The 144,179-nt window shown below is 32.4% G+C and overlaps 4 protein-coding genes and 1 long non-coding RNA gene across 5 annotated transcripts; 3 read left to right on the top strand and 2 right to left on the bottom strand.

Annotated features, from left to right (window-relative positions):
* The first annotated feature begins 3,241 nt into the window (after window positions 1-3,241).
* LOC139524802 (cell adhesion molecule CEACAM5-like) lies at window positions 3,242-48,023 on the top strand. Its single transcript, XM_071319886.1, has 15 exons — window positions 3,242-3,374; window positions 6,311-6,646; window positions 24,988-25,275; window positions 26,929-27,219; window positions 29,597-29,917; window positions 31,036-31,299; window positions 32,025-32,309; window positions 35,952-36,257; window positions 37,255-37,548; window positions 39,370-39,495; window positions 39,949-39,988; window positions 41,728-41,786; window positions 44,450-44,480; window positions 44,994-45,067; window positions 46,997-48,023. The coding sequence occupies exons 1-15, from the start codon at window positions 3,326-3,328 to the stop codon at window positions 47,047-47,049; spliced, it is 2,817 nt and encodes a 938-aa protein (XP_071175987.1). The 5' UTR covers window positions 3,242-3,325; the 3' UTR covers window positions 47,050-48,023.
* Window positions 48,024-59,265: 11,242 nt separating this feature from the next.
* Window positions 59,266-61,196, bottom strand: LOC139524801 (toll-like receptor 2). The gene has a single exon (XM_071319885.1). The coding sequence runs from the start codon at window positions 61,066-61,068 to the stop codon at window positions 60,115-60,117; it is 954 nt and encodes a 317-aa protein (XP_071175986.1). The 5' UTR covers window positions 61,069-61,196; the 3' UTR covers window positions 59,266-60,114.
* Window positions 61,197-76,093: 14,897 nt separating this feature from the next.
* LOC139524800 (uncharacterized) lies at window positions 76,094-88,534 on the top strand. Its single transcript, XR_011664861.1, has 4 exons — window positions 76,094-76,180; window positions 80,455-80,516; window positions 86,397-86,579; window positions 88,405-88,534. It is a non-coding gene; the product is annotated as an uncharacterized lncRNA (long non-coding RNA).
* A 2,932-nt stretch (window positions 88,535-91,466) lies between these two features.
* LOC139524799 (folylpolyglutamate synthase, mitochondrial-like) lies at window positions 91,467-119,501 on the top strand. The gene is made up of 13 exons (XM_071319884.1): window positions 91,467-91,667; window positions 99,987-100,118; window positions 101,293-101,411; window positions 102,062-102,176; window positions 103,193-103,435; window positions 104,099-104,176; window positions 105,121-105,379; window positions 109,632-109,727; window positions 110,498-110,595; window positions 111,209-111,261; window positions 117,175-117,250; window positions 117,535-117,598; window positions 118,974-119,501. The coding sequence occupies exons 1-13, from the start codon at window positions 91,599-91,601 to the stop codon at window positions 119,480-119,482; spliced, it is 1,911 nt and encodes a 636-aa protein (XP_071175985.1). The 5' UTR covers window positions 91,467-91,598; the 3' UTR covers window positions 119,483-119,501.
* Window positions 119,502-122,782: 3,281 nt separating this feature from the next.
* LOC139522559 (lactose-binding lectin l-2-like) lies at window positions 122,783-135,056 on the bottom strand. Its single transcript, XM_071316027.1, has 6 exons — window positions 134,935-135,056; window positions 130,315-130,403; window positions 127,920-128,010; window positions 125,779-125,976; window positions 123,839-123,914; window positions 122,783-122,906 (listed from the first exon to the last, which is right to left on the bottom strand). The coding sequence occupies exons 1-6, from the start codon at window positions 134,978-134,980 to the stop codon at window positions 122,879-122,881; spliced, it is 528 nt and encodes a 175-aa protein (XP_071172128.1). The 5' UTR covers window positions 134,981-135,056; the 3' UTR covers window positions 122,783-122,878.
* Between the last annotated feature and the right edge of the window lie 9,123 nt (window positions 135,057-144,179).

The raw sequence follows: 144,179 nt of genomic DNA, 5'->3' as shown, positions 1-144,179 counted from the left end.
TGAATTTAGCTCTATCATCTCTTTAACTATACAGAAAATTTTAAGGGGATCTTAATCAACACATCATGGGCTTCAAAAGGGTGTCTCAGATTGTCCCTATTGTATTCCATTCTCTCATAAATCTCTAATTACTGTAAACATCCTAACCAAATAAAAGAAGATAATGTTTAATTAGGTGTAAAATTTGTTCTATACATTCTATCTGAAATCTGAGACACCCTTTTGTAGATATTTACCATAGGAACAACATATAATAAAATCAACCCTCTAGGGATGCCTATGCAGAAGCTAATTTCATTTGAAAGTGGAAATTTGGTGAAAAATATTTTAGAAACAGTTAACATTATAATTGGTTACATAATTGTTGCATAATACTAACATTGCATTTGTTTGAAAGAGTAATCTGTTAGCTATCCAAAACTACCACTTTTATAAATTTTCAAGCATTATTAAGAAAGTTACAGCATTTTAAAACTTTGGAGTTGGAGTTATAAAATCTTTGTATTGTGCTACCTTAAAACTCTTGTTTTTTTTCTAGATTTTGACATCTATATATTTAACGAGAAGCTTAATGCCAAAACTTATGATGTGTCAGATATTGAATCATATCAAAATTCAGAGCTGTATCAAACTTGAAAGATGAGCTTTCATGGAAGCATATTCGCCTTGAGTGCGGAAGGTCATGAGTTCGAACCTAGTCCGGTTCAAAACCAAAAAACTAAAAATTGTTATTTGCTGCTTCCCTGCTAAGCACGCAAAATTTATGAGTAGAAGCAAAGACCGGTCGGCTAGGAATCAAAATAATGTGTCCGGGTAAGTTAACATATTTGCCTGTGAAATAGCATGTACAATATCCGGCTAAATGTGTCGGTCTAGATGAAGCAGGGTTCATATTCATATCACGTTAACATGTTCTCGTACGAATATGCATATATGTAGCCGACTTGTGCAAGAAGTCGAACTACTGTATCACTAGCCTATCAAAACTCAACTTATGTTGTGAGTACAAACCCTACACTGTGAAAGTAAGCTCGACGGCAATACTAATTGAATAGAATTATCAGTTTTCCTACCAAGAGTCGGTGGTTCTCTCTAGGCACTTTGACTTCCTCAACCGATATAAAGAGCCAGCTCATGGACGCCTCCGGGTGCGGGAATTTCTCGCTACATTGAAGACCTGTTGGTGACCTTCTTCTGTTGTTTTTTTGTTTTGTTTTGTTTTTTTCTATGGTCGGGTTGTTTCTTTTTGGCACATTCCCCATTTCCATTCTCAATTTTATTATGAGAAAAGAAATGACTCTTCATTTACTAATAATTTATTTTGGATGTAACGCGTCTTCTCATTGGCTTATAGTGTTTTGTCCATTAGCTCCTAGACACATTTTTTCATGTGACCGTGACGTCATCAACGTTTTTTCGTGATTTACTCCAGCTTAAAAACAACACGTTAAATAATGTAATGCGTCTGAAGCGCTTTTCTGGATTTTCCTTCATCAGGAACGCTCAAAGCAAAACATATGAAATCCGAGGATGTATAAGTACCGAAATCGTTGAAGAGCTATGTGACAAAAATACCTAAATGAAATTTAGAATTGAATTATAAGGAATGACTGTAATATTTTTTCTGTCTATTCGAAATAACATTAAAAAAAATGTGGTGCACACTTAAAATAACCCACTACGCAGATGTTATTTCTTCATATAGATAGAACAAATATTACAGTTAGTTCTTCAATTATGTATTCTCAATTTAAGATTGTTACATTCCCCTGTCACTTTCTTATGGTGTTTAAATATCTCAGCTTGTGTACATTGTATGTTACAAAGAAACCTCTGTATAACTGAATATTTATTTTACCAAGGTTTTCGATATCACAATCTGTGCATAACTTGTACTAACTTTTTTCATCAGTACAAGCACATTATCGTAAATATAAATCAATATGCAGACATATCAATTACCTGTGTATAATATGACGTAACTGTTTTTCATAATTTATGTTTCTTTTAAATTGTTTAACATTTCACAACAGGTTTATACTTTTTCAATGTTTTATTAACTATGTATTTACATTGTATCACTGATCAAATTTATTCGTTCATTGTGTGTCAATTGTTTGCACTTGTCCTAAGTCAGGTATTTGATTTATAGTGGTTGTCGTATGTGTATACGGTTGATAAGTGGTTCTTGCTTTTCGTTTTTATATAGTTATCAAAAGTACCAGGATTATAATTTAGTACTCCAGACGCGCGTTTCGTCTACATAAGACTCATCAGTGACGCTCATATCAAAATAGTTATTAAGCCAAACAAGTACACAGTTGAAGAACATTGAGGACCGAAAATTCCAAAAAGTTGTGCCAAATACGGCTTAGGTAATCTAGATTAGACCGTTGGTTTCCCCGTTTGAATGGTTTTTCTCGTTGTCTTGAAGACCAGTTGGTGCCCTTCGACTTTTCTGCCCTTTGGTCGGGTTGTTTCTTTTACACATTCCCTACTTCCATTCTCAATTTTACATACTAATTGTCACATGTGGTAATACTGTAGTGATATACATTTTATGTTAAATTTGTCAGTGTGATATAATATTATATGTGTCAGTTTATCCTTAATTTCAAATAAGGATGTTTATGTCATTCGATAGTAAAATATGTTGTATCAAGAATGCCGGAAAAAATCTTAATTTGTAGGAAACGTACTATGGTGACCTATAGTTGTTAATTTCTGTGTCATTTTTGTCTCTTGTGGAGAGAACTTTCATATTCTGTAAAAGCAAACCATTATAAGTCAAAATACTGTCTTCAACAAGGATTATTTGCTCACACCGAACAGCAAGCTATTAAGGACCCCAAATATGACTAGTATTAAACCATTCAAAATGGGAAAACCAACGGTCTAATCTATATATAAAACAAGAAGCGAGAAACTTACATAATATAATAAAAAAAGAAGATGTGGAATGATTGCCAATGGGACACCTCTCCACAAAAGACCAAATGCCACAGAAGTTAATAAGCACATTTTGACCTTTATAGGTAATGAGAAACACCCATATCGTATAGTTGGCAATATAAGGTCTCAATTGTAAGTAAAAGGATGTAATGGTTCTCTTTATTCCGATAGATTATGTATTATGCTTTTGTATAAAACATATAAAGGGTTATTAAATCGTACCTAATAAAGTCTCGTAACATAAATTTAGTATGATCGCATAAACAACAACTTTACTCTATCAATAACCAATCAATAAATCTTTTGAAGGAATTAAATACACATACATTTATGTACCCTAATAAATGTACCCGGAAGATGTTATATAGCAAACATGTCATCAGAAATACTGAGGCTATTTGTTTTCATTTCTTGTTTCACAGGTGAGTAATACATAATAATACAAATAATAATACAAATAATACATTACACCATTGATTGTCAATAATATAACATTGAAATATTCGGGACTAAAGTGTAACGCTATTCAATATTTGATTGGAGAATAAATGTATTGTCTTCTTGTATTGAATATCTCATACTTTTAAAATTGCATAAAGGTTTCTATGATGAGTTTACATAAATACTTATATCACGAACATTTTCATAACCTTATATACTACAAATGTATTTTAAAATATAAAGAAAAAAAGAAAAAAAGAAAAAATACTGCACGGGTACAACAGCCTACACAAATACCACCCTTTGCATCCTCTAAAACTGAAAACAAACAAAGGCAAGAAACTACGAACAAGACAGAGCTCTGGGACTTGGTACAGCACAAACAGGGTGGTAAACGCACGTTTGACGTGTAGCAATTAAAAAAACCCAGAAAGTTTAATCCTTATTTGTACTATAACATTGTTTATAAAACACACAATTTTGATACGCTTCATCTTTACGTATCAGCAATTGCTCCTGTACAACTTGACAGAATTTTGTAAAATTTCTACAGAATCTTTCTATCATAATGTACCTTTTTTACTTTTCAATTCGTCTTAAGAAAAAATTGTATAAATTAACCAAACACACAGATAAAACAACAACACAGCATAAACCTTTTTAAGGAGAAAGACTTAAAGGACAATTTATAAAGTAAAAAATAAAACTAAACAAAATTGGATGCAAAATCTTTTTGAATTACCTTTAAATTAAATTGTTTTAATCATTTGTATTATGTCTCAAAATTGTGTAAAACGTAATTTGCCCTCGACAGAATTATTCATACAATTTCAGAATTTTAATGCAGATTAGTGATGTATAAATATAACGAAACAAATATTATTAACATTTGTTTACATCTGGTATTGTAACTGATCAAGAATCCCACCCTTTCAAATGAACAATAATTCATCAAAAACATATCATTGTAAATTTAGTCATATTGAAAATAAGAGAATCATTAGACTCTAGAAGTCGACATATTTAAAACAACATGTTTTTTTTCAGCAAGTATTTGAGGGATCTGACGTAAAAAAAATCTACTATTCATTAGCAGTCATTTCCCTTTTTTGTCAGAAAGTCTAATTTAAAAAAGGAAGACTCGTTTCCGAATGCCTTTGTATTTATGTATTACTGCATTCATATGTAATAATAGAAAAACGAAGGATATGGGATATTTGTTCATGACACAAAATTAGTACATGCACAAATGAAACACACAAAAAGCAAAGATACAGTGATTGTATTGCTGTTATTCACTTCAAAGTTACAGTGAGGTATTCGACACGGAGCAAACAAACTCTCACCTTTTTCATGTTTCATGTTCCTTAGCACCGGCTAGAGCGGATTATTTTGCAAAAATAATTGTGTTGGCCTTTTTTTAGATGTAACAGAATCTGTCACATTTGTGGTAGTAAGGAAATGTATATACCTCTAATCATTTGACAAGTTGACAGATATTCTTCATCGGATTATGGTTGTATAAGGCAATCAGGTTTTTTGTTGTGTTTATTTATATGTCTGTTTAAAACAAACCTAACTGTTTCGAAGGCTTAAAAATTTACCTTGAATTTACAGAATATTACAGAGAAATGTGTTTTAATAAACATATTCTTTATTCTGTTATTAAATAATGTCAAATTGATAGTGTTCAATATCGAAATTTTGGAAAATCGCGTCAGACGGACGAATCATCCCTTATCAGGTTAAATTAATATAAGGCACACAACCGTTTAATTTAGTTATATCGTTAAATTATTTCACGAACCTACGATATGCAATGACTAGACACAACTAAAATGGAGAATTGTCTACTTCGTCTGCAGATAGATCAAAACTGATTGAAGTCGTTACACTTCATGTTTATTGTTTATCGAATTATATTTGTTTTACCCCAACAACAGTACCATAAATACGGGTCAACGTATTGGCGTCCGATGATCACATTGACGATGTGTAACATCACGATTGCTACATCTGGAAAATTTACCGATGAAAGCTGATCCAGACATAGTTTCGAATGTCCCGGGCGTCCAAAAAATCCGATACAGATAATCGGAAACCTTTCCATGAAATCGACTCCTCCATTTCACACGGTACTGTGATGCTGGCAATCTAATAAGATACATTGTACCTACAATACTGAAGATGAATTGATCGACAATCAAGATTCATGTTATAGATTAAGATGATAGTGCATGTGTATTACGACTCCGGAATGAATGGTTTGCAAGGAAAAATAAAAATAACAAAAATCCTGAACTGCAATGGAAACTCAAAACGGAAAGCTCTTTTTAAAATGGTAGAATCAAAAGCTCAAACACATCTATCACATGGAAAACAACTGTAATATTCTTGACTTCGTACAGACATTATATTATGTAGGGAAAAGTGTATTAAACCAGCCTTTATAACAACTAAACCTTTTACTTGTTTGACAGTCGCATTGAATTCAATTTTATATTTATTTTTAAGACAATAATGTGTGAGCAAAACAGACAACCTGCGTTTTGGTGTAGGAAATGTGATAATGTGGGTTGATATACCATACCCCCATAAATACACATCCCCGACAAAATTAACGTCATGAGATAAAGAAATGAGGTTTTGTCACATTTACACTATGTGTAATTTGGAATACGTCCTAATATTTCCTCACAAAGCTTTATCTAACGACTCAGTATTTTTACTAAAAGTGTAAACAATTTAAGGCAATTACTAACCCGGATGTCCGAATGTTCAATGTCTAACTAGATAACGTACAATAAAACAATAAATTTCATGAATTTATTTAACCTTATCGAAAATAAGAAATACTAATTCATAATTAAAGATCAAAGCTGTTTCCTAACATAATGTATTTTATTAAATTTTACAGGAGTTTTCTGTATAACATTAGAACCCAGTCCAATAGCAAACAGTCAGAGATACAGCTCACTGGTCTTTAAGTGTTCTTTAATCAAAAGCTGGACATCTGCGGTATTTACCTTCGAAAACATAAATATTGCTTTTCTCATCAATTTGAACAACGAATCATGCAGAAATTTTGCAGATCCTAATCCGGGATTATATCAGACGAGTTGTGACATCAACTCCAGTACAATTAATTTGACCATAAACAATGTAACTGATGATGATGATAGAAAGTATATTGAATGCAGAAGTAATTTTGGAAACGTAGAAGAAACGGTTTCGACGACAATAAATGTTCAATGTAAGTTGAATGTTTATTAAGTATATAAAGTAGTTGTTAGTCATTCAGGTTTTGTAATGTAAGGTTATATCAATGCTCTAACTTGCTCTTTTAAAACAACTATTTTTACTAATTATTATTTGGATGGAGAGTTGTCTCATTAGCACTCATACCACATCTTCTTGTATGTATATCAAATAGAAAACTTAAGCATATGAACGTTAAAGATCCCGGAAAATATTTAACGAATGATTTGACTTGAATGCACTTATATAAGTATCGCTCAACGTTCATATGTTCTGCTTTTAAGTGCCTGATCATGTCATGTGGTAATGACATGAATAAATATGCAAGATGTAATATGAACTTGCTTCGGACGCAAGAAATTATCAAACGTGTTGTTTTTAATTTTTTACATCACTGGGTCGATACTTCTGCTGGTGGACTATCAGTCCCCGAGGGTATCATCAGCTCAGTAGTCAGTATTTCGGTACTGACATGATTTAACAAACTACTAAAATTGCCCGTTTATGAATTTAGAAATTATTAAAAAAAAAACTAAGGTTTCAACTTCCTCAGGCAAAGTTGGCTTTATATGAATTTGGCTATTTATTTTAGGTATTTCTAACATATAGCTCTTTAACGGTTTCGGTACTACTACATCTTCGGATTCCAAATTGTTTGTCTTTGAGCGTTCCAGATGAAGGTAAATCCAGAAAAGCGCTTCGGACACAAGAAATTATTAAACGTCCTTCAACTGGCCCTAAACAAATATATACTAGTTCAGTGATAACGAACGCCATACTAATTTCCAAATTGTACACAAGACACTAAAATTAAAATAAGACATGACTAACAAAGGCCAGAGGCTCCTGACTTGGGACAGGCGCAAAAATGCGGCGGGGTTAAACATGTTTGTGAGATCTCAACCCTCCCCCTATACCTCTAGCCAATGTAGAAAAGTAAATGCATAACAATACGCACATTAAAATTCAGTTCAAGAGAAGTCCGAGTCTGATGTCAGAAGATGTAACCAAAGAAAATAAACAAAATGACAATAATACATAAATAACAACAGACTACTAGCAGTTAACTGACATGCCAGCTCCAGACTTCAATTAAACTGACTGAAAGATTATGATTTCATCATATGAACATCAGGCAAAATCCTTCCCGTTAGAGGTTTAGTATCATACCATATCACATGTTTATTTGAGAATGTGCAGACATGTGAGAGTTGCTGATCTGTCAATTATAATAACTGTAACAGATGATACGATAATAAAGCGAGGTGAACTTTATAACACTATGCATCATATAGATACATATATTTTGGTGTTGTAGAAGGTTATGTCGTTATCGGACTGTTTGTGATGTCTTTACACTCTTAAACTAATTGAATGTGTACTGATTTATATTTTAGTCTTAGAATTATCTTTTGGTAGCCGCTATAGGTTGCATTTTGAAAATACAGCTGTACATTTTACCCATTGAAAAGAAATTAGTGAATTTGATGCTTTTCATTCTGCGATATTATTTTTTTCGAATTTATTAGTAAAAGTGGAGCAGTTTTAGCCGTTAATGGAGTTCCTACGGGAAATTGCATTGTTTATATTAACAGAATTGCAACTCATATTGGATGGAAAAAACAGAACATCGTTCACTTGTATGTTTGTCCATCTGATGAGTTAAGCCAATTTCAACTGATTTTTATAGTTCGTTCTTATGTTGTACTGTTATACCACTGTCCCAGGTTAGAGGAGTATTAGGATCCCGCTAACATGTTTAACCCCGCAACATTATGTATGTTTGTGCCTGTCCCAACTCAGGAGCCTGTAATTCAGTGTTTGTCGGTTGTTTATGTGTTACCTTTTTGTTTTTCGTTCCTTTTTTGTACGTTAAAAATAAGGCCGTTAGTTTTCTCGTTTGAAATGTTTTACATTGTCCTTGCGGGGCCTTTTATAGCTGACTATGCGGTTTGGACTTTGCTCATTGTTGAAGGCCGTACGGTGACCTATAGCTGTTAATTTGTGTGTCATTTTAGTCTCTTGTGGAGAGTTGTCTCATTTGAAATCATACCACATCTTCTTCCTTATTATGACAAGTTTAATCAAGTCTTACTTATCGTCGTAATGCAATTACCTAAAATATGAAGTTTTAAAAATATTTTATGAAGATTGAAAACGCATGAGCGTTTACTACTCACCATATTTGTAGGGGTATTTTTTGTGCTTCAAATTCAAAATTCAAAACTTAGCCGTAACACATAAAAGTGTTTTTTGTGACAACGACTTAAAATACAAACTAGAGATAGAAAATTACATCAACAAATTTTACAATAGTGTTCTATCCTCAAAATTGTACTTTAATATACCATGTTCATTAAACAGCAGAATTATTTTGCACAGTTGAGGCACCTAGTGCAACACAAAAACGTTATTAAACAAATAATTCATCCTGTTAAGGCTTTGATTCAATTATCATAAAATTATTTTGCATAGAAAACAATAACTGACTTAGAGATGATAATTTAGTCAAAAAAAAGATTCCCTCACTTATATCTGGAACACACAGCTCTTTTTAGACGATGTTTGGTTGAAATATAATATCAAAGTAAGATTGTGTGATCAATTTAAACAATAATGGAACGAGACTATTCAAAACTGTTCCAAAGCCTTGAGTTATCGTATTTATTAAGAATTTTTTGTGTTTTGAAGAATATTTTAATATTTTAGACGAAAAAGATTTTTTGACATAATGTAAATTTTAAAATATGTAACCATAAACTTCCAGTCGAACTTGGAAGATGGTATTACCAATGTCATTTCAACTGATCGGGCGGAGCTTACGTTTTAATTTGCATAAGGACAGTCTATTTGAAGATGTGTGTGATAAGGATGATAGCCGTTATAATTATTACTGATTTCTAATCACCTATCAGTGTCATCAAAGGAATTTAAAAAACAATGACTGGACACTTCATTGATGAGTTTATCCTAAAACACCTATCTATAGATGGACTGGTTTATTGTGAGCGAATCGGTTAAACTCCGCCCAGTCAAGTGAAATAAATTGAGTAATACAATATAGAAAGGGAAAAAAGAAAGTGTAATTTATGTAACCTAGATATCGGAGATGAATTCCATTACATTATTAATTGTTCACGTTTTAAAGACGAGAGAAATAAATTCATAAATCGACATTTTAGTATAAGGCCAAATATTATAGTATTTACTGAAATTATGTCGTCTACAAATAGGCCAGGTCTCATAAATGTATGTAAGTTTATACGAATTATAAACAAGCAAGTGTGTCCTCCTGAATCAGTCCTTTTTGTATTTGATGTTGTTGTATATATTGTATATTTATGTTTATGTAGTTAATATATTGTATTATACATGCATGTCTTCTCTGTACCTATGTATTTGGTGAAGAGAATAAAGATATTTAGTAATACAAAAACAATTTGTGAATGCATATGGAAGTTTTTCATTAAAAGTGTAAATTTCAGATAAAATAAATTGAAAATCAACAAATAAAAAGTGGAATCTTAAATACTCTTCAAAATGATTTTTTTCTCATTATTTATGTACTGTTTCGTAGGGGACATTTGTCTATTACAAAAATGTTTCTCAACTCACATCTTATGCCATTTCCATGTCTTCTATTGACATTCCAGTTAGTGTTACTTTATATACTAGAAAGATCTCCTTTACTGAATTGCAGAACCATTTTTTTTTTATCGATATAGAGTAGTCAGTACTTCATATATAAAGGTACAACTCATGTAACGTAGTGCACATTTTGATAAGTTTCGTAGTCGACAAAACATTTCGTACTTGACATCAACCCTATTTTATGTTGATAAAAACATACTAGAAATTACCTGAAACTAACCCTTGTTATTGTTTTGCACGAATATAAAATTGAAAACAAAAACGTTTTTCACCCATACTTGTTTCGTAGTTGACCGTTACGTAGTGGACATATTCACATGTTTTAATTTGTCCCCACAATGCCTATATTGCAATAGTAGCAAAAATGATTAAATTCATCAAAACACATACTAAGCTGTACACTGAATTTTTTTTCATAACTTTAAAACCAGATACTGAAGGAGATTTGACCCGTTTCGTAGTGGACATTAAAAAAAATACGGTATCACTCTGGTCCATTTGATGTGCTCAATTTTGTTTGCCAACAATTCAATGCAACTGCCGTTATAAAAGCATCACTTCTATTGTAAGACCCTAATGTTTATATCTCTTACAAACATTGATTTTATAAAATTGTTTATTAGCAAAATTTAATGACTTCGTTTCGTAGTGGATATTTTGTCGAAATGTCAAGGACACACCTCCTAAAATTAAAAACCCTTGGTCAAAAGCTGTTTATTAAAATATGTTGACTTTAAACATACTTTTAAATAATAATACAACTTATATTAAGTCAAAACAACATTTATTTCTACCTTTGTTTACAATATTTTAGAGTATGAATGTTGAGTTGGAGGTCTAGGGACATGCCATTTTGGTTATTTTGAACCATTCTAGAATCAATATCTTATTAATTCCCTCTAAAAGTAGAATGTTTCTTTGCTAAAAAATGTTAAACCTAATTCCATGTACTGACTGCGCAAATAAATTACGTATAAAGATCAAACACATTTTTTTTAAATAGGCTGGGACAAGAAATCACGTTTTTTATTGAAAAACTCCCATATATCATCACATACTTTTTTTTCTCGAAAATTGTTCATTGTACGGAAATACGCGAAAACGATAAAATTAATAGAAAACAAAAAAATAACGGATTTGTTAAAAAAAAGCGGAGTGTTAAAAAAAACTGTCCTGTCCCTAATTACCTATGACTTTTTTTTATATATTTGATAATATTCTCCAGTCATAAAATCTTTTATAGAAATTCAACCTACAACAGTTTTCATATAGTCCAGTCGATTTGTGCAGATTTTTGGCAAAATTGGTCAGATTGTGGTAAAATCATGAAATTTAATAGAGTACTAGTATATGTCATGGACATAATTTTCAGCTATGGATTTACTCCGCAAGTCGAAATTGGTAGAAAATGCGGCCATTTTAAAAATGGCGGACGTTTGATTTTTATAAATACATAACAAAATTCATGAACATTATATAAGGGAAGATATTGACATGATACCTGATAAATAGAATGACAGTGCTTATACCAAAAGAGGGACGAAAGATACCAAAGGGACAGTCAAACTTATAAATCTAAAACAAACTTTCAACGCCATGGCTAAAAATGAAAAAGACAAACAGAAAAACAATAGTACACATGACACAACATAGAAAACTAAAGAATAAACAACACGAACCCAATTGTCTTGTTGAACATTTCTTTTTAAATGTTACCCATATTGAATGGCGGCCATCTTAAAAAATCTTAATTTTTTTAAACCAAAATAGGTAGAGCTCTCAAATCATAATTCGATAAAAATAAATATAAAATAAAAATGTCTTTGTATGTGCTTAAGAAACACGACGAAAAGCGAGGCCCGCCGAGTTTTTCTCCTGTTTCGTAGCGAGTACAAATGAAATTATATTTTCCGTCCATATACATATTATTTTTATCCTGAAATTTACACCCAACAGTCTTAGTTATTAAAATCTGAATCAGTTTCTGTTATGTTAAAAAGTAATCGACATAGTTTTAACGCAAACTGCGAAAAGGACCCTGTTACGCAAAAAACAATATCCACACTACCGTTTGCTCAACATAAAATAACAGAGATTTTTATTTTACAAGTACAAATAAAGCAAACAAACTATTTGTATACCTGTCATTTACCATAGACTTTTACATGATAAATCATTTTGTTGATATTCTTTATTTGAAGCAACTTTCAAAAACTTTGATTTCAGACATAATGAGTATCATATCACACAAGTAATGTCATTAGGAAATAATCTGTTCTAAAGTAAAAACACAAAAATCCTGAACTCCGAGGAAAATTCAAAAAGGAAAATCAAATATCAAAAGGCAAAATCAAAAGTCCAAACACATCAAACGAATGGATAACAACTGTCATATTCCTGACTTGGTACAGGCATTCTCTAATGTAGAAAATGGTGGATTGTACCTGGTTTTATAGCTAGCTAAACCTCTCACTTGTATGACAGTCGTATCAAATTTCATTACATTGTCAACGATGCATGAACAACTGTTCAACTGTTCTCAATTGACGTTAATGATATCTCACAATAAATGAGGTTTTTTACTGTCTTTACGCTTACGTCTGGTGTTCAATTTGACATTCACATTCTATTAGTTAAAAGCGCTTGCTGCAGAAGGGTTTCTATATAGTCACATGATATATTCTTCACAAACGACAAGGACTGTCATCTGAGGACTTATAGTGGCCATTTTGAATGATGTCCATTTTGAAAACATGAATTATTTCCAATATATCATTATTCACTATGTTAATTAATTCACTGTTTGCATTTATACTTTTTTTCTAATTTATATTGAATATAAATCGAGTGGTCAGATGCAACATACACATTGTTACAATATAAAGGTATCTGTATCAAAATTTCCTTTACTTTCTCGTTTGCCTAAGTAACTTTTTAAACAGAAATTACGTGTAGGTGATATCACTTATGTCCGAACTTTGTTGGAAAAGATCAAAACTGTAGACTTAAAAACATAAAATGGAGCTAGATATCGAAAACACTTGAGCTGAATAACCTAATGAACAAATAGACTGGAAGGAATTGTGTAAAGAAGACATGTGAGGGCTTGCAATGCCAAGCAGATACACAAAGAGCAGACATAGACAGTTGAGCTGGTAATCAGTCCTTTGATGCAAGCCTACAAAGATGTTGCGCCTTGAATTGGTTCTCCCATCGCTCAATATGAAACAGTTGAATGAAGACTATGCTATGGAACTGCAGAAGCACTCCAGAACCACAAGGCAAAATGGGACAAGTTTTGTCGAGACAAATTTTCAGATCACAAAATGTTTTATTTGTAAAAGTGAAAACATCCTTTTGAATTAACAGTAAGCAACCAAACACTGTAAAGTGGTACTTTTACGGGATCAACAAGAACAATCAGTGCAGTGGTTTTTTTCTGTGGTGATGTACTTTGGGATCTCCAGATGCAATGTCATGTAAATCTACACAAATAGTGCATGACTGTGCACCTGTACTACAAGACTATGTTCTCTTAGCCAAAATAAGCACTGGAGATGTAATATCACAAGTATCATGCTTAATGATTGATAAAACTTGACAACATAGCAAATAGTCCTTAGAAGAAGAAAAAACAGAAAGAAAGCTAGGAATCTTTTGTCCTTGTATTTGTGTATTCCTAAGTAAAAATACATCGACAGAACACGGCCTGGAACTGATATTGGGCTTGAAGATCACGTTAATTTGTACAGTAAACGCCTTGAACCACCTGGAGTTGTCATGAAAGGAAGACCTGATCCAACACTTAAAGAAATGGAATGTAGCTGCCATTTCAGATCTGCAAGAATACAAGCAATGAAGATTAGTTCGCTTGATTTTCAACGAAGGTGATCGTTAAGGTCTGAAACAGACCACATCTTGAAAGGATGAAGGTATCATCTAGCCATACCAGGCAAAATAGTTTAAATAGATATGCTTGATACTAATAATAGCTTTACAGGGGCATTCAATAACAGCTGTCAACACGAACCAGTTAAATAGACATTAGTTTCCATAATAAGAATGATACTGGTCACACAATTAAACAACATCCAGTAATATCGTTGAGTTGTAGACAGCATTTACCATTTCGCAACTATAAGAGTTTAATTGCGCAACTCCACTTTGAAAGGATAAAACTGCAACTTATCAGTCATCAGATAGAGAGTAATATTTCTCAATAATTGTGAAAGTGATTTATTTTGAAAGACTACATAAATTATCCCTGTAAAGCTTTTGATAGTAGCAAGCCTATCTTTTCAAACTATTCTAGTTATATTCGTTAAAAATCAGGAGAACGACGCTACCTTTCTCGTGTGCTTGCATATCTTCTATGGTAGTTAGTATCAAATTTTTCAGAAGGGTAGATTAGTCATTCTTTCCATGACAACTCCGATTTGCTCGAGGCGTTTACTGTACAATTTACCTATATCAGCAAGCTGAAATATTGAAACAATATCTGTTCAATTTGGCAAGCCCCATTCCATGGATAACAGATACCTGACTTTCTTTCGGTATCTTTGAATTCTGTTTTATTGCCTTGATGTGCAGTTTTAACAAACATTTAGCGTGTTATTTGCTCCTGTGATAATTAAAAATCGTCAGCACTGAGTCTGGTTAAGAGAACAATGGTTAGTAGTTCAAGTGCACAGTCATGTACTCTACTGTAGATGCTTCAGGATGATAGTCAGATGCCTCATCCCTAAAAACAAAACAAAAAGATCCCTGCAGTCATTTTTCTTGTTGATTCAACATAACTGTGTCTGGTTATTTTACTAGTATTTTAAAACAAACTTTGACAGGATTAGTTCGTTTTGCCTTGATTCTGGAATGTGTCTCCCATTCCATGGCCGTCATCAAGAACAGTTGAACATTGTGAGAAACTAATTCCATGTGCAACATCTTTATATGCTTACAACAAAGGACTCACATGTCTATGTCTGCTCTTTTTGTATCTGCTTGGCATTGTAAATCCTTACGTTTCCTCTCTTGGCGTTCGAAATATTCCTTCCAGTCTATATTGTGCATTCGGTTTTAGAGCTCCATTGATTTCAATACCTACAATAATTTCCGTTTCGACATAGAGTGGTCATAAATTTTATGGTAAAAAGTAACATAGGCTAACCTGCAAGTAAACGACATTGTGAATTTCTTAAAATACATTTATTCATGCATGCTTTTTATGACCACACTTGGTAAATAACTGATATAGTAAGAAACACTCATTAATAACTGATTGACAAAACTAGTTGTAATACATAAAAACATAAGCATAAATAAAAATAACAATTTATTAAAACGAATAATGATATACTGGAAATTTGTGTTTTCAAAATGACCACCATTCAAGATGGCCACCAGAACTTTAATCTACCAGTCCTAAGATGATAGTCTTTGTCATTAGTGATGAATATACGAAAGGTTATCAAAATTGGACAAGTCATTTATTTTTAATATTATTTTTAATAATTAATAAAAAAAAAAAAATTAAAGCAATTTCAAAATGGCCGCCATTTTGATTTTCTGAATTGGGTCCATAGCTATAAATGTTACTTATGACCTCAAATAAAACTCTGCAAAATTTGATGCTTTTACCACAATCTGAACAATTGTTTCACAAATCGACTGGACTAATACTTTAAACCACACTCTAAACGGCCGCGATTTCGCGGGGGTGTTCTAGTGTGAACAATGCAAAGCGTCTACAGCTGTCAGAATTGCATCCGATTATTTGGAATGTTATCATATTTAATTAATGGAGATAGATCGAACTGTACTTTATCATGAACTGATTTCATGACGAAGTTTCTTCCTCTTTTCCCGAAAGTAGCTAATCTGCCAATGCATGTTAGAAGAGTGTAGTTTTTCGTTTATCTCGTACGCAAAATAGATTGAGGAATTCAGGCGAGGCAAGAGATCGATGATAGCGTATATACGGGTCGCTTTGTCCACTGTTGATCCTGTGATAGACATTCAAAGGTGATATCTTGGCACCAGATTTCTCACTAGTAAAATCCTTGTAGATCTTTGCAGGTCGAACTCTCAGAGGTTAAAGTTGTCTCAGCTGACTCTGTCGGCTCCCCATTTCCATACTGGTAACAATTGATGTTAGTGAAGCAATCCCAACTTCTGAGTGTGGTGGACTCATATCATTTGTAGCAAACGTTGTTTTGTCTAGACAGTTATTTGCGTTCCTCGATTGATTTGGCTAGAACGCTCTGCATCTCTCAAGGGATGCTTTGTTTTGTGTAGGATTTATAGATCTTGTTGCTGATTCAATTTTAAAGTAAGGTATAAACCTTACCAGTACCTGTTGAAACAAACCAGTAAGATTGAGACTCAAAACCAGGATTGTTCTTTGTTTTGCTGATTTCGGATGTATGAAGAGAATTCTGTTAAAGGCGGAAAATCAACTTCGTACTTGAACTTGTATCTTGAAGCCCGTGTTATCCAATTTTCCTGGATGCCATATAGCTAATACTAGTATACAACAATTTTGGGAAGTTCAAACATTTCTGGCATAACGTATGATAATCGTCATATTTTTGGATAAGTGCATCAGCTTTTGCGGTGGCAGCTTCTTTTGTGAGGCTAGAATTTCATAGCGGCCTTAAGCTCTATTTTTTCTCGCACAGCACTTGCAGCCTCCTGTGTCATTTTGGGTTCACCTGCGTATGGCCTCATGTTTCTTTTGAGCTTTCAATTGGGCAGCTTCCGTGTCTGTTTGTGGGGTTTCTATTGTTTTAATATTGCCGCCTGCTTAAGCACGTCTTGTTTACAGCAAAGGCTACTAGTTTAGATGTAGCAGCCTCGGCTTAACCATTAACGTACTCCCACAGTGCAAAGATAGACATATCAGACACACTGGGTCGTCCGCTGTAGTTAACTTACCCTTTGATGTCTTCGATTTAGTTGATCCAGCCATTTTCAAGGAAAAGCCATGCCATGTTTGGTTTTCATAACCAACTCATCTTTATACAATCTAATATCAGTCAAAAGTTTACATGCGTTTGTGTCCTTAAAGTTCATATTCTCATGTGTGAACTTGCGATAATTAGAACAGGTTTGTACATTTTTACCCTGTGCTGTTAGCAGTTGCTGGAGCTGGTTCGGAGTCGTGGTCATTTTCAATACTTGTAATTGGAGTTCCAGTAACGTCATAGTCCTTAATGAAGCAAGGCAATGCTTCTATACGGCGCATATACCTAATATTAAAAATTGATTTACTTTAAATAAAACACAGGTAGTTTCTAGGCATTGTAATCATGTTATTTCAAATATTACTCACGCGGTGGTTGGCCTCAAATTGCGATCCAGAAATTATCCTGCAACGGTCCTTTTTTCAGAGATGTGACGTGCCAAGTTGATTTGAAAAACGGATGCGAGGATACGGTAACAATTAAATGTTGTACGGTGATGTCCAAATTTAACTCCAGAACTTGTAAATTTATCGTGTATAAATTAAACAAATATCATTAACGTATCCAAGTCAACAAACAGCGTTATGATTTATACAATCGCATCAACAAACAACAGTAAATCGTTGGTTTTATTAGGTTTGATTTTATATAAAAAAAAATAATAAAAGTTTATGAAGCGGTATAAGGTTGTCTCCTTCTTCAATCGAATTGTATAAATTATTTATCAATGCTTTTTTTTCTAAATACATTACAACAGCTCGTGATTTTGTTATTGTGCACAATCACGAAACGTCAATATATTTAAATGATAGCTTATTTTGTTTTAGATCCACCAACATCTTCTCCGTCAATCACACAGATTCCTAATGGACCTGTTAAAGAAGGCAACAAGATAACTCTGATATGTAACATTACCGGAGGAAATCCTCTTGCTTCCATTGTCTGGCAGTGTATAGGATTTACAAATGTCAGTCAAATTGGTAACATCAATACAGCAGTGTCGGTAATAGAACGAGTCGTAACAAAAGACGATGATGGTAAAAGATGCACATGTGTTATAAGTCATCCCCTCTTGGATGCCGATAGGGCGGTTACATCTACACTGAATGTTTACTGTAAGTCATCAATAGGATACAAATTTTAATCTTTTAATCTTTATATAAAACAATTAAATTGATTAAATTTTATTGTCTGTATGCTTTATAATTTAATTGATACCTATACATTGGTGTTGTAGAAGTTGATATCTTGTTATTATAGGCGTTGAACTAGCTTTCTGTAAAAGAGGGACGAAAGATACCAAAGGGACAGTCAAACTCAGAAATCTAAAACAAACTGACAACGCCATGGCTAAAAATGAAAAAGACAAACAGACAAACAATAGTACACATGACACAACATAGAAAACTAAAGAATAAACAACACGAACCCCACCAAAAACTAGGGGTGATCTCAGGTGCTCCGGAAGGGTAAGCAGATCCTGCTCCACATGTGGCACCCGTCGTGTTGCTTATGTGATTACAAATCCGGTAAATAGTCTAATTTAAATTTAAATTTAACTGTGACTACTTGAAGACTTAAATCTGTTGTCTTATGTCTTTTGCTAGCTATTGTTATATGTTTTGTGTCGAACTGATGAGTTAAGCAAATGATTTCCTATCTTCCGCTCCTTTGTACACTATTATGTCAGTACAGGGTAGAGTTGGGTGTAATGCGCAAACATATTCTACCCTGCAGATTCTACTAGAGTCTGCCCAAAACCAGGAGCCTGTAATTCAGTCGTTTTCGTTTGTGGCTGTATTTCATATTTCTTATTCGTTTTTAGCACGAACCAAGCCTGTATTTTCTCGTTTACTATTTTTATATTTGCATTACGTCATATTTTCATGTATCAAAATGTGTGTGGTTAAACGACTGTGACTGATTAAGGATTACTAGTAGGTTATTAAGAGTTAATAATGGACGTTATAATGATTTTGAGTAAGAGTTTTTTTTTAAATGTAAATCTGAAAGTTTATGCATGTGGTTGTATAATTCGAATGTCTCTTATTTTATTCGAATTATATGAAGTAATAGACAATACTTTTTTTTTATATATATTTCGATCTATGCTCAGCTACAATTATATCAATTTGACAATTAAATATGAATCACATTCTTTTGCAAATTTTGTGTAACAATTTTTCTTCCATTGGATTTAAGTAACTGTCAAATCCACAGTTGATATGTCGTTAATAAGGAGGGACCCGCCATCTTTTTTTTTTTTTATTAATAAATATTCGATTATTACAATATGATCGACAATAAAACATAACACCACCGTTTTAACGTGATTTTATTCAAATTTAAAACGAAGAAGTAACATAATAAGCTTCAGTTTGTAAGTTTTCATCTGTATGACGTCGCTTTTAGCCATGAAGTCTTCGCGCCAAAAGTATTCATGCAGTTTCGCGGAATTTTAATTTATTTCAAAGGAGTACATGTAGGTTCGATAAGACCCTAAAATGGCTCATGTTTTTACCTTAAAGTTCAAATTAGGATTTATTGACCCATATCACATTGAATCATAGCTAATACATTGACTAGATAGGAAATGTGCCTTTTTATTGAAAATTTACATTCTTGTCCTACTGATAACGTTTCAAACAGTACTCACTTTTTTTCCACAGAAAATCAATGAAAATTGGTTCATTTTGCATTGGTTATTGGACAGGAAACATAGAGCCCAAACGTCGACAAAAAAGATCTTTGAATACAATGTTTGTAATGCTATTTTGAATGTTTAACTTGAATATTTAGTTTGTCGACGCCTGCGCTCTATGTTGCCTGGTCCTAACTTTGGTTGAAATCCGACCAAGTATGTCAAATTTCGGTATATCTCTTATTTTGACCTATTTTGGATGTAGAAATCAATGCTTTAGAATAAAACTTTGACACAAATAGTTCTATTTAACTTTCTCAAATGTCTTAAAGACAATTTAAAACGTATTTTATCTTGTACCATTCATTTTTTTAATCGGGGCCAAATATGGCCCTTACCGAACTTACTCCATTTTTTCAAACTTTTGCGTATTAATATTTCTTGTAATGCATTAGAATCTGAATAACATTACTGTAGTTAAAGAGTTGTCACCATCAAGTTTTATTTGACGGTCGCAAATTTCCGTTTTACTGGTCTCTGCTACGAGTCGCCTTAGAACTGCAGTTGCGACAATTAAATTGCCGATTGCCGATGAAAACTCTTCCACTGCAGTACTGTTATTCCTTATTTGAATGATGATAAAGATGGCTTTCAAAGAATATATTAAAAAAGTGTAGTCAGTGATCTAATTAGCGTGTGGATACATCTTTTGTAATAAAATATTTTAAAGCAAACAAATTCTATGTTTTACAAAATAAAATGCAAGTAAAACAAAATCCCCGCTTAGAATAAACTGTATCTGCTATCGTCGAATCATGTTTATGCTGTTGTTTACAGTCACGAAATGTAAATGTATTTGAATGATAACTAATTGTAATTTAGATCCGCCATCCTCATTTCCGTCACTCACACAGATACCTAATGGACATGTTATAGAAGGGAACAAGATAACTCTGATATGTAACATTACCGGAGGAAATCCTCTTGCTTCTATTGTTTGGCAGTGTTTAGGATTTACAAATGTCAGTCAAATTGGTAATAGCAATACAGCAGTGTCTGTAATAGAACGAGTCGTAACAAAAGACGATAATGGTAAAAGATGCACATGTGTTATAAAACATCCTCTTTTTGATGCCGATAAGGAGGTTGGAGCTACATTGAATGTTAACTGTAAGTTATCAAAAAGATACAAATTGCAATATGTTAATCGTTATATAATACAATTAAATTGATTAAATTGTATTGTCTGATACGTCCATTATCACTGAACTAGTATAGATATTTGTTTAGGGGCCAGCTGAAGGACGCATCCGGGTGCGGGAGTTTCCCGTTGCATTGAAGACCTATTGGTGACCTTCTGCTGTTGTCCGTTCTATGGTCGGGTTGTTGTCTCTTTGACACATTCCCCATTTCGATTCTTAATTTGATTGATATTGATACTTTCACAGATTTGACCAACCGACTTAGACGTAATAACATGAGCAGTACGACGGGTGAAACATGAGGTGCAGGATCTACTTAGATCAACTGATATCACCCCTAGTATGTGGTTGGGTTAATGTTGCCTAGTCTTTATTTGTCTATGTTGTGTCTTGTGTGATATTGTTTAATTGTTTGTCTTTTATCTTTTTAAGCCATGGCGAAATCAGTTTCTTTTCGATCTATGAGTTTGAACGTCCTTATGTATCTTTTGTCCCTCTTCAGTACTGTTGCATTTTTGGCAAACTCGGTCTTTATTAAATCAGATGAGCTAAGATGACCAATGTAATTCTGGATAACTACTGGATTAATAAAAAGAAAATTTGAGGCTTCTTTAATGAGAACACATTAATAAAACCTTCAATTTCTAAATAAAATGGCAATCATATTCTTTTTTATATCTTTATTAAATGATCCCTGGCTTTCCAATGTTTAAGTTTGAGATTTATCGTAAGGAATTTTATGAAGAGTCAAAAGGTTTATATGAAATTGTGCACGTTATATTCCTAATTCTAGTGATGATAACGGACCTGGTTAATGGTACTACAGTATGTTATGTAACTGTCAGAATGAATAATTATTTAATTCGACATATACCCCTTCATCAACTTCTTAATAGGATATGTTATTGGCAAATAACAAATCCACCCTCTGTCTTGTTGGCTTTTGCATAAAAAGTGATAAGACAAATCGTATATCTTTATAACAGATACCTTAAAAAAACAAAACGTTTACGAAGACAAATATATAGTCGGGTAGACTAACATGTTTAACCCCTCCATATTATGTATGTATGTTCCTGTCCCAAGTCAGTGGTTGTCGTTTGTTTATGTGTTACATATTTGTTTCTGTTCATTTTTGTATATAAATAAGGCCGTTAGTTTTCTCGTTTGAATTGGGTTACATTGACATTTCAGGGCCTTTTATAGCTGACTTATGCGGTATTGGCTTTGCTCATTGTTGAAGGCCGTACGATGACCTATAGTTGTTAATTTGTGTATCATTTTGGTCTCTTTGTGGAAAGTTTTCTCATTCTAAAGATCTCACCACCATATTTCTTCTGTAAAAGATTGCCCTGTTATCAATGTTGTGATATTTAACCGGCGGTGTATCTAGTTCTTCTAACGATATATAAGTCATGACAAATCGAACTTAGTGGAGAACCATACTGATAACCAAGAACACTTAATGTATACTAAATAACATGTTTAATATACAATGACTTTTTCCAAGACTTATTTAGAGAATTGTGCGTAAAATAAATTCCGAATGATGAAGAAACAGATATAACATACGTATCACAGAAAACAACACTTAGGTAACTGATTGGTCGAATAGGGCAATGATTATTTTGTTTATAAGGATTTCGTGTTGCACTTAATTTAGAGTGTCTGCTTGTGCCTTTTAATTTTTCATTGTTTGTACATATGCTGTTTTTACTAGTAACAGTCTTGTCTATCCTTTGTTATGAAAAACGTGTGTATATCTTAGATTTTCACATTCGGTCATGTTTTAGTGTTAGAACATTTACTTCATCGATGGTTTGATAATTTGGTGTATCTAAGGATTAGATAAGAGTCAAATACCAATCCGATTTTGTGTGATGATGTGTCACTTGATAAAATACTTGTAAAAGATTTTATAGGAACAATGCGCAGGATATGTTTTTCATTTAGAAGCATCTTAGATAGCCCTAGTTTTAGGTTAGGTTCGTCTTTCTCGTTCTTCAGTTTTTGATTTTATGTTTTGTGTTCTGTTGTTGGTCTTTTGTATTTTTCTTTTGGCATTGCATTTTTTTTTCGACGTATGAGTTTGAGTATCCCGTTGGTCTATTTTGACTCTCTGTATTATTTTTATTAGGGGTATATCAAAATGTTAATTATTTTCTCGGGGATCAAAATGAGATGACCCGATAAAAGGGGAAGATAACAATGATGTGATGTCTATGTGAGGAATACTTTTATCACATAATGCGTGTAACAAAATACGCTCTCCGCCAACATTTTGAAGAGTATGTGACAGAATAAAAATGTCCACAAATGCTCATATGCATACCAATATTGTAGTTTTTTTTTACATGAATAGTTTGTCTTTGAAATATATATTACAATGTAAATTAAATAATTAAATATGTTTGGTTAGTGTTTTAAAACATGCATTTTTTTTTAAATTGTCAGAATTTTAGCATACAAAGGATTTGTCTTGCACAAGAGTAAAACCATATACAATGATTCCGTGATCCTTCATATCGTGGATTTATAGCAAAGCTTCATTTCAGGCAGTATGAACCCGATTTCAAAAAATTTTCATATATTTCACTTGTGCACATAATTTTTAAAACAGGATTTCACATCCCTAAATTTTGTAGACGAAACGCGCGTCTGGCGTAAATAGGAAATTTCAATCCTGGTATCTATTATGAGTTTATTTATATTAACATATTTAATACTTAAAATTTATCTTTGAATATATTTTTATCGGTACTAACACTGAATTTGTAATTTGTTATATGTTATCGAGTAACAAAAAATAACTTATTTAAAATTACTATTACATTATCAACATTTAATTTTCTATATTTTACTGACCATCACGAGTAAGTTGACCGTTGTGGAATAACCATTTCACGGATGATATTGGATATGTTCCTTATGTCGTATCTACAATCCACTTTCCTTTTAACAAATGGCCTACCGAATTTAACTATTTACCGGATTTGTAATAACATGAGCAACATGACGGGTGTCTCGTGTGGAGCAGGATATTTTAATGTTTTACTAGCAGATGTTTACTCATTGGTATTGTAGTTTTAAAAATGATTTGTTTAGTAATTTTACGTGTACTTTAAAATCTCTTTCTAGCTGGTTTCAAATGTTTTGTGTCGAGCTTAATATGAGTTCATTGTTTTTCAACTGATTTTTTATTTTTCGGAGTACATGCGCTGTACGACACTATAACAGGTCAAGGGACAGTTGGCCGCCACAGACGTGTTTAACCCAACCACATCCTACATGAGTTTGTCCGAAGTCAGAGCCTGAACTCCTTTTGTTTTTCATTTGTTGCTGTTTACTGTATTTTAATATATGTTGTGCATGAATCAAGTATTTTATCTTTTATACATTTTTACATCTGCTTTATGTAAAATTTATATATTTCAAAAAGTGTATGATGAGTTTAAACATATCTATTTATTGTAGATTGGGAACAATTTATTTCAACTTATATAAATCCCTCTCTACTTTCCGGAAGTGTATGATTGAATAAGTGCGGCCGGTTTTGAAATAGATTATTACCAATAGACAATGAACGTCATAATTTTAAAATACCATCGCATCCACAAATAAAAGTATTGTTTTAGGTTTGATTTCATAAGGATAATATACAAAGGTCATCTCAAATAATACTCGTCGGCGTGTGGATACTTTTTTTTATATAAAATACGTCAAAGAAAACAAATTCTATTTATTTCAAAATTAAATGGAACTAAAATAGAAATTCACTACATAAAAAATGTGTATCTGCTGTCTTCGAATCATGTTTCTCTTACTGTAAGAATCAATCAACGTTAGCTATTCTGTATTTGAATGATAGCTTATTTTGTTTTAGATCCTCCAACATCGCCCCCGTCCATCACACAGATACCTAATGGACCTGTTATAGAAGGGAACAAGATAACTCTGATATGTAACATTACCGGAGGAAATCCTCTTGCTTCTATTGTCTGGAAGTGTATAGGATTTACAAATATCAGTCAAATTGGTAACAACAAAACTGCAGTGTCTGTAATAGAACGAGTCGTAACCAAAGACGATGATGGTAAAAGATGTACATGTGTAATAAGTCATCCCCTCTTGGATGCCGAAAAAGCCGTTACATCTACACTGGATGTTTACTGTAAGTCACCAATAGAATACACATTTTTATTTTTTAACTATATTATAGGTATAGGAAGATGAGGTATGAGTGCCAATGAGATAACGTTCCATCCAAATAACAATTTATAAAAGTAAACCATTATAGGTCAAAGTACGGCCTTCAACACGGAGTCTCGACTAACAACGAACAACAAGCTATAAAGCCCCTCAAAATTGCAAGTGTGAAACCATTCAAACGGGAAAACCAACGGTCTATATAAAAATAAAACGAGAAACATGTATAAATTACATAAACAAACGACAAATACTGTACATCAGATTCCTGACTTTGGACAGGTGTACACATTTGCATCGGGATTTAACGTTTTAATGGTATTGTACCTTCTCCCTTTCACTGAGACAATAGTATAACATCACAACATATAAAAACACACGATAAAATATCAATTGGAAGGCTTAACTCAATCAAAAATATTGTCTCAATGATTGGTACTTCAGTACTTTCGCATTTTTTACAAACTCGGTCGGTCTTCATTGAATCAAATTCTCACTTGGATGCTGATCAGGTTGTTAGATCCACTTTGAATGTTAACTGTAAGATATCAATAGGATACACATTTAAATATGTTCATTAAGTTATGTTATTTAATATGCTCAATTTTGTTTTTTACATCGATCTTTATATAAAAAGTAAAATCACAAAAATACTGAACTACATAAAAGATTTTAAAAATTTGATGAAATTATACTGTCTTAATGGTTGATACTTTGTTACTCATGCGTGTTCTGCAAATTTATTCGTTCTCCCTCATATGCACATAAGCGACAATTGATTATTATTGGTTCCACCAAAAGAGGAGGTTGAAGGTCCAAAACATTATTCAATTGTATATTCCATTGATGAATACATCCAAGACGACTTTCAAATGATTATCTTTGAGATTTTGATTAATGACTTTTATTTAGCAGCAAAACGTACAAATGGAAATGTACCCGCGATATTCCTAATTTTAGTGGTGATAACGAACCTGAACTTTGGTATTCCTGTATGTTATGTTACTGTAAGAATGAATACTTATTTAGTTAGCCAATTTTGTATATGTATTGACATGATCCGAAATAAATGAAGTCATTAATTTATATAGTAAACAAATAGAAATAACAATTAATAAAAAAGTGAAATTTTAGGTAGTTTCTATAAATTGAGATCTTAATGGCTACATATCTTTACACAACATCGGACAAATATAACTGTATGATATTTAAAATATTCTACGTCTCAAATGAAAACAAAAGTAAGTCCTAATGGAAACGTACTATTAGAGTCAATAAAAAATAGACACTGTCCTAAAAACTCATCATAGGTACCATGATTAAAATTATGTACATAAGATCAATGGTGAAATGAAAAATATGGCGGTGGAATAGCACACAGGATCCAAACATCCAAAAAAAAAGTCTTAATGATATATATGTAAAAAAAAAAAAAAGATAGAATCACAGCTTAACAGCACTGAACTGTGCAGTAATGAATCATGTTGATATGCCAAAAGATTAATTAGAATGTTTCACGACCTTGTTTTTATTTTAGAGAAGTGTTTTTGATCAATAAAAGCAACAGCAGTATACCGCTGTTCAAACCAATAACGAACCATTACTGAATTACTTTCAGATTCACCATCATCATCTTCAATAGTACAGACACCATTAAGTCCAGTCAATCCGGGTACCATGTTAATTATCACTTGTGAAATACAAGGAGGTAAGCCTCTAGCAGCCATATCATGGCAGTGTAAAGGTTCAACACCAATTTCTCCTACAGGAAATCCGATTACTGGTGTTTCGATTTCCAGTGTACGTTTAAAAGTCAACATTGATGATAATGGCGATGTCTGCATGTGCGTTGGATCCCATCCTGTTTGGAAAAAACATCAGATTTATAATCTTACCTTGTCAGTCAGAAGTAAGTATAGACATGATAGATAATAAAAATAACCTGGAACTAAAAAAAAGACCAGACAAAACTATAGATAATATGCTTGTAACATGACGGTTATCAATTCAATGACAATTATTCTTGACTGTTATTTTAACAATATTGGACCTTATATAAATATTAGAAGATGTGGTATGAGTGCCTATTAGCAACTATCCATCCATGTCACAATTTGCAAAGTAGACCATTATAGGTCAAAACACGGAGCCTTGGATCTGACCGAACAGCAAGCTATACAGGACCTTACAATAACTAGACTAATATAAGTATAAAACCATTTAAACAGTAAAACCAACAGTCTAATATACTAGTATATATATATATAAGAAACGAAAAACACTTATGAACCACATCAGCAAATGACGACCACTGAACATCCGATTCCTTACTTCGGACTTGAGCACACATATGCAGCAGGTTTAATCGTTTTAAGAGGTACTAACATTCACTCTTACCTGAAACAATGGTGTAATATTACGCTATACAAGGACACACTATAAAATATAAATTGAAATGGCTTAACTCAATCAAAAGAATATTAACTAAAACAATTGAAAATACACGGAACGAATGAGTTCTATGAGTCTGTGACAAAATGTAAATACAATCAATAAAATTAGGGATGAGATGTTAAACAATATCATTGAATAACCATAACCTAGGACAAAACGCCGCCAAATAAAATGACGTACCCAGTAAAATTATTCACACTATAAAACCAGGTTCAATCCACCATTTTCTATATTTGAGAATGCCTGTACCAAGTCAGGAATATGACAATTGTTGTCCATTCGTTTTCATTGTAAATACTACTTCAACCAATGGGATCTGAGAACGTCAATCGTTTCCATGATGTAGAAACTGACGAAAGCCAATTAATGCACCTACATATTTGACTTGCTTCTCTATATAAACTTATCCGTTTTATAGATTCATATATATCTTCTATCAACACCGTTGCACAAATCTTTAGACACTCTGGCTGTGTTCGAGTATAGTCGTACATTAAAACTGATGTAATCTTTGTACAACGGCAAATAACAATACACAAATTAAGAAGGACATAATGTTTGATTGCCAACGTGACAACAATCTAACAGAAACCAAGGGACTGTATCAATATAGTTCGCCAGTTCAACTGTATGTATGTATGATTATTCTCGTACCATAATACTTACTACGGTGCTAAAGATACTATCAAGGTCTAACATGCCAACAGCAATGACATAGACCCAGTGATAGCAAAACAATAAATGGTTCCATTGTCACCTCACCAGATGCTTATTTCCCACAATTAATATGTATTCAGCGGTGTTCAATGCAAACAAATATCACAGATACCTTGTATAATGTCTCAAAATGTGAAATAGAATTTTACATGTATATGAATATTTTTTTCATCATTGTGTACATGCAGAAAGAATATGCATTCGAGGAAAAAAAGTCAGCGAGGTTAAATATGTTTTTACATTTCTCAACCCTCTCCCTTACCTTTAGCCAATATGTAATAAATAAACACACATCAATCAGCAGGAAAAATCATTCTCATTTTAAAAGAAGCCAGAATAGGTCATAGAAGAGACTAAACAAAATGAAATTGGTCTACATAAATTTACAAATAACTACAAGCAGTTACTGACATACCAGCTCCAGACCGAATATACGAGTTTTAAAAATTCATATACCTGTAGTGTTTGTATATACAATTGATTGATCAACTTGTTCAGTAATAAAACATTCTTCCAAAATTCCGGTTTAAATAATATGTTATCAATACAAAATGAACATGTCAAATTAAAATTAACAATTCGATGTTGAATGGAATGTCATTTTTACTGAGTTTATTAATTGGACTTTGAAAAAGAGAAAGTAATTTAACTGTTGTCATCATATTTTTCCAATGATTAATGCACATCTGTCATTACAAATTTTTTTTAATATCTTTTAGGAAATGAGCTTGCAAAAAACTCTTTTTTTAACTACATATGCTTTTACGGTCATCCTGTCGTTTAGATAAATTTACATAAACTAGTTAGGAACAGTTGTGCAGTGGTTGTCGTATTTTGATGTTCTTCATAAATGTGTCTCGTTTCTCATTTTGTATTTAGATTAAACTGTTCGATCGTTTTCCTTTTCGAATGGTTGGCAGTAGTAATTTATGGTGCACTTTGTAGCTTGATGTTTGTTTTGAGCCATTGCTCGGTGTTGAAGGTCGTACTTTGACATATAATGGTTTATTATTTTAAAAATGTTTTGATTTTGATGGAGAGTTGCTTTATTAGCATTCATACCACAACTTCTGATATCTACTTACAATATACTCCTATTTACATTTATATTTCAGAACCAGTTACAAATGTGACATTTACGCCAGCTAATTATAATAACGTTATTAGTGTTGAAGACGGAGTGAACGAAACATTCACATGTACTACAGATTTCAGTGATCTTATTGCCTTGATACAGTGGTACTTTGATGGACAGAATATAACCAGTCAAGCTATACCACAACCGCCACTTATGAATAGTGGTAAGTTTATATCATCTAGTAAACTGATATATACGGGAAAAGAGGAAGATATCAACAAAAAGATTTACTGTGAAGCTGTTAGTATTGAAGGAGAATATTCAGTCCAATCCACAGTGCAATCCATCTATATACTCTGTAAGTATCTAATCTTGTAGCATTCTTGTAGTCTTTTACAGAGCTAGCATAACCAGATGAAATAAATAATAATATATTCAATACAATGTTTAAAGTCTTGAGACACCCTACATAATAATATATACGAAGGACTCTCATCCATGGTGGGTTCAAGTCTATGGCAGATTCCAAATCCTATGGTAAATATGACCCAATTCCTTACCTGACTTCTGGAGTGAGATGATTTGCCCAAGGAAAATAAGTGCATGGAATATAATGCCTATCAATGTTAAAACTATTATAAATATAATAAAGAAGATGTGGTATGATTGGCAATGAGACAACTATCCACAAAAGACCAAAATGACACAGACATTAACAACTATAGGTCACCGTACGGCTTTCAACAATGAGCAAAGCCCATACCGCATAGTCAGCTATAAAAGGCCCCGATAAGACAATGTAAAACATTTCAAACGAGAAAACTAACGGCCTTATTTATGTAAAAAAAACAACAACAAAAAACAAACGAAATATGTAACACATAAACAAACGACAACCACTGAATTACAGGCTCCTGACTTGGGACATAAATAATGTGGCGGGGTTAAACATGTTAGCTTGTATCAATTATTTCGATTCTGATTAGGACTATTACAGTAAATTTTATATCCGATTTCTAGGACTATAGACCTTTGTGAAGCTCTTTCATGAACCTCTCTATTTTGATTTTTTTAATATTTTGAGCATGGGTTTGCTACTTCAGCGTATAAAGCAAGTCATATTAGAGTATAGATTCGTGTCTTCTTATACCAGAAGTGTTTCTTTTTGGCATTAAACCACCTTATGAAACACATGCTTACATGTATATGTGATACTTATTTTCTCCGTCTATTTTCGCTATAATTTACGTTTTACCTGTATTTCAATTCATCAATACAATTTTACATAGATTCATATAGTCTGCAAACCTTTCCATCACTGACTGTGATTCATGTTTGAGTGTACAGTTCACGACTATACAGATAATAAGCATTTTGTACTCCATTGACAATATAAAATAAGAGTAGCCGAATTCATCTAAAGACAAATTCAAAAGAAAATTGATGGTAGGCAAACATTTGTTTTCTTCTTTTCAGTTGGACCAAAAAGTATCAATTTGAGTCCGGCTGGCAATTTATATATTGTAACTGAAGACAATGGTATAAACATATTAATCCTTTGTGCAGCGAAATGCAGACCAGACTGTAATTACACATGGACTGGGCCAAATGGTTTTAGAGAACATCATTTCAGTCTTGAATTAAACTCAGTCAATAGAAATCAAACTGGACTGTATATGTGTCAGGCTAAAAACGACTATGGTAGCCAAACATCGAATTCTATCAATATTGTTGTTAACTGTGAGTAGTATACCATATTGTTCATGATAAAATAAAATGCGATGATAATTCACGAGATTTGGGAATTGTTATTTGATTATATCAGTAGTATTCCGTGGCACAGAATTTACAGCAACTTTACTACTTGAAATCTTAGGTTATAAAGACACTGTATTGTTTGTTCAACAGGTAAAACACAAAGAGCAATCAGACTACCGATCTGCATGAAATCATTCCTTCGTAAATTTACGGACGCCATCACGAGTTGGTTGACCGTAACGGAATATCCGTTTCACAGATGATAGTGGATATGTTCCTTATGTCGTTACTACAAGCCCATCCCTGTTTCAATAATATTATGACCTACTGGATTAGACTTATAGCTGGTTTGTACTAACATAAGCAACACGAAGGGTGCCACATGTGCAGCAGAATCTGCAAACCTTTCCGGACCAGTTATGTTGGGTTCGTCTTGCCTTGTCTTTATTTTTCTGTGCTGTGTTATGTGTACTTTTTTTTGTCTTATTGTTTTTTTTCTGTTTTAGCAATGACGTTGCCAGTGTTTTTTTCGACTTATGAGTTTGAAGGTCGTCTAAGTATCTTTTGGTATTTTTGGCTTCTTCTCTACATTTTTAAGGAATTGGGAATTCGTTAACTGGTGCTGTATCTGATGATTGCTGTTTCTGTGTTTTCTACATTTATCTACAATTGTGTTGATAGGTTTATTATTCCCCTCTCATTTTCAGATGCACCAACGATTCTTCGATTGCAGTCATTTCAAAGCAACAATGTTGATGAACATCAATCCGTTACCTTTCAGTGTGAAGTTGACAGTAAACCGACACCTGACATTACTTGGATACATTCTACAACTGGCACTGTATTGAATAAAGTCGACAAGGTATTCAAAAGCAACTTTACAATTCACAAAACTGAGTGTCTACAAACTGGAACTTACCGATGTCAGGCTAGTAACGTTATTGGTGATATGTTAAAAACTGCATATGCTGAGATTAATTTGTTTGTTCTGTGTAAGTATAATGCATAAGTACGGAAGCCGTAAGGGGACACACAAAAATTTTTTTTTTTTTAATTCGAGATCACGATAAAACATTAACGTTTTACCGATCTCGATAAAAAATATATCGTTATCTCGATAAAACGAAATTGTTATATTTAGATCTCAGATTATTATATCGTTATCTCGATTTATTACATCGAGATCTCGGATAATAATATCGTTATCTCGATTTATTGTATCGTTATTTCGATAAAACGAAACTCTTATATCGAGATCTCGGATTATTATATCGTTATCTCGATTTATTAAAACAAGATCTCGGATTATTAAATCGTTATCTCGGTTAAATATATCGAGACCTCGATAAAAATATCTCGATATCTCGATAAAAATATCTCGATATCTCGATAAAAATATATCGTTATCTCGATAAAACGAAACTGCATTTCTGAACTCGTCATTTTGATGTTATTTAACAAATATTCAAATTAATTTCAAGAAAAAAAGCACTCTTTAAAGTTTTTAACTTAATTCATTCATTTATTTACTTTCCGAGAATAAACTAGTGGATTTCCCCAACTACTTTTAACAGATATTCCTTGTTTCAATGAATACCAAAACATATATATAAATATTAATATACTCAACGTTATTTTTTTTTAATTTTCACAAAACCTTTGCTGTTCTTCATTTCCGTGTCGCAATGACCATTACAGGGGTCACGGAGGACCTCAATGCCAAATTACGCGTGAAAATTATGAAAATAGCCAATTTTGAATAATGGAATGGATATTTTGAATAGAGAAACAAAAGGTATATAGTCAATATGTCCCGTAACGCATATTAGAGGAGTAACGAAGGACTAAAAATAAAAATACGGGTACACATTATAAAATAGCTTATTTTGAATAATGGAATGCACTTCTGCGACCCGTCAGCCCCTAATTAAAAAAAACTTTATACACCAAGTGAAAGCTTATTAATAGCGAAACAAAATGGTTTCAAATAATATGTGCCGCATTGACCATTAGAGGGGTTACGGAGGACCTAAATGCCAAAATACGCGTGAAAATAAAAAAATAGTCTATTTTAAATAATGGAATGGACTGCTGCGACCCTTTAACCCCTTATTACATACATACCTTATGCCTCAATCGAAAGTTTACTTATAGAGAACAAAAGACATATAGTCAATATGTTCCGCAACGCATATTAGAGGATTAACAGAGAACCTACATGTCGAAATACGCGTGAACATTAAGAAATAGCTTATTTTGAATAATGGAATAGATCTTTTGAAAAATGGAATGGACTGCTGCGACCCTTCAGCCACTAATTACAAACATACTTACCCGTCCACGTCCACTTGTATTTTTGTCTATCTGAGGAGTTACGCCTTTTTCAACTGATTTTTATAGTTCGTTCTTTTGATTTACTGTTATACCACTGAGTTATACATGTTTAACCCCGCCACATTCTGTATGTATGTGCCTGTCCTATTAAGTCAGGAGCCTGTAATTCAGTGGTTGCCGTTTGTTTATGTGTTACATATTTGTTTTTCGTTCAATTGTTTTACATAAATTAGGCCGTTAGTTTTCTCGTTTGAATTGTTTTCCATTGTCATTTCAGGGCCTTTTATAGCTGACTATGCGGTGTGGGCTTTGCTCATTGTTGAAGGCCGTACGGTGACCTAAAGTTGTTAATTTCTGTGTTATTTTGGTCTTTTGTGGAGAGTTGTCTCCTTGGCAATCATACCACATCTTCTTTTTTATACTTATACCTTATTCGAAATATATTCCGCAACGCCTGTATTAGAGGAGTAACACAGACCCTTCGGCCCCTTTATACACTACTTGAAAGCTTATAGTAAGAGGAATAAAATGGTATATTAATAAGCTTTCGAATGGGGTATAATATATTTTTGGAATTAGGGGCTGAAGGGCCGCAACACTGAGTCTATTACAATATTCAAAATATCCATTCCGTTATTCAAAATTGGCTATTTCTTATTTTTCACGCGTATTTTGGCATTACTGTCCTCCGTAACCCCTCTAATGGTCATTGCTGCACAGAGAACATGTTATAAATATGGGATGAAGAACAGCAAAGGTAACGTTCACTAATGTATTCTCCGAAACTAAATAAATGAATAAATTAAGTTGAAAAATTTAAAGAGTGCTTTGATTTTTTTTCTGATATTAATTTGAATATTTGTTAGATAACATCAATACGACGAATTCAAAAATACAGTTTCGTTTCATCGAGATAACGATATATTTTTATCGAGATCTCGATATAACAGTTTCGTTTTATCGAGATAAAGATATAATAAATCGTGATAATGATATAATTATCCGAGATCTCGATATAATAGATCGAGTTAACGACATAATAATTCTTTGATCTCGATAAAACAATTTCGTTTTATCGAGATAACGATATATTTTTTATACTGTAAGAACCGAAGTTATAATTCTATTGTCTGCTCTTAACTACAAAATTATACACATCAACTAGTATATAATTTTCCAATATAAACACAACTCTGATAATCAAACCTATTCTATAGGTTATAAATGCCGATCAGCGATGTATGTGGTACATGTAAAAGATTAATCTGAATAAAATATAATGAAACATACAAAAAGGGCCAGTTGAAGGACGCCTTCGGGTGCGGGAATTTCTCGCTACATTGAAGACCTGTTGGTGACCTTCTGCTGTTGTTTTTTTTCATGGTCGGGTTGTTGTCTCTTTGGCACATTCCCCATTTCTATTCTCAATTTTAAAAATACTACAATTGGTTATTGTCTAAGCAGGTATAATTTTTAAAGTGTAAGTATTCTTATATATGAGGATCACAATTACACAATTATCATCCGTCGAAATGTCGATCAGCGATGTATGTGGTACATGTAAAAGATTAATCTGAATAAAATATAATGAAACATACAAAAAGGGCCAGTTGAAGGACGCCTTCGGGTGCGGGAATTTCTCGCTACATTGAAGACCTGTTGGTGACCTTCTGCTGTTGTTTTTTTTCATGGTCGGGTTGTTGTCTCTTTGGCACATTCCCCATTTCTATTCTCAATTTTAAAAATACTACAATTGGTTATTGTCTAAGCAGGTATAATTTTTAAAGTGTAAGTATTCTTATATATGAGGATCACAATTACACAATTATCATCCGTCGAAATGTTGCATATACTTTTGAAACGAGGATAACAGACCCAGGAAGCAATCGAAAAAAATCGGTAAAAAAAACATTGTTCATCATTAACAAAAGACAATAAACATATACAAAGGACACTGCACTATTACTGGCGGCTGAGCAACATAAATCAGACAGCCGAATGGGATTTGATCCATATATTCATAAAACATAAGCAAAATCTGATCCACGAGATACATTTTTCTTTTCCTTGATATTGCGAATAAAGATCGTTTATATAGATTTCACAATCAGGAAAAGAGGATAGGTAACCGGCTTGGTTTAATTGATATTCCTTTATGGTCGAAGAAATCAAAAAGGCGTTGTTAAATGTTAAATCATCATCATTGTTTAAATTATACGTTGAATACAGAGTATTTAAAACAAAAGATATCCAAACATGTTACAAAGCTTTGTTTCTATATAGAAAGTATAAAATTACAGGCAGTGCACGCATGGACCAAAGACGTAAAGAAGCACCGGATATTGTTTCAATTATGGAAAACGATGAATTGAATATTACAGTTTATCTCATAGCCTACCCAATACCAATGATAACTTGGACAACGAGAAATTCTGAAACAGGAATAATTTCGCTAGTGAAAGTAAACAATTCGTTTAGTATTTCTGAACATAGTTCAACTCTAAGCATAAGAAAAATTTCAAAATCAGATTATGGCTCCTATACAATGAACGCCTCTAATAACATAGGTCTTCAGTATATAAAGTCATTTGAAGTGATACCACAAGGTAAGTACGCTTAATGAGCAATTTAGAATCTTTATTTTATTCATGCTGAAGGTCAATCACTAATTAACATAGGAATCTAAGGATATGTAGGGTTTACGCCAAATTGTACTTCGAACAAAGAGCAGACAGTCACTCGCACAGAAATAAATACAGAACTTCAAAATGTTCAACAGTAATCACGGGTCTTTTCTACATGTAAGCCTCTTAAATACTCGAATTGAATGAAACAGGTTCTAAAAGATTATGTAAGATAAAGATATAAGATAAACTGCAACCTCATGATGTTCCTAATTTGTGACATGCACTTACTTTTAATATATTTCTGAAACAAGGCATAGTTAAATTATTGCATAGTAAAAGAGTATATATATAGAAAATAAAACATTTCATAAATACAACATTACAGTTTAGGCATTCACTCAATAATTCCTGTACGATTCTTTATTAACTACGATTTGAACGTATTGAATGCTTTGGCAAATTTATAAGGTCCCAACATTCTAGTCAAACAATGGACCAAATTCATCTGTGACGCCCAGAAAATTGATTGAAAGACAAATTATGAAATATTGTGATATGACGTCAATATGAATGAAAAAAGATGCGAGATATGTGTCAACAAAAGAAACAAATTACTGAAAAAAAATAAAGGTTCTCGAATTTCACATTAGCTTTAAATCTTACTCTGTTCAAGATCTACGTTTAGTAAAGAAAATCATATACAAGATAAAATTGAGAATGGAAATGGGGAACGTGTCATAGAGACAACAACCCGACCATAAAGCAGACAACAGCCGAAGGCCACCAATTGGTCTTCAATATAGCGAGAAACTCCTGCACCCGGAAGTGTCCTTCAGTTGGCCCCTAAAAGCATATATTGAACTTATGTTGCATATACTTAAAATTTATATTGGCAAATCATTCAAATAAATAATGATTATCTATTGACCAACAAGTATATATTCATTATTATGAATGTTATCGATTTATATTTAAGATCCTCCAGATCAACCAACAGATATATTAGTGGCCTGTGAGATTACATCAATGATTGTGTTATGGAGGTCAGGATTCAATGGAGGCTCTCAACAGAAATTCAGAGTGGCTTGGCTGAATATAAGGAATCAAAATACAAAATATTCACCTGATATCATGGATTCTGGCCTAGGACAGACTATACAGTATATAATTAAGTCTTTGGAACCAAGCACATCGTACATCATATATGTAGAAGCTACAAATAAACGGGGAGTTGTCAAATCAGGAAACCTTAATTGTATTACACGATCAAGTACGTCAATTACTCTTTTTTGTAAGACCTGTAAATATAGATGACCATATTGGCCTCTAAATTTTCAAAAATACGCTAATGACAAATCTTTAGTACATTATCACATTAAAACCTTTGAATATACCACAGTCCCACTAGGCCACGATCGCACTACGATCTGTGAAAAAAATGCAAATGTTGATGATCGTAGTACGATCGTGTAGATCGCAGTAAGGTCGTATCACGGTCGTGGTGAGGTCTTCAAGATCGTGATGAGTGTGGCCAACTTTGAACATGTTCAAAACAATCGTGGTGCGGTCGTGGCGAATTCAGGTCGTAGTAGAAGCGTAGTGAGAGCGCACTAAGATCGTAGTAAGATCGCAAAGGTCGCTGTACCATCGCAGCGAGAGCGTAGCGAAAACGTGATTCTATTCGGAGAGACTGCGCTACGATCTCACAGCGACGTTATCACGACCTCACTTCGACCATCACGTTCTCACCGCGACCCAACTACGCTTCCACTACGACTATACCACGCTGTTCATGACCATAGTACGATTCTAGCACGCCCTTGCCGTCCTCATCACGCTCTTCTTACGACCTGACTACGTTCATACTACGACCATCATTCTCATTGTCATTTTCACATAAAATATATTAAATCTCTCCAGGTTTTGTTTGTCAGTATGTAATTAGGACTTCTTGTCCATTTTCTCTAACGACTCAACCATGCTTCTCGTTTTTATATAGATTAGCTATATATATATATAGACCATTTGTTTTCCCGTTTGAATGGTTTTACATTAGTAATTTTGGGGGCCCTTCATAACTTGCTGTTCGGTGTGAGCCAAGGCTCCGTGTTGAAGGCCGTACCTTGACCTATAATTGTTTACTTTTATAAATTGTTACTTGGATGGAGCTCGAGAGTTGTCTCATTGGCACTCATACCACATCTTCCTTTATCTATGACATATTTGTGTCATCTCTGATATCGTACACTAAAATTTAGTCATTTGAGCTATATGAACCAGCAATAGGGTGCAATTTAGGTTGGATTGGTCGGTCCGACATCTCTGCTTGATCAGTATTCGTTACTATCAGAGCTCCCTCTGCCTCTACATCAACCCCTACCACCACGCCCACGTGTTCTAGTAGATTTTGGTGGCATGACTGTATTGTTTCCGAGAAATCTACGTATTAATCAGAAATAGAAGGAATGGAACTGTATAGATATGGAACACGGTGTTAACGTTATTGCTGAGTACATAGTAAGATCGCGGTATGAACGGAGTATAATCGTGGTAAGAACGTGCTATCATCGCAGTAGAAGCGTGGTAGGATCGTGTTGCAATCGGATAACTCGTGGTATGGTCGTAGTGAGAACGTGATGAGCGTAGAAAGCGTCCAAAATGCCAAAAAAATGTCACGATTTACTTTTTAAACAATACTGAAATACTATTTAAGTGTAATTCAGAAAATGAACGTTTTATTATAAAAAATGTTTGCGCGACCGAAGACCTTTTCTGTTTTTACCTTCATCGTGAATAGATAAACAGGATGTATAATTACTTATATATGAGGACGTAATATGACCAATTTGAAATATAAAGAATTCTCGAATTTGTATTATGTTTAATTTTCCTGAGAGAGTTTGAACCCTGATAATTTTTACATACGGAAAAAACACTCCAGTTTTAAATACTTTATTATTTGCATCTCCTCTGTTGTAAACTGTCAGATTTGCTTTTCAGAACTAAACTCATCAAAGAATGATTAAACGCTGCTTGCATTTGTTGGAAGTATATGAAGTTAAAAGCAATAACAATAGACTCATTTTTGTAGGTTTAAGTCAATCGAACAATACTGTTGCCATAAGTGTTGGTGCGAGTATTGGATCATCGATACTGATTTTAATAATTGCTGTTCTTGTGGTTTTATTTCTGAGAAAGAGGCCATGCAATAAAGAAGGTATTTAATATTGATCTCCATTTCATGAAAATAAATTTATCTTGTTATCTTTTGTCTGATTATGCATTTGAATAAAGGTGGTTGTACGATCCATCATTCCTTTAGGACCATATTTTGATAATAAGAAGGGAATAATTCAGAAAAAAAAAAGTCCACTCGAATGCTGCCTCTTTCATGTAAAGAAAAAATGAAGATAATGACAGAATATCTATGATAAGTTTATTCTGACATGTTCTCAGGGACAAAAGTGCAATAGTGTAAAATTCATATTGCCAGGTCGCCTCAAATGAGATGCGGCTGATTCGTTTGCTGATTCCTTCAGATTTTTATCTTATATAACTTAATCAAATCTTTTACCAGTTAATTATTTCTCTCCCTAAAATAAGGTTAGTAAATCAAAGCTATGATGCTGACGAATACATTAAGTTCCTATTTATATTATTTGTTATTCAGAAAACAGTCAATTGTATCAATCGACCTATCCGGATACAAGGTAAGTTTATTACGTATGACACTAAAAAGTTCAAACTTAATAAAAAAATAAAAAAATAGCAAAGTAAATATGCGTTTGAAATCTTTATGGCTATACCACATGTTGTATGATACAAAGAAGAGTGTGCATGTAAACGTTCACTTTTACTTGGACACAGTACTTTTTAAGCAAACGTAAATGTTAGTTGATAAGTGATGTAATGCCAAGTTCGTTAATTTCATCATACGAAAACTTATTGTGTTGTCTTAAAACAATGTTGTTTGTTGTTTATTTTTTTTTGAGTGGTTGTTTATATGTCTGTTTCATATAATGATTGTTATTGGTCTAGTGTTTTGTGCTGGCATGCCTTGTTTTATGATTTCTTTTATTCTTGAACGTATATAATTTTTTGAATGGATTGAAATGTTTAATTTTTTTCTACATCAGGTGCGAACAAAATAATAATACCATACCTGTTCTTTACAATTTTTCTAGAAACTGTGCTATTATATGCTTAATATTTATTACTGTGGAGACTTTTATCTAGTGTCTCATTGACGTAGAGCCAATATTTTAATCCTTTTTTTATGCCCCCACCTACGATAGTAGAGGGGCCTTATGTTTTCTGGTCTGTGCATCCATTCGTTCGTTCTTCCGTCTGTTTTTCCGTCCGTCTGTCCTTCCGTCCGTTCGTCCCGCTTCAGGTTAAAGTTTTTGGTCAAGGTAGTTTTGGATGAAGTTGAAGTCCAATCAACTTGAAACTCAGTACACATGTGCCCTGTGATATGATCTTTCTAATTTTAATGCCAAATTAGTGTTTTGACCCCAATTTCACAGTTCACTGAACATAGAAAATGATAGTGCAAATTTCAGGTTAAAGTTTTTGGTCAAGGTAGTTTTTGATGAAGTTGAAGTCCAATCAACTTGAAACTTAGTATACATGTTCCCTGTGATATGATCTTTCTAATTTAAATACCAAATTAGAGTTTTTAACCAAATTCCACGGTCCACTAAACACAGAAAATGATATTGCGAGTGGGGCATCCGTGTACTATGGACACATTCTTGTTTTTTGTTATTTTCTCTAATAGTTAATGTGTTTCCCTTGGTTTTAGTTTGTAACCCGGATTTGTTTTCTCTCAATCGGTTTATGACTTTCAAACAGCGGTATACTACGTTGGCTTTATTTAAGGTTTATGATTTATTCATTTTAAGCATGTAGTACATTTATATTCTTGTCGTTTAACACAGATATTCAAAGTTCAAACGCCAGTTCCAAGAATAAAAGAGAAACACTCATAATCTATATATAAATGTTTTATAAATATTAATTAATTTTATGTCATAAATTATCCATATTATATAAGTAATTTAACGCTTGTATTGCCTATATTTGCTGTGAAGCAATCCACCCTAAGGTATATACCGTGAATTGCATTCAAATTGTCAAATTGAATACCATTAAATGACAATGAGAGAATGTATACATGCGTATATTTTAGATTGCAATAAAAATGTGGTACTCAAAAAATGCTTACATTTCTTGTAAAACTCTCCATTCTGAAGGTACAAGACTAAATGGAACCAAATATATTGATTCTAAAGACTTCATTTTCACAAATATTTTCACTTACAGGATTTGAACCATTGCACTTGCTTTAGTTGATCTATAATTCAGTTTTACTCAACTTATTAGAGATTTAAACAGAATTAGTTGTAGATTTGGTTAACAGTTTCGTTAATCATTTATTGTGTTTTAGTCGACAAAAGACAACTATTGACCAACACACTTACGATGAACTCCAAACAATTAAAACAGGTACGTGAGAACTTACTTTCATGCTCGTGTTCTTATGAAACCAAGTGGAAAAATGTTTGTGTAAATCGCTACTTAGAATTATGTCCCGGCTGAACTGAGAATCTGTCCCGCTTGAACCTTTGGTGTAGTTTTGAAGTACATGCGTGTAATGAACAGAATGGCTTGAGAATATGGTGTGTGATAATAACGATCCTGTACATTTAGAAGCCACATCACAAAGGAATTTTTATTTTCATTTTATTTCCGAAACTTATTGCCTATATATATGTGGAAACAACTATACATTAAAACAAGATTGCAAAATATTAATCAAGATTCCAACTTGCCCTTATTGTATAAGGTGTATAAGTGATCACTCCCAATGCGCCTCAAAGTGAGGACATAAAAACATACAAGTTCTCAACAAGGATATTTGACATGTTGATCTTTTTTAAAAATCGGTAAAACAATTGTAGTTTTGAAGTACATGCTTGTAATCGTTATTCTGATCGTTATCATCGTCTTGTCTGTTTTGTTCACACATCGTTATAAATAAAATAGAATTTGATGCGACTGTCATACAAGTGAGAGGTTTAGCGCTACAAAACCAGGTTCAATCCACCATTATCTACATTTGACAATGCCTGTACCAAGTCCGGAATATGACAGTTGTTGTCCATTCGTTTAATGTGTTTTATCATTTGATCTTGTCATTTGATTAGGAACTTTCCGTTATCAATTTTCCTCTGAGTTCAGTATTTTTGTGATTTTACTTTTTAAACGTACGAACGTAAAATGTATAAATCATCTGTCTGTTTTGATGGTTTTCAAGTTGCTATTCAACTGAAAGCTTAATGTTTAGTGTTATTGTGTGTGCAGTTGACAATAGTATGAAGAATATATATAAACAACAATTTAAAGCTGGTTTTATTATTTATTTAGATGTTTAAGTGACCTAAATTATCTGTCATTTTTTGGTGTAACAATTTTTATTTCACACTCTGGGAAGACTGATCACAAAAAATTGTTCGATTAAATCAAACAATTCTGCTTCATTTGAACCGCTAACTAAAGAGGCAAACAAAAATTTATGAACAAAGGCACGAAAGTAAATGTAACATTAACCGCCTTTCTGAATGAATGCTTAAATTGTCCAAATTGTTTGTTCGTTTAAGTATAAATTAACATGTCTGTTTCATATGATGATTGTTATTGGTCTAGTATTTTGTGCTGGCATGCCTTGTTTTATGATTTCTTTTATTCTTGAACGTACATAATTTTTTGAATGAATTGAAATATTTAATTTTTTTCTACATCAGGTGCGAACAAAATAATACCATACATTTGTACCTGTTCTTTACAATTTTTCTAGAAACTGTGCTATTATATGCTTAATATTTATTACTGTGGAGACTTTTATCTAGTGTGTCATTGACGTAGAGCCAATATTTTAATCCTTTATTGATGCCCCCACCTACGATAGTAGAGGGGCCTTATGTTTTCTGGTCTATGCGTCCGTTCGTTCGTTCTTCCGTCCGATAGTCCCGCTTCAGGTTAAAGTTTTTGGTCAAGGTAGTTTTGGATCAAGTTGAAGTCCAATCAACTTGAAACTCAGTACACATGTGCCCTATGTTATGATCTTTCTAATTTTCATGCCAAATTAGTGTTTTGACCCCAATTTCACGGGTCACTGAACATAGAAAATGATAGTGCAAATTTCAGGTTAAAATTTTTGGTCAAGGTAGTTTTTGATGAAGTTGAAGTCCAATCAACTTGAAACTTAGTATAAATGTTCCCTGTGATATGATCTTTTTAATTTAAATACCAAATTAGAGTTTTTAACCAAATTCCACGGTCCACTAAACACAGAAAATGATATTGCGAGTGGGGCATCCGTGTACTATGGACACATTCTTGTTTTTGTTGTTTTCCTCTAATAGTTAATGTGTTTCCCTTGGTTTTAGTTTGTAACCCGGATTTGTTTTCTCTCAATAGTATGAAGAATATATATAAACAACAATTTAAAGCTGGTTTTATTATTTATTTAGATGTTTAAGTGACCTAAATTATCTGTCATTTTTTGGTGTAACAATTTTTATTTCACACTCTGGGAAGACTGATCACAAAAAATTGTTCGATTAAATCAAACAATTCTGCTTCATTTGAACCGCTAACTAAAGAGGCAAACAAAAGTTTATGAACAAAGGCACGAAAGTAATTGTAACATTAACCGCCTTTCTGAATGAATGCTTAAATTGTCCAAATTGTTTGTTCGTTTAAGAATAAATTAACATAGAGCAATGTTTAAGGATACTTGGAAATATTAGAGTTGACGAAAGCATTGACGAGTAAATTGATTTGGAAAACAAGTCATGTTTAATTTCGCACTAATATTAGGATTTTCGCATTACCGGTAAGTTCTGGTTTTCAAACCGTTTATATTAGTTCATTAAAGATACATGTTCATATAAACAGCATTGCCTAACGAATAACTGTTCAGAAAAAAAATCAGTAAAACTTAAATTGAAATGATATCAATCCATACATTGGTGGCCTTCGGCTGTTTTTAGCTTTTTGATCGGGTGGTTGTCTCTTTGAGATAATCCACATTTCCGTTCTTAATTTTATTTATCAAACATTCTCAATTTTATTTATAAAGGTTAATACATGTATATCTTTTACAGGTTCCAATCCTGAATATGAGGAAGCAAACAGGTATCTGTATGAAGAACTCAACATTAGATTCACTAACTTGTGCAATTATCGTTTAAATCATTTTTCACTTTCAATTTATCGAGCAGTATTCTAACGGAATATTATAGATATTGCATTTTTTTGGGTGGATGAGGTCTAGATCTGTCGTCAATTCCATTCAAACAATTTCATTACAAATGCAAAAACGCAGTCGCTTTATTTGGGTTATTTCAAATGGGTTTTATTTCTTTATTCTACAAAAGCCTTTTCTTATTAATGTACCTTACCAGTCTATATAAGTATGAGGCAAAGGTGCGACATGTGAAATGTGCCTCAAAATAACATCAAATCAGCAGCTATTAGATATTGTTTCTAATTCTCTATTGAAAACAAGTAACTACACAAATCAAAATAACTCTTGACAACAATAATTCACAAATGGATATTTAAGCCAATGTAAACCATGCAAAAATGCTTTATGGTATTTAAACAATGTCTTTATAGATCTGTATACATTTGTTTAATCTTTTTAAGCGTATCTACTTATGAAGAAATCGGAATAGTAAACCTGGGATCATATTATCAAAATGCGATCAAAGACAACAAAGGTATTGTCTCATTCACATGTTATTTAGATTTGGGCTGCCTAATAATGATACTGTAAACGTTGGTCTTTCTCATGATTTTGTCTGATTAAGGTTTTAACTACTCAACCCATTTTTGTAATTATATAGCGTTTTGTCTATTTTTGTGAAATAAACAACTGAAAGTTATGTGAAATTCAACTTCTACTTGATTAAAATCATCAGCATTCGACACCTTATTTCCTTAAAACTTAGTTCCTCTTTGATAATCCCTGATGAACGCAACGCCAAAAATGCTATTCATGAGACTGGGATAGTTGTGCTAAGACACTGAGGTTCCAATTTGACCTAATCTTTATCTTTATATTATATTCTGTTAAAACAAAACAGAGGTGAATTATACCAAAGGGACATTCAAATTCATAAGTCAAAATGAACTGACAAATTTTTTTTATTACCGTACAAGAAACACAACATAGAAACCTAAAGAGTTAGCAATACGATCCAAGCCAATATCTTGGGTAATCTAAGGTGGTAGTACCGGAAGGTTAAGCCGATACTGCTCCGTATGTGTTTCTCATGATAGTATCCGTTGATCAGTCTTATTGTAACTTCACCACTTGGAACTCTTGGTTAAAAAGCTTCCTGATAAGGTTTTTATGCCCCACCTACGATAGTAGAGGGGCATTATGTGTTCTGGTCTGTGTCTCCGTCCGTTCGTCCGTCCGTCCGTGCGTCCGTTCGTCCGTGCGTCCGTTCGCCCCACTTCATGTTAAAGTTTTTTATCAAGGTAGTTTTTGATGAAGCTGAAGTCCAATCAACTTGAAACTTAGTACACTTGTTGCTTATGATATGATCTTTCTAATTTTAAAGCCAAATTAGACTTTTGGCCCCTATTTTACGGTCCACTGAACATAGAAAATGAAAGTGGCAGTTTCAGGTTAAAGTTTTTGGTCAAGGTAGTTTTTGATGACGCTGAAGTCCAATCAACTTGAAACTTAGTACACTTGTTACTTATGATATGATCTTTCTAATTTTAAAGCCAAATAAGAGTTTTAAACCCAATTTCACGGTCCACTGAACACAGAAAATGAAAGTGGGAGTTTCATGTTAAAGTTTTTGGTCAAGGTAGTTTTTGATGAAGCTGAAGTCCAATCAACTTGAAACTTAGTACACTTGTTGCTTATGATATGATCTTTCTAATTTAAAGCCAAATTAGAGTTTTTACCCCAATATCACGGTCACTGAACATAGAAAATGAAAGTGGGAATTTCAGGTTAAAGTTTTTGGTCAAGGTAGTTTTTGATGAAGTTGAAGACCAAACAACTTGAAACTTAGTAACATGTTCCCTTTATGGTATGATCTGGTATGATCTTTCTAATTTTAAAGCCAAATTAGATTTTTTACCCAATTTCACGGTCCATTGAACATGGAAAATGATAGTGCGAGTGGAGTGTACTTAGGACACATTCTTGTTTCATTCACAAATCTCATACTGTTCTTTTAAATTTGTATTTGTTAAAACATTTTTCTTTTTAATACTAGTAATACATTGTTATTAAAACAGACAGAATGCTAAAATCAAAAGAAAGAGCGATAACACCCATAGGCGGATCCAGGGGTTGGAGCCCTTGTTTTATGATCATTGCATTTCAAAAGGGATATCAATTTTTAATCCCCTTTCTCCTGGGTTGGACCCCTTCTCCCTTTTGTTTTAAAATTGCTGGATCGGCCCTGGACACCACGGACAAGGCAAACAACATACATTGTAAAATACACATAAAACAGCTTTATTTTGAAAATTGTATATTTACTGCAAGCTTAAAATGTATATCAGTATCAGTGATAAAAAAGTTAACGTTTTTGAGAACAATTCATTATGTTTTGTTAGATGTGTGATGTTTTAAGGATAGCTTCATGTCAATAGCAATATGTTTTTCTTTATCTTTGCAGAGTCAATACAGCGACACGAAACATCACCTGTATATGCAAATACACAAACATAGATTGGACAATGTGGATCTGTTCAATATTTACTACTTTTCACAATTTATAAAAGTTTAATTCTTTGTTTTTTTAAGATGTCTTTTGATATTATTATATACGAAGTACGGGTAGGGTTACCTTTGATATGTTTGGCAAATAGTTATCAAAGGTAAACACTTTCGAAATTTTGAGTCCTCAATGCTTCTTAACTTCTTTATTTTATTTTAATTTGAACGCTACTAGTTAGTCTTTTGTGGAAGACACGCACGTCTGGTGAACAAAATATACGCCTGGTATATTCGATGACTTTTTTATTATTTTTTTTGGTACATTCATTTGTGAAAAGCTTAACGTGCGAGAACATAATAGTGCTGATTTTACAATCGATTTAAAACTTCTGAATTATAGGTTTTGATATTAGATCACTTATAATGAAATTCTAAACAATGAGTTCCAATAGTGATGTTAAAAAGTAAAATCACAAAAATACTGAACTTAGAGCAAAATCTAATCGGAAAGTCCATAATCACATGGCAAAATCAAATATCAAAACACATCAAAAACGAATGGACCGTCATATTCCTGACTTGGAACAGGCATTTTCAAATGTAGAAAATGGTGGATTAAACCTGGGTTTTTTTAGCGCTAACCCTCTCACTTTGATGACAGTCTCAATAAATTCCGTCATTTTTACAATGATGCGTGAACTAAATCACCCCATCGGACATTTTACGGCCGTCATCACGAGATATCTGTTTCACAAAGGACGATGGATAGGTTCAAACTGATGTAGCAACAATCCAATCTTTCGGTTTTTTTTTCTTTTTCCTGTAGCTTTCTTTCCTTCAAGTCATCATGGTAGTATTGCAGCTGTGGATTTTGGTAGGATGGTGCTCAAAAATCATCACCCGACAACAGATATCTCAAAAAAGATGAATGCTAACATGTACTTTTGTTTTAATAAAACAAGGAAGTCTTTAGTACTAAGAAATAAGTCCGAGTTTATTTGTTGATAGTTTCTAGATATTTTACTGATGAAAGGAGGACAACTGATTTTGTTTTCTTTTTTTTCCTGGTTTTAATGATGGTGATGGTGATGGTGTAAAGAATTATGTGACCCTTTATAAGAATATTCACCAATCTGAGTTTATTTCGATCTTAGAGCAAATCTGAAGGATAAATTGCATGAACATTTACTTGTTTACATGCTGCATTGAACGACCTGAAAGTTTCTAAATGCACATTAAAAAGGAAACATAAATATATGTTGGCGTCATTCTGTATACCAGAATTAAAGTGAATATATAAAAGAGGGACGAAGGATATCAGAGGGACAGTCAAACTCATAAATCGACATTAAACTGACAACGCCATGGCTAAAAATGAAAAGGACAAACAGACAAACAATGGTACACATAACACAACATTGAAAACTAAAGAATAAACAACACGAACCCCACCAACAACTAGGGGTGATCTCAGGTGCTCCGAAAGGGTAAGCAGATTCTGCTCCACATGTGGCACCCGTCGTGTTGCTTATGAGATAACAAATCCGGTAAATAGTCTAATTCGGTAGGTCACATTTATGAAAGGAAAGGGGACTGCAATTACGACGTAAGGAACATATCCGATATCATTTGTGAAACAGTTATTACATAACAGTCAACCAACTCGTGATGGCGTCCGTAAAATTTACGAAGAGATGATTTCAACTTCACCATTTGGAACTCTTGATTTAATAGCTTCCTTGTGAGCAGCAAGCCTCTATCAAGAAAATCATGATAGGAAATACAAGCACGGGAATATCGTATCAATGGGAGATATATACACCGTATGCAGATGCTGCTGTAATGCTGCTACTTAAAAATGGAAAGTTCACAATTGAAAAACTGCAATCATCTCTCTTGTCGTAAAGTTTTGTTTTCAATCGACCTTCATTGTCAATTTCTAGATGTAAGTCAAGATATGAGGCCGACTTAACTGTAATCTGTCGTATCCTTTATATCTAGTTCAATGGGATAAATGCATTCGATATAGTCACCAAATTTTGAATTATTTAGTGAAAGAACATCATCTATATAGCGGAAGGTAAAGATAGTATTTCTTTCAAAAAAAATTATACTTTGGCTCGTATATATATATATATATCCTAAAATTAATTTTATAAATTCTGAATTTAGATTTGCGTTTCAAAGAGTAAACGTGAGTTTCAATTGATAAAAGTTCAAATAATGCATCCAAAGAAGGGAGTTTTTTTTTTAAATATAACATGCACTTGGTGAAAAAAACTTATTTTCTTTCTGTTGTCTTTTATCTGTGTAACAATGTACTAGTAGTTCTTATCAAATTTCAACACTGTATTGGTTACATTTAACTTGATTTTGGCAAAACAAAAATGATCTCTTTTCAAAAAGTAAAGCATATTACATTTAATTTGGATATAAATTACATTGATATTTTTAAAACAACTAAACAAATTTGTATTAATAAATTTAAATGTTCCCTCCATTAAGGAGGTATTAACTTGACTTTAAATTTGAATTCAAACTAAAACATATAAATATATTTTTTGTAAACGACTGCAAAACAGAAACATAATTCTACTCTCTTTATTTTGTTTTGTTAAATTTGTGAATCTGATGTTCAGTCGATATGGTTCATAAGTGTTTCTAGTTATTTACATAGATTAGCCCGTTAGTTTCCCGTTTGAATGGTTTTACACTAGAAATTTTACAGGTTGCTCTTCGGTGTGAGCCCAGGCTCCCTGTTGAAGACCGTTCTTTGACCTATACTAGTTTAGTTTTATAAATTGTGACTTCGATTGAGACTTCAATTTGTCTCATTGGCACTCACACCACATCTTCTTATATTTACATACATAATAGTTCTGGAGCCATGTCAACGAAACTGTCTCAGGTTTATGACGTGTCTTATGATTGCAATAGGACACGTCTTACAAATTTAGTCCGAATTCAAGATAACGAATGTCTTCTCAGAAAAGATATGTTCTAACTTTGGTCCTAAAGTTAGGATATATACATAGGTGTCCTAAGTTGAAATAAAAACAACAAATATTGCCTCGAGACGCCATATCCTGATTCTTTATGCAGAAAACAAATTCCGATCACTGTACCTAAATATTATGGACGTCATTTGTGTATTCAAGTACAATTAGTAGGGTGTCCAGTATCGAAAAAGACGTGTAGTTAACGAGTTTAAGTTAACGGATAACACACGGCTATATTTATATGCAAACTATTGAAAAATCATTATATTTTCCAATCATGAATGTCGTCGTAAGCTCCCGTGGTAACGTTTTTTCAAAATTTTTTGGTTTGTTAGGGTTCCCAAAGATACCTCATCATACAGGCCATCTTCAATACGAAAAATAAAATTATTGCTTTCTGTGTTATTTGTTAAATTGATACTGATCATTTAGCTTAAAAATTACATTTATCATATAACGAAAGCTGAAAAGATTTATGATTTTAGTAAGGCTATTTTTTTTGCTGAATTTTACCACATTTTGAACGAAAGAAAATTTATTGCGTGTTACTTTGACAGGATTTTTACACTGATTACATTAATAAGACATGGTTCATATGAGTGCAAAATATCTTTCGTGTCATGTTAATCGGTGAGAAGAAAATAGCAATTTAAAACACAAATTTGGTGATAATTCTGCCTTGAATCAAACACGCCTTTGCTCGTGTCGTTAATCGTTTTGTAGCTTACATTATCAGGTCATTAACTAGGACAATTGTCACTAACTTCACATCTCTTTTTGCATGTTGTATGGTCGATTTGTATATTTGGAATAGTCCAGTTAGTTTGAAGATCGTTGTTTTGTAATTGGAAATGTTTTTTTGTTGGTTTTTATAACTTTAGTTGGTTTTTTTAAATGATAGTTTTGTTATAATAGTAATATACAAATCAAATCCTTCGGTCACGTTTCAGACCCGGAATATGGCACACATTTACAGTCCTGTTAAACTATGCCCATGAAGCCCGATACGAAGAAGGAATGAAATACAATGGGATAAGTGTTTTATTTGTCAAGGTTAAAATGTTCTAACCAACCTGTAAATTCCAAAATACATCGTGCTGAGTCACTAAAGTCGAGCGCACCCTAAAAGGTGTACTTGAGTTGGCCCATATTTTTATTTGTTTTAACCAATAACTACATTAATAAACTTGATTTTTGGAAATCAATTCTAGCACTGCATGCAATAATCCTATATCTATCAGTCATCAAATTGCCAAATATGAGAGTACAAGGATAAAGGCCGTGGTTTTTCTATAAAATTTCCATATGTTTAGCATTGAATCAACAGAAGGGTACATAATCCTTATTCAGATTTCTTCGCGAATCGATTGTTCAGCATCATGGTAGATCAACAGTTACTATGATACATGAGGAAGTAATATTCCAGCTAGCACTTCCAAGGACCCTAAATCAGCTCAGAAGGAGTATATAGGTTTTAAGAATTATTTTGTACGCCCGATGAAGTAGATACTCGCATGATTTTACATGCTATTCATGTAGACAAAATGTTCGGTGTGAAAGTAATCAAGGGAAGGGTAATAATAAAGCCACAAGATACAGATGTTCTGATCTGATGCGTTCATTACTTCCCTTCCTTGCAGCATACGCATGAGCTATGGTTTCAAACAAGCACTATAACTTGCACACAAGATTTGCGCCGCTATTTACCTGTCCACGAAGTATGTTTAATTCTAGGGTTTGTCATCTGCAACATTCTACCAGCCGCACATGCTGTAACATGATGCGATAAAACGTAATCGGCCCTGTTTGGGACCGGTAAGCGTACTGTTTTATGCCCCACCTACAATAGAAGAGGGGCATTATGTTTCTGGTCTGTGCGTCCGTCCGTCTGTTCGTTCGGCCGTCCGTTCGTCCCGCTTCAGGTTAAATTTTTTGGTCAAGGTAGTTTTTGATGAAGCTGAAGTCCAATCAACTAGAAACTTAGTACACATGTTGCTTATGGTATGATCTTTCTAATTTCAAAGCCAAATTAGTCTTTTGACCCCAATTTCACGGTCCACTGGACATAATGAAAAATGAAAGTGCGAGTTTCAGGTTAAAGCTGAAAACAATAAATAAAACATCTACTCAATTTTGAAATCGTTGGAAATATAGTAGTAATCTATCTAGTGGGAATTCCGAAAGATATGTAAAAAAAATATAAAAAAAACTGCCATATGTTCTCTGACCTTGGCGTGGTCGGTGGGCTTAAACTACAGGAGACTATAGAACGTAGTAAGTAATACTAGCCTCGATCGTAATTTTCTATTTGCATTTGTTCTTTTTTTTTGTATTTTTTCCATGCTGTTGTCTGCTTGTCTTCATTTTATAAGTTTTTAATGTTCCTTTGGTTTCTCACTCCTTTTTTGTTTGCAATTGTTTGTCAAATACATAGGTGCTGTACATAACCCTCTCCCTTATTATATTTTTGGAATACTTGTAAACATTATAGCCAACTGTTGCTCATTTAGTCATCTGTACATGTAGGAAGGGGTGTTTTACCTGTTTCTAATATTCGTTTTGTTTTCATAACTTTTACCCCCCCCCTTTTTTTTTTCTCTGTTTGCAGTAATTTTTACTTCTATAAAGCAAAGCTATACACAGAGCTTTATATTAAACCAAGTTAGACGTTAATTTCGAAACAAATCATTTATATATACTCTTTCACACCAAATAACAGAAATTTCAATATTTACCTAGAAATTGACGAACACCTTACTATCAGAAGACATGACAACACATTTGTTTTCGCCAAATGATTAAAGTTCATCTTTAGTTCTTACCTGTACCGAATTGAATACAAACATTTCAAGTTTAGAAATAGAAATAGGTCAAGGTCAATGTTATTTAACAGCTGTTTGAAAATTTCAAATTTGCACCCTATATGCAAAACAATCGATCTAAAGTCATTTTTGGCGATAAAAATATACTATAAGTTCTAAATGTAGATACAAAAGATATTTTTCTATAAATTAGTTGTTTTTATTTTGCTCCAAACGCATATATGTAACAAACAAGAAACAAGCTATCTAAATGTGACTGTGCATTTTTCTTGAATTTTTGCTTTCACCTTTTTGACCCTGATTTAAAAAAAAACGTGACCACGGCAGACAACGACGACAACGCCATTTCGATGAGGATTGTTCTCCTCTTTCCAATGATATAAAATATAGCCGTGTGTTATTCCGTTAAGGCAAATGTGTCTACTAAATGAACTTTAATAATGACAAAGGCATATGCATCTTAGTAATACTCACTGGGAAATATTAGACGTGTTTAAATTTTGTTATAAAAAACCTATTATAACTTATAATAGGGTTAATAGGGTTTTTTTTTCTCAATTTATATGATTATGTTGCATATAAAAAGCGGCAGGTGCGATCAAAATCGAGAAGATCAAAGAATAAAAGTCTTTATTCATCAAAACAGTTGATTCTGTTAAAATTCTTTAAATGCTAGTAACCTTAAAAATAATATATCAAATTAATAATTTTTTAGGCCTTGAAATTATCAGATGATCTAGGATGGTTATCTGCAGTCATGTTTACTATCACTGCGCATGCTCAGTCAATCTTGCTGATGAATGTTGAGTTTAGATCGTTGACAATTATGGTACTGTCTTTAAATTAACACAAATTTTAACTGTCGACTAACTGCTATAAATGAACTAGGCTTTGTTGTTTGTTAAACGGATGAAAAATATCCTTGAACTTATTTGCTTTACACAATATATGCATGGCTTTACGTACTTTTCATACGTTTTTAAAATAACAATACATTACTTTATATTATTATGACATATTTCATAAGATTTAACGTAATAAACATATTATACATCAGATTTTAACGTAGTAAACATATATTTCATCAGATTTTAACGGAACATACATATTTTTATAAGATTTCAACGGAAATTACATACATGTATTTAATAAGTTATATCGAGAAAGAAAAAGGTTATGCCCGCGTCACACTGTCCCGATTTTTACGCCGATGGCAACACGATAATGGAAATTTTCAAAATCGGGGCTGATCGTATCCAGATCGGGCTATTCGTAGTGCCATCTTTAACCATCTTTAACCATCGGCCACTTTTTCTAGCTTTCGGGGACAACTTCGGGAAGGGTTCTAAATTTTTTAACATGTTAAAAAATCCCCGAAGGTGCGCCCGATGTTGAGGGTTCGTATTGAGTTCGTATCACCATCCTCAATATCGTAATGTCACCGGGAATGCATCTTTGCACATCGTATTGCATTCGTGTTTCAATCGTTTCCATCGGGCAGTTTCGACATTACGATGTCCACACGAATGAATCACGAAGGTACCCGAAGGTCTTACGATGGCAACACGACTTCGTGAAGACCTCGTAATCCCGTCGTGTTGCCATCGAATAAAAGTACGAAGGCGACAAGATGGAACTACGAGGGCAATAAATCCAGCTAAATGTAAGTTAAGCTATTACAGGCTCAGGATTTACAATTACAAGTAAAATATTATTTTTTGTCAATTTTTTATATCAAGTAACATAATTAAAAGTGACAAAGAATTTAGAGTTTTTAATTTATATTAGACAATGTCGGAACATATTCAATTTCTACTATTTAAAACAACAACAACACGAAAAGACAAAAACGTTAGTTATGATAAGAACGATATGTTCAGGCCTTTTCCATCTGGATTGTTTCATATCATTATATGCTGGGGTTTCTTTAAATAAAAGCGCCTCGTACACCAACACTGCAGGTACATGTATATAGGGAAACCAACTTTTTATTCATTATTCTGATTTTTTATGTATCGTCTGAGTTGTTGTCACACGAATGTTTACTCCATAACCATTTTGTTTTCTATATGTCATATTTTGCCGCCTTTGTTGCTTTCCCCACATCCTTCCTTTTGTCTATATTATTGTGATATTCTCCTGGAAAGAGCTCTTTTTGAATAAAAGGGATCAACGAACCCATTACCTTACCTTTAAGATAGATCAGTAAACATGGGCATAATTATGGGTGATTATTCAGACTAGTGCACACATTTTTCAAACAAGGCAATGCCGAGCGTGGCATCCCCTCGTATGTAACATATTGGGGACAAATATGGACACTATATTTGTATATGACACATGCAGAAAATGGTAAATTGAATATGCATATTTGATACATAAACTATTTTTTTAGAAATCAACCAAAACATTTAGTAACTGGAAATACCTTTAATATTGTCGTTAGAACCAGCAGGTAAAAAAATGAGCAACCAATTTCCTGTGTATTATACTATTTCAAGGAGAAAAAACAAGTCCATCTGCATGACCTTGACCTTTGGCCTTGAACGTAAAAAATGTCAGATCATAACAAGGAGGAACAGTATACCAAATATGGTTAAAATCTTTTGAAGCATATTGGTTTTATAGTGTCCACAAGGGTGATATTGCCTTGTATTACAACTGCCACTGTGACCTTGACCTTTGAACTTTAAAGTCAATAGCGCTTAAGATATTCTTAACGAGTAACACCATACCAAGTTTTGAGCATTTTGGTTCTAGAGTGTCCATAACAATTTTATTTACACGCAACTTACATGAAGTAGGCGAATAATAAACTAAGTTTTATAAGAATTAGACAAAAAGATAGATTACCCGCCATGCATGGCAGACTTGTACAGAAACGATATGTTGTCGAAATTCTGTTTGTATTTTTTAGATATCGTATGGCCATCGCGCCATCATCGTAATCCATCGTGTAGCCTTCGTGATCCATCGTGTAGGCTACGGCTGAGATATGAAGCTTAAATACCCGTCTTCGGTTAACCTTCGTATGTCCATCTTTTGCTATCGTATACAATTTCGGCACCATCGTATAGACTTCGTTATTCATCGTACTTACTTCGGTCACTTATTGGTATTTTAACGAGATCGGGACCAACTTCGTACGAACTTACAATTTTAGCATTCGGGTGTCCATCGTATATAAAAATCGGGACAGTGTGACGCGGGCATTACAAAATGTAGACGAATACCTACAAAAAGAGAATGAGCGAAAGAAGAAGTCATATGCAAGAAATACCGAGTTGTCAAAAAGAGATATAGAAAAACGTAGAATCAACAGAGAAAATGTGGAGCTCTATCGACAAAGAAAAATCAAGAAAAGCCAGAAAAAAAATTGATGTTTAAAATAAGCGTATGTCGTTCAGAAAAAGAATTAGTGGGGCTATTTCTAGAGCTTATAAAAATACACTTACTGGAAAAACAATAAGAAATGTCTAACAGAAAAGTATGGAAACTTAAAAAGTAATTATTTGGTAAATTAAAAATAGTAAACAATAAATCAAAATCGTACAAAAATCAACAAAACAAGGAAAACATCTCACCTTTGACTTCCTCAGATGCCGACATGAGATATGTCGGTCTTGAGCCGTCCAGATATAATACAATAGGACGTAAATTACAATTTCACAATGATACTGTGCAAAACAATAAGGCTGTTGATCCCTGTTTTAGTATGAATATTCAATTTGTTTCAAAATCAAATGATAGAGCCAGTTTCATATAACTTTTTATAGCACAACTTTTTTTAGTTTAAATAACATGTCAATGTAGTCAGAAACCAGTAAAATTTCAGTAACAGTGGCCTTGTGGTTTGTTTTTTTTTTTTGCTCCTTGCTCCGGATCTTTGATTGTTGTTTCTTTGAAACATTCCCCGTTTCCATTCTTTATTCCGTGTAAGTCCGAGATCACTCTGACAGCTTGACTGGCAAAACAGCCGTATGAAGTCAGAGTAGTTTTGGACTAATTCCAAAAAAATGAAACTGGAAATACTATCTGTAGCATCTTGACGGCCAGTAACTTTTAAAATATGATAGTAGGTTTAGAGAAATTGATTGTGTCGAGATATAACACACAAAAGGCAAATTGAAACCAAAATATGATCAATGTACAAGCGTGCATTCATCTCCGTAGACAAAAAAAAATAATTGATAACATTGTCATTTAGAAATGCACTTTATCATTTTGATAAAAGAGTAACAGCTGTCTGTATTTTTAATCGTTTCTCTCGAGTTATTTCCCTTCTGCACCGTAATATTATTGTTGAAGCGATACGTATAATTGAATTTGTCTTAAATTACCTTGGTATGCATATAATGAAATTGATCAAGTTATAGCAAAATGAAAAAGGATACCGTTATACATTATGAGTTATTAGAATATGGTGTTTAAAATTAAAACGAGAAGGTGTATAAATTCTAATTATGCAATTTGATCATAAATATGCGTGTTGGTGGTTATATAACATTCTCTTTATCAAACAATATATAAAAAATAGTCCTTGGCGCGTAGAAGAGGTCAAGAAGACAGTATTATTTTAATGGGTTGACAGGATACGTAATTGTCATTAGTTCCAACTGTAAGGCTTTTGTATTTACAAAAAGGATCGTAAGAGATTTTTTTCATAAATTTAATTGTATTGGAAGCGAAAAAAAAATTCTGTCACATAACTCCTGCAATTGAATAGCTGGGTAATAGACCGTCAACACAAGTCATGTCAATACGTCACCAAAACTACGTAGACCAGCTGTTGTGTTTGATTCTGTCTGTCGTGGGTTCATTCAACCTATGCCAACATTTTGAAATTTAGGTATAAAATTGTATGAAAAAATGTTGGCATATGTTGAATATTTTTTTACAGATTAGTGTTATAAAAACATCAATGAATTAGGGGCTTATCAATTTACAACCAGTTTAAATCTAGCGTTAAAGTATACTCAATATACAATTCCTTTTACAAGTATTATAGCTAGTGAAAATGTAAGTAATTGTGTTGAGGAACTCTATTTCATATAGAAATTAGTTTAAAATTAATATAATGAATCAATGGGTAAAGAAAAGGATTTTATGAATTTTTTTTTAAAGGAACAATAATCTAGTCATATTAAAAGTTAACCAGTGTCATTATCATGAATAAAATAAAAAATATATGATAAAAATATTAAATTTTATCTAAATTAAAAATACGTTCCTTCAAATACAATGAAATACAACATTATTGAAACTCGTGTATTTCATAATTACTGACTTATGTAAAATATCTATTATAAATGTTCACTATTAGTTCCTACACATACAGAGAATAAGATAAATTTCACTTATATGATTGTCTCAAAAGTCATAGTATAAGCAGAGACATATAATACAATTATTGTACTTTATGTCTCTGGTATAAGATATGATGCTGCATCTGTCCAATCAACTGATGTCGTTTTGTTTTCCTTTATTTTCTGGAAAAAGTTTCACAAAACTATCTCAGGAGTTAGACATGTCTTAGTGTGGTTTTACGGTATATTCTAGTCCTAAGAGGGTTTCACAAAGTGGTCCTAAATTTGGACATCTTTTAGTTGGCCACAAGGTAAGGACTACACGAGAGGATTCTTATGATGGTCTTAGGATAGTCACAAATGTGTTTATATAAATTACACTAATTTCTTGTAATAATTTTGCAATAATCTTCGGATGATAGAGTTCCAAGTTAGAGGCACAAAATGTCTATAATTCTCACACCCCAATATAATGAATTAAAAAACACGGAAAACTTTTCAAACCTAAAATAAAGTAAATAAAGGGTGCACTGTCCCACTGGAAAGTCAATACTTATAAATGTACCAAAAAATCATTCTATTTGATATTTATCTTAAATTTTATATTGCAAAATTAAAGTGATTTAAAAAAGTTTCTGTTGAAGTATGGTATATTTGTATATGTTGTTGTTTGTTAATCGCGAAGTATGTTTCATATTAAATACAACAAAATTATGAACACAAATTATCAAAAAAATTGCACAAATATAAGCTTTTTACTTATGTTTTTCTCAAGTATTGTTATATTTAAGTGTTTAATTTTAAAAAAATAGTCAATTTTTTTTATTGTTGATTTAAGATTTGATTCAACAAAAAGGTTCTATTTTACAATTATGTCATTTTAGATTTTTTTTTTTGTATTATTCCATTTTTACTACCATATAATTTTGCAAATACTTTATTTTTGTTTCTGAATGTTAAAAGAGTAAGATTTAATGCTTAAATATACTGACTGTATTTTACCTTTTATTAATTAATTATTGTTATAACAACACCTATTGTAATTTGTTTGTAGGCATAGGTTGAATATATTTTTATCAAATGTTGGCATAGGCATGGTTTTCTCTAAATGTTATTGGACAAAATACCGTAAAAGAAGAATACGTCTGAGGTCACCAATGCCCCCGCTCAAGCTTTGCGATTCCCCAGTTAAAAGGGACCACGACTATAAAACATTAATTTAATTGCTGCCTGACAATTCGAACTCTGCATTTTATGGTTCTTAGCATTGTGTACAAGTTTTACACACAAATTTAAGTCAAAATAAAAAAAATCTGATTACTCTAAACGGTAAGTGACTCACTGCCAAAATTCGAACTCTTTCTGTGAGTTTAGTTATTTGTATTGTGTATGAGTTTCATAAAATGTTGATGATGAACACTTTTAAGTTAGTCTTGAGTGCAGAAACGAAAAAGGAACAGATGGAAGGACAGTCAAGGTTAACATTGAATCCCCCAAGCCCTTCAAGTTTTGCCTAGGGCGGGATAAAAAAAAAGGAAGATGTGGTATCATAATGATTGTTAATGAAACAACCATCAACCAGAAACCAAATGTCATAGAGGTAAACAACTATATGTCATCGTGAGTGGGAAAAGTAACTAATCATGCAATTTGTTTTCGTTCTCATTTTTCTGTTAAAATTTTATTCATATCAGATAATAAACATAATATGTACCGTATATTATGGAATGACGTAAGCTAACCAAAAATGTCTTGAATAACGGTTAATAAAAAAATCTTTCTTTATGTGTTAAGAGATGAGGAAAAAATAAGGAAAATACAGTCACAAAATACGACTAAATTATTTCTGTTCAAAAATTTAAAAATAGTTATAAAATGTTAGTTTTAAAGTTGAAAGGTGAACAACGAACATCAATAAGCACAAGAAATGTAATAGCATACTGAAATCAATTACTTTGTTAACACATTGTACAATTTTGGCCAAAACAATATTTCTGAAACCTTCAAGAAGGTGTATGTTTTTATACAAAACGTGATGTCTCTATTTAATGTGGAAGTATCTAAATCTCCAAGAACTATGACTATGAGATGTTTTCTATGTTTTAAAGTTTGATGAAAAGCTTTCTGGAACTCCATCTGACACCATTCACTTTTTGTAAAGTTTTCAGTCAAAACTACCAGCGTGTGTGTGCTCTCGTCAATACTTCTAATGATGTTCTCAGCAATAGTAGCTCCCGGTACAAAATCTCGTTGATGAAGACACAACCTAATGCCGGGTATATTTGATTCTAGGTTGTGAACTAAGGTATCGTAGATCCAATGCTCATCCTTGGAACTGTAAGATATAAAAGCGTCATATATTGATTCAGAAGAAAGAAACGACTGAACCTCATACGAATCTTTTTTCTTATTCTTACGGAAAATCCTACGTAAACATAATAGTGACGAAGTAACTAATGTTCCAAAAGAGAAAAAGAAAACTAGACCAGAATATGCAATAAATTGATGACTTGAACTAGTATTCTCCGTATCTGAATCTATGTTACAGTTATTAACACATGCGCTCTTGAGGTAGGAATAATTTTGTCCCCATGTTGTACGAAAAACTTGTTCGACGTTCAACTTTTTACATATACATTTCATTCCTCTGTTATAACGTAAATTCACAATTACATTTTTGTAATACAAATATTTCAACGATTGTAAATCAGCCTTTGTCAATAATCTAATGTTATTATTAGATAAATTCAACTCAAAATTCAGATTTTGTAGATACCTCTCTGTTGAAAGAAAATCAAGTTGAGTAATATTATTATTTGAAAAATCAAGCTGTCTCAAGTTTCCGAATTTTGTTGACCATGTCTCTAGACTTAGCACAGTTGGAAACGCTTTCAAACCATTCATGCTTAAATTAAGTGTTTTTAGTTGAGAAAATACAGATTTTGAAAATATATCATGAATGTGAGTATACGTAAAAGAATTTGGACTTTCTGAAATTTCAAAATATTTCAGATGTTCATAAGCGCATTCCCTCTTCAGCAAACTTACATTTTTCATTCTTTCTTTCATTTCCTCAATTTGAAAAGAAGATACATCATGCATGTCCATAATATACTTTGTTGAAATATTACGCAGTATAAATTCATTTAAGAAAACTGAGAACTGACATGTATGAATTAAACTATCACTATTTATCATTACACTTTTCCACATATCTGAGTCTTTGAACTCGAAAACGCTATTAATTATTTTCATACTTTTCAAGTAATTTCTGTTATTCCTTATCTTTCTCGAACTTATTTCATAGAAGTTCTTAATGTAACAGCTATCAATATTAATAGAATCCATTCCTAAAATTTCGAGTGGACGATGAAGAGAAATGGATACTCCTGCAGCACAACTCACAGTCAAATAAAATTGTGAAATCGCGGGAAAACACGACCTCCATTTTCTGAAATCGTTAAATGACCATTCCATATCTCCTTTGATATTGCAAAGCACTTCAGCCTGTTTCCCGCGTATTTTCCATTCACAAAGTCTGTTATACGTTAAGTTGATACTATGCTCACAATTTAACACGACATTTAAATGTAAGATAAGAATAAAATATGTTAAAATCATCTTTCAGTGGTGACTTCATAGATGAATATTAGGTGTTAGATTGACAGCATGCTGATAACTCAACATAATACATGTAGTTAATTGTAAGGTAAAATGAAATGGGTGAACATCTGTATATCTAAACATATATCTTTCGATAATTTTTCGTGAATGACAAGAGGGTGTTACACACGAATATTAATTTTTATTTTTTTTTAAATTGACTATCCAATCATAAAAAAGTAAAGAAAAACAGGTGGTCCATGTTTGCATGGTTTGGTAAAAGTACATTGTTGTGTGATTACATTATAACAAACTTTAATAATAGTAGAAATGATTTGTTTTATTCCTTTTGCAGTGATTTAAAAACCTCATCTCTATACAAAAACATTTAAACAATTGCCATCGTTTTGATGACTTAAAAGAGCATCTGGTTTTCATATACGTGATATTTCTATCATCAGATCTTAGCCAAGCGTGTGGTCTATTTAATTTGCATCAATACCAAACCTGTCGATAATTATGTCCACATTATCAATGTTTTACAGTTAGTTTAATGAAGCAACCAACTAATCAACAAAAAAACTGTATGAATTTAGTTTACATTATGTTATTGATATAATATATTGAAACTTCTCCTACATTAAAAGTTAAAAAAAAAAATCGAAGCCTTCACGCCTTCAGATGGCGCCAAATTTTGTTATGTCTTTTTAATAATATTTTAATCATTATCAAAATGCCCTAAATTTGACGACAAAACTGAAAATTGAGCACACGCATTTGTCTCTTGCAAATATGCATACCTAGTGTTAAATTCGGTGTATGTAGAGAATTTTATCAGAGACCAAAGCTTATGAAATTAAGATATTAAGGTAAAATATATATGTACGGTAGATATAGTGTCCGGCTAGGATCGTGGTTTTTCGAGTGATTTGATCGGACTTTTTCGAGTGTGTCCACTTTTTTTCGAGTGAATATGATAAAAAATGTAAACAAACAGACTTCATTTCTGACAAGAGGTGATATAGAAGCTTGAGTTTGATATATAAGGTTATACAAGGTATCTTAGTATTTGAGATACAAATATATCATCATTCTGACATTGTTTTTCGTTAAAAAAAAAAGAGTTAAATTTAGCCTTACAATGCTTTTATTCCAAAATATAGAATAAAGCCATTTTCATACACATGCCAATGCAAATGTCGACGGAAAAATGCATACATGGAATCTATTATATATCGTTAGATATACAGACACTTTTCAAAAATTATTGTTATTGCATTGAAAACGACATTTTGAGACTAAATTCAATTCTTCATGTCCTGGCTTTTTCGAGAGCAGTTCGGGCTTTTTCGAGTGCGTCCTTGTTTTATCGAGTGATTATACACATTTCTTATAGCTAAAAATGTTATGTGTTGGTGTATTTTCGTGTAAAAATTATAGAATAAAGGTTCAAATGAAGTACTTTCAAGGCACATGGCGTATTAACACTTGCATTTTATAAACAAGCATCGTTCATTTGTTTTTAAGAATTGAATGCTTCTTTTTGTAACTTCATTGGGATTGTAAAAGCGTTGACCGAAGTACAGTTTGTATGAAGCGCGGAAGCGCTTCATTCTAAAAATGTGTGCACGGTCAACGCTTTTACAACCCTATGAAGTTACAAAAAGAAGCATTCAATACTTATAATTACATTTTTTAGCTATGATCATAAAAACACGAATTGTATATATATTTTTATTTTAATTCACCTGTGCACTTTATTGTGGGACCACGTGTTATCATAAATGAAAAGTTTTATTGAGTGATGCAATTGTTTAAGAAACAACATGTGATGTGCAGTTAGCCAATCAGAATAAAGTATTACAATGAAACATACATGTAAAACATACATGTAATGTAATTAAATATTCTTTTTCTCACATCTTATAAGTTGCATGTACATTATATATTCGAAATGTCAACAATCTAATGTAAGCATAGACAATTCGAATTGAGACGCACTTACCTATATTGTGTAATGTGAGATATATGTTTGTTTTTAAAAGTGTATAAATCCAAAATATTTCATCAATTATTTGTCTTGTATCTTGTATTATTTATTTTATTGTTTAAAAAATGCATACCGAAAATGTTTAAATGCTACTACTGTGAGGAGGAATCTGATTATGCATACATGTAATAATTGGTCATACAGAGCAACTAAACACCATGAAAACTTCCTTTTAATAAAGGAAAAGTGCATAAAAATGGAAAATATGGATATCTATCTAGACATTACAATGTTGTTCCTGATGTCGATCGAAGCACTGGACAATCTAGTTAGTGATAGAAATCGACCTTATGCAAGTTCCCGTACACATGTACATGTATAAAGCCTTTAATGGATTTTTGAATATTCAAATTTGAAATAAAAGATGAACTTGGACTTAATTTGTAGGGTTCTTATAACAACTAAATGTTCAACTAGTCACATACTTTGCATATAGAGATTTTGTCAATTGTCAACCAGAAATAAGTTACCATATACATGTATTGACATTAATTTGCATACGGTCGGTTTCTATCCGACGCAGCTCATATAATATACACATTTTGTATTTTTCTATCATTTCTAAAGGATCATCTTTATGCTAATGAATTATTCATTTCATTGTTAATTATAAATTTTATTTTCAATGGTAATAAAAATGGGGTGGATAAAGTTTGTGAGTGTGTGTTTTAATTTATATAATAGAATTTTTTATGGGGTTGGGGGCAGGGCTCTTTTAGTAGAATATCTTTTATTACAAAACATTTTTCTGATTCTTCACTGCCGTCTATTAGGTTTCTTACTCCTTGTTGTTTTATTGCCGGGGTTCAACACAAGATATGTCATTAACTGTAAAATAAAAAACAACATGAAATGAAGTTAAAATGAATATGAGTTCCCTGCACTATGTTCTACATTTTTAAACACCGTTTTGTTAAGGATCAAGTAATTTCCTAATAAACATTTGAAATTAGTTGTCGAACGCTCTCCGAACAGAAAATTTGCATTGAATTGAAAAAAGCTTCAGTTCGATCAACGTAGTAATATGTTTTTAATGATTTATTGGGAATATATGATATTGTCATTCACTTAATTACAGTTTAAAACTAGAAAAAGTCAGTTTTTAAAGTCTAGAATACCTTTTTTCTTAATCAAATTTTCTGTAAAAAAAACCCGGACCATTTGATTAAAAACCCGGACGATTTCACAGTTGCTCTCGAAAAAAAAACTGGACAATAACAAACACTGAATTCTTTGGTTACATACAAGGAAATTGTGCCTCTTTGTTGATCAAAACATGTATAGTATTCAATATAAGATGGGTAGTAATGTAAAACACTATTATAATTACGAAATAGCAGTTAATTGAACTTATCGCATGTTTCATCACTCGAAAAAGCCCGAACAACACTCGAAAAAAATGGACCGAATCACTCGAAAAACACGATCCTAGCCGGACATTTATACCTACTGTGATATGTGTCATTTTCAAACAATTTTTAAATCTTAAATATTGAATTAAAGTTACTTATTCAAACAACCCTCGTCGTAATCAAATCAGGGCAAATAGTACTTATAGAACAACATATAAAAATATGCAATCTTGACAATGTCATACAAGAATATATTCAAACAATGTTTGATAGGTGGTACCCTCTATTTTTTTCCCTAAATGTCTTGAAATTTCTTTTCTCTACACTGTTATACAAGAAACGTGCTACAACATCATTGTGTATCATCGCCACCGGAAATTGGGTACTAGCGAAGCGGAGAGAAATAGAAAAAAAAGTAAACAAGTTAAGAATTCATTCAATTTAAAGCATTTCTACTCATTTGATGAGGGTGCCGCTTAAGAAATGATTTTCTGATATATAATTCTTTAAATTATTAAGCCGCTAAGTACAAAATCAATACAAGATTTTGTGTAATACTCAACAATTTGCCACTTAGTACCGGAAATTTTGTGGTCTATCGTCCTCTGTCGCCCCATTCTCAAGATATTGAACTGTTTCTCATTATTTTTCCAGACACGTTTTTAGATTATTATAGTGTGGCGTCATATTTACGGAAATTTGTTGTCAAAAAGATGTATTTTAAAGAATATAGACCATACAAAATAAAGTCTAGGGTACGGCAACTTGCTCGTGTTGACAAATTTACTGTATGGCAACTTGTTTTCAACTGTATGGCAACTTGTTTTCAACTGTATGGCAACTTGCTAATTTTAATAGATATTTACCGTCCTTTCAAAGAAAATAAAGTATTAAGTTCAAATATTTAAGGTGGGGGGGGGGAGGGGGTACCTTTTTATGTTAAACTGCTCTTGTCCTTGTCAAGGTTTTAATTTGTTTAAAACTGTTTTTGACTGATAAATTTTAAAAACTGTAAACTGTTTTCGACCCACTGTCTGTAATCTGTTTTGTTAAAATTTTCAATGTTGTTAACTGTTTATTTGAAATTGAGATTCCTGTTATCTGTTACTTAATACTTAAAGTGTTCACTGTTTTTGACATTCTTTTCTCTGTTAACTGATCTTAACTGTTATTTACAAGAATCACATTAAAATTTGCTGTCCATCTCTTTCTTAACGTTGCTTCCGCAAAGGAGTGATATAAACAGCGTATATGTAACTGTACATGTCTTTAAAAAATCTTTGAGTATAGTAAATCCGTGATAAAATTGAGAATGAAAATGAGGAAAATATCAAAGACACAGAAGCCCGACCAAATAGAAAAAACAACCCAACGCAGCGAGAAAATTATGCACTAGGGTGGGTGTCAATTCACAGATAGGAAAAAAACTTAGAATTGACACTCATAATTTTTAAACACCCTCTTTTCCTTCCTTCCTAATAAATAAGGCTTAATATTTGAGTTATGCATGTGTATATTTATGGAAAGAGAATCGTCCATAGGTTTAATTTCCAATAGTAATAATGGTCAAATATAATCTCTATTTTTTTTTGTGTAACCATGACAACAATCAGCATTTATTTGATACCAAATATTGCAAAATAGGGGGTTGAACATGTCACAAAGATCTCAAAAATTTAGTCCAAAGGAAAATTTCAATCAATAAGAGTGATACCTTTCCTAAAACCATAGACATAAACCTATCATGAGGTAAAAAAAAATCATATGCATTTCTGCTGTTTTTTTTCCATAAAATTGAATTGAAAAGATCGAGCGTCAAATCTTTGTTTGAGACCCAATACAAAAATTCTAAATCTATGGCGGTACGGATAGGAACGTATGGACGGTCAAACTGAAAAATGGCTTATAAAACATGCTAAAATCAATATAAATATTCATATAAACCCACTAGGAAGGCGATATTATTATTCAACTATCTAAAAAAAATCAATTCAATAGAACAAAAACTTTCATATTTAGAAAATTCACATTGGCTATAATGCGAAACTAAACTTGTAACTGTGTATTAGTATACCTAAAGCTAAGTGTGCAATCATTTAACTAGAAAAAGCGGTAGAAGTTCAATGTTTGTTTCTTGAAACCTATAAATGAACCAAAATTTAAAAAATGAAATAAATAGACTATTTAGCAAAGGTTACGGACTCAAGTTACAAGTTGGGTCATGCAGTGCAACAAATGCGGCAGTGTAAAACATGTTTAGGGATATATCATGCCCCTCTTTATACGTCTAACCAATGTAGTTATTTCTGGCTATGTATCCAAAACGTTAAAAGGAAAGGCCACTACTTATCCAGCTAAAACCCTGGTCAGTCCTATGATGAAAATAATTCAGATGTATACATATGGAATGTTTGATAAGTTATATTGACCCAGAGTACCTGGACGGAATTGTGAAAAATACAGTACCTTTTCAATTTGCAATTCGTAAAATAACTGAACAGTGAGGCCTGGTAGAAAAGGCCGAAAAAAGAGAACTTGGTTCTCAAATTGATGTCAAATTTTCTAGTCTAAGACTTCAGAAATGTGAAGATGGACATAGGCTTTTTTTATATCATCTCAGAGTTCTTAATTGGAGATGAAAGAGTGCTTTAACTTGTGACACCTTCCATTTATACACTGGTTTTGATGATTCAAAATAAAAATCAGTAACCCTTCATAATTCCTTTAAATGAAATCATGTAATATAAAAAAAGAAGATGTGGTATGATTGACAATGAGACAACTGTCCACAAGAGACCAACATGACACAGACAAAAACAGCTATAGGTCACCGTACGGCCTTCAACAATGAGCAAAGCCCATACCGCATAGTCAACTATAAAAGGCCCCGATAAGACAATGTAAAATTTACAATTAAAACGAGAGAAAACTAACGACCTTATTTATATAAAAAATGAACGAAAAACATATATGTAACACATAAACAAACGACAACCACTTAATTACAGGCTCCTGACTTGGGACAGGCACATACATAAATAATGTGGCGGGGTTAAACATGTTAGCGGGATCCCAACCCTCCCCTAACCTGGGAAAGTGGTATAACAGTTCAACATAAGAACGAACTATAAAAATCAGTTGAAAAAGGCTTAACTCATCAGATGGACAAAAATACAAGTGAACGTGGCCGGGTACTTATACATCCCGACACAAAAAGACACAATGAACAGATCTGAGAGTACTCGCAGTTATCTGACAGCTAGTTCAAAGCCACGAACAACTAATAAAAAATCATGCATCTAAGACTAAGCAATGAATACCCTGACTGAGATGTAATCATAATTTATAAGAGCCCCTGCCATAAAAAAAAAATAATGTTCGCGCCCTATAGTATTCACTCATTCTATCTGTTTGTTACAATTTCCTACGTCATGACGATAACCCAAGTTTGCTACGACTGATTGACATAAAACATTTACTCAACAATATACACAACCAGAAGAAGCCTCCCTTTTGCATTTTGAAGCATTTTCGATTATTCATGACATACATGTAGTCTTTTTTCTTGGAGTCAATCACTTTGTCTGCATTTTCCATCCTTTCAATTGTCTGTCCATGTGTCAATAAAAAAGTATGATACTTGCGTGTGTATTCTGAAAATTAGTCAGCTTTATAAAAGAATCCTTATGGAGCTTGGCATTTCTGCGACTTTGTACAGTGGTTTTCAAACTTTTGAATACATTGAAGATATGCACTTTCCCTTTTCATTGCTTTTGGGTTCGTTTGGAAAAAAGGGTAAATTAAGGATGCTGTTAACTCTTATCAGCATTTAAAATTTGTTGTTAACTGTTTTTGCCAAAATCGAGGTGTTGTTAACATGCCCCCTCCCCTCCCCCCCACCCCCCACCCCCCACCCCCCCCCCCCCCCCATCTAATTATGCATTAGATAAAATGCATTAGATAGAGATACCATTTGCTTAACAGCATTTAAGATGTATACAAATTACATATTTTCAATAAGAAACTGACAAGAAAATTTCGAAATGCAATTCACGATTTGTTTCTCCTTACTTTCGATGAAAACAAAGTATTTTCATAATTATTCTTTTTACAAATGAATCATTTCAGAAATTAAATAATTAAACAATTTTATGTGTCTGTCTGAATTCTCGATCCTATGGTTCGGTGGTTGCTTCATCTCTATCTTATTTGTTGTTTTCATAAATTGTTTTTAATGAGTTAGGCCGTTAGTTTTCTTGTTGAGTCCTTCCACATTTTTCGGTGGGTGCTTTTTATAGCCGACTATAAGGTACGAGTTTTCGTTGTTGAAGGCAGTACGATAGCATATAATTGCTTACATACACTTTACAGTCTATGGAAGAAGCGTATCGATAAAAACTTTTCTTATATCACATAGCGATATTGTCTAATATCAATTGTAAATATGCAGACATTCCATGCGGGAAATGTTGTTTTCTTTTCGGCAACGAAAAATTAAAAAAATACTAATTTTAAAACTTATTGTTCAAATATAAACAACAATTGAGTCCAAATATACATGCAGAAGTTAGTTATAAGCTTACGTTTATGTCAGTGTAAAATTTGAAGTGCTGTGTTTTTCTTATATACATAAATAAACAATGCGATACTTTTAAAATATCAATGCGATACTTTTAAAATATCATAGCGGTGTTTTTGTTATATCAATATTAGTACCGATTAGTATTAATATAAAACTGTTGTACTCATATTTTGACAATTTTACCTATTATGTCTGTTTTGTTCACGCATCGTTGTAAATATGACAGAATTTGATGAGACTGTTATACACGTGAGAGGTGAAGTGCTATAAAACCAGGTTCAATCCACCATTTTCAAAATTTGAAAATGCCAGTACCGAGTCAGAAATATGACAGTTGTTATCCATTCGTTTGGAGTGTTTTATAATTTGATTATACCATTTGATAAGGGACTTTCTGATTTGAATTTTCCTCGGAGTTCAGTATTTTTTTTAAAATTTTACTTCTTAGTAGTATTGTATGTAAATAAGCAGTTTTAAGACCATTGCTTAAATTCAAATTGTTTTTGGTAACATCTTACAAATTTCTCAATTGGTTTTAAAAGCAAATCTAATCAAATAAGAGTTTAATAAACAATGCCGTAATCAAATAATCAAATAGCTAAGTATCAAAATTATTGACCTGTACTTTTGAATCTCCTTTTTTTTTTAAATTAGACCGTTGGTTTTCCTGTTTGAATGATTTAACACTAGCAATGTTCTTGTTCCTATATAGCGTGGTGTTCGCTGTGAGCCAAGGCTCCGTGTTAAAGGACCTACTTTGATCTATAATGGTTTACTTTAAACAAATTATTACTTTGATGGAAAGTTGTCTCATTCGAACTCATGCACCATCTTCTTATATCTATAAATCTTTAAAATTTCCCCTTATAAATAACTGCTTTCCAGTCCTCCAACTGAACAATCTAAATTTATGAATATAGAAAAGATATATAGATATAGGAAGATGAGGTGTGAGTGCCAATGAGACAACTCTCCATCCAAATAACAATTTAAAAAAAAAGTAAACAATGATTATAGGTCAATGTACGGCCTTCAACACGGAGCCTTGGCTCACACCGAACAACAAGCTATAAAAGGGCCCAAACATTACTAGTGTAAAACCATTCAAACGGGAAAACCAACGGTCTAATTTATATAAAAAAACGAGAAACGAGAAACACGTATATATATTACATAAACAAACGACAACTACTGTACATCAAATTCCTGACTTTGGACAGGTGCAAACATTTGCAGCGGGATTAAACGTTTTAATGGATCCAAACCTTCTCCCTTTTTCTGAAACAATAGCATTAACATCACAACATAGAAAAACACACGATAAAATATCAATTGGCAGACTTAAAGGGAAACTTCGCAAAAAAATCAAAAATTGATATTATGTTCATTAGGCATAAAAATGCTCAAATTCATAGATATTATAGTTTTATTCCGCTAGATAAGCGATCACCATCGATTTTAAATTTAGAGAATCATTTCCATCCGTTCAGCCATTTTGTCTTCGTTCCCGGTTAATAAAATCGATATGTCTATAAACCCAAAAGGAACAAAACTACAGTAACCGATGTAGTCGTAATTGCATGTCGATATCTTGGCAATCGTACGGTTGTTTTATCCGACTTACTAACTTCAAGTTGATACGGAAAATATTCTTATTTTTTTTAAATTACCACGGTCTTTTGTTTTTAAACTGTTGATATTGGAATTAGGTAAAAAGTCAAAGTTGAAATCATAAATAAGTGATCCGTGAAAATTGTTTTCGAAAATCTAATTTGTTCATAATTCTTTAAAGTAATAAACTTTTTTCAAATAACTTTTAATCTTCCCTCATCTGATCACCAGCAGGGCTACAGGTATTACTTTCAAAGGTATTGGGAGGGGTGTGAGGTGACACGTCCAGGTATTCAAGCGATTTCCTGTCGGGCTTGCAAGTTCATGCATCGTTTCACTTCTGCATGTATTGATCAGTGTACACGGCTGATAAAAAACGTAAATTAATACACAATGAACGAAAGAACGAATATACACATTTCTAACGTCAAAAGACATTTACATCTTATTTATTTGTGTTCTAAACATTTTTTAGTACTCATTGAAGAAATGAATTTATAACAAGCGATACGGATTGTTATTTTGCGCTAAGAAAAATTCGCGTATTTATACGATCGGTTACTAGCCAAAAACGAAAGTCAAATCTCTGTGGCAACAATACATCGGAATACCCTCACGGTCATCGCGATGTAAAAGAGCGTCCAGGTGGCGAGCTGATTATGTTCATAGAGATATCGATTTACCAACGGGGAAAAGTCTTTGATATCCAAAAAGAACTGTCTTTCTTCTCAATATCTTTTGCTATGTTAATAATAAATTTATTTTCTGTTTGACAAGATTTTTGAATTTCGTTGTATCTGAAGTTGTCCAATTTTTATAGTCTGAGGCTACTCAATTGGTATCTTTAAAGAGCGGGACATCAGCATTTGTATATTTTAATTTGTTTGGATTATTCATTTTACCATTTGAATATTCATTGTAATTTGGAGCTGTATTGGATTGGATTGTTTGAATGAATGTTTCTTTTAAGTAATGATATTTTTTGTCTATTTCGATATTACCAAGGTGGGTAGACTATAGCAGTGTGACCAGTAAATTAGAATCTAATAGGTCGGTAGACGTATTTGCAACCGCTTTTAAATTCCGCCATTGCATCATCACTTCAAATAGAATTATAAAAAAGAAGATGTGGTAAGATTGCCAATGAGACAACTGTCCACAAGAGACCAAAATAACCCAGACATTAACAATTATACCGTACGGCCTTCAACAATGAGCAAAGCCCATACCGCATAGTCAGCTATAAAAGGCCCCGATAAGACAATGTAAAACAATTCAAACGAGAAAATAACGGCCTTATTATATAAAAGAAAAATGAACGAAAAACAAATATGTAACACATAACCAAACGACAACCACTGAATTACAGGCTCCTGACTTGGGAAAGGCACATACATAAATAATGTGGCTGGGTTAAACATGTTAGTTAGTTGGTTAAACCATGTGATTGAAAACAATAGACTGAACAGGTTGTTAACACTTTCAACTATCAATAGGGTCAAGCAACATTTTCGGAATGATAAGTTCATGTAAACGTTAATTGTGTTACAGTTACGAAATTTTAGTGATGTTGATCCTAAAACATTGAACTGGTCATGATCTAAGTTTGTGAATTATGTTTTACTTTGCAGTTTTCTTGACATGCATTGTGACGTGTCATCGTATTAATTCTATATTAGAAAACTATAGCAGTTATATTAGAAAAGTATCGCATTCATTAATTTTTGATATTAAAAAATCATCGCTATGATATAAGACAAATATCGCATTGATATTTTAAAATATTGCAGTATCGTTGACTTATAGGTGATTTTGGCGTAGCAAACAATTGAATTCATCTCAATTGCATTCCACTGAATTTGCTACATGATATTTATAGAATGTGTACATCTACAAATGATAAATCGTGCATTTATGTTTCATTTTTTCAATAATTCAATGTTCTCGTTTAAATACACCTTGCTTGTTATTACATAAAATAACTCATGAAAATTATACACCAGACGTATGTCATATTAAATGTCACCCTGTTTTAAGAAAAGAGTCATTACTTTATACCGAGAAATCTGCCTTTCTTCGTACAAATGCTAACATTCGTCTGAAATTTCCCACAATGCAACTCGTTGATATAAGACAATATCGCTCGTTGATATAAGAAAAGCTTTTATCGAATCGCTTCTTCCATAGACTGCTTTATTTGATCCTGATGGATAGTTATCTTATTTGCTATCATACCACATCTCCACTGTTTTTATAGTAGTTCTTTTTTATTTCTGTTTAAGACCGATGGATTTTTTTTACTAAAGAATATAGAATGTCATGTGGCCCCGTGTTATCGAAAAGGAGAAGCTTGTTCTTAACCGATATGAATTAATGTAACATACATTTTGACAGGTACAATGTAATCAATACAATGCATGTATTCAATATGGACTTTTGACGAGGGCAATACGTTATTTGTTTAGATTATATTGACCGAGGACAATATAATCAAACAGGTCCGTCAATAACGTATCAACTGAGTGAAGTTCATAATTTATATATAATATGTATAAATAGTGTTAAGTTTAAAAATGATATCGACTTAAAACAATTACACAATGACGGAATGCACAAGTACAGAGCCACGCAACATGTGCCCACAGACAAATTAAAGCACACCAGCAAAAATGAAAGACAAGAATACCATAATTATCATAGAACAACAACACAATGACAGGATGTTTAAGCACAGAGTCACACTGAACTAACATCACCAAAAACAGACCAAACAGTAAAAGTAATTGTTATACAAGACAGACAAAGGAGACTATATTAACACGTTATTTTAAGATGATAAACAACGTCAGTGACCAGAATCTATACCTCAAGACTATCGTGTACTATTTGTGAAGTTGACAGGGATTATTTATCAACAAGGTATTGGTACCTTCCAATGAAAAAAGGTGAGACGTTCTTCGATATACCCCGGGTTCATCAACTTTCTGCTCAGACACTGATGACGCTTTGCAGAGTCTGAGTAGAAGGTTTAAGGTGAAGTTGGTATATTGCTACAAAGGTGTGGTGGGGGGATTGATAATTTCAAAATTAAAATCGTCTCGTTTGTCATAGATTCTTGTACTGAGATAATTGTGAAGGTCAAAGTCGAGGTATAAGTCTTAAAATTGAGGCGGAGGATGCAGTGTCTGGTATTTTTCTTAAATTTCAAGTGTTGTGAGATATATTATGGAACCCAATCAAAAAAGTTGGATTGTTAATGGAAAGAACATCATCAATATATCTGATTGTATAATTGAATAACCTGGCTTCTTTGATCGTCTTGTTTTTGAAAATTTTCGGAAGGAACACCGATTCATATGAAAATAAGAAGATGTCGACAAGGAGAGGCGCAGAGTTTGTTCCCATAGGAATGCCGACAATTTGTTGAAAAAGTCTACCGAGCGCTTCAACACTCCCCCTACCTTGGATAGTTGGACATTGGTGTAACAGAACAATATAAGAACAAGCTATGAACACAAATTCACCCATCGGAGCGACACAAAGCACACATAAAAATTAACAAAACAACGTAATACACAAACTTTAGTAACTATGACATGTATGAGAGTACTGGCCCGGAAAGGTCTTTAAAATTCGGTGTTGTAGGTGGATGCTCAATTTGAAAATGATAAAAGGAGGGAAAAAAATCACGTTTTACAAATTTAACTTGGTACATTATCATATATGAATTTGTGGTTTCGTCAGTTAAAATCAATAACCGGATACCATTTTACAATATATTCAAAAAAGTTTATTTTTTAACACCTGCGTAATTTGTTTCCAATTATTTTTCAAGTTAGAATTTTAAAGAAATGATAAATGCACACGTTTTCTATCGCTAGCTTCGGAGAAAATAGTATGTTCTATTTGTATTCAGGTCATTTTTAAACAGTGATTTTATTACAAGTGTAGATATAAAGTGCTGAGAACATTAAATAAAATAATCGACAATTCATGAGCCAAAAACTGAAGAAACGTTTGTAACTTGCTGACAATAAAATTAAATTAAAAAAAAGCACAGGACAAAAGATTCTCGTAAAATACGGGAAAGTATAGACTTAAAAATTGTTAAAAGAGTATTAAATGTTACTTTGTAATTATGGTACAAAAATCAACCAAAACATCAATTCGTTTTGGCCCCAGATGACTTCTTAAAAAATGTTTATATCATTGAAAAAGCTCCAGATTATTTCCCTTTGGTGAAAAAATGCCATTATTTTCCATTAGAATTGGAATTTCTTAATTTTTTTTAACTCATCGGTGACCCATATTGCCTTTTTTCTCCTATTAGTTCAACAGAGAAAAAAAAGTATCTAAACAAAAATGCATGCTCCTTTCGAAGGCAGATTGTAAGCTTAAATGAACGGTGACCCCATGTTTTTATTTTATTTTTCTATTAGCTTGAGGTAGAAGATAGAATTTATTCATAGAAAAAAATAGAAAAATCTTATATTAGAAAAAAAATGATTTATACCCGCGGGCCCCCATAAGTTCTTATTTTTCTACAACATAAAACATATTTCAAATTTATTTATCTAGGGCATGCTATGCCTTAAATCTTTTCCAGATGCACAGGTTTGTCTGTACTAAGAGTAAATTTTGATGTGAAAATACGGCCATTTTAGCCAAAGGGTCCACATGAACCTTAAATAAACAGTATTTAAATTGCATGTGTTATGCATGAACTCAAAAAACGCGGGAATACTAGGCCGACTATATAAAGAATTGTCATTATTTGAAACAATCAGTACGTGAGGATCGTGAGAATCGCCGGCACAGGTAAATGATTTATATTGTTTAATTGGCTCCGTTTAATTGCTTCGATTAAAGTATAACAATTTCTCCTATTCAAAATAGTCTTATTTTTCTTCCATTTTTAACATCTCTAGAATTGGTAATTGCCAGTGACATGTTGCGTGTCAAAATGCCAGTTCATTTTTACGGGAAAAAAGTCAACTTGGTTTCCATTTGTATTTTATTGGATTCAGGATAGATCAATCCTTTTGGAAGTGTTTATAGTCCTCAATGTGCTTTGTAGTGTTTAAGCTTTTGCACTTTTTTCAAAAACATGTGTTTGTTATATTAAACTGCAGCCTAGAAACACATGCATTCGCAATCTTATTATATTCTCTGACCTTTATGCTGATATTTCCTTTTAAGGAGATTTGCACGAAAAGGTGATTTTTTTTTACATTTGACTTCATTTTCCTCGGTTGAGCATGATTATTTTCTGCTACTTTGTCTTTCATAAACATTTTTCGATTGTGTACACAATTATGTCTTGCATTTAGTGATATATACATTGTAGACTTAAGTATTGATTTTTATTATATCTGGGCAAAACTATTGATTTTTCAGCTCTTACCACGCCACGATAGTTTAATAAAAAATCTCTCCTCCACCCTTGAAAATAAAATGGTTGTCCTGATAGGTGCTTGCAATCATGGAATTTTGTAATTGATAGATTTGCCTCGACATAATATACTGATTGAACTGAACCATGTTATTTCTATTCAAGTCATGTCTAGTGGTGAAGAAAAAAGTCACAACCGAAAAAGTCGTTTTTACTCAATCGCTCAATCCAAAACGTGTTTATTTCGTCATTTATGTATTATACTTTACCCTTATGTTAAACATTTATGTGTCTTAGCATTATCAATAAATCTTGAAATCTTGTATGACATTTGCAAATAGAAATTTAATGATGTACAGCCAGAAACATATAATACAATTGTATATCAGTGGCGGATCTTAAAAAAATCATAAGTGGGGGCCCACTGGCTGCCTAAGAGGGGGCCGCTCCCGTCACGCTTCAGTGATTCCCTATCTAATCAACCAAATTGTTTTCTTAAAAGGGGGACCGGCCACCGGGCCGGGCCCCCTCCCCCCCCCCCAAATCCGCCTCTGTATATATGTATATGATACAGTTCGTCTTACAACAACACAACAGGATAAACTCTTCATTCCTCTACATAACATGTAACTGTACATAAAAAAATATTCTGCATCAAATGAACGTTAGTCCATACTTGAAGTGGGAAGATGACGAAGTCCTACAATTGGCCAACTCTTGTCACTTTTTTTTTATTTCTAGTTCAGAATAAAGGTAAAATCGGTCTCTCTATTCTCAGTACTGGTTCTGTGGGTTTTACAGTCGGATGTAGAACATAATTTGTTTGACCAATTGCCGATCCAGTCACTCGCGGTGTTGATATATATTTCTTCAAATTACTAGAATGTTCCGTGTGTGTGTCCGTTTCTCTGTTAATCTTGCATCCTCTTTTCAGATATGACGGGACAAAATCAAATCTTTGAAATGTATTCTTTAAGAAAGATTTAATATGTCTTTCATACGGGAGTCGTTTGGATTCTCTGTTTATTCCATTTTCTAATGGTAAACAATTTATCTGCACAACTGAAATGCAAAATAAAACACAATATTTTACTCGCACTTATAGCGAACCCTATGATAGTTTTCCATAGATTCACCTGCAAGTTACCTGTCGATTTAAACTTTTGGCAGTTCTATTGTCCCATCTAACAAATACAACAGGTATTGTTCTCTGTATAGTTCATTCACCAAGACCTTTAAATTTCTTCTAGGAGAAATATATCACTCATTGATTAATTTACCTGACCAAAAAATTATCTGTTTTTTTATTGAAATACTTCTATAAACTCACATAAACTGTATGCAATATTGTATTTATTCAATATACTATTAATATATTTTCAATCTGTTCAATATAAAATCTGATTTAATAATAAAAAGTATATTTTAGACACATTTTTTAGTATTTTCCAAAGAATTTGCATGTTTTTGTTGTTGTTAATGTATAGACTGTTTATGAAGACCTTAATTTAAAAATAATAATATTCAAATTTTTATTTATCAAACACACAAAAATATTTATTGAATATTTGATCAGAAATCAACTTTTAATTTTTAAATCATTATTAATATTGAACTCATTAAAAACAAGTTTTTGGTTTTGAATAAATACAACACCAGTCCACATGCAGTTTTGTGAGTCCTTTCTTAGTATTGGTATAAGTATTTTTTCATCATTGACAGTTCAATTTTTTGTTCAGGTAAATTAATCAATGAGTGATATATTTCTCCTAGAAGAAATTTAAAGGTCCCAGTGAATAAACTACACAGAGAACAATACCTGTTGTATTTGTTAGATGGGACAATAGAACTGCCAAAAGTTTAAATCGACAGGTAACATGCAGGTGAATCTATGGAAAACTATCATAGGGTTCGCTATAATATGTGGCATGTAATAAGATTGAGAATGGAAATTGGGAATATGCCAAATAAAAAACAACCCGACCAAAGAGCAGATAACATCACAGGGTCATCAATGGGCCTTCAACGCAGCGAGAAAATTACACGGGCTAAAAATAGTGCAAACGACGCAATATGGAATACGACGCCATACAAACACGGGCACTTGCCTATAAAAAAAACATATCTACATACTTGAATTTAACGCAACACTTTTCTCTAAAAAAAAAAATATGAATATTTTTTTTCCAGACTAGTGCCTGTCCATATAAAGTGTTAAAAAACGGTCGCTTTATCGTAAAAAATACAAACTGATACGAGTACTGGTCTCGCAATTAATTTACTTAAAATCTTTCACAATTTAATACTATTTAAAATCAAAAGGATATTCTTGTTCTCAAGTATACATTTGTAAATATGTTTAGCAACCTACCACTTAAAACAAATATAACAGATCCCGTCAACTTGAAGTTCATTGTACAATTGAAAATTAAGGAGAATGTTTTATGTCTAAATGATAGTTGTGTGTACAGCTAATGTTTTTGTTATGTACACGTCATGACACAAACGAAGATACTAAATAACTTGTCATAATAAATTAAGCAAAAGATGTATTTTAAAATATATATGACTACAACGGTCGAACTTTGATCATGACAACAATTATTTATATCAACTTGTTATAAAGTATGGAAAATTGTCCGGTTACTTTAATATGAATATTAAGATGTAGTATTATGATTGCCAATTAGACAACTCTTCGCAAGGTACCAAATGACATAGAAATTAACAACTATAGGTAAAATTAAGGTCTTCAATAATGAGCAAAACCCATACTGCATTGTCAGATTTAAAAGGCCCCGAGCCCCGTAATCGCAATTTACTCTTGTAGGAAAGGAGAGAAACAACATTCATGCACTTAAATGAAACATTTAAAATGATTACACAAGTAAGGCGAATCAAAATAAGCAGTTGGTCTATTGGTATTGCTGGCCTATCAATACTGAGGTGGTGAGTTGAAACCCTGAACGTGGTCGTTCGACTCTACTTTGATTAACTAGAATAGCCAGTGTTCCTTTGTCAAGGGCGTCCAAGTTCCCCTTTTGTTGGAAAACATTATTATGTAGGGAACCCCCGAAGCACGACTAGTGCGGGGCCCCCTCTTAGGCAATCAGTGCCCCCATCTTATGAAAATTTCTTGATCCACCACTGGGGGGTCTCTACGGAAATTACGACTTCATCCACCAATAAAAAAATGGCTGTCACGAAATAACCAAAGGCGCTGAAAGTGGCGTTATTATTAACATATAATTATCCAAATTATCAATCTTAGAACAGTAAACGCGTATGGTAAATCATAATTTGCTTATTTTGCTGAGAATTACTGAGATTTGAGTTCAACCGTGCCAACAATTTAATCATACTACTAAAATGTACTAAGACAATTTTTGAAACAAATAAATTACTGCAAAAATAATACTTTTTTTTTTTTTTTTATCAAAGATGGACAAGCCAAGACTCTCCCGACGAAATGTCTTGCCCCCATACGATACCCTCTGCATTGTATTTAGTATAAGTTTCAGTGATCGATCGATCACGTACTATTTTGAATAAGAAAATTATGCATAATTCTTTTTGTTTTTGTTTGTTTTTTATATGCCCCCGTCATAGAGGAGGGAGCATTTAGTCTTACCCATCTCTTTCCGTCAGGCCCGTCCCGTATTTTTGTTTATATTTGTTAGCTTATGTTGTATTTGTTTAGATTTCAGATTTACAATATGACAACTGGTGTTGCAGCTCTTCTTTTGCTTGTTTGTCTTTCTGGTAAGATATTTTATGTTTTTATGCCCCACCTACGTAACCTGCGAAAGTTGGGGCATTATGTTTTTCTGGTCTGTGCGTCAGTTCGTTTGTTCGTCCGTCCGTTCGTTCGTCTGTCCCGCGTCAGGCTTAAGCTTTTAGTCGAGGTGTTTTTGATCAATCAACTTGAAACTGAGTACACATGCTCCCTATAATATGATCTTTTTAATTTAAATGCCAAATTATATTTTTGACCCGAATTTCAAGGTCTACTGAACATACAAAATGATAGTTCCAGTTTCAGGGTCAAGTTTTTGGTCATGGTAGTTTTTGATGAAGTTGAAGCCCAATCAACTTCAAACTAAGTACACATGCTCCCTATGATATTATTGTCTTTTTAATTTATATGACAGATTAGATTTTGACCCCAATTTCACCGTCCACTGAACATACACAATGATAGTTCCAGTTTCAGGGTAAAGTTTTTGGTCAAGGTAGTTTTTGATGAAGTTGAAGTCCAATTAACTTGAAACGTAGTACACCTGCTCCCTATGATATGGTCTTTCTAATGTAAATGCCAAATTAGATTTCTTTACCCCAATTTCACGGTCCACTGATCATAGAAACTTATAGTGCGAGTGTGGCATCCGTGTACTATGGACACATTCTTGTTTGAAAATAAATATTTGGCAGTTTATTCAATTGATTGACGACATGTCTAGACAAAGAGCAATTTAGAAATTTATTACACTAACTTTTGGAAAAAGTCTACTTAAAAAGGATTGCCCAAATACCTCGCCTAATAGGCTAAAACCACCATTCCGTAGCAGGTAAGAGTTCAACAGAAGTCATAGCCTATCGCATTCTCATGAAACTTGGCCTTCATCGGACAATCCCCCAGCACATAGAATTCAAAAAAGGATTCGTTTATCATACCAGATTCTTAGTGATTTTATGTTTATTTGCTCTTCAAATATAAATATACACATGGAAAAAAGTATTGCAACACCTTGATTTTTTAAAATTTGAAAAATCAGCCTCTTTTTTTTGATGAAATATAATAAAATATTTGTATAATATTATTGAAACATAGTTTATGATAACATTGGCATTGAAACGAACAAAAAATGTTTGAAAAAAAATGATTTATATAACCACAATTTTAATAACAAAATGAAGTGTTTTTTGTACAAAAAAATGCATTTTACAACTTTTACTGTAGTCGAACTTTACAATGTCAGACATTTCAAAATTAATCTTCAGATGACTGTTCACATCATGGTTGATCGTTATACGCCAAAGAATTAGTACTTTGTGCGCAGCCTCCATTCAAACGGATAACCGCATATAAACGTCTTCTGATTCCTGCCAAAAATCGACTAATTTGTTGCTAAGGTAGCAGCAACCATTTCTGATGAAGGGCATTGTTTATTTCATGATGTGTTTGAACTAAGGTGTCCTTTCGCGCACGTTCCGCCCAATAGTGTCCCATATATGCTCGATATGGTTCAAATCCGGGCTACGATCCGTCCAATGAAGATGAACCAAATTCCATTGGAACAACGGATCTTCCTCCACAATGCTAATTTTCAACTTTAGCGAGCTCTGCACTACATTGGATACGGAAAACTGTGTGTCTGTTTGTAAGCAAAGGTCTCCGAAATGGTCTTATCGCACGATAACCAGTAGCGATGAGTCGATCTCGAACAGTTCTTGTTTAAAGGCTTCTGTATGCCCATCACTCTCTTTTTAGGATTGTATTGTATGCAAAGGGTTTCCTTCTGACCAACCTTCATTATGCTTGATTTTCCCTAGCAAATGGTATAGGGGGTCTTCTTTATCTCGGAAGGTCTTTAACATCGTTTAGTGCCTTATTTTTATTCTCAAAACGACTTATAGTGGAATGGTGACGACCAAAAATACGTGCAGTTGTTTCAGCGACATCCCTGCTTCTCTCATGCTGATAATCTGCCATCTTGCTGCAGTTTAGAGTTGTCGAGGACCCATTACAAGGTGTCAATCACATAACTTTAAAAACTTGGTTATTTAAAGTGTTGAAAACAATGAGGATGAAAACATCTGTTTTGCTGTTTACGGGTACAGTAGCTGCATGTGCAGATACAAACTTATCGAGTCGATATTTATTGATTAAACTCAGGTGATACTTAAGTAATGTTTGATTAGTTCTATTTTACCAAATTATATCACAAAAAAATAAAAAGTGTTTTTTTAATTTCAATTTCAATTTGGTGTTGCAATACTTTTTTCCATGTGTATATGTTACAGGGAATTTGTAAAATCAGGGATTTTGTAAAATCACTGGACTAATCAGTGATTGTGTAAAATCACTAACAGTTTCAGTGGTTATGTAAAATCCCTTAAATTGTTAGGGATTTTACAAAATCACTGAAAGTAGAGCTAGGGATTTTGTAAAATCCCTGATTACAATAAAGTATAACATGCTATGTGTTTTTCTTAATATAAAGATAGACCAAATGAATGATCACTAATGATTTAGAAATATATTTGTTTAATAAACACTTTGAGCTAGAACTTGTGTATAATGATAATGGCTAAAAGGCATTTAAACGGGTATTTAGACCACTCTGAATTTGCTTATTTTTGCAAGACAAGTTTGGGTGACATCCCTACCACTATAAGCTATTGATATGTGAATTTTCTTAACTATGCTGTACATGTCTTCAAGACATACATATTATTTTCAAAACATCTTCATCTGATGAATAGCGTTTTTACAATTTTTTTCAAATCTTCACATTGAAGAACTTAATACCTTCATTATTAACAAAATATTTACTTTATTTGGATTAAAAGAGTTGAGAAATTTTAGAAACTTATTCAAAGTTATACCACTTTGTGATAGAATACATGTGTCTGATAAATGACCAAAGTAGGTAAAACTTTGTTTATTTTTGCTTGGTTATATTAACCTATTCATTAACATGCAAGTACAAAACAAAGTATTATTACCAATATTTTCTGTTGTCTTTTTTTTTATTATTATTTTGTGAATATAAATGTTATTTTGTAGGCAGCAAATTAATGATACAACACTTATTTGCTTTTATATATCAATTTTCATGCAGCAATAAGATGCTCTTGATCTGATATTCATGTAATATTTGGCACTGGATCACATACCCTAACCCACTCAATTTCTTATACCTTACATATGTGTTTTTCTTCTTTAATGACAGCAATCAACCTAATGTTCAGTTTTTATATTTGATTTAAAAAAAATTGATATAATTGGTTTTATTTTCTACAGTAATTATACAGAAAAACTATAATAAACAGTAACTTTCTTTCAAACACGGTAGTGATAAGAGCTTGTTTTGTCTTCTTTCTGTGGCTCATTGACAAAATATTCCAAAATGTTTATCATATTTTCCCTGGTTCCATATGTTGCACTTTAATTTTACCTCAATTATTTGAAGTAACTTTTGTGGGTATGTTTGCTCTTGATTTCAAAACATTTGTGCCTGAGCCTTTGTCTTACAGTATGTCACATTGTCAGTTGGTTTGTGCATGATTGCCGCTCACTTAATATTAAAATAAAGACTAGATTAACCTCAAACTTATTGAGTGTTACTGTTAGTCTTTTTTCACAGAAATTCTTAATAAAAATGAATGAATGTATTTAACAAATTCCCTGAATTTAATCAGTGAATCTGTAAAAAAGATCTTAATTATTTCAGGGATTTTGTAAAATCACTAGTCAAAATCAGGGATTTTATAAAATCACTAATCAGTTCAGGGATTTTACAATTCCCTGAAATTTCAGTGATTTTACAAAATCACTGATTTCACAAATTCCCTGTAACATATATAAGGAGAATGTGGGATGTTTGCCTATTAGACAACTATCCACCAAATAAAGTGTGGATGTAAAATTGAGAATGGAAATGGGGAATGTGTCAAAGAGACAACAACCCGACCAAATAAAAAACAACAGCAGAGGGTCACCAACAGGTCTTCAATGTAGCGAGAAATTCCCGCACCCGGAGGCGTCCCTCAGCTGGCCCCTAAACAAATATATACTAGTTCAGTGATAATGAACGCCATACTAATTTCCAAATTGTACACAAGAAACTAAAATTAAAATAATACAAGACTAACAAAGGCCAGAGGCTCCTGACTTGGGACAGGCGCAAAAATGCGGCGGGGTTAAACATGTTTGTGAGATCTCAACCCTCCCCCTATACCTCTAACCAATGTAGTAAAGTAAACGCATAACAATACGCACATTAAAATTCAGTTCAGGATAAATCCGAGTCTGATGTCAGAAGATGTAACCAAAAAAAATAAACAAAATGACAATAACACATAAATAACAACAGACTACTAGCAGTTACATGTAACTGACATGCCAGCTCCAGACTTCAATTAAACTGACTGAAAAATTATGACTTCAGGCACAATCCTTCCCGTTAGGGGTTTAGTATCATACCATCATAACATATATGAGAAGAACATAACCCGTGTTATGCCAACAACTGTTTTTAAAAAATAATGTGTTTAGTTCCGGTGCAAAGACCTTATCAGTGACTCAATATTAACGCCAAAATATGCAATCTTTATCGACTTGACAACCGTATCGTAATTATATCCCTTCTTAATAAGTCTATTCAAAGGTTTTCTAAGTTTCTGAGGTGAATACTGACACCTTTGTGATTTATAAAGAATATTACCATAAAAAATTGGATGTGAAATACCTGAACGTATTAGAAGTCTGCATGTTGAGTTATATTTACGAATGATGTCTTTATACCGATGATAAAATTTAGTAAATGTTTTGACTAGTTTGTGATATCGAAAACCCTGGTGTAATAACTTTTCAGTAATACATAAATTTCTCACGTTAAAATCTAAAACATTGTTACATACACGAGCGAATCGTACAAGTTGAGATATATAAACACCGTAAGATGGTGACAAGGGAACGTCACCATCTAAAAACGGATAATTAACGATAGGAAATGAAAAATCATCCCTTTTATCATAAATTTTAGTATTCAGCTTTCCATTAGTGATATAGATATCAAGATCGAGAAAAGGGCAGTGGTCATTGTTAGTATTAGCTTTATTTAAAGTAAGTTCAAAAGGATAAATTTCATTAATATACATACTGAAGTCGTCATTATTGAGAGCCAAAATATCATCCAAATATCTAAAAGTATTATTAAATTTGTTTATCAGATGTTGTTTGAATGGGTCTTTGCTTATTTTTGTCATAAATTGTAACTCATAACAATACAAAAACAGGTCCGCAATAAGTGGTGCACAGTTAGTCCCCATTGGAATTCCGATAATCTGACGATATACGGAATCCCCAAAGCGAACAAAAATGTTATCTAGTAAAACTTCAAGGGCATATATAGTATCAAAGCATGTCCAATTAACATAGTTTTTTGTTTATTGCTACTAAAAAATGACCTAAAAGAGGTGGAACATATATATTCACATTCTGATTTTTTGAATGCCCATTTAATTAGGTGTGTGAATTTTTTCTTAATGAGAATGTGAGGCAATGTGGTATACAGGGTAGAAAAATCAAAACTTTGAACAGATTCAAAATCATCAATATAAGCATGCAATTTATCAAGTACTTCCAACGAGTTCTTGACACTCCAAAAGTAATTTATTCCACTATTTTCGAAGGCCTTATTTGAACAATTTATTATCAGGTTTTTAATTGTACCAAGTGTGCTGGTAAGATGAATAGACAATTTAGTAGTTGAACAATGGCTGTTATTGGGAACCGTATGCATGTCAAGCAAAAAGTACAATGTTTTGTTGTTTTTTTTTTGTCGTTCTATTCACTTTCCATGACTTTTTTTGTGTTGAAAATATTGGATTAAACCTGGTTTTACATTATTTCAGGTTTGATGATTGATCAGACAGAATCAAAGACATACACATGTAGTTGGGGAGGTTGTCCGTTGTCATCAATCTGTCATCTTTGTTGTAAGCACTTGCGAAGGGACTGTGATGGTGGAAGATGTAAAAAATCAGGATCATGGTGGCGTATCTCCAACAAATGCGAATGTAATGGTTGCCAATAAGGTATACTGCATAGATTGTCAAACGGAGCATTACAAGCTTACAGTTTTGTTTGGTGTTTTTTTTTATCTATAATTTCAAATCTCTTAAAATTATGATTTTCACATACATTGGATATTGTGATCACTGTTGGTATTATTTCTGTACCAAAATTTTTTAGTACAAATAAACGTACTGTAAAAGACATGGACCTAAATATTACAATAATTTTAAGGTAAAGAAATAATACTAATTTAAATATTAAAAGTAAATTTCAAGTACTACAGATTTTTAGAACAGAAATAGTACCTATTCTAAAGCAGCAGTGTAAATACATGTACATATATTTTATTTATGTAAGGAGCAAATAATAATCTTTAAAAAAAATACTTTGATTTAAACAAAGCCCTTGGAACCATACATCCAAAATTCATATAAATCGGTGTTCAAATTTAGTACACTAGATGCCCATTTTAAAAGATTGGACTCCTTAATAGCATACGAAAATCAAAACACGAAATAGTTTAAAGGCAACGCATAATACAAAACTTAAACAATCATTAAAAGGCAGGACAGTTGTGCCATGTACGACTAAGGCAGGACAGTTGTGCCATGTACGACTAAGGCAGGACAGTTGTGCCATGTACGACTAAGGCAGGACAGTTGTGCCATGTACGACAAAGGCAGGACAGTTGAGCCATGTACGACTAAGGCAACATCCCCTGGGAATAGGAAAAAAACTTGTTTTTCGAATTATTAAAATTAATTTGCTAAGCATTAAATTTTATACTGATAATGACTTTTCAGTTGTATTTCCTCTTCAGAAGTCTCGTAATTGGCGCACGAATCAAAACTGTAAGAAGGCATGCGAAGTCGTGCTAGCCGGTTTTTTGACACAATACATGTTTATAGAAGTCGGTATACTTTTTGGGACCCATCTGTTTATATTCTCGCCGACTTGTGTCTTCCACCGTAGGTTGCAGAACTAAACCAAGGACTTCTTTGACTTGAATGTGCGTTTTCATTGCCCAAGTGAATGTCATTTAAGGTAGATGAGGTGTCTAAATTATAATCCATAGAATTTTTCAATAATTTGCCAAAATGTAGTTTATATCCTGCTTGTTTAAAAACATTAATAAAAAGAATGGGTCACGGGACTTATTTTCACACTACAGGTTGTGCAAAATTGTCAGATTTCGTATAGATTGTGCATGGAAAACCCAATTTCCGCCATAAAACGAAAACTGCACCATAAAATTGAGATAAAATATGAGAAGATACTTAGCTCCAATATAATGCTTTCAGATAAGAAAAAGAAAAAAACGGGGTCACCAGACTCGTTTTCTTGCTACATAATAAAATGGGTAAATTCCTGACACATTCTATTGTAAAAGTAACACTATCTGAATTATCTGCCCTTGTATTTGAGTTGCCTCCTCTTATTTGGCAAAGTTGGAAAAAGTTGAATCAAGCAAAAGTATTCGTTTTTTTGTAAAATACAACCATAAATATGATAAAACATGGTATTTTCCATATTATGATAAATTCTTACACATGAATTACCTACATATCTCAAAATTTGCACATTATATAAAAAAATCTAGACCTTGTTTTCTGGTATTTCAAAATCCAAGATGGAGGAAAACACCATATCTACCATTAAGATTTTATTATCAAGCTACTGATTTTTTTTCATATGATTTTTCATATAAGCTCAATGATACAAGATCCTTAATATTAAAGTGCGGAACCGGAGCATTAGATTTTTGTACAAACTATGTACCACAAGACATTACCTATCTTATTCTGAACGAGATTGCAAATTGCTGATGAATGTTTTCTTTTGTAGATGAGAGATGCATAAAGATAACTAGATAACATGCCTAGCCAGAACGCCTACTTCTGCCCGGACCTCTTACATCACCAGTTGTTAACATCTGATCCTCTTTGGTGTCGTACAAATAAAAATTTAACTTAAACCAGTTAGTCCTTCATTTAGTCCTTGAAATGGCAAGTGTACATTTTTTTATCTACATAGACTTGAATTCATTTGTTGGGATCACTTAAGAAAATATACAATAATAAAAACTGTCAGGTGGCAAGTGTAAAACACACAAAGAGAACAGGAATAGCAAAAACAAATCCGACAATATTAATGAAGCCACCATTTGAATTTTGTTTTATTTTTTGGGGGAAGGGGTTAGGATGAAAAATTGACCTGCATTTGTTTTTGTAATCCGTCTTATAAAAAGGAAGATGTGGTATGATTGCCAATGAGACAACTAACAAGAGACCAAAATGAGCCAGACATTAACAACTATAGGTCACCGTACGGCCTTGAGCAAAGCCCATACCGCATAATCATCTATAAAAGGTCTTGTCATTTATTTTTCTCTCTATTCGGCCCTGCATTTTTTATCAGTTTATCCTGACATAATTTGTCATTCCACTTGTATTTGTAGTATTTTTATCCATCTCATCAGTTAAACCTTTTTCAACTGATTTTTATAGTTCGTTCTTATGTTGTAATGTTTCACCCAACACTGTCCCAGGTTAGTGGAGGGTTGGAATCCCGCTAACATGTTTAACCCCGCAAAATTCTGTATGTATGTGCCTGTCCCCAGTCAGGAGCCTGTAATTCAGTGGTTTTTCGTTTGTTCAAGTGTTAAATACCTGTTTTTTCGTTCATTTTTTGTAAATAAATCGGACCGCAAGTTTTCTCATTTGAATTTTTTACATTGCCTTTTATAGCTGACTATGCGGTATTGGCTTTGCTCACTGATGAAGGCCGTACGCTGACCTATAGTTGTTAATTTCTGTGTCATTTGGTCTCTTGTGGAGAGTTCTCATCACATCTTTTTTTTATATATCCTTCATTGTTTTGCAAAGTTTCCCATCCTGCCTTGATTTACTCAACTCCTGTCCTGACTTTTTTCAAATTTCATCATACTCCCCTTTTATAAATCAAACGGTAGATCTCTAATCAACAACATCCGATCTTTCTAAAAACCTATACACACAAAGACCTCGAATAGATGCCTTGAAAAATATGTTTATGATAATGATAGTTTCTTGACTAACGTCTAGTCACTAATAATTGATGCATATTCAGGACGACAATAAATTCACAATACATACAAATGAAGGTCCTCACCTGAAATATAGGCTGTCCGGTATAAAGGTTGAATTTGAATTGCTACTAGTAAATAAGGGTATAGCGGATGGCCTTGTAACATTCCCTTAAAGGAAACTCCTCGGAACAAAACTTTATGACAAAAGAGATGAATTCAGCTTCCCAATTGTGAAATTTCCATTTCTATGTAGCAACATAACAGCAGCGCCTGCAATCGGTGTACATATCTCCCAATTGACACGATATTCCCGGGCTTGTTTTCTTATGATTTCGTTGATGGAGCGTTGCTGCTCACAAGAAAGCTATTAAACTTAATTTTCACGTTCGACTTCACGAGTTGGTTGACCGTTATGGAATATCCGTTTCATAGATGATATCGGATATGTTCCTTATGTTGTAACTACAATCCTGTTCCTTTTCACGAATGTGACCTGTCTAATTAGACTATTTGCGGGGTTTGTAATAACATGTGCAACACGACGAGTGCCACATGTGGAGCAGGATCTACTTACCCTTCCGGAGCACCTGATATCAACCAGCAGTTTATGGTGCGGTTTGTTTTGCTTAGTCTTCAGTATTCTATGTTGTGCTTTCAGTACTATTGTTTGTCTTTTTTGGCCATGGCGTTGCCAGTTGATATGCTATCTATGAGTTCGACTGTCTCTCTTGTATCTTTTGTCCCTCTTTTAGAATAGAGACGAGGACCGGAGACAAGACGCAACCTTTTTTAAGCCAACTTCTTGATTAAATAAACCTGTTTAGCAATTCCCATACAAATTGTGTTTGATACATTACTGTAAAGTGATTTGAGCAGTTTTCAACACCTCGAAGGTCGGTTTTCCATTAACAGAACAACAGGCCAATATTCCAGACTCTATCGAACGTTTTTCCATGATGGATCAAGAAAAGCATGAAATGTTTTATATTTTTTTAGCTTCGAATAGAACAAATACCTTGTAGAGTAAAAAACACATCTGAAATGCCGCCTCAACCTCGCCTGAAATATTATTTACTTCTTGGTAGTTCATAATAGATTCTTCCATATTTTTTTAATTTACCTTGTATATACACATTAGATGACAAAGTTATCGCCCTATAATTATCAAGAGCATAGACCCACCATCCTAGTATGGGTTTCATGATGCCATTTTGCCAATCCGTACGTACAGCTTTGTGTTCAGTAATAATAGTGAAGAGACAAACAATTTAATCCATAAGTGCATCGCCACCAAACTATAATAAAAATCATTGGGAATCTTATCGATATACCACTAGATTTCCTCGACTGAAGGTTTCATATAATTTTATCTATTTGATCTCGTTTTTTTTACTGAGATATGCGATTCGGGAAAAACTTCATTTTTTTTTCTATACTCCAAAGAAATTCCTTAGCTTTATTTTGCATATTACGTTTTTAAAAAAGAATTTCTGCCGAAAGAGCTAAAATGTTGACTCTAAGCAGCATTTATGTCTTTTTCGTGAATTCTTTGAACATGTTGAAGACGGTTACTATCTTTTCTGATTATAATTAAAAATCAAAGCTCTTTGTCCAACAGTCTACGATAGTTATTAGATTTGTTTGCATTTTCTAAGGTGATATGGATACTAGGTAAATTAATTTCTTAAAACACTGCAAGAAAAGATTTATTCTATTGGTGCAGTGGTTATGCCATAAAGTGCATTGAAATGAACCTTGGTATAGCATACATCAAATTTCCTCATGCAATGTTATCACACACTATATATTGGTAACGAACTTACTATACCGGATGCAGATTTTTCCAGGTGTGAATTTACCTGAGACCAAGGTATTGCCGAATTGACTACAACCGCTATAAAATTTCAGATATTTTTATAAATTATGTATATAATTATATGCTAGTAGACATCACTTTAAGAAGCAATCAGAAATGTCGCCCTTAGTTAAGACATGGTCTAGAGAATTGACAAAGAAAATAGATGTAAACAAAAAATATGAGGTAAATATATATGTTTATTTATAGATTGATCTGTGTATTCAGTTATCGCGTTGGAAAAATAGTTTTTCAGGAGATTCATCCATGACCAAGTCACGTGCACAAAAAGCAAAATACACAACAAAAAATTGATATCAATAAAATCCACACACATCATTAATGTTTTGCTCAAAAGTGGGAAAATATTTTTACGAAATTCGATCAAGCTCCACAGAAAATTAATAAATGATAATTTTCTATCGAAAAAAATGACTTTTACGAAATTTGATCAAGCTCCCCAGAAAATTAACTATAAATGATTATTTTCTGTCGAAAAAAATAACCCGTTTGTGTGATGATATATCATAAATCATTATAAAAACAGGAAAATGTACAACAGTGGGTCTTTATAAATACGAAAGTTGTGTTCTTCTTGTACTTCTCAATTGTCCAAATTTAGAAATTATGTATTACACGTCAAATAGTATTTATACAAAATGAGTTTTAAAAAAAATGCAAACAATTTTCGATATTTCAATTGACAATTATATATGTTTTAAAGTATTTATTAAAATATAAATTAATGCAATTCGCTTTATACATGTATTGAGCCTTTACCGATTGTTATAGTTACTTATTATTTTAAAAACTGTAATGGATAAAGAATTTTTATAAAGAAAAACTGGTCAACAAAATTTCAATAGTGTTTTGGGCACAACACAAAGAAGACGAAGAGAAAGTTTAAGTAAAAATAATCAGCAAGACACGGTCGACAAATATACAAAGTTACAGTACAAGTGTCTTCTATCGCACAAAGGAAATTAGGGCTCGTAATAGAAATTTGTAATGAATATATCAATAACTTCGCCCCAGTAAAGACGACTATAAAAAAAGAAATGGTATGATTGTCAATGCGACAACTCCACAGTAGACCAAATGACACAAAAATTAACAACTGGTCCGAGAACACAATTATTTCGTAGTGCATTTCTTTTAGAACATAAATGAAAATAAAAAAAAATCCCACCTGCGCTTTCTCAAAGAAATTTTTACAGTGTGTTGTACTACTTTTGGGACAAATTATATCAATATTATAGAAAACTTCATCGGCTCTAACTCAAAATATGGACAATTCTATGTTCACTGTGTATCATCGCCACCGGAAATTGGGTACTAACGAAGCGGAGAGAAATAGAAAAAAAAGTAAACAAGTTAAGAATTCATCCAATTTAAAGCATTTCTACTCATTTGATGAGGATGCCGCTTAAGAATTGATTTTCTGATATATAATTCTTTAAATTATTAAGCCGATAAGTACAAAATTAATACAAGATTTTGTGTAATACTCCAAAACTTGCCACTTAGTACCGGAAAATTTCGAGGTCGATCGTCTTCTGTCGCCCCATTCTGAAGATATTGAACTGTTTTTCATTATTTTTCCAAACACGTTTTTAGATTATTATAGTGTGGCATCATATTTACTGAAATTTGTTGTCAAAAAGATGTATTTTAAAGAATATAGACCATAAGAAATAAAGTCTAGTGTACGGCAACTTGCTCGTGTTGACAAATTTACTGTATGGCAACTTGTTTTCAACTGTATGGCAACTTGCTAATTATAGAATAGTTATTTACCGTCCTTTCAAAGAAAATGAAGTATTAAGTTCAAATATTTAAGGGGGGTGGGGTACCCTTTTATGTTCAACTGTTTTTGTCCTTTTCAAGGTTTTAATTTGTTTTAAATTGTTATTTCACTGATAAATTTAAAAAACTGTTAACTGTTTTTAACCCACTGTTTGTAATCTGTTTTGTTAAAATTTGCAATGTTGTTAACTGTTTATTTGTTAACTGTTATTTACAAGAATCACATTAAAATTTGCTGTCCATCTCTGTTGCTTTCACAAAGGAGTGACAAACAGCATATATGTAACTGTACATATCTTTAAAAAATATTTGAGTATAGTAAATCCTTGATAAAATTGAGAATGGAAATGAGGAAAATGTCAGATAAACAGAAGCCCGACCAAATATATAGAAGAAACAACCCAACGCAACGAGAAAATTATGCACTAGGGTGTGGTGTTAATTCACAGATAGGACAAAAAACACTCATAATTTTTAAACACCCTCTTTCCCTTCCTTCCTAATAAATAAGGCTTACTATTTGAGTTATGCATGTGTATATTTATGGAAAGAGAATCGTCCATAAATTTGATTTCCAATAGTAATAATGGTGAAATATAATCTTTTTTTTTTTGTGTAACCATGGCAACAACCAGCATTTATTTGATACCAAATATTGCAAAATAGGGGGTTGAACATGTCACAAAGATCTCAAAAATTTGGTCCGAAGGAAAATTTCAATCAATAAGAGTGATACCTTAAAAATAGTTTCCTGAAACCATAGACATATATCTATCAAAAGGTAAAAAAAAATCATATGCATTTCTGCTGTTTTTTCCATAAAATTGAATTGAAAAGATCGAGCGTCGAATCTTTGTTGAAAAACAATACAAAATTTCTAAATCTATGGCGGTACGGATAGGAACGTATGGACGTTCAAACTGAAAAATGGCTTATAAAACATGCTAAAAACAATCTAAATGTTCATATAAACCCACTAGGAAGGATATACTATTATCCAAATATCCAAAATCAATTCAATTGTACAAAAACTTTCATATTTAGAAAATTCACCATGGCTATAATGCGAAACTAAACTTGTACTTGTGTATTGATATACCTGAAGCTGTCTCCTAAGTGAGCAATCATTTAACTACAAAAAGGGGGTAGAAGTTCAATGTTTGTTCTTGAAACATATAAATGAACCAAAATTTAAAAAATGAAATAAATACAAGACTATATACAAATGTAGCAAAGGTTACGGACATGCAGGTGCAACAAATGCGGCAGTGTTAAACATGTTTAGGGATATATCATGCCCCTCTTTATACGTCTAACCAATGTAGTTATATCTGGCTTCTATTTGTAATGTATCCAAAACGTTAAAAGGAAAGGCCACTTCTTATCCAGCTGAAACCCTGGTCAGTCCTATGATGAAAATAATTGAGATGTATATGAAATGTTTGATAAGTTATATTGACCCAGAGTACCTGGACGGAATTGTGAAAAATAAAGTACCTTTTCAATTTGCAATTCGTAAAATAACTGAACAGTACGTGTGGCCTGGTAGAAGAGGCCGAAAAATGAGGACTTGGTTCTCAAATTGATGTCAAATTGCTAGTCTAAGACTTCAGAAATGTAAAGATGGAGATTTTTATTTCAGCTCACAGTTCTTAATTAGGACTTGGAGATGTAATTCCTTTTAATAAAATCATGTAAGCAATGAGTCGTATGAAAAACCCTGACTGAGATGTAACCATAATTTATAAGAGCCCCGCCCTATAGTATTCACTCATTCTGTGTGTTTTACTTTCCTACGTCATGACGATAACCCAAGTTGCTACGACTGATTGACATAAAACATTTACTCAACAATATACATAACCAGAAGAAGCCTCCCTTTTGCTTTTTGAAGCATTTTCGATTATTCATGACATAGTCCTTTTTCTTGGAGTCAATCACTCCGTCTGTTTTTCCATCCGTTCAATTGTCTGTCCATGTGTCAATAAAAAAATATGGTACTTGCGTGTGTCTTCTGAAAATTAGTCAGCTTTATATAAGATTCCTTATGGAGCTTGGCATTTCTGCGACTTTGTACAGTGGTTTTCAAACTTTTGTATACATTGAAAATATATGCACTTCCCCTTTTCATTGCTTTTGAGTTCGTTTGGAAAAAGAAAATTAAAGTTGCTGTTAACTCTTATCAGCATTTAAAATTTGTTGTTAACAGTTTTTGCCAAAATCGAGGTGTTGTTAACATGTTAACGGACCCCTCCCCCCCACCCATCTAATTATGCATTTTATCAAATGCATTAGATAGAAATACCGTTTGCTTCACAGCATTTAAGATGTATACAAATTATATATTTTCAAAAAGAAACAGACAAGAAAATTAATTCGAAATGCAATTCACGATTTTTTCTCCTTACTTTCGATGAAAACAAAGTATTTTCTTAATTTTGTCTGTCCGAATTTTCGATCCTGTGGTTCGGTGATTTTCGTTGCTTCGTCTCTATCTTATTTGTTGTTTTCATAAATTGTTTCAGTGTTACACTGTATATAAGTAAGGCCGTTAGTTTTCTTGTTGAGTCCTTCCACATTTTTCTGTCAGTGCTTTTTATAGCCGACTACAAGCTGAGACTACAAGCTGAGACTACTATAACTGTTATAGTAGTCTCAGCTATATAAGGTACGAGTTTTCGTAGGAGTTTTCGTTGTTGAAGGCCGTACGATAGCATATACTTTATTTTATCCTGATGGATAGTTATCTTATTTGCTATCATACCAAATCTCCACTGTTTTTTTAAAGCTAGCACCAACAAACGATGAATGGACGGTTTATTTTATTGAATTTACACTAAAACAAAAAGACAACAGTCGCTAGTAGTATAACGATATATAAATGTATTTAGGATAATATGGTTGAAAAAACCTTTTTGTACAAAATCGAAAAGCGGTACGCAACAGAGGCCTTCTGAACTGAATTAACGGCATGTATTTAATAATATTTGATAAGTTAGACATTTTGTATATTTATAAGCCTGTAAAGCTTTGATATCAACAAAATATCGTCACTTGATTTTATCTAAACAGTGATTAATTTCCTCTTTAAAATATGATATATTGCAAGACGCCGTACACACAAAAGTTGTTATTTTGCAATTCGCCGTACAACGTCCTGCAATTCGCCGTACAACAAACAAACAATGTTTTTGTCCATATTCTTTGAAAAACATGTTTTTGACAACAAATTTCAGTAAATATAATGCCACACTATAATAATCTAAAAATGTGTCTAGAAAAATAATGAAAAACAGTTCAATATCTTGAGAATGGAGCGACAGAGGACGATCGACCTCGAAATTTTCCGGTACTAAGTGGCAAGTTTTGGGGTATTACACAAAATCTTGAATTAATTTTGTTCTTATCGGCCTAATAATTTAAAGAATTATATATCAGAAAATCATTTCTTAAGCGGCACCCTCATCAAATGAGTGGAAATGCTTTAAATTGGATGAAGTCTTAACTTGTTTACTTTTTTTTTCTATTTCTCTCCGCTTCGTTAGTACCCAATTTCCGGTGGCGATGATACACAGTGATGTTTAGGGCGTCTTGAAATCTTTTGACAGCTTCCGAAGTGCTAATTTTTAACCTTTTTCAGCTGGACCAAATCACTACTTTCCTTTAAAATTCTGGACCCAAATTTTTTTCAGTGTAATTTCACCCCCCCCCCCCCCCCCCCCCCCCCCCCCTTCTTGCAATTTGAGGCATTAAACATGGAGAAATAAATTTGGAAGGGGTATAAAAATTAATGGCAAGTAACCCACTGTCAACACTAGGGACTATATTTGTGAACAAGGGACGGCAATCAAGGGAACTATACTGAACGGCCTACAACAACGAGCAAGGTCCATACCGAAAAGCCAGTTATAAAAGGCCCCGAAATGTAAAGCAATTAAGGAAGTTCGCTACTCAGTTTCAAAATAAATAACTTTCCATAACATTAGTATATATTGATAGCGGATTAATTATAAGGGGCGCCGAATGGGACTATTGTAGTTTTGTACAAAATTCAATTCTGTCATATAAACAAAATCATTTTTGTCTTACAAAACTATGTGATACAGACTTGTTTTATGAGAACTTCAATTTTGTGATGACAAAATTCATTTTTGTAGACAAAATTCATTTTTTTTATGACACAAAATTCACTTTTCTGTTAAATTTTCACTTCTGTTTAACAAAACTCAATTTTTTCTACACAAAAATAAACACAAAATTGAACTTTCAATTGTATGAATTTTGTCTACAAAAATGAATTTTGTTATTTGTGGGTCAAAAAAATGAATTTTGTCATTATAAAATTCAATTTTGTGTCACAAAAGTCAATTTTGTCAACACAAAAATAAACATGATATTGAATTTTGTCATGAAAAAAATGAATTTTGTCATTACAAAGTGAAGACAAAATTGACTTTTGTGACACAAAATTGACTTTTGTGACAAAAATGACTTTTGTGACACAAAATTGACCTATGTGTTATATTTTCACTTCTGTTTAACAAAACTCAATTTTGTCTACACAAAAATAAACACAAAATTGAATTTGTGACAAAATCTCAGTTTTGTATGCAAATTAGTTGACAGAATCCAAACTAAACTAATTTGCATACAAAATTGACTTTTGTCGCCCAATTTTCAAATTCGGTAACAAAAGTAAAGTCTGTGTTACAAAAAAGAATTTTGTCCACTGAAAGATAATTTTGTATGACAAAATTTAAATTTGTAGTATACTTCAAATTTTGTTAAACTGAACTCATTTTTGTTGAACAAAACTCACTTTTTTCCGTACAAAATTGAATTTCGAGTACAAAACCACAAGAGTCCCATTCGGCGCCCCGTAAATTAAGGAAGCAAAAAAGCAAAAAAAAATTATAGAGGTCAATGTGCTTGTATTCGATATGTTAGCCATTGAGATTTTGGTGGGAAAATGTTCCCTCTTGATTTTTCATAGCTTTATCATTGACAAAATAAAGTTCTCAAAAACTATTATAAAATAGATAAGATTTTATAAGACTTTAACAAATGGCTTATAATTATACATGTAAAAGATTTATAAAGAGAAAAATGGGGGTCAATTGACAATTTTTTTGATGGCATTCAAATGGATAAAACTCAGAAGGATTTCGTAAATCTGACAAACATTCCAAAACATGACAAGCGAAAATACTTAAAACGAGAAAACAAACGGCTTTTATACTCATACCGTCGCTCCACTGAGTGACAGGTAAAGATGACAACAGCCACAGCTTACATACTTGTACCGGAAGCATTTCATGGCTTATGTTCTATCGTATCACCTCATGGTATGCTAAATGAATCTTATCGAACCTATAACACAGCAGAAAAACTTAACATCAACTTCCCAATATAATATTAGTTATATAGTGTGCTAGTGACCTAATACGGTATATATGGGGTCAGTAAATTCCATATGGGGTGAGAGCGAAGCTCGAATCCCCATATGGAATTTACTGACCCCATATATACCGTATTACGTCACTAGCACACTATGTAACGAATTTATCTTACCGACTATCTTAACGTGTGAAATTAAGACTAGTGATTCTCAAAATGAGCAAGTCTTCAATACTGTTAGCACTAAGAAAATACTTCCATTGATCCTACAAAAACAGATGCCAACAATAACGACTTGTAAGGTTTAAATGTGTTTTATGAATTTGTTTCAATCTTTATCATCAATTTCTTCGTCTGTTGGAACTTTTAAGATTTTTTCTCAGTACCGTTTTGTTTTTTATAAAGGGACATACCACCATGACTAACCGTGTGTGAAATAAGCCCCGCCCCCTTCTTACCTAATAAGGAATATAAAGGGACGTAACTCCACTACTAACCGTGTATGAGATAAGCCCCGCCTCCCTACTAACCTAATATCAAATATACACGGTTTGCACGCGGACGCTTTTAACCAATCATATTCCTGGAAATGTATAGGAGGTAAGATAATGCTTATTACCACAACAATATACGATTGAATCTGTCGTATATGATATACACCTATATTGGAATATCTTAAAGAAAACAAAAGAAAAGAAAAGATTTTTATTTTAAAAAAATAATAATATAACAAACCGTTAATCGATTGACATAACAAATTAACCAAATTTTAGAACCTAAGTTAACAGATGAACGGTACTCCGGTCAGCTACAGTACTACATGTATAACAAACAAGAATACGTATCAATTTTTAAATAAATTTAAAAGCAATTACTCACTGAAATTGCTCAAATCGCTACGTATACAAAGGTATCATTATAGATAAACCTTACACAGAATGTACACCTCAGACACGCAGGTGGACAATTTATAATCAGAATAAGAGCTGTTATATCAATAAAATTGAAGACTGTTCGTATTATACCCGTGCATGAAAGAGGCTCTATCTCGTGACATAAATACATGTTTGCCTTGTATAGAACCAATGCAATGTTCTGTTCATTCTATAAAATTTGTGAAACACTGATCTTCTTGAGAGTCGCGTAAGGTCAAATTCATCTTATTTTCATTATATTTTACGTTTTGCTGACAATTTAAGTGCAGTTTTGTGAAAGCGGTTGTGGTAATAGAAATGATAACTTATTTTATTTTCCTTGCAACTGTACATTATATCTTCTGATTTATTTGATTTTTTTTGGTAGGAATGCGTTCAGACTTTAAATTCATTGCAGAGCAATGAACAGATTCTAGAAAAGATCCACCAAGCACGTGATAAAAATGCACCTATGTATGTGTCAAACATTATTAAATGGGCATCCAGAGTAGGAATAGCCGTACGTAGATTTAGAATTAGTTATCTATACTTTTACACAACAACAAAAATTAATACTATAATAGGAAATCTGGCATTAGAAATCAGTAGATATAGGAAGATGTGGTGTGAGTGCCAATGAGACAACTCTCCATACAAATAACAAACAATAAAGATATAAACATGTGAAAGCTCTCTCACTGTTTTTAAAAATGTCAAAATGATTTGAAAAGGGCAATATGTTATTCTCGAAAAAATCATGCATTTTCAAAACATACTTTTTCAGATGACATCAACCAATGTTTATTACATTTCTGGGTAAACATGCATATTGTACCGATTATCAATACAAGTCGAAAGATGCATTAAAAAAAAAAGTTTTTTTTCTATTCACTGATATATTTCGCAAAATAAATATGCCTCAACTCATATTAACTGGGATCAATAGATATGGTTAACTAATTTGTTTGACAAAAGACAATATAACATTGAGAATGGAAATGGGCAATATACCAGAGAGACAATAACCCGACCAAAGAGACAACAACCCGACCAAAGAGCAGATAACAACCCGACCAAAGAGCAGACAACAGCAGAAGGCCACCAATTAGGTGTTCAACGTAGCGAGAAAATCCCGCACCCGGAGGTGGTCCTCATTTGGACCCTTTATAAGAATGTATACTAGTAAAGTGAAATTGGACGTCACACTAAACTCCAAAACAAATAAATGAACTTAAATTAAAAAGCATACAAGACTAACAAAGGTAAGCTGAGGCTCCTGATTTGGGACAGTCGGAAACATGCGGCGTGGTTAAACAGGTTTTGTGACCCTGTTGATTAAAATATTTATGATAATTATGATCATTCGTTATATGTTTGATCTGCCAAATGAAGGTTTCCATTAATATGACAAAATTAGCTTCGTCTTAATGACACACATTTTCTGAAATACCCTCCCTAGTAACGATAACATTCTTGTAAGATGCCCACATGATCAACGCGATCAATTTTTGTTGATAACTCCAAAATGATGATTTTGTGGAATAAATCCCAAGATAGACAAGTTTAGATATCTAAAGACACATGATTTTCTATAGATGGCTATATTACGGGGTCATAAAAAGAGACAGCCCTGCCCCTCCCCCGAACCCCCTGGCCCAAAAAAAAGGACATCAGTTTTTTTTTTTTAATTTCAGTTGGATGATATAGATACATTAAAGGTTATACATGTAAGTGGAACTAAAGGTAAAGGGTCAACATGTGCATACTGCGAGAGCATTCTTCGACATCAGGGGTTCAAAACAGGATTTTACAGGTACATAATTTTATTTTATTTATAATTTGATAACATTAGATTGTTCCTTTAGTGAGAGAAAATAATATTATAAATAAGGATAAACTTCAGTGTCCTTTTAATTTTAAGGGCACCATGTGAGCTTATGCCATTACTTGGCGTCCGTCGTCTTCTTCGTCTGTCGTCGTCGTCGTCTGTCGTCTTCGTGGTCATATTAAACTAATTCAATAACTTTCTCCTCTGAAACACATGTACCTGTGGACAGGATACCCTTTGGGTGACCCTGAGTGGGAGTACCCCGAATTACCCCCATATAGTTTAATTTTGATTTATTTTTTTATTAAACTTTTACTCTCTCTCGCGTCCTATCTGACTTATTTTTTTATCTAACCCCACTTTTGTGATATCATAACTTAATCCCAGCCCTACACCTTAAAATAATTCGCTAGGCGGGTTATTTAGAGTGTGCACCACTTTTTTTATGTTATTTCTTCATAGACAATAAAATATACCAGTCATTCCTTAAACATCATGAAAAAGATTTTAGTGAGCAGTCTGTTTCTTTAAAATGCATATCGACTTGAATGATTTTAAAAACTATGTTTGCAGGTACATTAATCTCATATAACTACACCCTATTTGATTGAAGTCTTGAAATAAACATTTTTCAGTTCTCCTCATCTTGTCGAAGTAAGAGAGCGAATTCGAGTAAATGGACAGCCACTGTCTCGTGACAAATTTGTCTCTTATTTCTGGGATGTGTTTAACAAGCTAGAAGCTACAAAGGTTTGTATAAACACATCACACTTTTAAAGAGTAAAGTCTTGCCTCAAATATGTGTCAAACTGAATGGCCCTTTGTTTATCAAAATCGGTTTAGTTTGTATAATGTGACTACACGAAAGTCATATGTGTAGTTTTTGGTTCACATTTCTTTCGTAACTACAAAATGACAGAAAGTTTGGCAGTGTGACAAATTGTTTATCACTTGTTCTTCCGATTTTCACTCTAGTATTTCAAAAGTATTTTAAAAAGTACAGTTATTGATGTTATGAGGAAGAACTGTCTTTGTTGACTTTTCCTTCTGTTTACATAATGTACATAAGTGAATTCAAAAGGAACCTGAAGTGACCTTTTGTTCTTTTGTAATTTGTATTTTTAATCCTTTCTTGTTTTTACTCATTCTTGAATTAGTTTCATTAAAAATGGAATCCAGAGGTATTGTTATTCCTCTTAATTATTTTATGCATATACAATTTTAAGGCGGAGGTGCGTTGAGAGTTACCCTCGACTTTAATGTTGCTTTTTCATTTATCAGTTGGTGATTTGTGATCTTACAAAGATTTATATTTTTATTAAATAATTGTTTCTCCAATAGCGCTTTGCATCCATGACAGCTGTTCGGGGAAATTGTATAATTTTTAATGTAAACTTTGTTGTACGAACGTACATGACTTTTAGAACGCACCTACGCATGTGAGATTTCCGCGGGGTTTTGGTGAATGTAAACAGAAAGATACGAGGACCGAGAATACTGAACACAGAGAAAACGTTATTTAAATGGTAACTCGAAATGATAGTTTTAAACATATACTCAAATTTAAATACGTCGGATATCTTTTTTAAAGACAGTTCTTGTTTTTATATAGTAATATATAAAAATTTATTTTGCATGTAAATTGAAGCTATGAAGACTCTTGTGTAACCAATTACCAGTAATAAGTTATTAATTTTAAAATAATAGATAACATTTAGTATAACACTACCAATATGCTCTCTAGTTTTTTTTGTTTTTCTTTACAGGAACAAAATAATGGTTCTATGCCAGCATACTTTGCTTTCCTTACCCTAATGGCTTACTACACTTTTCTGCACGAAGAGACAGATGTAGCTATCATAGAAGTTGGTATCGGAGGCCAGTATGATTATACTAATATGGTGAGGACACCAGTAGTTTGTGGAGTTACTTCCCTTGGAATTGATCATGTTTCTAATTTGGGGAACACTATTGAGAAGATTGCATGGCATAAAGCTGGTATTTTCAAAGTAAGTTCTGTTTAAAAAATTTCTAGATTTAAAAAATATTTTTGAAACATCTTTCTTTTTTATTCGAAACATTGTTCACTTTATCATTAATTATTTGCTCAATAAGCAGCAAAATCGGAATATCATACCATTACTGTTTTTTGATGAAGTAAACATGTAGTTTTATTGACATATTTTTGTCTATCGGAACATGCAACAAACTGTAGCAGGAACAACTCTGCTGGAGATTCGGAGATGCGGACCACAGCTAATTCTAGTTTGTAAACTGATGTGTACGGAAACGACAGATGCCAAATGTGAAAGCGCTATAATATATCTAAGTAAATGAAACGCGTCGCCAGTAAACTTAATTTGCGACCATCAAATCCCCAATTGATGCCGTCGGAGCTTAAAATACAATACAGTTAACTCCTAAATCCATCTCATATAATACAATTTTAAGTATAACGCAGAGTATGAAATTCATAAAATTGTTAAAAGTAAGCAGCGTAGTTTCTCATCTAATTTTAAGTATTAACCAAGATTACTAGTTCTTTAATATTTTGTAAACATTGTGTCGGATAACAAAGGTCACACACACTGTATACAATTCGATAGTAAAATACATATATAATGAATAATATACATCATTGGGGTTTATTCTTAATGTTTACTTCACTGTAGTATGGTGTCCCAGCATACACATCCCCACAGTGTCCTGAAGCACTTAAAGTTCTGTATGAAAGAGCAAAGGAAAAGGAGGTTAGTATTTTTTGATGTTAAATGGTCTAAAGAAAAAAATATTTTGTAAAAAGTTTGCATGAATAGTAATGAAGCTGGTAACAAGCAGTTAATATCATGTATACTGACGTATTTAAGGTACCATTTTAGGTGTCTCCCTCAATGTATTACATATGGATGCTGATTGGGAAACAACAGAGTTAACTATTGCAAAAGGTTTACATTCTATCATGTATACATTGTGTACAAGATGTAAGTTTGTACAAATTATAATTTGTACAGGGTTTTTGTACAAGTTATAAGTTTTTTGACACATACCTTCTTGCACCAGGTGATACAGGTTTATCTTCTTAAATGTACCAGGTTAATGTTTTAAATTCCAATTTATATATTTCAACCTAACATTTGGTGCTATTCTCCTTGTCCTCAAACTGGAAAAGAAGATACAAAAATGGTTTGAATTCTAATTTTATTTTTCTCCTTATACCATACTTTTCCGGAATTATAGGACATGCAATAATAATAACTACTATGGCAGCACAGATGTTCTTGATCTTTCTTTGTTAATGTATGTTGTGGGTTATTTACATTCTCCACTACATTTTGTTTTATGTGTAATTGTAACATTAGAAGACTTGTGTACCATTAAAGAGGTTAGGAATTGGGGTTAATCTGCAGAAGAATTACAGTTATATATTTTGATTTAAAAAATGTTAACGGAAAACATTCTTATTACAAAGTTTGATTCTAACGATTGCTCAAAATATGACGAATGACAATTAAGATATTAAGCATAATCTGCCGCTAAAAGTAACTTAAAGCGTTAATCCAATGTTCACAAAAATGCATTTCTACCTGAATAAATTTGTTGATACTGCCATACGTATATTAAGGTACAGTCATAGTAAATTCTCAGAAAAAACACCGAGCAAAAGATTTGAAACGCAGCAACTTTAATTTTGCAGTGCCATCTTCAAGTTGTTCCGGAGTTTAATTCCTACCACAGACCAGGTGAGAGGTTTAAGCTGGGTATAGCAGGAAAAATGCAGAAAGTCAATGCTTCACTGGCATTACAGCTGACAAGGACGTGGATGGAAACTCAGAAAGTCAATGCTTCACTGGCATTACAGCTGACAAGGACGTGGATGGAAACTCAGAAAGTCAATGCTTCACTGGCATTACAGCTGACAAGGACGTGGATGGAAACTCAGGGAGCTATACAAGGTGATAATAAATCGTTAGTGAAGTTACCTTAGTGAGTTTTACTTATATCGCGTAATTGCGCATACATTAAGACAACAGTTGTATACCGCTGTTCAAAAATAATAAATCGATTGAAAGAAAACAAGACAGTTGTAGTAAAAAAAAACTTTTTGCATGAAAAGTTTATATAATAATTATATATGTATAGGTACCTGTTTTGAAATGAGAACGGCCAGCCTATGATGTTATCTGTGAGTGATAATTTGACGAATTTGACTATTCTTTTGTCAGCTCTTCAACTTGAAATAAAATTTAGATTCTCAAATATTTTTTGCCTCAAGCCTCATCGAAGAAACATATAATCATCTGGTGCAGTAAAAATTAAAATTGTTAACGTTTATGTATATAAATGTATGTTATGATAACATATGTTTATAGATCAAATATAGACAAAGAGTCACCGACCACCGATTAAATCACGAATCATGTAGCGCATTAATTGGTGCTGTTTGTTCATGAGTTGCATTCATTTTTTTGCATTACTTTCTATACTTGGATTTAGCCATATATTTCTATTACATTGACTATTAATTTTTAATAACATTAAATTTGAAATCAACTCATCATAGTTACCAGGATAAGAGTTTAAAAATAAAGTTCTCCATTTGTTTTTTTTGTTTTTTTAAACCTATACATTATCTTTTTTTTATTATTTTTATTCAACAACAAATTGCACTTTCCGCTGTTAACAATATACCTCACCAGTCCAGCATACCAGTGAAGAGTCCCTGTTTGTTAATACCAGAAATCCAGGGTTTTTTTCTGGTAAGCATCAATATATTAAATCAACATTAGTATTATAATCTAACAGCTAAGTTATAAAATAATCAGCAATGAAATAATAAACAAGTAAATATCAGCGAGATTTATTTGTTTACCTATACATATAAATAGGAAAAAATACTATTTGGATATCATCTAGCAATATAAATGATTTTTGAGTATAGTTTCCGGAAACTTTCCATATTTTCTCCGTTAACGTGTGCATTGTTTTTCTATCGAATAACTTCCTGGTTTGAAACAAAATTGTCACACCGGTTTATGCGACTTTAAAAATAGAACAAACAGATGTGATATAGCATTATAACAGGTATGTCTAAATCAAAATTTATCAATAGTGTAAAGAAGATCAAGAGTAAGACTGGTTTCTTTTTCAAATCTTCTTTTTGTAACGGTAAATTGATATAAATAGCCTCGATATTAATCTTAACATGTGGCGGTGAACAGTAAAATTTATATTACTTCATCAGTTCCTGATGTGTAATTTTAAAAATTTATATCTTTAATTAAGTTCTTTCATTTATTTTTGCTAGATCATATATTTCTCAAACAAACAAAAAATTATTTCAACAATTTGAAAGCTTTTTCTAGGAAACAATTACAATGTGTAGTCTTACATTTTGCCTGTAATTTGTAACTATACATAAATTCTGCTTTAAATACAGCATAAACATTTATAGCTTCTGTTTTCTGTTCAGACATGTAGTAAGCTTTATATATACAAAACATTATTAATGTAATCAAATAATTTATTTCATAATATTGTTCATCATTAATTTTATAACCAAATACTAGATTTTTCAATGTTAGAATATTATTATCAATATTCAGTTTTCCAAAAAGATTTTTAATTTTACTAAAGAAGTCATCAAGAAAATGACATTTCAGAAACATGTGATCATAATATTCAGTGGTATTGCAAAAATTACAATTTGAAGTATTGCAGATATTCCACTGTTTTAATAAAGTTTTACAAGGTAGAATAAAGTGTAACAATTTCCAACGAAACACTTTATACTTATTTTCTTTCAAATAATGGTGAACAAATTTCAATATATTACAGACTGAACTCTTAATATACTCAATTTACATATATGATTTTGCTATTTATCCAGTTTTGAAATATAAGGCTTTTTTTTTAATCTTGATAAATTGATTTCCCCAGATTACTTGTTGTCGAATAGTTCTAAAGTTTTCTGGTTGCTCTATTTTTTTGTTTTTTACCCATGCTTTTAATATATTCAAATAAAATTCTGGCAGCTTATTTAAACCAGGAATTGAGTTAATACCATCAATGTTCATATGAAAGATAAGGAAATTCTTGCCAAATTTATTAAAATAAAATAAAGTTCTCCATTTGTAGCTGAAAGGCCAAGTGAGCTTTTCTCATCACTTGGCGTCCGGCGTCCGTCGTCTTCCGTCGTCGTCGTCGTCCTGCGTTAACTTTTACAAAAATCTTCTCCTCTGAAACTACTGGGCCAAATTTAACTAAACTTGGCCATAATTATCATTGGGGTATCTAGTTTAAAAAATGTGTCCGGTGACCCGGCCAACAAACCAAGATGGCCGCCATGGCTAAAAATAGAACATAGGGGTAAAATACAGTTTTTGGCTTATAACTCAAAAACCAAAGCATTTAGAGCAAACCTGACAAGGTAATGTTGTTCATCAGGTCACGATCTATCTGCCCTGGAATTTACAGATGAATCGGATAATCGGTTGTTGGGTTGCTGCCCCTGAAATGGTAATTTTAAGGAAATTTTGCTGTTTTTGGTTATTATCTTGAATATTATTATAGATAGAGATAAACTGTAAACAGGAATAATATTCAGCAAAGTAAGATCTACAAATTAGTCAGCATTACCAAAATTGTCAGTTGACCACTTTAGGAGTTATTGCCCTTTATGGTCAATTTTTAACCAATTTTTCGTAAATCTTAATCTTTTAGAAAATCTTCTCCTCTGAAACTACTGGGCCAAATTTAACCAAACTTAGCCATAATCATCATTTGGGTATATAGTTAAACAAATGTGTCCGGTAACTCGGCAAACAAACCCAGATGGCCGCCATGGCTAAAAATAGAACATGGGGGTAAAATGCAGTTTTTGGCTTATAACTCAAAAACCAAAGCATTTAGAGCAAGTCTGACAGGGAGTAAAATTGTTGATCAGGTCACGATCTATCTGCCCTGGAATTTTCAGATGAATCGGATAATCGGTTGTTGGGTTGCTGCCCCTGAAATGGTAATTTTGAGGAAATTTTGTTGTTTTTTTGTTATTATTTTGAATATTATTATAGATAGAGATAAACTGTAAACAGCAAAGTAAGAACTAAAAATAAGCCAGTATGACCAAAATAGTCAATTGACCCCCTATGGAGTTATTGCCCTTCATAGTCAATTTTTAACAATTTTCTTAAAATTTGAAGATTTTCAATAACATTTTCCACAGAAAGTACTGTTATAGATAGAGATAATTGTAAGCAGCAAGAATGTTTAGTAAAGTAAGATCTACAAACGCATCACCATCACCAAAACACAATTTTGTCATGAATCCATCTGTGTCCATTGTTTAATATTCCCATAGACCAAGGTGAGCGACCCAGGCTCTTTAGAGCCTCTAGTTGTCTATGCATTCCGAATTTATTATCATAAAAAGTCGCTGGGAATGTCTTCGCAACACTTATTGTTGTATAAACGAGAGAAGAGCGAAACTATCAGAATGATTTAGTTCATTTGTGAATTTATTGCTTTTTGATATACTGGGAAAGTCCGAAATTTTCTTTTTAACCAATTTGATTAAAGGCAATAACGTACACGACACCTGTACAGTTAAATGGTATATCTGTTATCATTAGGGCTGATCTATATATCTGAAATATTGTTTTATCCATTAAGCTCTGAACATTGCTTGCATCATCATGGAAACCATTATGATTTGTTTTGCCCATCCTTTATGTTATCAGATTTACATTGAGGCACGATTTCTTCATTTTTTTTACATAAATAAGGCCGTTTGTTTGCTCGTTTGAATTTTTTTCCATAGTCTTATCGGGGCCTTTTATAGCTGACTATGCGGTATGGGCTTTGTTCATTGTTGAAGGCCGTACGGTGACCTATAGTTTTTAATATCTGTGTCATTTTGGTCTTTTGTGGATAGTTGTCTCATTGGCAATCATACCACATCTTCTTTTTTATAATACCTTATATTGACAGCTATGATATATTTAATGTGCAAGTTTTCAACATACAAAAGAACTACAGATACATTGTTTCGTCAATTTTTGTGCATATATTAATACATGTAATTCGAAATGAAAATGAATTACATAGACTAATTATTTTAGCAAATGTATGTGATATCAATAGACAAAAACAGAATAATACTTGATTATGAATTGTTATTTTAGTCTTATACTGTATAAATAATTTTAGAGGAAACATTGAATGGTGCAAATGCAGAACCTGTTAAAGGACATGTTAATATAGAAGCAGCAAAGTCTTTCCCTTTGATGCAATCTGTGATAGATGGTCAGTTACTACAATTAACTTCACAATTTGACCATAGATATTTTAAAATTGAGGCACTGTGGGTTATTGCTGGGGTTTTTTTTTGTTGCCTGCACTGATTATGAGCCTATCAATACTGAGGTTTTGAGCTAAACCTTAACGTTGACAAGGTGCATTCGACATAGATCTTTATTTCATATGATTGACAGCTTCCTGACGACAAGTGATTGTTTTTTCTACGGGTAATTTTACATCTTTGATTAATTGGATGTCATATACATTTTATATATAATCTTTTATTGCATACAAGATGTATTTTCTACCTATCATCTTTATCATGATCGAAATAACATTCTACAAATATTCATAAATAAACACCGGTATGCTCAAATATTTTTCTCCCTTATTTTCTGAAACAGTTTTAAAAATTGATATATCATTTTTTTGTAATATAGTGAGTTTGCTATCGATTGAAACAGCTCCCATCTTGAAAATAATATTTGCAATGATCAGTTTATATTCAATTAAACAGACTATTTACACAGATATACTGTTGATCAACTATTTTTCTTTAACAAAAACACGTGTTTAGAAAAACCGCTGCAAATACACCAGAATAGACTAAACGCTAAAAAATATTCCGTAAAAAAACTCTAAATTTCGAGAGACGAAATTATTCAATTCTAAATGAATAAGATTTTATTAAAAGTAAAAGAAAATAGAAATCTTTCTGAATGAGGACTTGCAATAACGAAATAGTACTTGTAATTTCGTCTTCTTTGTAATTTAAGGTTTAGTCCAATGTAAATGGCTTTGTAGAAATCAGACCATTAAGAAAAACAAGTTAACATACTATCTAGATGGTGCACATACCCTGGAAAGTATTCAGGTACGACATTATCAGAATTCTAATGATTGACCAAACAACAGTAAAACAAAAATGCAAAACTCTAAAGTCAAATACAAAAAGGGGAAGTACAAATTTGCAAAATCAAACTCTATCAATCAACAGAACATTTGAAAATTAACTGTCATATTCATGACTTGGAGGAGGCATTTGCCGAAAAAAAATGGTGGATTAATTCATCTTGCGTTTTAAATCTCTTACTATCCTATCTAAAAGACGGGGTTTAATTGGAAAGAAAGATTTCAAATCAACCATGAGCTATATCTTTTTGATCCTTTTCTCTTATTAATTAACTCATCATAGATACCAGGATTAAAAATTATATTAGCTTATTGTAATAGGCTTTCGTTTTTCAAATTTGCCTAGAGTACCAATGAGGAGAAATTTGTTGTTGGATTGGTGTTTTTTGTGCAGTTAAATTGGTACTGTTAGTATTAACGATTCACAAACAAACTGGCTAGAATATATCTAGTTAAAAATCATTTCTAGCGTATAATCATAAATACTTCATTTTTAGTTCATATAAAGCTGTACGGAAAGCTTTTTTCTGTAATTATCAATGTGGTTAGATATCTTGACAATCGTTATATTGCAGCAGTGTGTTGATTGGTTCCACAAACATTCCAAAAGAGAAGCAAACAGTATCAGGTAATACGATTCCTTAATTTATTGACACTCAGTGTTTTTTGTTTGTTTTTGTTTTTTTAAATTCATTTATTTCCATCAATTGCTTGTTACATTGTCTTCAACAAGTCCAATCTCCTTGTGAAGAATACATATAAATTTCAATTCTATTATATTAATAAATAAAACATCAATCTAATAAATGTTTCTTAACATTTAACTAAAAATTTATCTTCTTTTAATTTCTTTGAATAATACATTCGTTTTATAAATTCTCTAATGAATAGACAAAAACATCAAGTCTTCATTTTCTGATCAGATACATAGTAGGATTCATAAATTGAAAACCCAATAATAGTAATAAGAAAGTTAAAGCCAAAGTAATATTTATCAGATATTTTATAGCCAAAAACAATATCTTTCAATGTGAAATCTTTTTCTATATTTCAATAAATTATGAATATCGTGTAAAAAGAACATAACATAAAGTAATGTTGATAATCTTCTTCAGTAAAGCATTTGTTACATAAATCATTGTCTGTTACCTTCCATCTAAATAAGAACTTTTTAGTAGGTAAAATGCTTTGTAAAAGTTTCCATCGATACATCTTCAATTTTCTTCTAAATAGTAAAAAATAAAGTTGTACAATGGTTTCAAATGAAATTCTGTCTGTAATGGTAATACATTTAACCATACATTTGTACCAATAGGTTTCACAATTTTTTTCTTTACTAATCTGTTATATAATAACTTATTTGACAAAAAAGAAATGTCAATATATTTACAATTTATTGACAAACATTGTCTTTTTACATTGACTATACTTTTTGTTGAATTCTCTGATGTAAGACATTGTAACCAATCTTTTGGAATTTCTTTTTTATGGATGTCAACTCAGCTATCCAGTTGGATTTTTTTTTCAATTTTTTGCAAAATTACATCTTGTGAAATTTCCCCATTTTCATTTAAAATATCAGTTATATAAATCAAGTTACCTTTTATCCAATTTTTGAAAAAAGACATTTGTTATTAAATTTAATGTATTTATTCCCCCAAAAAATTTGTTTTTTTATTTCGTAAAAGGTTTTTGGTATATGAATTTGAACAGCGGTATACTACTGTTGCCTTTATTTATCTATCCTCTTCCTAATTTAATCCAGCTTTTTAATACATTTTTATAAAATTTTGGAATATATGGTAGATATTGATCAACTTTATTATAATCCATATTCATATAAACTGCTAGGTAATTTTCCCCTGAGCATTGTAAATAATTTAAAGGTATAAGTTGCCATCTGGCCATATCTGTATTTAAGATTCTACCTATCCATCATGCTTCTAGTGATTCAAAGTGACTTTCAATGTCAATCATATTCAAACCCCTGTTTTCATAACTACCAATCATCGTATTTCTTTTAACTTTATCTGGTTTGTCATTCCAGATAAATTTGAAACATTTTCTTTCTATTTCTTTTTAATATTTTTCTGGAAATACGCATGAGCTAGCTAAAAAGGTAAAGAGTGGTATAATCAAAGATTTGATGATCAAGATTTTCCTTAAAATAGTGAGATTTCGTTTTTTCCAAAGAATAAATAATTTTATCGATTTTATCTATTTTATTTTCAAAATTTAATTTCTCACATTCTTCATTAGTATGTCCAAAATAAATCCCTAAAGCTTTGACAGGTTTATCTGTCCAGTTGATATTTGCTATTTTGTCTTTACTATTTTTGAGTTTTCCTATCCATATCCCTTCTGTTTTATTTTTATTTATAATTAAACCGGAATAAGATCCGAAGATTTCGATTTCACTCAATGCTAGTTCGATATCATTTTTATCATTAAAAAATAAAGTTGTGTCATCAGCTAATTGGCTTACTTTGATGCAATGTGTTTTTCTATGAAATTTTATCTGAAATCCTTTTATATCTGCGTTATTTCGAAGTCTCAGTGCCAATATTTCAATGGATATGACAAAAAGTAGAGCAGATAAAGGACACCCTGGTCTAATTCCTCTTGAATTCTTAAACATTTCTGAAATCCACACATTATCAATAATCCATGTTTGAATATCAGTATACAAAGTTTTAACCCAATTTATGAATGATTCATTGAATCCATGTGATCTAAAGTATCTTACATAAAATTCCATTCAAGAGTATCAAAGGCTTTTTTTTAAATCGACAAAAACAATAGCCCCTTCTATATTATATATATCTGCATAATCTATAATGTCCTGTATTTGCCTTAAATTAAATCCAATGAATCTATTTTTTATGTATCCAGACTGATCTGTGTTTATGAGTTTTGGTAAAACTTTTTTCAGTCGTTGAGCTAGTACATGGGACAAGATTTTAAGATCGACGTTTAATAATGGAATTGGTCACTAATTTTCTAATTTTAATGGGTCCCCCTATTTGAATATTAACGATAAAACACTAGATCGTTGCGAGTAAGTCAATAAAAAATCTTCATGATATAACAAGTAAATATTTAAGCTTCTCCCAAAAAGTTTTGTAAAATTCTACGGTTAGACCGTCAAGTCCAGGAGACTTGTTTAATTTCATATCTTTTTATCGAACACTCCTCAAGCGTAACTGAACCATCACACAATAGTTTTTCTTCATCATTTAATTTATTTTCTAATTTTGTATTTTTTATGTATTCTTGTGATTATGTATCATTAGGATTTTGTGATGAAAACAATTTTTCATAGTAGTTTTTAATTTCATGTAAAATCTTCCTTTGATCTTTTAAAAAAAAAAATTTCATCTCATAACTTATTTATCGATTTCTTAATTTGCCTTTGCTTTTCAAGTCCCAAAAAATACGTATTATTTTTTTCTCCTAATTCAACCCATTTTTCTTTGGCTCTGATTTGTGCACCAATGGCTTTCTCGTCATAAATCTTATTTCGTTCTGATTTCAAATTTTTAATACGATCATCCAAATTAGAGTTTAACAAATTTAATTGGTCTCTTTCAACCATCTTTTCCTGTAATTCTTTTTCTAAGGTGTGTGTGACTTCTCTTTTAGTTTTAGCTTTTGATTTACAATATTTTACAGTAGTTTCTTTCAACTTTTAATATATCCCAAAAAATCCGACAGTCTGTATCTCTATTTTGGTATTGATTTAATAAGTTAGTTATCACATTGTTAATTAAACTTTGATTATCTTTATTTTCTAAGTTATTTAGTTTCGAAAATCCACGACCTTTTTCTGACGCCCCCGTTTTAAATGTTAAACAAACGCTCAGATGATCAGTATACTAAATCGTTGTCGGTTTAATTTTACATGTATCTATCTGAGGTCTTAAGGTTCATGTGGACCCTTTGGCTAAAATGGCCGTATTTTGACCTCAAAATTTACTCTGAGTACAGAAAAACCTGTGCATCTGTAAAAAAAAATCAGGCATAGCGTGCCCTAGATAAATAAATTTCAAATAAGTTTTATGTTTAAGAAAAATAAAAACTTACCAAGTTTTTGCAGTGCACTTTTTTTCATTCCTCCATAAGGTGCCAAAATAAACTAAGTTGGGAAACAGGTTTGAGAACTTCACCAAAGGTAATAATTAAAGTGAGCGTTTTTAATTGACATGGACATTAGATGGACAATAGATACCTGACAATAATTTGTGATTTAAACTGTGTACCTGAGTGGACCATATCAAAGGAAACTCAACTGTTTGTTAATTTCATCATCTTCAGCAGGGACGAAAAAAAAGTGCACAGCAAAATCCAGTTAAGTTATGAATTTTCTAGATCATACAATGCATTTGAATTCTATTTATCTAGGGCATGCTATGCCTTAAAACGTTTCCAGATGCACAGGTTTGTCTGTACACAGAGTAAATTTTGAGGTGAAAATACGGCCATTTTAGCCATAGGGTCCACATGAACCTTAAATTGCTATCAATCAATATTAGATCTATTCTACTCGCATGAGATTTATCTTTTTTCCTCCAAGTAAACTGTTGTATATTTTCATTCATAACTCGCCAAATATCAATAAGATTGTTATCTTTTAATAACGATTTCAAGCTTGATACTGGTTTATTGTTTATGTGATTGTTACTTGCGCTTATTCTATCAATATTTTTTAATGTTCATTAAAGTCTTCCCCAACTATAGGGAGTCCAATACCATTTTCTTTCACAAAGAGATCCACCTTTATAAAATATGACTTTCTGGAACTCAGTGTTATAACTTGTATGAGAATAGGCAGAGCAGAAAGATATAATACTAGAAGTAAGGGATATTTTAAAACTAAATCTACGGTATAGATGGTTTGAAGGTATTCCGCCTCCTAAGACGATATCTATAAAATTTTCAGTAGAAAATGTAAGGCAGCCTACTGTGTGAAAAGAACGTTTTATTAACCCCGCAGTATTATTGATATAGGCGCCTTCCAACCACCATTACAAATGTTTCAGAAAAAATAGTAGGAAAAGCAGGGTTGTTATGTTATTAAAGAATAATATCTATATAAAATAAACAGGTTTGAAGAAATTCAAGTCATATAATAGATATAGGAAGATGTGGTGTGAGTGCCAATGAAACAACTCTCCATCCAAATGACAATTTTTAAAAGTAAAACCATTATAGGTCAAGGTACGGCCTTCAACACAGATCATTGGCTCACACCGAACAACAAGATATAAAGGGCCCCAAAATTATTAGTGTAAAACCAATTCAAACGGGAAAACCTACGGTCTAATATATATAAAAAAAAAACGAGAAACGAGAAACACGTATCAATTACATAAACAAACTACTGTACATCAGATTCCAGACTTAGGATAGGTGCAGACATTGGCAGCGGGATTAAACGTTTTAATGGTACCAAACCTTCTCCCCTTTTTTTAAAAACAATAGTATAACATCACAACATAGAAAAACACACGATAAAATATTAATTGAAAGGCTTTACTCAATAAAAACAAAGAAGATTGTTTTGTATTTTCATCACTTCAAGCATTTGTTCCTACGTGTGCTCATCATTAGTTATACCAATATATAACATTTATACATAAAGATTCCACCACTGCATGCTAATGTGTTTCGAGATGTTCTTCACTTGAGATAGTTTAATTCTAAATTTAAACCGCTAATCTTTCTAAATTTCTAGTATTTAAACTATTGAGAATTGAGATATATCGCCATTTTGCAAGTTTTGCAACAAATTATGTTCTTTATATGTGAAGTCATCAGACATGGTCGCCTTTTTATTACGTCATATAAATGGGAACGTTAACTTCAGACGAGATCAATTTTTCTCAAGGGAAGAGAAATATTTTTTTCATATTGATCGAGAAATATGAAAAAAACATGAAAAATTAGAAAACAATTAATTACCAATTATGAAATTTTCGCCTCTCCTTGACATAGTTTTTTTCCCCACCTATTTCAAATAATGCTTGATTCTGGATTGGTGTACACAACAGCAGCTAATCAAGCAGTTTTTAAAAAGTAAAATGATAAGAAACAGCGAACTCCAGAGAAAACTCCGTATGGAAAATCCTTTATCCAATAACGATATCAAGAGATCAAACAAATCAAACAGACTTTCAGACCGTTCAAAGGCATTGAGTTTGTTTTCAACATATAAAGAAGCAAATTGTATCAGGATTATATAGAAAATAAACAAAAATATATTCTACACTTCTGCATTGGTGACAGGTTACACACGGCAATCTTTTGCTAATTTTAAGTAAGAAATCAACAACAAACCATACAGCAAAAACAAACAACAACTAAAACAATAAATACAAGGAAAAAAAATACACAAACAAAACAACAAAATGTTCTTAAATTTGTTTACATTTGTAAAACGTATTGTACATACTCAAGCTTATGATAAATTTGCAAAGATTAATGTTTGAAGACATTATACATAAAATTGATTTAGTTTTCATGAAATCTTTATTTTTTGTAGTGGGAATGTGGTTAAAATTTTGCTGTATAACACAAAAGGAGATAGAGATGTAACACGACTTCTCAGACCACTCATGGTAAAGTATGACAATTTGCACTATACATAATCACTATATACAACAACATGCAATCAAGAACAATCCGAACATTTCCACCCAGATCTGATAAAACTTTATAGTTCATTTGATCAAACATGCGCATCTTACTTTTCGTTTACAATTGAAGAATTTCTTCTTTTTTTTATATAGATGGTGAAAATAAGTTATGTCTCAGCAACATTTTAAATTGGTGTGTCTATTAAATATACTGTTTTTGTACTAACTTTAAATTGTATATAATTCTATACATCTATAACTTTTAGTCATGTGGGTTTGATGCAGCAGTATTTTGTCCAAACATATCGTACACATCATCATCAGTATCAGGTACAGATTGCACCATTGACTTCCACTAAACATCTATCTATCGGCATGCACAAAGACATATAGGTCAAATGTATATTATTCAGTGTCAAGATCAAAGGATCGTATTTCAGAATATAACTTTTTGCTACTTAAATTGACAAATAAAAATTGGTGGGAATAAGTTATTATTTAATCATATCTAATGGAAGATTATAAAAATGAAAGACTCAGCAGTTAAGATGTGACTTACAAGAATAAGTTTGGACATTCTTTAATGTTTATAACGCATTGAGTAAGGATAATGTTGAGAGTTAAGCTACTTTAATGTCATTTGAATTTATATAGCACACCTTGCAAATCACGTGACATTTATTAAGTGTCTGTTACTGTTCCTGTAATAAGAGATTGATTTTGATAATTCTTTCCTTAGGAAGGAAATTACTGTCTATTGATAATGAAGAGCATGGGATTCCTAATTCATATAGTTATCAAAAGTACCAGGATTATAATTTAGTACGCCGACGCGCGTTTCGTCTACATAAGACTCATCAGTGACGCTCAAATCGAAATATTAATAAAGCCAAACATGTACAAAGTTGAAGAGCATTGAGGATCCAATATTCCAAAAAGCTGTACCAAATACGGCTAAGGTAATCTATGCCTGGAATAAGAAAATCCTTAGGTTTTCGAAAAATTCAAAGTTTTGTAAATCATATGTCAGAGTAAACTTCAATTTTTTATTCCATTTTCACTTTTTTTTATGACAAACACCTTTTGGTGTCAACAGTTATGTTATTTCATGATAAAAGATGAGTACACTCTTAGATATAGAGCAATTCATGTGATAGATTGAAAAAAGGTAGTTACAGGTTCGTTAGAAGTGTAGTCCGCTTGAGATATATATATATATATATTACCTAAAATTATGAATGTTTCAAATTAGATTTTTACTTGCAAAGCTTATTGTGTCGTTAACATATATTTATTTAGTATACAACATGTACAAGCTATGGTAATTAATTTTAGAATGTTTACTTAAGTAGATAAAAAGTTGTCTAGAAAGACTAATTTAAAATTTAAAACGTAAATAAAGGTAATGTAATAGGGGAATTGACCATGGCAACACCATGTCAGAGTTTTCTATTTATTAATCTTAAAAACACAATTAATTTTGAATTATATAGACGTAATAAAGTTGGGTTTTCATTTGTAGTTGCGTAGATGATACTGTAAAATTGAAAGGCTATTTTACTTCCTTGTTTTTTATTAATAAAATTAAGTTTAAAAAGAAGTTTTTCCTTGAAGAAAACAAGTCTTTCCTCTTTCAGATAATTCCGCATTACGTATATATTGTAAAAGTATATCTGGTCAACAATTGAATGCTATCTTTTTGTAGACACTACTAATATGAACTTCTCTATGGAAACCCAACTAAAAAAATGTCAGCATATTATGGAAACATGGAAGGAACTTTCTCGTTCTAATAGAAAGAATATTGAGATTGAAGAAGTAAATACAGAAGTTCAGAATGGTATGAAAAAATCAGGATTGACAGCAGATTGTAACCTCTATAACTTATCATCGGGTCATTGTCAGTCACTTGACAATGTGGACCAATCAAAACAGAATGATTACACTGCTTCATCTTCATCTTCAAGGGGTACAAATTCAACGGATGACTGCACACAGAAACAGCTTGCTTCTGATTTTGATAGCTTTGTCGTAAAATTTCCATGTATTTATGATGCCCTTCTGTGGGCATCTCATGGTAGGGACCAAAACTTGAAGGATGCTTGTAATGTTCCAGCTCAGGTCCATGGGGCAGATCATGTACAGATATTAGTGACAGGAGGTATGCATCTAGTTGGTGGCGTACTTGGAATTGTCAGTGATGATTACAAATAAATTTGAATAATATATTTAATTTTAATGTTTCATGGTGCCATATTGATTCACAGGGAATATTTACCACTCGGAAAAATTAGGGAAAGGAGAATCCATTTCCTAAGTTTCTTAAGTTCTCCACCTGTTTTGGATAACTTTTGAGCAATTGCTTGTCAAATCAAGAGTTACAAATGGTGAAGTTGAAATCATCCCTTCGTATTTTACGGACGCCATCACGAGTTGGTTGACCGTTATGCAATAACCGTTTCACAGTTGATATCGGATATGTCTCTCATGTCGTAACTACAATCATCTTTCCATTTCAACCCGAATGTGACTTATTGAATTAGACTATTCACCGGGTTTGTACTAACATGAGCAACACAACGGGTGCCACATGGGGAGCAGAATCTGGAGGAGCACCTGTGATCACCTTCAGTTTTTGGTGGGGTTCGTGTTGCTAAGTCTTTAGTTTTCTATGTTGTGTATTGTGTACTATTTGTCTGTTTGTCTTTTTATTTTTTAGCCATGGCGTTGTCAGTTCATTTTCGATCTATGGGTTTGACTGTCCCGCCCCTCGTTTTTGAAGTTTTTTAAAACGTAAAATATGTTTCAAATGTTATGACTAGGAAAAAATGAAAAAGCTAAAAATACCGACCTCCAAGGAAAATTCAAAGTGGAAAGTCTCTATTCCAAAGGCAACATCAAAAGATCAAAACATTAAAAGATTGGAAAACAACAGTCACACTCCTCACTAGGCATTTCATTTTGTAGCAAATGATGGATTTAATCTGGGTTTAGACTAGCTAAACATTCAAAAATAATCTTTCAGAATCTAAAAATTATTTGAAGATAAATAAAAAATGATATCACAAAAATAATTATCTTCGAGGAAATTTCAAAACGGAAAGTCCCTAATCGAATGGCAAAATCAAAAACCCAAACTCATCAAACGAACGGATAACAACTATCATATTCCTGACTTCATCTTATATAGAAAAATTGTGGATTGAACCTGGTTTTATAACTAGCTAAACCTCTCGTTTGTATGACAGTTGCATCAAATTCCATTATATTGACAACGATGCGTGAACAAAACAAACAGACATAATATTTGAAATGTCAAAAATAGGGATACAGACAACATTGTGTTATAATCGTAATCACTATAAAAAAAATATGTCACAAAGAAGCACAAAATGGCATATAGACTAAGCATATTAGCAAAAAGTTAAGAAAACTATAGACAAATATACCATAGTTCAATAAAACAATGAGGAATATAGATTAAAAAAAAACATATCCAAATCTTTTGATATGTAATTAAACCAAAATTTAAACATTCTGCGTCTGTTTTGTGTTCCTGAACTTTATTACCAACGACTTCGATTTATTTTCTATATCATTATCTCTTTTGTGTTAAATTTATCATGTTTGTATACCGGAAACATAATGCAAGGACCTTTTCTATTTCGTCGAATGAGAAAATCTTCTATATACCAATTAATATTGAAGAAATCATTTGAACTGAAGAAGAAAATGTATCATTATCACAGGCATATGTAAGCTAATGATTCTTTTGAAAACAATGTCTTTGTTTTTTTGTTTCTATAATTCGAAAGACATCTTTCACCTTTATAATCATATGATCTAGATTTTTCTCATAGAAAAATAATTTACTAAATAATAGTTATCGACTACTCAACACGGATCGAATGGCAAAACCAAACATCAAAAGTGCATCAAAGGAATAGAAAACTACTTTGTTTAAAACGGTGGATCAAACTTGGTTGTATAGCTAGCTAAACCTCATACTTACATGACAGGCGCATAAAATTCCATTATATTGACAACAATTTGTAAACAAAACAAACAGAAATAATGAAAAGCTCCATTTGAAATAGTAACCTATTAATCAATCTAAAATTCAGATTGTTTATTTCTTTCGTCGAAAACATCCTGCAATCTGATTAGTTCATAAACCTGGTGTAGATAGCTAGTTAGACTTTTTAAGACGTAACCCGTGTCTGAGCAGAAAAGTGAAAAAATAGAGGGTAAAGCCAAAGAACGTCTTCCTTCTTTTTTTAAACTTCATCAGAAGATAAGAAGACTTTGTTGATAACTTTTCCGTATCAACTTCAATTTATACATGATGGTCTTGAAGTATAGATACTATATATATAGGTACTCACGTTGTTTATCATCTTAATATCATGTTATACAAATGAACTGCTCTGTTATTGTTCTTTGTGAAACTTAATACTTCTTTTTTGGCGTGGTACGGTACTTCCTGTCATTGTATTATTGTGTTGTAGTACATTTGTGTATTCTTGTCTTTCATTGTGTTTATGAGTTTTGTCCATGTGAAATTTTATTTCTCCTGTTGACATATTTGTTTGTTTTATAGAGATTATAACACAATGTTGACTGCTGTATCCAATTATTTGACATGTTTACATAAGATGTATGTTTGATTTGTTCACACAATGTTGTCAATATCATGAAATTGTATGCGAATACAATACCAGTGAAAGGTTAAATATTTTCAGAAGCAAGGTTTAATCGCCCATTTTCTAAGTATAGACATTACTGTACCAATTTAAAGTGTATAATATTAGAGTTGTTATCACTCATTTGTTGTGTTTTAGCTAACCTTTGATTTTGCCATGTGATATGAGAATTTCACCGGTGGCCTTAGGGTGTTTTTATTCTTAGGTCAGGTTGTTGTCTCTTTGTCTGCTAGTTTAGTTAGCAATAAAACCAGGTTTAATCCTTCATTTTCTACATACGAAAATACCTGTTTCAAGTCAGGAATATATATGACAGTTGTTATTCATTCGTTTGATGTGTTTTAGCTTTTGATTTTGCCATTTAAGTAGGTACTTTCCGTTTAGAATTTTCCTCTTAGTTCGCTATTTGAGTTATTTTATTTTTTACTGTTCTTATAATTGTACTATAGAGAAGATTTCATTAACCAACGACTTAAATTAAATCCAGCAAAAACCTTAAAATATCTGTTAAAAAACTCTGAATAGTTCACAAAAAGACTAGTCACACACATTTTGAAATCGTACAACTTAAAGTAACATGAATAGCTAATTTATGCTATCTGTATCCGTGGTGTGATGTTTTGTTGTGAACATAACATTGTAATACGTTATTTGAAATCTAAGAATGGAATGCAAAACTCTAGCATATTGAGGCAAAGAAGAAATGTAAACCCGACAAAGAGGACCCAAAAAAACATCCTTTGCAAGGAAAAGCCACAATAGGAAATAATATTCAATCAGCATATCATAAACTTTAGTTTAAAAATAGATTCTCATTAGCAATTTTATTAATAAGGTCAATTCAACGTCGCAGTTAGTCAATTTAATCTTATTATTATATTTTTATAAACCTATTTACTGCATCTGTTCATCCAATAAGATGAGACCCACTGTGTCTGAAAAGACAAAGATTGCAACAAATTAAAACAGATAGGGAAATGTAAGAGGTTATTAGTTATGATCTTATGAGAAGCACTTTTTATTTTTTTTGGATTTGAGCGACACTGATGAATCTTTTGTAGACGAAACGCGCGTATGGCGTAAATACAAAATATAATCTTGGTATCTGTGATGAGTTTATTTAACATATTTTCGACGTGTCATACAATACCAACCAAAGAAAAACACCGTTGACGTGGATTTCATTTTGTTTGAAAATTAAAAAAAAGAAATATAAAATTTAAAAACTTCATAATATATACTTTTGTCAAAATAAAGAAGGTATATTTTAAGACTCTTACCTGACTAACCTTTGCTGGAATTCCTGGCGTCATTTTCTAAATCAACTTACATTAAATCGATTATGTAATGTTTATGAGACCAGCCTATTCATCTTTTTTGTCATTAATCGATGAAGAGAGTTATTTGAAATGTCTATTAATAGTAACATTTACTAAAAAAAGCTAGCATTCAGACACTATCATTGATGAATGGTTTTTAGCTCGTTCTTATGACATAGTAGATCATAACATATAGCATATATGGTGTTCGACACATAATACGATGAGTTGATCCGTATGTTTAACTTAAAAGCAGAGGTAATGTATAATTTGGTCAACTAGGATAGAGTTAGGATATTCAGACCTAGGAATTAATTTGCAGTGCCTCACAGACAAAATGAAGCCCTATATTAATTAAATGTTTCATTGACATATGCAAAACGTAGAAGGAACCCTAGTTCTATTTTCCCGTAACCGCCGTGTTGGACAGACAACGTTATCAACGCTAATGCTGTTTCTTCGCATATTAATGAATTTAATTCTTGTGTTTACCACTTAAATGTAAGTTTTTTTCACAATAGTGACGTAAGGATAACATATCTACTTACCCAGAGTCTTTCATTTCACAGATATACATGTTTTTAGGAGAGTCACATTTCACGTCGTCCCAATTACTGTCAGAGTCTTTGCAAATATAGATGATAATACCGTATAAATACTTTTGTTGTCTTATCTGAACCTGCATTGATCACTTGAAACATATTAAGCTTATCAGATGTAATGTGCCTACCATTTAGTCAGCTATCTGTCATATTCAAATGCATTGGATGTAAGCAAATTATAGGTGTTAAGTTCGTTTATTCGTATATGATATATGTCATTTTGAGTAAAATTTGCAATTATTCGAATACGAATTCAAGAATCTAGCAGAAAAGACAGGCTAAAAAAAGCTGTTTTTTACGCGAGTACAAATCAATGTATTTTGTATGTTTATAGTGTTAAATCTTGCAATTTCATTTATTTAAATCATTTCCTTTAAAATATTTGATAATAAGCGTTCTTGATTCTTGATGTAGGCAAATTTAGAATGCTATTCGGGCGCATACAATTCCTATACTGTTATTTTCAATTCGTTGGCATTATGTCGACACTACTGCTGTTCAAACTAAAAGTCCCCGAAAGTATCCTCAGCTCAGTAGTCAAAATCTTGGCTCTAATATGATTTGTTACGATTCTTTCTTAAATGTCAATATATAAATAAGAAATAATTTCGAAGCTTGGGTCTTGACTGTCGAGAGGAATATCGTATTGCACGGATTTAGGTATGGAATCTGTTTCTTAAATAGTTTTCAGACAATAGGCAGACAAACGTAAGTTTTCTTTTCTAAAGTGTTCATTCAACTTTCAATGTGAAATCGTCAGACAAGCTTTTTGTTAGTTTGAAAAAAGCGCGTTAAATCTATAATCAAGCTTTCAGGAGCAGTTCAAATAAGGATATGTTTTAGAGAAACATTGACTGAGGACCAAAAATTCCGAAATATGATGAAGTTTAACACAAACAGTCAATGATCTTTCAGCAACCTTCTATTCCGTAAATAGCCAAAAATTTTGTTATCCAATTCATAACAGTGTTGACGAAGTCATCCGTTGGTGATTCAATAGGTCAGATCGGGTTGAAATTTGTCTGATACGCCCACAAATAAGTTATTTTTTTAAAAGGACATAACATTTTAAGTGGTCACCACAGGTTTCACAGCACCATAAAACCAATGGTTCTCAAAAATAGCCAGAGGAGTATTGATTAAGATTGAATATTTTGACATTTTTCACTGATAATTATCGTTGGTTATCATATCACTCCCCTGGCTGAGAAAGGAAATTATCAGTCAGTAAGATCAAAGTTAAATTTTAGAAATGTAAAAGCGATGCTAAATAATAAAAAGTTAAATGATTTCTGATATTTTACGTTCTTTTAATTATAGAATCTGTCTATCGGTGAAAGTACAGTAAATAAAGGCAATAGTAGTATACCGCTGTTTTAAAGTCATTAATCAATTGAGAGAGAAAAAAATCGGGGTTACAAACTAAAACCGAGGGATACAGAACAACTATAAGAGAAAAATAACAAAAAAACAGAAACACTAAAGTGCAACAGAAAACCAAACGACAATGTAACACACACAGAAACGAACTTCAGGATAACAACTGCCATTTTCCTGACTCGGTACAGGACATTTTAATAACAAAAACCTAGTTTTGTGGTTAGCCAACCATCTTGCTTTTATGACAATGTTAAACATAACACGAAAAGGACAACATTACATGACAGTACAAATTAACCTTAAGATGTCATTTTTGTGTGTATTTCTTTTAATATGTGGCATAATCATCACACCAGCAACCTTATATTTTAGAGCCCATCTTCAGGCAGTGCCATGTGATAATTAATAATCTATTTGGGAAAGTGGTGAGTGTTTCGAATGCAGAATGTTGACCGATTGTTGAAAGTTTTCATTTTGTATAATACTAACTATGTATATGTACTTACCCCAGTCGTCTCTTACATTGATTGATAAACACTCCTGTCGGTTACCATTGTATCGATCAGGTTGACCTTTACCGAACATTTCTGGGTAAACCACTTTACCCGTACTCTCCCACACCCAGTCGTAATCAAGATCGTGGTCAGTTGCTCCAAGATAGTAAATTGGTTTATTGTCCCCAGTCGGATGTGAAGTTGCGTAACCTGTCAATATACTCTTTCATATTTACATTACAATCAAAGGATTCATTTCTTTACAATTTTTTTATACAGACTTAACATTCGATTTATTTCTTTACAGGTTTTTTTTTAACATACTCACCAATATGTTATAAAGGCCGGGTTTTAAAATAGACTTAAATCCTCCTTCATATGTCTTTTTAGGAAGGCACTTTCACAAACAATTTCTTCGTGTGATTGTATACGCTTTGTAGAATTATTGTGGTGTTCGTGGAAGATATTTTGGAAGTCTATGATCAATATATTAACAAATTAATTGGCTCGGAGCAAATAACTTCATCATAGATACAAGGATTGAAATTTTGTATCTGTGCATGTCGTGCGTTTCGCCTATTTTAAAGTTTAAAATGCTAAATAAAAAAAAATTAGAGCCTTTATATTTGACCTAGTTTATAAATTTGTTTCTTTAATCAAAAAGTCATTTAAGAAATAATTGACGCAAGCTATACTTTATTGTTGTTTTAACATGGGTAGTCATTATATTTTTGAATATTTTTGCCCGACCGAAAGTGACGAAAGAGTTATTGACAAGGTAAACACATGTATAGTGACCTTCAGTAGTTTATATCAACTTCTTATGATGTGTACTGCATACTTATCACAGGTACCAGAGAGAGCCGTGGTGTAGTGGTTAGCGCATTGGACTACAAACACAATGGTTCCTGGTTCGATCCGCGTTCTTGGGAATAGAAGTATGGTGTTGGGAAACGATGAAAGTCCGTCGGAAAAGGACGCAAAAAAGCTGGTCCGTGTTAAGAGAGAGCAATATATCTTGCAAGTAAAGGACATCCTTGTAGATTTCGAAGAAAGGATAGACTAATGCCGCTTCAAAGTAGCATTTGCAAATTAAAAGTGGAAGGAATAATTTCAGTAACTTGTTTCCCCATCCACTATGAATATATATATTTAAAACCTAAGGAACATTAAAAGTCACTAGTCATGACAAACTGACAACTCCATAGCATAAAAAGCTTACTAAAAGACAAACAACAGTATAGAAACTGATGTCTGATGAGTAACATCGATCCCATATAAAAAGCGGAAGGATCTCATGTTCTCTTGAAGAGTTAGGAATTCCTGTTCTACATATGCCATCCTACGTGTTGCTCATGTAAATACACACTCGAGGTAAGATAATTGGTTGTAGTTCACAACTTGCATTTACTTGATTCATGTTATATTAGATATGTAATCAGCGCTGACTTGAATACATTTAGGTAGATACCAGAGGGACAGTCATAGATAGAAAATAAACTGACAACGCCATGGCTAAACATTTGAAGAAAACAGACAAATAATAGAACACAACACACAACATAGAAAACTAAAGACTTAGCAACACGAGACCCACCAAAACCTTAAAGTGATATCAGGTGCTCCGGAAGGATGAGGAGATCCTGCTCCACATGTTTAACATGCTTATCACGATGGGTGCCATTTGTAGAACAGTTCTGCTTATCCTTCTCATAAAAGCCCATGAAATCACAACAGTATTTGGTGGGGTTCTTGTTGCTAATTTGTTGAATATTGTATACTGTCGTTATTCAGTTATCCTTTTTCGTAGTTTACCATGGCTTTGTCGGTTTGTTTTCCTTTTCACTCATAAAAGTTATCAAAGTTACCAGGAATGTAATTTAATACGTCTGACGCGCGTTTTGTCTACATAAGTCTCATCAGTGACGCTCAAATCAAAATAGTTATAAAGCCAAACAAGTACAAAGTTGAAGAGCATTGCGGACCCAAAATTCCAAAATGTTGTGACAAATACGGCTAAGGTAATCTGTGCCTGGGATAGAAAAATCCTTAGTTTTTCGAAAATTTCAAAGTTTTGTAAGCAGGAAATTTATAAAAATTAGTTCGAATATAACTTTTGTATATTTTGTCTCTCTTTTTAATTAGGATCTTACTGTGATCTTTCTTAATGAACCAGATTAAAAACCTATGAGTGTCAAGACTGTGGTCCTCTGCTAAATGGGCACCAAGGCGGTGACAACGGTCCTGGAAGATAAAAGAAAAAGTATCTTAAAAATTGATGTGAAAGACATCATCATAAAACAAACACGAGTTTCCAATATTTCTTGGGTTGATACTCTCTGTTACTTTTGTTAATGGCTTTGTTGAGTTGCATATTTCCCTACTCTATATATCACGTTAATGTATACAATCTTTGAACAATTACTAAAACTGTTATATCAGAATGTCGGGAAGCATGATTTCATACTAAATACTTTTAGCTTGCTTTCATCAACAGTTCAAATAAACTCATCATAGATACCAGGATTAAACTTTGTAATTACGCCAGACGCGCGTTTCGTCTACATAAGACTCATCAGTGAAGCTCGAATCCAAAAAAGTTCAAAAGGTCAAATAAATTACGAAGTTGAAGAGCATTGAGAACCAAAATTCCTAAAAGTTTTGCCAAATACAGCTAAGGTAATCTACTCCTGAGGTAGAAAAACTTAGTATTTCAAAAATTCTAGTCTTACATTGTAAACAGTTAATTTATATATATATAACCATAGCATTGATAATTCCTGTCAGCACAAAAGTGCTGACTACTGGGCTAGGGATACCCTCGGGGAATTAAAACTCCACCAGCAGTGGCAACGACACAGTTGTTGTAAATAAACTCATTATAGATACTAGGATTAAATTTTGTAATTACGCCAGACGCGCGTTTCGTCTACATAAGACTCATCAGTGACGCTCATTGATACAGTATGATATTGTATTTCTAGTTTTGTTAGAACCATTTTTTTTAATCTATATTATAGTGCCTAACAAGATTTTGTGAGGTAGACGAAATTGACTTCAAACCGATCGTATTGACTTTTGATGTGCAGAAATAGGCAGATCGGACATATTTTGACTTTAGTTACTTACTTCTTAAGTTTGAGATTAATTGTAATCAACATATTCCAATGAGACTGAAAAATGCTTTTTTTTATTATGATAAATAATCATTTTACCTGCCGTAGTCGTGCGTAAAATATATTTTGGTATTTCTCTTACGAAAATGACTTGTTTAATGGAACAAAACGTATTATTTGTAAACTTTCTCTTTACTCTTCACAATAGGCTTTTAAAAAATAACCTTTCAACTGTATATTCCGAAAATTTTGTGAAAATCGAATAAGTGGCAATTCTTACCTTTCATACCTTAACTTTCATTGATAAAACATAATATTGACTCGTCCAGTGTACAGTTTGAAGGTCATTTTAGTTACCGTACACATTCATGCACGTTGTAATTAATCAATAGTCATGTATGAAAAGCATAAACAAGTTTGAAGGTAAACTGATAACAACTTAATCCAATCAAATTGCCTACGATTCAATAACAATGACCAGTCCACATCATAAAAATGTATAGGGGTAAACTGGGTAGGGAGAAAATGTCAGATATATTAAGTTCATTATTTTACAATAACGAGTAAAAATTTGTTAACCAATAGATTTGTTATAATTTCATAAACATGTCGTTATGTATTGGTATAGTTTTTGGATCTTTCATTAGCGTATTTAAGGCTGTAGAAAGTTTGGCCTTCAAAAGTCAACATAATCATTGACTTTATAAAGAAAATTCGCCTTTTTAAAACATTGAATGTTTCACAAATAATACGCGACAACAAAGCAAAATCATTTCTTAAAACACTTCAAAAAAAATAATTCTGATTGATGCAGTGGTATTGTCATAAATTGCACTGGAGTGAACAGTGGTACATCAAACGTCGAATTCCCTCACACAATGTTATCACACACTATAATGTTCATAAGAAGTGGATGTAAGCAAATAAAGGCAACTATATGGCCTTCAATAATCATGAAAACCCATACCGTACAGTCGGTAAAATTTTCACAGAGTTGACTTCAGTATTCCAACAACACCTGCATACGGATTATATAGCTCCCAATTAATACGATATTCCCGGGCTTGTATTTCCTATCATGATTTCCTTGATAGAGGGTTGCTACTCACAAGGAATCTATTAAGCCAAAAGTGCCAAAAGGTGAATTTGAAATCATCCCTTCGTATATTTTACAGACGCCATCACGAGTCGGTTGGCCGTTTTGAAATAACCGTTTCACAGATGATATCGGATATGTTCCTTATGTCGTAACTACAATCCCCTACAAGCAATCATACCACATCTTCATTTTTTATAATACTATCTTTATTAATAAATGAACAAAAATGGACAACAACTATCATAGTCGTATTCCTAAATTGGTATGGGCAACAACTGAATTCTTACAAGATAATTAATTCGTAAAATGAATATAATTGTTTACTTTGCTTACCTTAGCAGTGACCCATTTTGTTCGTTCTCCAAAGATTTTAAAACATGAGCCAGCGTGAAAATGCCATCCACTGTGGCAACAACTATAACCTTTGGTTTTAATGTAAAATGCAAATACATTAATACATACACATATTGTGACATTCAAAATACTAAAACATAAAAGCTTTCATGCAAACCATTAAATGTTAATTTTATACTGTTCATATTTAGATTAAAAAAAAACAAGCAATTAGTAATCTTTCAACATATTTTATTGTTCGACATTTGAGGGAAATTATCTTACTACAGTAGTGAAGCAAATTCATGTCCAAAACAAACAAATAATCCCTTTCGTTGCTGTGTAAGTAATAATACAAATCTTAAAAAAATATATATTTCAAAGATATGGATTTTTTAACATGAGTCAAACAGCATGCAAAAATGAATATCACAATAATACCGTACTCAGAGGCATGTTCATAATCTAAAAGGCAAATTCAGAACCTCTAACAAATAAATCTAATGGATAACAACTGTCATACTCCTGTTGCTTATGTAGAAAATAGTTGATTAAACCTAGTTTTGTACAGAGGAGATCACTTCTAACCTCTCATCTGTCAGAATATGTCAGGAGAACTTTTCAAAAACAGTATGTAAAACTGTCATCCAGACACCTTTAAGACAGTTATAGCTAGAACAATTCTAACCTATCATCAAATCTGTGAGTTTCTGTCAGGAGAACTCGTCTAGAACAGTTCTAACCTAGAACTGATTTGGTCAGTTCTACCTAGAAAAGTTTTAGACAGTTCTACTATAACTGATCCTGACAGTTCTACTTTAGAACAGTTATGGACAGTTCTATATATAACAGGGTTAGACAGTTCTTCTATAACTGATCCTGACAGTTCTCCTTTAGAACAGTTCTAGAAAGTTCTACTCAGAACTGACCAAATATTTGGTCAGTTCTACGACCAGAACAGTTCTACGATTATACCTGATTTGGTCAGTTCTATGGCTAGAATTGATTTTGTCAGTTCTACCCATTAAACAGTTTAACGAAACGAATATAAATAAATTAAAATATTATGATATATATATTTACAAAGTCTCATCACAGCACTGTTTTTATATTACTCGTTACGGAAAAACTGCAGTGACGTCATTTACATGTGTTCTACAATCCTGACATGTTTGGTCAGTTCTACGGCGAGAACAGTTTTAGACAGTTCTGCTGACAATTCTACGGTTATAACTAATTTAGTCAGTTCTTCTGACAGTTCTACGGTTAGAACTGAATAGGTCAGTTCCGCTGACAGTTCTACGACTAGAACTGATTTGGACAGTTCATCCTAAAACAGTTTTAGACAGTTCTACCCTAGACCTGATCCTGACAGTTCTACCTAGAACTGATTTGTTGAGATCTACCTAGAACTGATTCTGACAAAACCTCTCACTTGTATGACGGTTACATAAAATTTCATTATTTTGACAACGAGGTAAGAACAAAACAAACAGACACAAAAGGTAAAAATGTCAAAATTAGAGAACATGAGTCACTATTGTGTTATAATCTTAATCAGCAGAAAAACAAATACGTAACAAAGAAAAACAAAAAGCATATAGAGAAAGCATTTTACAAGTAACATGAAAGACAAAAAAAAATAACCATAACATAATGAAGGCTTGTATAAGAAAAGAGCCACGTCATGTGTAACAAAGAAACACAAAAAGGCATATAGACAAAGCACATTTGCAAAATTTAACGACAAGAATACAAAAATTTACCGTAGCACAAACACACAATGACGAGATGTATAAGTACTGTGCCACGTCAAATGAATATCACCAAAAAAAAACTAAGCAGTAAAAATAATACTATAGAATGTTATTAAAATGATAAACATCGTCAGTACACATAATTTATATTTCGTAACCATCGTGTATTATTTGCGACGTTGATACGGAATATTTATCAACAAGGTCTTGGTATCTTCTGTAGAACCTTGAACCTTTTAGAAAAAAACGAGACGTTCTTTGATGTACATACAATCAATATCAAAAGCTATTTGCGTTTTAATAGAGGTAACCGGTGAGATCACGAATCACGTACGAATCACGAACGTATCACCTACTTTGCCGTATGACACGAAGCGGGATCATTAATTTCAAGTTAGGATGCCTAAGTGTTCATTATTATCTCGCTTTGATTATAAGTGCATTTTTATTGATTGATACGCGTACTGACTGTTTTATTCTTTTTATTTTGTATGTCGTCGTCAGTCACGGAGCATTTTCTGGTGGAAGTGGTGGGGGGGGGGGCTTATATTTTTTTAGAACAAAACATTTCTAGTCTGATTTTGGTAAAAACAATAATTCTGTCCAGCACCTAGAGAAGAGAACGACCGTTTCGTGATTTGTAGAGGGGGGGCTGAAATTAAACGGCAGGACAGGCCATAAGCAAATCATAAATAAATAAAAAGATAGGCTCTCTTATTTTTCATTATTGCAAACTTGAAGCTTTTAAAACAAGTATCAACTTTAATTGGATGCAGTACCAAACTCTCCCAAACGGTACACACATTTCGCGTTGAAATTGTGACCAAAACATGAGTTTAGAAACCGACCATTTAACTTGCATGGAAAAAGGGGGGATGGTATTTTCTGAAATAAATAATTTGATTCCAAATTCTTAGATACTGAACGAATAAAGTATGGTAAGAAATGGCAGAGAAAAAAATAATTTCTGACGAGAAATTTGAACATGCCCTTCCCCCAGCCCCATTTTCAATTTAATGAATGGTCCCTTAGTTCAAAATTTCTGCCCCAATCATAGATTTGCCTGATAATTTTCGCCTAGTTTTTTATTAGTCCTGAAATTACCGGCCAAATCATATAATAAGGTTTAAATTTCATATCCAGTCATGTATTTGACAAGTTGAAAAATGACCAATTCTAGAGGAACGTCTGTATATACTTTTATATAGAACGTGACCCCTCCTTGGGCGCATACATGTACATGCAAAGCTTAAGAAAGAATTAACTGAACATTTGTATTAATTCGAATCATTGTTTAGAATGAGCTAAAATAAAAAGGGGGATTCCTTGTACTCTTTGTACCTAGGGAAAAAAAGGAAATAACGAATACCGAATACTTAACAGAAAACTTCATATATACTAGGTGTTCTTAGAATAAACGATGAATAACCAAAATAAGATATAATAATATAATTTTATAATTCCAGCGTATTAAGTTCCAAATTTTTGTTCGGCGTACTATTCTTTTTTCCCAGACCAAATATCTTAAATAATACCAGCAATACCGCATACTAAATGGAGGTTAGTGGACGACCCTTTGATTCTAGAATCGCAGCTGGCAGATCACCAAAATAAATTTATTGGCCAGTGGAAAAAAAAGTAATAAATATGTTGGCTTCCACCTAAAAAAAAACTGGCTTCCAAATTCTATTATACAGTAAAATGATACCTGTGTAATAAATAATCTTGCGTGTAGCAGTAGAATTTTTTTTTCTAAAATAAATAATCTGACTGACAAAATCTGCCAGGCCTGCCCCTTCAGAATCAAATGGTTCCCTCCTTATACCCTCATTAAAGATACATGTAGATGATCGATACCCGCTTTAAATGCGATATAAAATAATACATAGAAAAAAGACGGGGAAAACTGGGGATGGGGGTGTCAAACTGATTTTTTTTTATTATTGGTTGCAAATTTCTTGTAAGGGACAGTCCCTTACAGTCCCTTTCAAGAAATTTGCAACAAATAATAAAAAAAAATATTTGTCCAGGACCGACCATTTAACACGAAGAGGGGGCGGGAGAGGGTATGGTTCTCTCGGAAAGAATATATTTGATTTAAGGAAGAAAAAAAATCTTTTCTTAGATAATTACCACAAAAAATCATTGAATGTTAAATTTGAAAAAAAAAAATTGTCGCGCCGCATAAAAAAAATCTTAAAGTTAAATGGTCGGTCCCTACTAGTTAAAATGTTTATTTTTGAACAAATATATATTCAATATCTTCTATATGTTTTTCTTTCAAACACATGCACCGTGGCCAATTCATTGATTGTCCTCACGATTAAATCATGCTATCATTCCACGTGACTATTAAAAGTGTAGAAGGTGACCACCACAGGTATACATTTATACGTACTGTTTCGTTTTGATCCGTACATAGGCACTTCCGGTATATAAGTTAAAAATACATAGTCTTATATATCCATCCTTTTACCTGAAAGCTCGTATTTAATCATTGTTTTCTAATAAAGGAAACTGTGCAATTGTGAGGTGTCAAGGGGTATTTTAGTCGATTATTCGATTCTAAAGAACTTTACCCAATATGAAAATCACTGCTCCCAATACGTTCGTTCGTCATTATTCGTCGGTTCGTGATCTCACCGGTTACCTCTAATATGCCGTAATGTCAACACATGGAGTAAAACTTAACAAAATCCATTCAGGTCAGATTTAAACTTAAAGATTATGACTATTTTCAAACTGGTACGCTTATCTAACACTATATTCTATTTGACATTTAAATTTAATGGTGCCTATCAAATTAAGTGCAAAACATGCATGTGAATGGCAATACAAAAATAAAAGAGTTAAAGATACTTACCGCATACAAACAAAGATATGCAATATAATGCAAACAAGCCTTTCATTTTTAGATTTATGACTGGATTTATACGGGAGAAGACTTTTACTAAGAAATAGTCTTTATCTAAACGTTCAATACGATTTACTGATTACAGCAGATAATACTGAGTGCACCAGTTTGAACTTTTCTAAGCTATGTAGATTCTATATAACGAAAGTCTATTTTCAAAGCACCGAAGATCACCACTAGTTATGTTTAAAGGGGTTCGTGTTGCTCATTTTAAGTGTTTTTCTTTGTTCTTTTATTTTTTAAATGATTATGATGTATATACTAGTAACAGTCTATACTTTGTCATTAGAACATGTCCATTCCAAAATATCAATGTTGGTGAATTAGCTCCTCATAGGTTTAAGGGCATACGATACAGTTTAGATTCCATATTGAAATTTTGATGAAAATTTGCATTTCGACTATTTTTTACCTGATTAAATTAAATATGTAATAAAAAAAAAACCATCTTCATGCGCTACTTTTTGTGTAAAATGAGGTCAAAATTTCAAATAGTTGTTTAAAATTCGGATTTGTTGACGTATTTTTTGTTTGTAATGTTTTCATTTTAATGTTATAGTAAGATTGCCATACAAGCGGGAGGTTTGGCATGCCACAAAACCAGGTTCAACCCACCACTTTTGTTCTTAAATTGTCCTGTACCTGTAAAGTCAGGAAAATGGCCATTGTTATATTATAGTTCGTCTCTGTGTGTGTTACATTTTAGTGTTGTGTTTCTGTTGTGTCGTTGTTCTCCTCTTATATTTGATGCGTTTCCCTCAATTTAGTTTGTAATCCGGATTTGTTTTTTTCTCAATCGGGTTTCGAACAGCGGTATACTACTGTTGCCTTTATTTACATAACTTCTTTGTTTTAAAAGATAGCTGGTTTATGTTAAATTATTTGTAATCTCTAGTTTATATAAGTATCCCATAAGTTTGTGCATTTTTGTCCTAGAAATAACTATTTTTATCACATGTTAATGAATTTAGTAAAACAAACGTAATTTTTTGCTGTATATATATTTGTATATTTATGAAATTTTAAAAAAAAATATTGACGCTTTTCTAATTAAACCAAATGTAATTTTAAAAAAGAGGGGTTCATGAACTCGTTTTTAAGTTGTGTAAGTTTGAATGATAAAAATAAGTTGAATAATGCATTTTATTCCGATATGTCACAGTTTGACGTCGTGCAAATAACATTTTAAGTTCGCAACGTCATTACCTTCCATGTGACTGTATCGTATGCCCTTCAGGACTATTTTTTTTAATTACATGACCAATAGTTTACAAAATTGCTGATGTACAAGGGCCTAATAAGAGACGGTACCTATCCGCTTTTATTTGAAGCCTCTTTACTTGATATAGCTTATCAATGTATTTAATAGGTGAAACACGACGGATAGAGCAGGATCACCAGAAATCTATCCGGGTTTATGATGGTTCGTATTGAGCAATCGCTAGATTTTATGTTTCTGTTATAGTTATATGTTCTGTTTGTCTTTTATTTTATGATGCGTCTCTCCTTTAAAAGTTGCAGGACAGAAATTGATAGAGACAAAAGTCTTTTGACAAAAAATATCCCCTTATCAATTTACAATTGTTAGAATACATATTAAAAATGTCTTGATTTACTTTCTTTTTTATATAACTTTTAAGGTCATTTACAGCAAATCAAAGAAGTGGATCTGCATTTTTCGTGAAGATCTATCAAATGTTATCATACAAATGGGTCGTTCTGGCTATTTCAAATGTATTAGGCAAAATTTTAGGAAACTTTTGTTGGAGTTCTAAGAATTGTTATGTGAATAGAGAGATTTTATTTTAATATGATAAAACACTGAAATACATTATCAAGATAAATACTTACAAAACTAGTAGAATTAAGAGAGAAAGAAAATACTAAGTATCAAAATGTTTTATCTGGAATTTTATGAGACTGTCACACAAGTAAGATACTGAGCTAGCTAAAAAAAAAAAAGGTTTAATCCACCATTTTCTACAGAAGTAAATGCCTTTAACCAGTCAGGAAAATGATGGTTGTAGTCCATTCGTTTAACGTGTTTGAGCTTTTGACATATGATTGGGGACTTTGGTAAACAAGTACAACATATATAAAATAGAACAAGGATATGTTTATAGTACACGGATGCCCCGCTCGCATTATAATTTTCTATGTTCAGTGCACCGTGAAATTGGGGGTAAAAACTCTTTTGTGGCACTACAATTAGAAAGATCCTAGCATAGGTAACATGTGTACTAAGTTTCAAGTTAATTGGACTTCAACTTCATCAAAAACTACCTTGACCTTAAACTTTAACCAATGCGGGACAGTCGGACGAACGGACGAATTGACGGACAGACGAACAGACACACAGATAAGAAACCATAAAACCCCGCTATAATCGTACGTAGGGCATAAAAATGTTCTACATAAACAAAAGGTTACACAAAAAACGAGCATTATTGTTAAGGACACGGGTTCTACCAATACATAGGTCTTCATCTTTAGTAGTACTGAAAATTAACCTTTAGTAGTACTAAACATCAACCTTTAGTAGTTCTAAATATTAACTATCATTTAAATATAACAGAACATTTTCAAAATGTAACTCTAATTTGTCACTTGAATACATCGTGTTTGCACTTAGTTGTTATTAGAAAATACTCGGACAGAGAATTAATAAAGTGTTAGTCAATGAGATGATTAGCAGCATCATTATATGAGACTATGGTTAATTTATCATTCTGTAGTTCAAGGTTTCGAGGGTGTTGTTGGTATAATTTTAATCGCAATATCTTAAGCATACTTGAACTCAATGTTTTGGTTTATCCATTATTATTTGTCAGCCTTCCAGAATAATGATTCATTGTTCTTTGACTTCTGTTACTGGTTACAAAGTCTGTAAAAGCAAGTTTCAGTATATTAGTATTAGCGTCATAGAGTGTCTGTATGTGCATTAAAGAATATTTTCAACTATGTAATTTGGTTCACGTTGTAAAACTATAGCTCTTTGAACAAATGGATAAATGTTGTCATTTTCTGTATTTGCTTTTTAAAAACAATGTGTTCGTGCATTCCTTCACATATTTTGCATGAAGTGAAACAAAACAGCTTTTACTGATGACGTCATTGACGCATGACATAGCTGTACCCCTAGAGTTGAAGTCATAAAACTTTGCTCAGTGCTCTGACCACAAAAATCATGCTCGAAACATGAAATCTTAATTTTAATTGGATGATTTTGGAGTATGAGTACAAAAACACTGACGCGAAAGTTTTATGACTTCAAGGCCTGAAGCTGTATCTTACTGAGACAACTTTCAATAAGAGACCAAATGACACAGAAATAACAAATATAGGTCACCGTACAGCCTTCAACAATGAACAAGGCCCATACCGCATAGTCAGTCTAGCAAATGGTTCACTGTTGTAGTAAAATATTGTTTTGATGACATGATTCTTGATAAACAGTCAGGTATCCCGTGTAGATATATTAATATTTGCTTCGTATGAGATTGTATAGAGGTAGATACATATAACCATTAACTATAGCATGGAATGAGTACAGCTAGAGGAATAGCGAAATACGAAGAATGTACTATCTCATTGGATACTATTAATTTAGAATGTATTGCGATTTTGTCATTTAAGACTAAAATGCGCTTTTAATTTTGGTGAATTCATATATAACATTTCAAAATAGGAGTTTAAATTATTACGATTATAACCCTGTCGCTTTTTCCCCAACAAAAAAAAAAACATCGTAATAATTTCTGAATGTTTAGTAGTTTCTGCTACTGATAAATATTTGAGTATCTGTTGTAAACTTATAAAAGGTACGCATTTTACCATTGGTTTTATGAATGTTATCATCTACAAGAGGAACGAATTTTCTGGTACATAAACTTGTTTTAATCCATCCGTCATTAACTGTAATATTTGCTACTGATGTTCGTGGTGTTGGTTATGTCATTCTTCTCTCGTTGTAAATTTTAAAGCTAATCAACACAGGAATAGAAGCGTATAGTTAATTGAATTTTATTTTTGACAGTTATGAACACTTGTTCATTTAAAAGAAGTTAAACAATTAAATACCTTAATCATAAGCTGACGATATTATTTTTGCTTTATAGTTTTTACGTAAATCTTAATAACTATTAGTTAATGAATTTGAATGTAATTCTCGCCAATTTTAAATAAGACAATAATGAGGTTTAACACAATGTTTCACACAACTTATTATTTCAACTTATAATAATAACATGTATATGCATGTTGCATTGTCGTTTGTCGTTTGTAGTTTTGTTGCATTTTAGTGTTCTGTTGTGTCGTTGTTGTCCACTTATAGTTGATGTGTTTCCCATGGATTTGTTTTCTCTCAATTGATATATGACTTTTGAACAGCTGTATACTTTTGCTGTCTTCATTTAAAATTTTAAAGTATACATTGACAACATACCTCCTTTTGAGTAACATGAATTTTATAATTAGTCATGATTTTGGGGTTATTGCTCACCCGTAATGTGACCTTTTTGGTGTACCTTACTTACGAGTAACATGTTTATTTTTTTACAAATTAATGTTCTGACTTTTCTATATGGAAGTACGATTTTACTTCCTAGATTTGCTTAAGTTTAGCCAGGTATAACAATCTTTACGGTAGTATTAAAAACACTCATAAAAAGAAAAAATACAAAAAATACTGAACTCAGAATTCAAAACGGAGAGTCCCTAATTAAATGGCAAAATCAAAAGTTCAAACACATCTAACGAATGGATAACAACAATTGTTATATTCCTGACTTGGTATAGGCAATTTCTTATATAGAAAATGGTGGATAAAGCTTTATTTTAAAGCTGGCTTAACCTCTCACTTGTATGACAGTCGCATCAAATTCCATTATATTGACATATATGCTAAACAGACTACGCGGGTTTCGTCCACAAAAAAATCACCAGCGACGCTCGAAAAAAGAATACAAAAAGGTCAATTAAACAAATAGCTTTTAGGACCTAAAAGTATGATAAGGGGGCGACCATTTGATATTCTGGGAGGGGGGGTTGGCAGGAGGATTTTAAAAATAAATAACTCAGCCTTGATTATCAAAGAAATAAATGGTTTGTTCTGTGGTAGTTTGAAGATAACTAGCAATGTATTGAAAATAAATAACTCAGCAAGTCTAATTGAAAGTATGAGATGGCGCCAGATTCTTCATAAATTCATCTTTTTCCCAACAAATAAATCGGGAAACACTTCCCAAATCTTTTATAAGTAATAAAAGTATAAATATTATTTAAATATTCTTGAAATGTCTGAAAAATGGTTTCATTTAACTTGAGTTATATTGTCTCCGGAATTCGTACCTCACTTTTATTACAGGGCAGTAACTACATTCAGGCAAATGCCTCATGTAGGAAATTTCAAAACCAAACGCTTGTCTCCATATCAAATTGTATTCACCGTGAGTGCCTAGCAAGAAGCAAGTTCTGTTTTCCCTCAGACGTAGCTCTTGATTTTTCAGGATCAATGTTTCTTATTTATTTGTCTTTTGGTCATTGATTGACCTTCTTGTATTCTGTTAGTGTAACGTTGCATTCATTTTGTAATTTAGTGATTTTGTTATTAACTTGATCATGAGTTTAAAAAGAAAACAGCAGCCACAGACTTAACTATGTTAATTACATTTTTGCTTTATCATTCATATTGGTCTTTTGATGTTTCCTTAGAAAATTAAGTCTTACACTGAATCTATACATTTTGTTTTGAGACCAAAATATTGTCAAAAAAATATTAAAACAGAACTTGCATTTTCAGATTAAGAAAGGATCTGGGGAACACCCAGAAAGCATGATTTTGCATCATTTGTTCTATAGCTTCTTGGGCTTTCAGCAGTTCCAAAAGTGAAAACCCTTGAAAAAAAAGTTGCCTCGCTCCGCTCGCCGAAACATGTTTGCCAAAACTTTTAAAATAGCTTAGTTACAACCAAACCTTAATACTGTGTATGTATGTAATACATGTATATGCAGTTGGACATATAAAAGATTTATTTCTGCAGAGGATGATGATTAATTCTAATTAAATGGTACATACATGTATTATTTATAATATACAAATATTTAAAAATTGTATGTTTTCTAATATTATAAATATATTTGTAAAAATAAATAATTAGTCCTTTGCTTTAATGAAAATGAAAAAATCTAGCTTCAATAGTGCAGAAAATAGATAATCTGTCCTCTTAGCATACAAAAATAAATAACCGATCAAAATATTTGAAAAAAATTCACCATGGAGCTAATCTTAGACTTAAATATGGTATTTAAGGGGGGTAAACCTGGTATATGGGAGACAACTCTTACACATGTATTGAAAGTCATTAGTGAGTTTTAACAAAGCAGTAAATTAAACAGTGATCAAGCATTTATGTTGTTTACATATTTTGGCTGTGAGAATGATGCAGACAGATCCAGTAAGCTCTACAGTTTGACACCACCAAACATTAAACTAAAGATCATCGTTTTTTAATGACGGTGATGAAAAGGTAGAAAATTACCATTCATACATTAGATGCTTAAAAAAACATCAATGAAGTGAGTATATCTGATAAGTTCTAGAGCAACTATACTGACTAAAGGACCTTGTGGCATCATTTAGAAAAAAAATCGTGGAAGATTTGGGAAATTTGATTTGAACATTTGAATTAAATAATGAAGTAATACGGTTTAGTGCTAAGTCATTGATACATAGTTTGTACTAACTGTTTGTGTTTGTTTTTCCAATATAAAAGACACTATTCTAGAAGATATGATCTGAACATCAATCCTAGTACAAGCTAATGCTAATAGATAATCTACATTAACAAAAAGATAGTACTTAGATAGTGACAGACTGTCAATACAATGATTTCTGAAAGCGTCTGCTATTGATGACAGGGGCATTTTTTAGTCTGGGGAGAGAAACCAAAAAAATAGTTGAGATAAAACATTATGTCAACTCGCCCCAAGGATACTTGTTCCATATTGAATAGTACTGTCTTTCCTTATAGAATGTATCACAATTATTATTGGGACAGTACTCCTTTGACTATTACACATAACAAGAATGCAAAAACAATCTGTAGGAGGTTTTGTAAGGGGGGGGGGGAATGTCCCAAAATTCTACTTTTTTTCGTGTGCCTTGTTAGCCAACTTTTTGAAAAATTTTGAAAATTTCAAACGGTCAAATTCGATAAAATTGTGTGATTCTCAAGATTAAATTAATAACCAAAAAGTGTTTATACAATTTTTTCAGGAAGTAAACGACAAAAAAATTATTTGGCTAAATTTGAACAAAAAAGTGTTATTTGAGCTGGCCAGACTTTTCGCCATATCAATTATTAAAAACCTTTTTTTTATATTCAGGCTATAATTATTACCATGATGTTTCAGATTTACTTAAAATTAGGTTTCTTCTATGCAATTAAACAGTCAGGGGGTATTTCTAATGACATGTGCAAAAACACTCAATAATTTTTACCTACTAGTGTTTTTGATCCTTTTTTAGGATACCTCAAAACTGGTGATATTCAATATACCCAAAACATAAAATAAAACGGTGAATTTCCTTAAGACTTTTGCAGATGATGCATGGAACCCTTTCTTTTCAATGATGTAAATATAAAAAAAAAGATAAACTTGACAAAAATGTTGGTGTTACCAAGGTTACCCCTTAACTGTCAAACTTTATAAAAAATAAAAAAAACATCGTTTCTTAAATGAGAATTTATTTTTAAAATCATTATATTTGAATTTAAAGTCTAATATGTTTGTAATCATATTATATGGTAAAGAAATACACTGGAGGCTAGGTTTGTCGATACCTCGCCATGTCAATGGCAGAAGTTTATGCTTTTAAAATTTCTGAGAAAAGTCAGTCAGGATCAGCCAAATTGTTTTAATTTTTTTAATTGCTAAAATTCAACGTTCACAGTTTTACTTTTTTCATTCTCAAAAGTCGATTGCGTATCATTGATGTCCATAGAGGTGCCATTATCTAAGTCTTTCAGTAATGGAATATAAATATCAATTGTCAAATATGTCAACATTCTGAAATTTCTGAATTTATAATAGTGTAGATTAAATAAAATGATTTATTCATTTAACACTCCTTTATTTAAATCTATTAAAAATAATCGAAAGTTTTACCTTTTAAAGTCAATCAGTATGATTGTTCAACTTGTGTCTATAGACATTTTAAAATGTAGAAAACAATGGAACTTGTTGACAGACAACGTTTACAAAATTTCAATTGTTGAATCTGTGATGAGTTTTTATTACGAACTTTTTTGGTCGATACTGTGAGAAATTGAGGGTGATTTTGAAATGTGTGGTTTTTGAGAATAAATTTCTTTTATTCATTATTTTACCATCAGTATCATAGTTGTTAATTTCTGAGTCATTTTGGTCTCTTGTGGAGAGTTGTCTCAATGGAAATCATACCACATCTTCTTTTTATAAATCTGCCTTCAATCACAGTACGTAGCAATTGAAATGAAACTGCAAAAACGTAAATGTTAATAGAGAATAATACATGGCAAAATCCGTATCATATGCCGTATCATCCCGAGATACCAATATCAGCCAGAGGCCCTTTAGGCCCGAGGGATAATATTGGTCGGGGTGATACGGCATGTGCTACGGATTTTGCCATGTTTTATACGCTTTATCATATATTTCAACAGGCGAGTATATATGAACTGTTTTCTAATCCCTAGCACCTGGGTTACCTTCATTTCTTCTTTTGTCTTGTTTTCAAAGCTTTCAAAGAACTGCTCAATTACTCATCGAAGCGAATGGGTTACCTTACAGACTATTTACCGGATTTGTAATCACATAAACAACGCGACGGGTGCCACATGTGGATCAGGATCTGCTTACCCTTCCGGAGCACCTGAGATCACCCCTAGTTTTTGGTGGGGTTCGTGTTGTTTATTCTTTAGTTTTCTATGTTGTGTCATGTGTACTATTGTTTTTCTGTTTGTCTTTTTCATTTTTAGCCATGGCGTTGTCAGTTTGTTTTAGATTTATGAGTTTGACTGTCCCTTTGGTATCTTTCGTCCCCCTTCTTTTACAATTTGCGGGCTGTTGTTTTAAAAATATTTTGTTTGTTGTTTTCTTTTTTGTGTGTTTTGTATGCTATTTTATTGAGTTCTTTTTTATAGTTACATAAT

This window comes from Mytilus edulis, chromosome 5 (genome assembly GCF_963676685.1).
Source record: "Mytilus edulis chromosome 5, xbMytEdul2.2, whole genome shotgun sequence".
In the NCBI taxonomy this organism is placed as follows: Eukaryota; Metazoa; Mollusca; class Bivalvia; order Mytilida; family Mytilidae; genus Mytilus; species Mytilus edulis.
Note: the sequence above shows the minus strand (reverse complement) of the source record. Positions and strands in the feature narration are given on the sequence as shown.

Excerpts from the sequence above, each read along its gene's own strand:
- LOC139524802 (XM_071319886.1), top strand. The coding sequence starts at position 3,326 with ATGTCATCAGAAATACTGAGGCTATTTGTTTTCATTTCTTGTTTCACA. Across the intron at positions 27,220-29,596 it reads TCTTACCTTGTCAGTCAGAA|AACCAGTTACAAATGTGACA; the intron begins GTAAGTATAGAC and ends TTTATATTTCAG. Across the intron at positions 32,310-35,951 it reads GATTAATTTGTTTGTTCTGT|GCAGTGCACGCATGGACCAA; the intron begins GTAAGTATAATG and ends ATAAAATTACAG.
- LOC139524801 (XM_071319885.1), bottom strand. The coding sequence starts at position 61,068 with ATGAATGGTTTGAAAGCGTTTCCAACTGTGCTAAGTCTAGAGACATGG.
- LOC139524799 (XM_071319884.1), top strand. The coding sequence starts at position 91,599 with ATGTCGCCCTTAGTTAAGACATGGTCTAGAGAATTGACAAAGAAAATA. Across the intron at positions 102,177-103,192 it reads ACAAGCTAGAAGCTACAAAG|GAACAAAATAATGGTTCTAT; the intron begins GTTTGTATAAAC and ends TTTTCTTTACAG. Across the intron at positions 105,380-109,631 it reads AACTCAGGGAGCTATACAAG|AGGAAACATTGAATGGTGCA; the intron begins GTGATAATAAAT and ends AAATAATTTTAG.
- LOC139522559 (XM_071316027.1), bottom strand. The coding sequence starts at position 134,980 with ATGAAAGGCTTGTTTGCATTATATTGCATATCTTTGTTTGTATGCG. Across the intron at positions 125,977-127,919 it reads GTTCATTAAGAAAGATCACA|GTTACGCAACTTCACATCCG; the intron begins GTAAGATCCTAA and ends GTATATTGACAG. Across the intron at positions 123,915-125,778 it reads CAATGTAAGAGACGACTGGG|ACTCTGACAGTAATTGGGAC; the intron begins GTAAGTACATAT and ends ATATTTGCAAAG.